Genomic DNA, 121,896 nt, shown 5'->3' with positions numbered 1-121,896 from the left:
ACGCCTTAGGCAGGACGTCTTCCTGCCCAGTCTCAGCTCACGTGTGTGCGTCTTCGCTGGTAGTCGTGTGATATTTAGGGATGCATGTAGGATGGGTGGGTGGAGGAGGGAGTCTCTGCCTCTTTCCTGGGGTCACAGCTGTCTGGACCTGCCTCTGCTCACCCCATGCAAGGTCACATGCCTACTCTCAAGAAGGACTTGATGCTAGCCTCTTCAAGCTAAACGTGGAAGGGCCTCACTCTTACTAGTTCTTCAACATAGACAATGGTTAATCTTCATGGTCTATGAGACTGGATTTAGAATTACCATGGAAACACATGTGTCTGTTAGGATGGGGAAAGGTAGTGTGCCCAAACCCTTGGCTTTCTTGTACCTGTCCCTACATCTCTCCAAATCACCAGATCTTAGCACACTAGTTCCTGCCAAGGCAACTGATGGAGACACTGACATGGCTCACATTGAGAACCCCAAGATTTATTATGCCCTTGCCCCAAGTGCCCCAACAGGCTGTAAACATGACTGCTAAAAAGACTTCCCCTACCCTAAATAGGTGACAGGGCACTGGGCCACATGGTACTCATCCGGGGACCAGGTCTTCCAAGGCCCAATCCCTGATTCAGACTTCAGGAGCCCAGACCTAGGCAAGAAGTATTAGGAAGCCTGCCTTGTGACCCTTTCCAGACGGTTGGTCTACTCTCAACCCACAGAGGCAGGGGATTAGCATATGTGTGGGCCCTAAGTCCAGAGTACTGGCCATTGCAGAGGGGACCTCAAATCCAGGGGCCTCTTTCAGTAGAGAGAACACTCAAGATTCTCTCCCACCTTGCTGTCAGCTGGAAAGAGTGAGGTTGGGTTCTGGCCTTGTGACAACACAAGTTAGACACAGGCTCCTTATTAGTCACAAAGGTAACACGCCCCCCTCTTTACAACTGTATTTTTTGTTTTGTTTTGTTTTGTTTTGAGACAGTATCTCATATAGCCCAGGTTGGCCTCAAACTCCCTATCTAGCTGAGGATGACCTTGAACTTCTGATCCTCCTGCTTCCACCTCTCAAGTGCTAGGAGTACAGGCTTTCACTAACATGTCTGGCTTATGCAGTGCTGGGGATGGGAATCAGGGTTTCGTGACTGCTAAATAAGCACTATACCCTAGCTACGACAACCGTGTCCTTCAAATGACTCTGGAGTGTTCTCTCGAAGTGTTTGGAATGTCTCAGGTTTTCTGTCTTAGCTTATTTTTTGAGATAGAGTTTCACTATGTAGCCAGACTGGCCTTGAACTCACAGCAGTACTCCAGCTCAGCCTCATGAATGCTGGGATTATCAGTATGAGCCACCACGCTGGGCTGTGTCTGCAATGTCATCCTGTGGTGCGAGGGTGTGGCTCAGAAGCACCCCTAGAGAAAGGCATCCTGAGTGGGCTCTGCTCTGCACCAAACGGAACACTGGCCCCTTGCTTAACACCATCTGAGAGACCTCAGCTCTCCCTGTGCCTCTCCCCAAGGGCCCAAGTCTCACACAGTACCTGTGTCCTCACCGCCCCTCCTAGATAAAGTGTACAAGCAGGGCTGCACAGGCTGAACCCAGCATCAGGCCCACAGACATGTAGAAAGACATCACTACGCCCGTGGCCTCAGCCAGCTCCCGGGGCACAATCTTGGGCCCGTAGATAAGCACCAGCGTGCTCAGGTAGCCGTTGCTAAGCCCCAGCAGGCAGGTGAGGAGCACAGGGTAGATGTCGGACTGGAACAGCACCACAGTCAGGTGTGATCGAGGCTGGTAGTTACAGAGCAGGAACAGGGGCACGAGGCAGACACGCAACAGTGCCAGTGCAGGGAGCACCTTGCTCCTAGGACCTGGCACCTGGATCCAGGCTGTGACCTGTCGGCCACACAGATCAGCAAAGTTGAAAAGGAGGAAGACAGTGAGGGGCACGAAAAACTTGGAGGTCCACGGAGAGCCAGTGCCCTTCGACATAGACCGGATGTTGGTGGAGATGGCAGGGAAGATGAGGGCAGTGATAAAGTAGATGAAAACGGTACAGAACCCAAGGCCAGCTGTCTTCTTCAGGATAGGTCCGAGGGGTGGTGTGTGCAGCACTCTGGACCCAGGAACCACTGAGGAGGTGCTGGGAGTGTCCTGTGGTGGGTTGTCTTCACCAGAAAACACGTGGACTGGGGCAACTGGCCTCATGTAGTACCTGTAGAGGGACAGTGACACGGTCAGTGGGTCACTATGGAACTGAACCAGGGACACTGAAAGGGAGACCTCAGAGTCAGCATAACCACTGTGGGTTTTCAGAGACCCGGCAGGCAAAGCCCAAGTCCTGGGAACCTCTTGGCCAGGATCCCACAACATGCTGTGGGAGGGACAAGCTGTTAGAGATGGCCTGTGTTATCCCTGGCCAGCCTGCCAAACAGGAGCCCAGTCTCTGGATCAGAGGTGGTGACTACACCATGAGCAGGGACAGAAAACCAGCCAGGATCACTACACACGGTGAGTTTTATGTTGGAAAGGGGAAGTCTAGGTAAACTAAAAAAACAAAACAAAACAAAACAGCCAAAAAAAAGCCAACAGAAATATAAAATGTAAGCAGAATGTGATGGCTGAGGCCTGAAATCCTGGCACTTGGGAGGCTGAGGCAGAGGATTACAGTGAGTTTGGGACCAGTTTGAGCTTCATAGTGAGGCCCTGTCTCAAAACCAAATAACTAAACTAAAACAGTGTGGTGAAGGGAGTAATGGGATTGTAGGGTGTGGTTCATTTAGTAGGATGCTTATTTAGTATCCATCAGGCCCTGGGCTTGATCTACATCAATGTATAAATCAGACATGGTAGCTCATATGCAATCCTGGTTCTTAAGCAGAAGAGTCAGAAATTCACAGTCATTCTTAACTACACAGAGGTTGAAGCCAGCCTAAGCTACATGGTGCATTCCAGGGTAGCCTGGGCTATAGAGTGAAACCCTGTCTTAAAAATTAAGCACTCCCTCCCCCCCACAAAACCCTGAGAAATTTTACACACACACACACACACACACACACACACAAAACCTTATTTTTCCTGCTCAATCCCACCTCCACAATGCAGTCTTCCCAAACCCCAAGCTTGTAGGCCCTACTGGTTCTGAGGTGTGATCACAGCCAGTGTCTCCCACCCAAGACCAATTCACCAAGCAACTGGGAACCTGAAACAAAATTCCTACATGCTATGACCCTATTGAAACTCACAGTCCTAGGGAATTGGCAACCAATAAGGACAGGGACCTATGATGCAGTCAGATGACCAGATGCAGAGGGCAGGGCAGGGGAACCTCACCTGGCATACTCCAGCCGGGGCAGCAGTAGGTAGAACCCCACGCACAGCCCAAGGAAGACTGCTGCCGTGAGAAAAAAGGCGAGGGCGCTATCTCGCACGTCACTGGATGCTGCCAGGTCCACCAGTGAGGCCACAGCGCTGACTGTCCCTCCCATGGCTCCTCCTGTGTAGAGCAAGACACACCACGAGGACATCGCAATAGGCCCAGGAAGGCACACGGCCTCAGAAACCCCACATTCCCACATACACACACTGGAAACACCTTGGTGCTTACAGCATCTGAAGCTGGACAGGAGGTTGGGGGTGGAGGAGAGCATACCTGCAACCTGAGTTCCAGAGCTTTGGACAGTGAGCAAGTGTTCTGTCTACTTTACTGCTGCTCCCCCACTGCAGGAACTGCCCTAGCTTCCAATAGACAACTCTTCCAACTTCCTCCAGATATATTCTACCAGCCCAGGTGGGGCTGGAAGCCAGGACTTGAGGCCAGGCAAAACACACAAACTAGCAGAGTGATCAAGGAGACTCACGCTACCATCAGAACCCAATCCCTGTCTGACCACATTGGGTCGTGTGCTCCCTGACAAGCCTCTTGACCTTTCTGGGCCTCAGCTTGCTCATCTGCAAGTGGGGTGTTATTAGTGCCCACCCCTTTGGGCCACTATAAGGATTAAAAGGATTATTACATGTTAAACAGAGTCTGACGCGGACAGGAGCCAAATGCCAAATAAATCTTCAGATTCCCAATTAACTGTCTGGCTATTGCCATCTTTCCCACATCAAAGCAGCAGCAATGGGGTAAACCCTTTGCTAGGGGGGCACCCACTTCTGAGAAGCTGTAATCTCCACCTGGGCACTCTGGAAGAAGTGGGGGATAGCTCAGAGAGCCGCTTGGTGGCCGCCGGAGGAAGAGATCTTAACAGCCCCACTGACTGATCCCCTCTCCCTTCCAACTTGAATCTACAATATTATCAGCAGCCACAAAGCGGGCCTCCGGGAGCTCATCCTTCATGACTCCCACTATCTCATCAGTTATGGAAATACATGCAAATGAGGGCTTTGGAAAAAAAAAAACACCAGCACAAAACAAATGAATTGTTCCTCAGATGCCAACATGTACAGAATTCACAGATGGGCTCCTCTGGACAGAAAGCAAAGGGGGCTGGGACTGCTGGGAGACTGAGGCACCTCAGTTGGTCCAGGGTGCTGGCCGGGTGCCAGTAAGGGCCCCACACATCATCACCTTCCTCCAGTGCTGACATCTAAGTCCTAATGTCACCTACCCTTTTATTCTTTAAGACAGAGTCTCACTATGTATCCCAGCCTGATCTGATGCATCCCTCCCGCCTCAGTCTGTGATGTCCTGAGGTTATAGTGTGTGTCACCATACCTGGCATCCCCCACTTTTCCAAAAATAAACTTAAAAAAAAAAGTTCCCAGGATAGACTCTTCTCTGGAGCTCTACAGGTGGACAAGAGGGGCCACTTGCCCTTGCCAGTACCCAGCAGGGCTGAAGCTGTATTGAAAAGCTCCAACAGGCTGGAGGGAGATGAGGAGATAAGAGCCTCTTTTTGAGGCCAGTGGTGACAGAGGGATTAGCGTTTGATGGCCATTCTGCTCAGCCCAGACCTTCCTTTCTTGAAGCAATGCCAGGAGCGTGTTGACTGTACTCAGAAAACTCAATGACAAGTTCATTTTTATTTTATTTCAGGCCCAAGGGTTTCCTGGGATAGAAGTGAAGCCTAATCCTATATCAAAAATGGCAAACAGACGGAGCTCATATCTAGACTCTGATCCACAGAGAGTAATTGCCTCAAGTGCTGGCTTGAGAGGGAATTAGAGGCTCAGGAGAAAAGATAGGGATCTATTAGTGATGTCTGGCACTGGTATAGAGCGGGGAGGGGGTATGCGCTTGTCAAGGTACTTGTCATCCCTGCCACATCCTACCTGGCAAATTAACTAATAGACACAGTCCTGCACATTGTGCAATTCTTCTCAGGTAGACAAGTGTTTAAAGCAGCCTTCTGATCACCAGGGACACATGGGGACAGAGAGAAGAGCAGCCTCCAGGCTTGCTTTAGGGGACAGTGGTCTTCACATATAGCAGATGCTAACTGACCCAGCTCCGTTTACCTTGTGGGGCCATCTAGGTGAGAGATAAAACAGCGAAAGTCCCGGTAACTGGCTTAGCATCACTTGCAGACTTCAGCTAGAGAGATGCCCCAAGTCGGGGCCTGGGCAAGCCACAGCATGTTATGGTCTCAGGGAACCAGGAGTTTAGTCACTGGGCTATTGGCTCTGATAGGACACAGTCTGGTTCATCCTTCCGCCCCTGGCAGAGGGCAGAGCCTCCATGAAACTAGAAAGGAAAGACAGACAGAAAACAGGGAGGAAGGAAAAGTTGGGGGAGGGAAAGGAGCACCTAAAGGAAAGGAAAGGACAAGGGACAAGTAGGAAGGAGGGAGGGTGGGAGAGAGGAAATAAGAGAAGGCTGGTTTCAGGACTGATGCTTTGAAGGTACAGAGGTTTCCATCAGGGCTGTGATCCTATCTCCAACTACCTGCTCTTGTGCTGCTAAAACTTCTACACCTTCCAGGGAGCCACAGAGACTCATCTGGAGTCGAGGTGGGCCAAGGGCTATGGAAGTTGGTCCCCTTATGGCTTTCATGGCTACATCAAAATGAAGTGCTGCTCAGGTTTTCTCTAATGTTCACACTGTGTGCAACCTAGACCTATGCCACAAGATAGCCCAGGCAAACATAGCGAGGGCCACAAGGAACGCCACCCAGCCCTAGACCTTAATAAAGTCACCCCTGTGGACACTGGGTGGAGCAGTGGAGAGCCAACTGTCTTCCCAATCCACGGTCCAAGCTGCAGACTGAGCAGAATGAACAACTCTCAGCTCTCAAGTCTGGGATGGTCTGCTTGGTGACACTAAGAAAACAAGGTGGACCCAGGGTACATTTCCTTTTCTGGAAGACCAACTGTGGCTCCCTCTCACGGTGGGCTCTCACCTGATATCAGTGCCTGGGCATTCCTCATGGGGAAGGAGCCTGTCAGGCCATACACACTGCTGTTGAAGATGGTGGAGGAGCCGCTGACGATGGCCATGCACACAATGGTGACACTGAAGAAGCCTCGGGTCCAGGAGGAAGTGTCCACCTTCACCAGCGCAATCATAACCACAAAGATGGCCAGTGAGACGGACAGTGAGGCTAGAACACGGACGTGCACCTGGACCCTGGGGAGAGGACCAGAAGCGATAGAGGGGGTTGGACTCTCCTCAGGCATGAGCTACAAGAGAGAGGGGGTGAGCTCAACATGGGGATTGCCCACTTCAACACTGTGACGCTTGGCCTTGGACTCTGTCTTCCTGCTCGCTAACCCTGTGACGTCCAAGAAGAGACTTGAGGACCTGGCTTCCATTTCCATCTACCCATGGGCGGAGGGGGAGGCTCCAGAGAGCTTTATGCAGCCCAGTGCAAGGTCAGTAGACACTGCCACTTGTCACCAACTTGCGAGGCTCAAAGTCAGGACACCAGGAAAGGCCCCCCCTCCTCCTCCTTCATCATCACCCTCCTGTTAGGCCCATCTGGTGTTTAAATCTCACAGCCCACCTGGCTTTCTTCTCCAAATTTGGCAGTGGGCAATGGAAGAGGATCACCATCATTGATGTCACACAACTTGGCTTGTGCCCAATTTTCTTCTCCATGCCCAACCTCACTCACCTCCCACCCCAGCTCTGTCAGAGTCTAAAGCTCTCCACCTCACTTACCTTACACCCCAGCTCTGTGAGAGTCTAAAGCTCTCCACCTCACTCACCTCCCACCCCAGCTCTGTCAGAGTCTAAAGCTCTTCACCTCACTTACCTCATACCCCAGCTCCGTCAGAGTCTAAAGCTCTCCACCTCACTATTAGCTGGGACGGCAGCTGCTGGGGCCATGCCCTCTCAGTCCAGAGCCAGGACCCATGCATTCCATAAAAGCACTACCCTGCACCCAAGCTAAGCGCTCCAGCTACCTCCACCGCCCACCTACCAGGGAGGAGGGCAGGGATGGGGAACATCAGAGATGGCTGTGCGCGTCTCCATCGTAACAGAGAGAACACCATCCCAAGGCCGTTCAAACCATCAGGTTAGAATAAGCTCTGATTAGATGTTCAGTTCCATTCCCCACTAGCCAGAGGGAAAGTGGGGGCTGAGAGAAAAGCCAGATTACATACGGAGATGTTTTCCGGGTTAAAACAACGAAGTCTAATTCATAAGGTAGGAAAAGACAGATCTGTGTACACAACTAGGTGTGAAATGATTTGCATGGAGGGAAGAAAGTGTTATTACAAGGAGCTCCTGCCTCTGGCTGATGCCACTCCTGGATCCTGAGGGAGGGGTTCAGTGCTGGAGGGAGATGGGGCTGTCCCACCTTTGTAAGGGGAAGGACACAGAGGGAGTTCCTGGGAGCAGGGATGGGATCTTAGATGAGCTTAGTCCCAGCCCAGGCTCTTCTGTGACCCTGTGTCTTGATGACTGTCTTACACACAGACCCTGGGTGATGACTCTACTGCACACGTGCACACGACAGAGTAGAGGTTCAGTGCATCCCAGTACTGGATACTCTGGCAGGAGGGCTGGTGGCATCTCAGGACACAGCTGAGGGGCCTCAAGGAAGACAGCACTATGTCCTCAGAAGACACAAGATTCTGGCTAAGCCTCGCTGAGATGAGCTGGAGACAGGCAGAACCCCAGCCCGCATACGAGTGTCCCATCTACCTTATGAGGTAGGCCTTAATCTTCAGAGGGGGTGCAGGGTGGGTCTGCAGGCTAGTCTGCCGGTACCTCGTCTCTGGGAGAATGTGTTTCTTCACGGCAGCATGATGGAAGTGGCGGGCCATGCCACCCACACCAGTCCAGTTTCAAAGGACAGCCACTTGTGGTCCTGGCTACCACAAGTCAGGGGGCTGCACGGGGCCCACACGGCTCAGTCTTCCCGGGGATGGTCCCGTGGACCATGCAGTAAGTAACTGGAGTGTCCGGCTGCTGGTTGCCGCCTCACCAACTGCATGTGGAGTACATGGCCCGGGACGAGGCACAGAGCCCATGGGAAGAGGAAGACTGCCTGGACCAGCTCTGCCTGAGGGCAAGTCTGACTTTAACTCTCAGTTAGAGAACAAACGACTACTTCCTGCATGCCTTTTGTTACTGTGCGTACCCACAGAGACATCAGGGCTCCAGGCAGGAGGCCAACGCGGCCTGAAACTCCAGAGACACTTTCAGGACATTATGGCCCAGGGTTAAGTTGGACATGACAGACTACTGACTTCCCTACAGCAGCCTACAGACAAGGGCTGGTGAGCTTGGTGGATACCCATCCTGCCTACCTCTGAGGTGCGGCGGGAGGGGGGGGCTCCTTAGATTCCAGAGGGCTCTGGTGGGACTGGTGATCATGCCTTCTCTTCTGGAGTCTGCTTTTGGGAAACTTCTAGCCTTAATAACCACTAGGACCCCAAACTAGACTCTGTGGGGCTTCAGACAAGGTAGGGCTGGAGGGAGGGCCAAGTGGAGTGGCTGGACCCCTGGAGCCCACAAGAGCTATTGTGATAAACGAACCCCAGTACCCTGGAGGCTTGCAGCCGAGCCTCAGATGGGATGCTCAAGGTGACCCTACACACTTAACTGTCCCACAGAGCCCTGTCTTCATGGATAAGGAGTCACTTACCCACCCACAAGATAGGAGCTAGCATACTACCTGGCTTTGTCATGGATTTGCTGTGAGACTTTAGACAGACATTCACTCTCTCTGTTTCTTTCCTTCTCATCTCCCAAACGAGGCTGGTCTAAGTGATATGAAGGTCCTACTGAGGAAATCCACTTGGTGACACCTTGGGGGTACCTGGTGAGGACTGCTGGAGGCAGAGACTGACTACAGAGGGGGAGGCAGCGCAAGGCCTTTCCCGGCTGCACACCCCCCTCTGCTGCCAGCCACTTCCCTGAAGTTACGGTGATAGGACCCTGTGGGGTGCCTGGGGCTTTGGCAGGAATTGGTGGCTTCTTACTCAGGGCCCCCCAAGAGGAGCAAACAGCAAAGGCACCCACCGGACTGCTTGTGGCTGTCCCTCAGATGCCCAGGTGCTGCCTCAGCACCCACCAGCAGAGCCCCCCAGGCCCTCATGGGAACGATTCTCACTGCTCTGGAGCTGGGTGCCATCAAGTTGGAGGCCAGTCTTACAGACCCTGTGGGAGCACACACTGCCTTGCCTCCTGCAGGGAGGGTGGCCTGGGATGGAGGCTCCTGGGATTCTAGGGTCGGCTAGGCTTGCCCGCTGTTCTACTCCATGTAGAACACCAGGCAAGCGGCCGGCTGAGAGGCCACCCCACCCCACCCCACGATTCTGGAGGAGGGCAGCGGCCCATCCCCATCCCCACTTCACTCCCTAGCCAGTGAGAGCTCAGGACCCCAGGGGACTGATTTCCTCCAAAATGTAAATCTAGTTCATCTGTATTTATAAAGCTGCAGATTTAACATAATAAAACACTTGGCGATTATAGATGAGCCAGTCAGAGGAGCCAGGGTGCTCCAGGAGGGAGAGAAGAAGACATTTCAATCTCCCACATTAAATAAAAAACAGCTTAGCCCTAAACTGTCCTTGGCAGCTGGCAACAATCGAGGCTGGAGAGCTGTTTTCCCATGGCCCTCAAACATTGCCTGCACCCTGGGCTAGGGAACCTGTGGAACCCCTTTCCCAGTGTCCCCCATCTCCCAACCACCCTCCTCCTGCCTAGCAGCCAGACGTCTAGCCCTGGAGGCTACAACATTAGGAACTAAGCACTCAGTACTCCAGGTTTCAAGTGTAGACAAGGTGAGATCCTTCTGGAGTAGATCCCTGCTCTAGCCTTAGTAGCCAAGCAACCTGAGGTGGTCGCCTGAGTGGTTCCTTTAAGCAGGGCCTCTGATTGACTGACTGGCTATTGTGACTGGATGTCACCTCCGAGATCCCAAGAGGGACTTTTCACTGTACTGCTGACACCACTCCAGAACTGGGCCAGCATCTGGATCCACGGCCACCAAGGAGAACATCAGTGATGTGGCGCCTAAGTCAATGCACATGGAGACGCAGTGTGGGGTAATAGTTATGCATACTGCCCCCTTGTTAGATAGTGGCTTGGATCTAAAAGGGGTAGGGATTCTCACACCCAGGTAAGTGAGCTGTCCTATCTGGATAAATGCCCAGGGCCACAGAGCAAGTAAATAGAGAAGTCACAAGACCTGGAAGGACAGAGGTGGGCGGGGTGGGCCTGCCTGCTATTGCAAGTGCTCTTGTCTGTCTTTCTCTCTGTCTTTCTTCCTTCCTTCCTTCCTTCCTTCCTTCCTTCCTTCCTTCTGTCCTTCCTTCCTTCTTCAAGACAGGTTTTCTTCGTGTAACATCCCTGACTGTTTCTGTAGACCAGGCTGGCCTTGATCTCAGAGATCCGCCCGCATTATTAAAGGCATGCACCACCGCCACCTGGAGCTCTTGTCTTTCTTGCCTTCTTCTGATACCCTTCCTCTCCTCTCTCTGGGCACTGTCGAGAACTCTACTCTGTCTTCAGTGGCTGGCAGTGCAGAGGGAACACCCAAGTCAGAGCTTAGCCAGGAGAGCAGGAGACAGACACTGGCCAGGTGGAGCAGGGACCCCAGAACAGCCACTCTGAGAATGTCTTTGCTGGAGGCCAGGAATGCCAGGAGAGGCTTGGTCCCTGGTCCCTTGTTATCTCTTAGGCTTGGCTGGAAGCTATACTTGAAGATTTCATCAGAACAAAGGAGAGATACCTGAACACCTCATGGATGAGCCAACTAACCGGACTGATCACCTCATCCCACTCCCCATGCTCATTGAAGTCTCTGCCTTAAGTCCTTCATGGGGCTCCACACTAGCAACTCCATGGTACCATATTTCCTGGGACCCCTCTTGTTAAACACGGGCTCTGCCCGCCCCCAAACGTCTCCTGTCTACTTATCTATACCTTCCTTTCTAAAAACTATCCTCTGTGGTGTGTGAATTTCATCTGATTAGCAACTCAGAAACCCAAAAGTCACTGGCTTGGGTAGCTGTAAGGGTGGTCCCTGCGTTCTCTGCAGCCTCTTCCTGCTCCTCCCCTCCCCATCTAGGCTCACTGGGAGCCCCAAAAGGCTATATTGAACTAAGAGATACTCCGAATGTTCCCTTATCACTTGCACCCCGAAAGAGTGTGTGTCTGAAGTCTAGGAATCTGGGAAGGAGACCTCTGCAGGTAGCCCTAGGGGCCAGGAGGTGAAGCTGAATTCTTCCCTCTCTCAAACTACATTGGTGGTCTTAGAGCAGTGGTTCTCAACCTGTGGGTCATGGCCCTTTCTTTGAGGCATCCAACAGCCCTTTCATAGGAGTTTCCTAAGAAGATTTCATAATGGTAACAAAATTACAATTATTAAGTAGCAATAAAAATGATTTTACCATTGGAGGTCATATAACACAAGGAGCTATATTTGAGGGTTGCAGCATTAGGAAAGTTGAGAACCACTGACTTGGAGGGGAAATGGAGTCTCTGTCTCCTTAAAATGGAAGAGGTTTTGTAACAACCTTGACCAGTTGAGTGTGACAAAAGTGACACTATGTGGCTTGTCCCTGGCTTTCACGGAACATTTGCTCTTCAGCCACAATGGGAACAGTCTTTGACCCCATGTGAACAAGCCAATGAGGAGAGACAGGGAGGCGGGAAAGGATAAGTGTCTCCAGCCACTTTGCTGTCTGACTGCATCAGCATGTTCCAGTGCAGCCTGGCTGCCTCCAGAACCCCAGACAGTGAAAGAAACTAATTATTATTACTGTTGCAAGCCACTAACTACACTTTGGCATCTACTATACATACAACTGTGCCCTATACCATAATGTGTTTTGAAAGGCTGCTCCATACACACAGGGCTTAGAATGCACATAGGATGCATTCTGCTCTTCTCTCCTGTGCCCAGAGCAGACATTACTAATCAATCCCAGCACGCTGGCTGAGGCCAGATCTGTCTTAGAATGCTTTTTCAGCAGGAGAACCAAGAACTGAGGGACCAGAGTTAAATAAATTTGTCACCAGGGATCTGAGGTTTCTATGAGACATGCTCAAGGGAAGCCCAGAATTTTGGACCACATTGAGTCCACATTATTGTCTAGAGGCAGCTTCAGGAAAATGCAAATAAGGTACTAGCACTGTTGTGATTGTCAAGTCAAATGAGACTGGACAGGAAGAGGCTATGGGCCATTATCAACTTACTTTTCTCTCAAATAATTCCTTCTCTCATGGTGTACCCAGAAGTCTGTCTGAATCATGACCTATGAGATCCACTGTGAGGGGGTGACACATCAGATGGTATCATCAACATATCACAGAGTGTGAAGTGACTATTTCCCACATGCAGGGCAGTTCAGTGGGTGCAGTTAGCATTCGGCTGCTCTCAGAGCACATGAAAGAAAGAACGGTTTCCTCAGGTCATGGCCTACAACACAGCCACACACTGTCTTGGCTGCAAGGGCCTGCGGTCCTAAGGTCTCTCAAAGGGAGATGGATGGACCTTACCTGGAGTCACCGTAAGTGGCTGTAAAATGAGCACTGACCCAAGACTGGAGCCTCGGGCACCTGCTCCAATCTGTAAACTGCATGGCAAGGATGAACTGCCTGGCTCCAATTTGGGGGACCACCATTCAAGATGAAAACCCCTGCTGTAGAATAGAGGGGAATGAAGGAGGCAGAGGGCGAAGGTCAGGGGAGGGAGGACGGTGACCTACCTGTTGACAAGCAGGAAGTTGGCCATGAGGCATAGCAGGGAGGGCACAGTGGAGGCAACTGCCAGGTAGCTCTCAAAGTAGTTCTAGAAACACACAAGGGAGAAGGCTGCTTGTCACTCGGGGTTACTGAGGGCATGGGGGAGCTGCTTTCACTGTCCCTGGGACACCTAGGAGCCATGGTTAAGTCCACCCAACTCCACGTGGCCCCACCCCTATCTCCAACCTGACAGTCATTCAACCAGTAGTAGTATGTTGTGCTACCTTAGTTGTGCTGAGTGCTGAGGTTACAGGGAAGGCTTTGACACTGTCTTCGTCTCCTAGAAGGCCCACATTTTCAGTGCTCCATTTGCCCCATCCACAGACTGGAGCATGGGAGTGAGGCTCAAGACATAGCTAAAAAGGAAAGCCCCACCCAATCAATCTTGTTGACCCTTTAACAGAATGCAGTAACCGGCCTCTCAGACCCTGTAGACAACCTCAGACCCAGGACATTCAGCTCTTCCAAGCCTACTGCAGAAAGCTAGAAGGGATATATATATATATATATACATATATATATATATATGTATATATATATGTATGTATGTATATGTATATATATATATATATTTAAAGTAGCTCAAGAGAAAGATACCATGCGACAGAGGGATTGTTTTAATTAGGGGAAAGGGATGGTAAAAAGGAGAAAGGGGAGGGGGAGACCAGCCTTCAGGGACAGGAGCAGGAAAGAGGCAGAGAGAGAGAGAGAGAGAGAGAGAGAGAGAGAGAGAGAGAGAGAGGAAGTGAAAGAGAAGGATGGGAGGTGGGCAGGCCCCTTTAAAAGGGAACACAGTGAATATGCACAGGTGGTGTTCTTAGAGGCTGCAGCCCTGTTAGAACTCCAAGGGCAGGCCAGTACAAATCGCCTAAATACTGACAGCAGGCTTAGCCAGGAAAAAGGACAATCTTCAGGGAGGTGGAGACTGTTTACCCAGAGCAGAATCAGGGACTTGCCCACCCTCACCAAGCTGGGACTTGGCTACAGACTAGCCTAGTACAAACTGGATGCAACTCTCAGAGCTGCCCGCTCGTTAAGAAAGACTTGATCATGGGAGCATGCCCATCTTTCAAAACAACCACCGAAAGCTGTGGGGGAGGGGACTCAGTGGCCCTTAATGATGTGACCCTGGCTTTCACTCCCAACACTACTGGGGGGGTGAAGGAAAGAAGAGAAAAAGAGGAAGGGAGGGAGGAAAGAAGGGAATGAAAGAGGCAGAAGAAGGGAGGGAAGGAGGGAGAGAAGGAGGGAGGGAGAGAGGGAGGGAGAGAAGGAGGGAGGGAGAGAAGGAGGGAGGGAGGGAGGGAGGGAGAGAGAGAGGGAGAGAGAGAGGGAGAGAGGAAGAGAGGGAGGGAGGGAAACCAGCCAAGGGCTGACTATCTTGCTTTGGTCATGAACTCCAGATGAGCTCTGAGCTGCAGGAAGGGCTTATGTATACTAAGCATTCTCAGTGTAACAAACAGAAGGGATTTAAATGGATTACACCACTTAACTCTAAGCAAACAAAAAGAAGCATCGAGTATTCTGCTCTGGAGTGCTTAAGAAATGCAACACACAACTGAAGAAACAGATCGCAGGAGCCAAGTGCAAAGAACAGCGTGTGCAAAATCCTCATCCTGTCTGCAGGAGGATGGAGAAATCCAAGATGTGCTTCTCACCCCTCAGGAACACAGTGCATCCCACTGGGAGTAACAGGAGGAGTGTGAAGGCTTTTTCACAGCTCCAAACCCAGAGAGCTGTGAGAATTTCCTGCTAAGTTGTTACAGTTGCTGCTGTTTGGCAAACCAGAAGCTAGGTGAGTTTCAAGGAATTCCAGATAGTAGGCGGGCCCTACCTTGGAGAAAGGGGAAAGTGCATGGGTGTGAGGAGTGGTCCCAGGGGCAGCGAGGCCATGGTCAGGCCTTGGCAGAGGGTCTGACTGCACAGAGCAAAGAGGAAAGTTATAAATGCCCTGGGTACCTCCTGGTCTGCAGCACCAACCCAACCCTCTGAGGTTCCTTTGAAGGCTGCAGAGGGCTTTGTGCTCTTCGGAAGGGACACCCTGACTATAAGGTGACAGCCTTGAAATTAAAATGATAATCGCAGCTCATCAGCCGTGAGCCTTAGAAATAGCCTTCTGCCTCTGAGGTGCCCCTTCATTGTCCCTGCCCTGATGGGCTCAGCAGAGCCTGCCCTGGGCCGGGCAGTCAGTCAATTACCTCCTGACACACTGGCTGAGTCCACGTGAGGCCAGGCAGGCAGAAGAGGGGAAGGAGAGAGTGAGGGACAAAGCCAGATGAGGGCTAGCAGGGACGTGGGGAGCCCCTCCATCCTTTGGCCAAACCCAGAAGTGTGGACCTGAGGGGGGAACCCGTTTCACCTTTTCCAACCAGGCTCAGTGTCCCTGGGTATTCTAGGGATGGGGATTTTCCGGATAACTGAATAGCTGGTAGCCGAGCTGAAGGCTGTGCCTTTTAAGGTTGGAAAAGCTTCAACACCGAGACAACTGCATTAAGTTTCGAATCTGGGACAAACAGCTGAGGCGCCTATTAACATATCAAAGGGGACCTGACCTCCAGGTTCTCCCAGCATCCCTCAGTCCCTACCTGTTACAGGGTAAGGCTGGCATTCCCCACCCTCTCCCCTGAACTGACCTGACCTGGGGCTGGGCTGTCCTTCCCCCAGAGGCTCTTCTCTATATAATCCAAATGTTTCCATTACCGGCCCCTTTTTGTACCTTTGGCCTCCTGGCTGCTGTACCTGGTTCCCTTCTCTCCCCTGCCCCCACCCTGTCTTCCCCATCCAGCTTAGTCTGGTCATGTCTGCTCTGGACTCTCCCAGGTGTCTCTGACTGTTAGGCAAGCACTATACCACTGAACTACAGCCCTAGCCCTCTTTATTTCCAGACACAGTCTCGCCAAGTTGCCCAGGCTGTCTTTGAACCCACTCTACAGCCCAAGCAAGCCTTGGACTTTTGATCCTGTCTCAGCCTCCTAAGTAGCTGGGATTACAGACCCAGCCTAGTGACAGACACTTAAGATGGCTCCACAACCTCCACCTGGGACATTCACAGCCTGGTGTGTTCCATTGATCAAGCATAGACTTCTAACTAAGAGAAGTAAACAAGACAGGCACACATGACTGAGTGTCCATCAGTACAAGATAATGTCTTGCTAAGCTCTCCATTTCCTCAGTTGTTTTTGAGGAGACAGGTAGCCTTCTAGGGAGCCCCATGCATCAAGGATCTGTAAGATTGCCTTCTATTCAAGGAGAATAGAAGCTGTCTGGTGTGCAGCCACCAGGTACTAGGTTCTGTCACAATCCCTAGTGAGCTTAGAATTGACACTCAAATGACTGAGCCTCCTCAGAGAGACCCAGCCACAAAAGACACCTAACTCATAGCCTCACAAAGATCCAGCCAAGCCACACAGGGACCTCTAGTGTACTCGCCCTCAGGGGAACAAAGGTCTACTTGCTGGGAACACCAGTCCCTCCAACCTCACCTTGTCATCTCTCTGTGGAAATGCACAGTTCTCCATAAATGACACTTGATAGATGTGTCACTCAGGCCCACCAAGCCTACACACCGTCTACTGTCCACGTTGGGCCTTTTAGCTATGCAAGGGGCCTAGTAACTGTCCCAGAATGGTGTTGGGGGTAGGGGGTTGAATCAATGCCCCAGAGTTAGCGCTGACCAACGAGAGGCAGGAAGTGAAAAGGGTTATAATCCCACCCCCTAAATGTGGCTCTGAAATGTGATGCCGTTCCCATCGCTTCTGAAGAGGCAGTCCATGTACCTGGGTGGCAGCTGTGTTTGCTGCTAAGCTGTGTGTGATGGAGGCCAAGCTTTGCCTAAGCCTTGCGGAGCGGTGTGATATTGCTGCCATTCTCACGGTGCCTCCTGAAGACTGGAAGGCCAGGTAGACCTCATGGGAGAGCAGGTAGACAAAACAGAAGGGCGGGGCCTTCACAAGTGGCTTCTCCACCTCAGCAGGCTGGGTCCCAGGCACAAGCTCTGAACCTAGTGGGCCCCCCAGGCCCTCAGTCATGGCTGGGCAGTCACGATTCATCTAAGGCCACCTTCTCTTTTAACTCGTTCCTTGGCTGGCATCCCACCCACCGCGTGCAGGAAGGCAGTGTGTACGCACACGAGCAGAAGTGCCTCAGTGCCTGACTGCATGAGCAGAAGTGCCTCAGGGCCTGACTGACTGCCTTTGGGGGTCTTGGAAGCACACTGCTGGGGCACAAGAGACATGGTGTGGTGCGCACAGAAGGAGGGGTGGCCAGGGGCTTCCAATAGGACCTGTCTAGGTGGCAGCTGGAGAGACTGGGGGAGCGTGTCCACAGACACGCAGAAGGTGGATGGGGGTGTTCGTCATGAGGTGATATTACTTTCCTTTGCTCCCTTTGGGGCCATGCTGCCCTTCGTGGGGCACACTGTCAGGATTCCAGACAGAAGGTGCTCTCCAGGTGCTAATGCCAGAGGGGGCATCAGTCCCATGCTGAGCGCCCCAAACCAGTGAGGAGTGGGAGCAGCTCTGAGGAAGCAAGAGGCAGAGGTCCACCCTGGGGCACCTGACCTGACCCATGCCGACCATACCATCACCTCCCCAGGTTATCTGCGTCCTATACCTGGGCCCAGGAGAGCTCCGTGGCAGTCTGTGGAGGCAGTGACGCCAAAGGCTGCCTTAGCACCTGTGGACAGAGGAAAGCCACACAGCCCTGTGTTCTTATTACAGTCCTTCAGTGCAAGGCAGGCCCCATCTTACAACTAAGAAGCCCAAGGCTGGGTTGAAGGAGATGGCTCAGTGGCTAAGTCCCTTAGTTAGGGTTACTATTGCACCCTGGGGGAGGGGCGGGTTTACGTCATCTTTCAATGCTCAGGCCACTCTCCATCACTGAGGGGTATCAGGGCAGGAACTGACAGAGGCCATAGAAGAACACTTTAAGGCTCCTTATGGCTGACTCAGGCTACTTTCTTACACCATCCAGGACCCCAGTGAGCTGGGCCCTCCCACACCAATCACTAAGTGAAATGTCCCCTGGCTTACATACAAACCCGATGGAAGCATTTTCTCAACTGAGATTCCCCTTTCTCAGATAACTCTAGCTTACATGAAGCTGACAAAAACAAAAACAAACCAACAACAACCAGAACACAGGTAAAGCTGGGTCAGGAGCACGTCAGCAATCCTAAGGCTCGGGTGGGGAGATGGGAGACAGAGACAGAATTCTCGGTGGCCAGCTAGCCTGTCATACTCAGGATGAACAACAACGAGACAGTGACTCAACCAAGGTGGAAGACAAGGATGCTGACACCAAAGTTGTCCACCGCCCTTCACACTTAACCACCGTGGGTAAATTTCAGAGATGCATGCCTGATGCTGGCGGCAGGACCTTCCCACATAGGACAGGTAGGGACACCGCCATTTTACTCGGTAATCAGGATGCCTGCCCACAATCACACAAGCCCATACTCCATCACGGCCACAGTGTATCGCCTGCCTCAGTGGCTGAGACAAGCCTTCCCAGTGGCTGTTGGGGTCCTATCAGTGAACGTCACATTTTTTTACTCTTCTACCCAAGGCAGCAAATGTTGAGTTTGTTTGGTACCTCTCCTCTGTCTGTGGGGTGACCAGGAGTGAGAGGGTGTGACAACTGTCTCTGCCCTCCCCCCCTTTCACCATAGGCTGATATAGCTCTAAGTGGTGTTAAAAAGAAAAGCCTTGTCTCTATGCGCCACGGGGAATGGATGGACATGGTCAGTGGTTAAACGGAGATCACTTTAAAAGGACAGATGGCACAGGCTGGGGTATGGCTCAGTGGCAGAGTGCATGCCTGCCTGCCCTGTGTGAGGCCCTGAGCTCCATGCCTAGCACTACAAAGCAATGACAATCCAAAGGTAGCATGGTGAGCAGCAGTGGGCAGATTTCCAAGCTGCTTCCTTCCCCATGGTGTCGGCGCCCCCCCCAATAGCCCCAATAGTCCCAGGTAGGTGTGAAAGCACAGACTCAGACTATGGACAGAGCCCGGTTGAGGGTGCCTGGTACCAGCAGCCTCTCGAGGGCCCATGAGTGTGAACAGGCCACTCCTGTGAGTGTGAACAGGCCACTCCTGGCCAGGGCAGGGGATACGTGCTTCACTTGCAAAGCAATAAGGAAAGCCGTTTTCATCTGCTGTGCTCCGGTGTGAACCCTAGGAACCTGAGAACCACTCTTCAGATGAAATTTAAAAGCCATCCGAGCCAGCCAGCCAGATGTGAGGCCATTTTCCAGCAGAGAACTTCCTCCGGCCACCTCGCTGAGAGGCCCCGTGCTAAGCGGCTCTTCTGGAAGAATCTGATTCTGGGCTCGGGGACCAGGTAAAGAGGTTTCTCTGGGCAGGGAGGCCTTGAAATGAGCCTGTTTATCTCTGGCAGGCCTTGGGTAAGCTTTCTCTCCTCGGAATGCCATTTGGACCCTTTGATATAAGTGGAGTACATTAGTCACGAGCCACAGTAGCCTCCGAGTCTGAAGCTGCTGCCACTGAACAGCTCTGTGTGGCCCCCACCTCCAGTCTGCAGAGGAGGTGGCGGCTGGGCTCCTGCGGGGTAGGGAAAGTGATTCCAGCCCGGGGGTGGTAGCTCAGGGCAGCAGAGCATTACCTGGATCACAGGGCCATGAAATTAGCAGCAGTGAGCAGGCTGCAGCCAAGAACGATTGGCCATGCAGCCTCATGCCTTCCACTCTATCTATGGCTCTGTAGCCTGGGACATTAAGGATGTAGCCTCATCCTGGCATAGTCCACTCCAGTCAGAACAAGCTAAGAGGTAAGCAGAGGGAAGGCAGTGGCTGCCTGTGCTCCCGAGGTCCCATGGTAGGGGACATGGGTCTGGGATACGGTGACGTTTTAGAGGCTGTGCCATCTCTAAAAACCATTTAGGAGCCCAGTCCCCACAGGCTGGCTAGTGGGGGGAGGGGAGAGGGAAGTTCCGAGGGGAGAACAAAGCTGAAGCTGGAATCAGATAGGGGAGCCTCAAAACACTTCAGCCAGTCAGACTGAGCCACCACAGGTCCCATCAGAGGGTTCCCTCAGCCCAGGGTCCCTTGACCCCTTGGGCCAGCTCTAGGTCAAGGTGCACTGAGAACAAATCTTGTTCTCCAAAGGGCAAGGCCTCCCCAGCCCTCTGTCCTTGTCCATACTTTCTAGTCTCTTCCAGAAGGTCAGCAGAGCTCCCGGGGACTTCTGGAAGGTGTCTCCACTCCTTTCACCCCCCTGCCAGAAGGAAGCACTGTCTCTCCTCCCCCTTAGCCCATGCTGACTGAATCATTGCACCAAGACTGCCTGACTCAGCTACACTTACTCTTCCAGGACTGGCTGGCTCTTCCTTCTGTGGGTCAAGAACTAAAAAACAAAATTAAAAATTGAAGAAAAAAAAAACACTTTTGACCTTACTGCCCCTCCCCCCCCTCCTTCCTTTCTCCCAGGACTCCTAGAAAGCCTTAGTGTTAGCTCTGCCCTCCCTGTGGAGAGCTCTCCCTGTGGAGAGCCTTCCTCCTGGGCTGCACTGGGAGGCTGACTGTACCTGCATAAGGTCCCAGGGTCCCCACAGCCTGCAGCCCCAAGTTAGGTCTCCATCTTCGTGCTTCTGATACCACGCGCTACACCTTCCAGAAGGTCAGAAGAGCCCTCCTCTGACTAGGGTAGTCTTGGAACCCTGGGGTGAGCCCTGATTTGGAAAGGAAGTCTTGGATCTGGCTAGAGTGAAGAAAGGTGAACCCCACGCCCAAGGCATGGCGTACACGTGAAAAGAGAGGGTGTGTACCCAGGGGCAGGGAGGCGACCCAGGAATGCTGAGGGTCTTAGGCCGCCAGAGGCAGCAAGATGTCAGGAACGCTCTGTCCAGGAGCCTCGGCTCCAGTCTCCCAGTTTGACAGACACCTGCCCCATCTGTTGGCACCCACACATGCCTCCCAGCCCTGTACAATCTGATCCGTGCCCAGGCCTTTAACACCAACACGGGTGGGCTAGGAGCAGTCCTAGGGCCAAGTGTGGCCCTTGTCTTTCTGTAAGCACGGGGACATGGTCCCTCTTGTTGTTCCTGCCTGAGATGGCAGCTTTACTGAGCATCCTGGGGCCCAGGGAAGACTGAAGTATTTGATCTCCAGCCCTCATGGGCCAGCCTCATCTCGTCTCATTTTGTGTTATGTGCATACATGAAAGGCATGTGTTCTTATGGGTTTGTGCACATATGTGTGTACGTGTGAATACGGAGGTCAGAGGTCAACGCCAGGTGTCCTGTTCAGCCGCTCTCCATCTTATTCTTTGAGACTGAACCAGGAACTCATTGCTTTGGCTAGACTGGCTGGCCACCGAGCCCTGGGATCCTTATATCTCTACCCTCCCCCATGCTGGGATTAAACACACGTACTGCTCATGCGGGTTTTTTATGTGGGTGCTGGGGATCTGAACTCAGGTCCTCAGTCTGCATGGTTTATCCATTACGCCATCTCTCCAGCCCTGTTGTCTTTACTCTTAAAGACGGCCATGAAGCCCCCAGTCACCAATAAGGAGGAAACACGGAAATCGAGGCCAGCTCTCCCAAACCAGGTCCCCTTGCCTCAGGCTGAGGGGTAAAATGGCAGGGCCTTCCCTGGGCCCGGGAGGACAAGCTAGCATCTATGCCGTTCCTCTTTCCACTCTTCCTACACCGGAACCAGCTGGCCAAACGGCGGCTCTGGGGCCCACAGAAGGAAGGGCCAGAGAAAAAGGATCCTGAGAAACACACAGGCCAGTGACAGTCACTGTGAGTGTCCACGTCTGCCTGTCCCTCTCTCTCTCAAGCCATGGGAGACAGAAAGGTGGCCTTCTTAGAAAACTCCCTAGTGCCCATCCAGCCATGCCTGCACAGGGCATCTTGTAGAGCCCCTGGGTGGGGCCCACACACCAGTTAGGGGCAAGGGCCACGCCTGAGATGCAGCCGTTCAGGACGTGCTCCCACTGGGGGGGGGAGGCCTCTACTAGCCTTGCCAGGTGCTTCCTCACACGCACAGCGTTTTTATTGCGGCAACAAACTTCTCTGAAGATTCATGTGGCACCAAAGCTACCCGTTGTGACTGGATTCAGGTGTGCACACGTGCGGTGTGCTCTCTCTCTCTCTCTCTGTCTGTCTCTCTGTCTCTCTTTTTCTCTCTCTCTCTCTGTCTCTCTTTTTCTCTCTCTCTTTCCCTCTCTCTCTTTCTCTCTCTCTTTTCCTCTTTCTCTTTCCCCCTCTCTCCCTCCCTCTCTCCCTCTCTCTCCCTTTCCCTCTCCTTCCCCCTTTCTCCCTCCCTCTCTCCCTGTTTCCCCCTCTCCCTCCCTCCCATACACACACACACACACACACACACACACACACACACACACCCCAGTGACAATAATCTAGGAGGAACCCAGGCCCTCCACTGTCCCTGTAGAACTTTCTCAGCCAGTCAGGGCTTGTGCAAGGCCTCTAATCAGCTTTGCTCTCGGCTTACGCACAGTGAACACCCACATTGAAAAGACACCGACAGACACCCAGGCTACCTGCCGGGGAGACTGCCCCTGGATGCTAAGGATATATGTGAAAGAAATAAAAAGCCAAAGCGGAGAGGGGAAGATGGACGGCCTGGGAGGCAGTACAGGTGGGGAGGAATGGAGAGCAGGGAGGGAGGAATGGGGAGCAGGGGGGGAGGAAATAGAAAGGGAACGAGAAAAGGTGGCCTGAGACGTGACGGACAGCGCTGCGAGTGAAGCTGAAACTGACGGGGAGCCGTCGCAGGTGTCAGACACTGGGAACTGCATGCTGGCCGGACTGCGGTTAGCAACAGAGGGAAGACAGGGAACCTAAGAAATGACTCATCTTTGGTTCTTGGCTGTACAAACGGCTTACAGCGGCCATCCGCACAGGCCAAATAGGGAGAGGCAGCTGACCCTTGCCTGATGGCCACCTCCCCACACTCTGTGGTAGACAGCTACAGTTCCTTGCAGCCCACTCGCTACTTCTATCTCTTTTCAAGGAGTGGCAGGACTCAGGCAGGCGCCTTAGGTCACCTTGGTGTGTGTGCAGGGGTCGTAGCGCCACTATTTGAGACTGGACTTTTAAAAAGTTCATGACCAAACAGACTACCTTTTCCATTTGAAAAGAAATTCATGTCACACTAAAGTCTGCCTATCTCTAGGACACCAGTGTCCCTATACTGGGGAAAGTCACCTTGAGAGACGAGTTTATAGGATAGGGCTGGGACCTGAATACATACTAGGTCCCTCAACACTGATGTGGGCTGTGACCCTATTCATCCAAGCAGTCACCAGCACATTCCTTCAACCTCTACTCATCTCTGTGAGCAGAGGACACATGTCGTCACGCCTCACAATGGCAGGAGGCATCTTACGTTACAGAGCACAGCCCATGACAGGCTAGGAAACAATGGGGTGGGTCCAGGCTGGTGTCCCATCTTACTCTGTTTTCCTTTTTGCCGCCTGCCTTTCATACCGCAGGTGAGCATTGGCCCTCTCCTCTGGCCTCCCTCTTCTCATTAAAAAAGAAAATTAAAGTGTACGTGTGAGGGGGTGGGGGAGAACCTCTGGGTGTTGGATCCCTGGAACTGGAGTTACAGATGGCTGTGAGCCACCATGTGGGTGCTGGGAACTAAATCTGGGTCTTCTGCAAGAGCAGCTAGTGTTCTTAACCTGTGAGCCATCTCTATCCACTCCAACCAGGTCCTGCTCCTGTTTATTTAGTAAACACCCCAGCAGGCTGTCGTGGTCCCATCCCCACTCCCCAAAGTCTCCAAGGACACTGGCCAGGATCAAATCCAAGGGCCGACTATCCCTATCCTGCCTGGCTTATACCGCTGCCTGTCATGCGCTGCTCTCATACCTGGATGCAGAGAGGAGCTTTATTTACTTAACTGCTCAATCCACATTTTCCTGGGGATTGGACCTAGGGCGTCTCATACACTAGGCAAACACTTGATCACTAAGCTCATCCCCCAGCTCTCTTTTCACCTCCTGAGTAACTGGGATTGCACACAGACCTACACCACCAAGCCAGGCTGAAGGAGTCGTTACATGTTTACATGTAGACACCACTTCCTGGAAGTGCAGCTTTGTTTCAGACACCAGCTTTGCCAGGTGCAGAGGATACTATGGTCCAAAAGGAAGAGAAACACTAAAATATGCAGACACAGAGGGTCCAGGACTTAACACGATGACATACGGGATACTTGGCTTAGTCCCAGTGGTCACACATGTGTTACTGGGTGAGAAGTCCTTGCCTCTGTTCAGTAGCAGTGACGCCCCCTTGCAGTAAGGATTAGGAGATTATGCCTACGAGGGGCTCTCCCCGGGACAGGATGCCGGCTACACATCACAGAACTAACGGTCGGCTTGGTGCCCCAGTCAAAGGCTCAGTAACAGACTCTGCAGTGGCCGAGCTCCAGTCAGGCCCTCTTCCTTCGTGGTTTCAGAGCACTGTGTGCATACCACTGGCATGGAGACCTTCGGGCCACAGAGCATGTCTTAACCTTGTCACACACAGGTGGGGATGTGACTGGGCTCTCCCAGCTGCCCTGTGGCCCCAGGAGGCAGCACTGGCCTGGCCTTCTCCCGGGTACAGAGCATTCCTCCACTTCTTCACAAAGCCTGGGGACGTCCCTGGGCCAGCTCAGGCCTCACAGAGGCTCACAGTGAGTGTGTGTGTGTATGAGAGAGAGAGAGAGAGCGTTGGGGTGCACATGCCTTTCCTTTTCAAGGCTTCCTATCACTTGCTTTGCATCTCCCTCAGACAACTCTTGAGACCCCACAGGCCCCACAGTCCTGTCCTTAGGCCCTTGACACAGGAAGAAGACTAAGCAGCCCTCTTCCTAGCTACACTCACTAGGCGCCCCAGTCTCGCTCATGGCGAAGAGACCCAAGGCCGCTCCTGGCTGAAGCGCATGGGGCTTGGAGACAAAACAGACACACCGAAGAATCAACTATGCTCAGTGCACTTGCATCTGCCCAGCCCGCCTGGCCGGCCCCCAGCCCCCTTGCTCTGTAAAGGTTTTATCAGTCCCTCCCCTGGCCCCGGATCTCTGCTACAGGAGAGGTTGGTCCTGGGACTTCTGGATAGGGATGCTCTAATTCTCCCAGCAGGAAACAGGCTTGCTCACTGGCAGGTTTGACAACTTGATTGGCACTGGAGGAAGTCCTTTGAGATGGCTTCCTGGAATCTCTGGTGCCCTAGCCACAGCCCACTTAATAGCAGTCGCCTTTCACCCCACCGAGTGCCATCTGACTTTGATCTTGGTGCGGGTAAACCTCATCTACAAAGCTGGGCATGTGTGTGCCCAAGTGAGTCAGAACTGGGTGGGTGGTAGTGTGTAGCAGCTCCCCCTGGTGACTCCACTGTGATGGGATAGTGACAAGTCAGGACATGGTTATTGCAGGGACTCTGCTGGCCTCTGGCTTGATCTAAATCTCAGTTCTGACACTTGCTAGCAAATGGCCTTGGGCTGGTGGCCTCAAACCTGGGAGACTCAGAAAACCCATCTGGGAATTGGGGACAAAATACTAATTCACCAGAATAGCATGAGGGTGATGAAGGATGATAAGTCACAGTGTGGGTGGGTGCAAGCAGCATTGCAGGGACTTGGTATCGGTCAGCAGGTCCCCAACAAGCCCTCTGATAACCCATCCTCTGGTTCCTCTTTAGAAGACAGTTCATCCAGCTTCTGCTTAACCCTTCCCCTCTGGAGTAGGTGCATGCCCTTTATCATCTGGGCAGCTCCCATACTGGGCTACCCTGTGGCTAGGTGATTGGGACAGACTGTAAACACTGGAATGGGATCCCTAGGTTCTCCCATCTGCTGAGCCAAGTAAACTTGGCCTTCCCTAGGGAAAAACCTCAGTTAATATCTATGCCAATCCATCTAAAAGGTGAGCCACAGTGACCCCAGATCTGTTTCCCTACAGCTCAAAGCCCTCCCTTAGGTCTGGATATAACTTTCCTCCTAAACCATTTGATAACCAATGCCACACATACTTGTGACACATTATCATGTGCCAGGAGCCTGCCTGATGCTTAGCAGTGTTATGTCCTGAGGGTTGACAGGCAGTGGGTAAACAGATCCTGCATCCCTTGCTGTACAGAAAAACTGAGCCATGGTCACCAAAGCTTGGCTCACCCCCTGGGTTTTATGGTAAGGCCCCAGTGGGGAAGCACTGGTGTTCTAAGGATGCAAATGTAAACCTGCGGCCTAGAGCAAGCCTGGGGGTTCCCACTGAACACCCACGGACCTGAGCTGTTGCTCTCCCATCTGGGAGATCAAGGGGCTGGTTTTGCTGTTCTTGGACTAGGAGAGTTCATCCAGCCTGCAGCAGGGGCTGAGAGCAGCTGAGGAGTACTCCCAGCAGGAAGGACCACCCCCAATACACACACACACACCACACGCGCACACACACACACACACACACGCACACGCACACACACACACACACACACACACACCAGACCCTGACAGCCTGGACTGGGGGTGAGCCCAAGGGCAGAGCTCAGGTCCCTGGGTTTCACGAGTCAGAAGAGAAGGCAGCTTGGCCACAGGCCCACAACAGCCTCCCACACACCACTCTCAGAGCGTGTCCAGTTTAGCGATCTACCTACCCAAGTTCCCCCTTGCAATTCTCTCCAAACCTGCCTTGCTGTGCGACCTTGGGCAGGTTACTTAACCTGTCAGAGCTTCTGGCTTTCTGTCTCAAAAGAGGTTGCTCAGATCTTTCAGGGATAGAAGAGAAAGTCTGTGTCACCCTGCTTGCCTGGTGGACCTAGGAAACCCAAGTCCTCGCGGCATCCCTGTGCTACCCTTTCATGTCAATTAGCCCATTTCTGCGCAGGTGGTTTTGGTCCAGGGCGGCTACCTCCAACTCGCCCACCCCCACGCCACTGGCTTTATCCGAGGTTCTTATTCTAGAGAACAAAGAGGAGAGGGTAGGGAAGGCAGAGAGCTTTCTAAACCATCTTCAGACCTGCTGTAGGCAAAAAGGAAATGAGCCCTGGGATGGGAGATGGCTCAAAGGTGACACAACGGGGAGGACTGTCAACAATCCTCCTGGGCCAAATTCCTCCGCCTCAGCATCACGCTGGAAGGAAGGCTGGAAGGGAACAAGCTGCCTCCCCTGCTCTCAGTGGTCCTCAGGACACAGGGCAGACTGAGGCTATCAGCAAGATGGGGAGAGAGCAGGAGGGAGATGGGTGGCGACGGGCGGGCACCAATGAGGAGGCAAAGAAAAACAGCCCTGTCAAATGCAGAAAGGCCCCAGCACGCTTGCTTCCCCAGCCTGGCCCATGAATCCAGGGGTGACAGGTCTCTCATCTCCGATGCCAAGAGCCAGGAGCTGCGGGCAGCAGGCAGGTACTACGCCTGCACCTGCCAGTGCTTGAGTACGGCAGTAAAGCATCATAGCAGGACCTGGAACGCTAAGTGCCTGCAGCTGGGAAGGATGGGGAGCACCACAGCCCTTCTCTGGCAAACGGGCCTGAGGATGGACGGGGGAGGCGGGGGCAGGTGCACACACAGCCTAGCCCTGCCCCGGGGAGACAGACAGATGGACAGACAGGCGGAGAGGTTCTGGAGAAAGCCCAGTGAGCTGTTTCAGTCACCGAGGCCTGCAGAAAGCTGAATGGCTTGTGTCACTAGCTCATAAAAGAATGAGGCCAGTCAAAAATGATGCAAGACGCTGTTTACACAATACTTGGGATGGTGGTGCCAGACCTTATCCCGTGACTGTGATAATGGGCCTTGTTGCCTCAGCTGCCCTAGGAGGGCAGTGTGACCAGTTTATACATAAGGAACACAGACAGTGCGCAGGATCCAGAGCCAAAAGAGGCCACATCCTGGGGAAGCTTCCTAAAGTTCACCTTCCCATCAGCCACCTGTGTGAATACGTAGGCCCTGACTCCAGGACCTGGGTGGAATGGGCCTCTCACCAACAAGTTCTCAGGCTGCTCCTGGTCCCACAGTCCTATGTGGGGGCAGTAGGACTCTAAGTCACCATGGTCTGCCCCCAGGGGCTCTTTGGGTACACATATGCAGTGACAGCCCCTGCTCCAGACCCTGGAGCCACCCATGAATCTGTAGGCATGCAGAAACAGCCCCCTCCCATGCATCAGAACCATGGAGGTGAGGTGAGCGGTCTGCAGCAGTCAGTGTCATACGTCCCTTCTGAACCTTCAGCTGGGGGTCATGGGTAGTTCTGGAAGTGGCTGCCAGTGATTCGTTCAGACATATGTGAACTGGAGCCCCAGAGGGATGCTCCCAGATATCTCATTCATTGTGCGACTTTCAGCACACAAAACTAAGGCATGTTCTGGAGGGCTGGTCAAGGACTCAAAGAAAGAGAAGTGAGCCATCTCGGGGGCCACTGGAGGGGTCAGCTGGGGTCTGCTAGCACACTCCTTCCTGTCCCTGAGGGACCCACGGAGGCAGGGCACAGGGCTCAGCAGTGTCTGCCTCCTGTGTTGAGATGCCTAAGAGCTATCAGGTGGAAAGGGCAAGACCTCCCAGGCCCCAAGCCACTGCAGAACCACTCCTGACGGACTCCTTTGCCAGGTGCAGCCAGGCTCCTCTGAGCCCTCCTCCCTTACTTGGCATTGACCTTGGATGGTACAACTCTGCTTAGGGGATAACATAATCGTGGCCATTATGGAAGGAAGGTTGCTATAGTGACCTCCAGACGATCCGGATCCTCAAATCAGAAAAGTAAGACAAAGGACTCTGAAAACCAGTGCCTCCTTCCTGGGGCAGGTCCTGCTCACCCTTCAAGTCCCTCTGCTCCAAGCCACAGTGTCTTGAGGGTGTCCCCAAGACTTTATTCCCCTTAGGATATAGGCGGCATATGGTCCGAGTGTCCCCCAAACTTTGCTATGCAGAAATACATTCCTCACCAGAGGGTATAAGAGTACGGAAACTGAATCCAACTAGGGGGTTTAGAGGGGACCATGGCTAGTCATGGGATGGAGCCACAGTTGCACCTGGTGGCTTTGTGAGAAGAGGGAGAGGGACCAGGCTCACATACATACACACTCATCCTCCCTATTACAAGATGTCTTGTGCCGCCTGAAAAGAAGCCCCTAACAAGAAAACTACCACCAGACACAGCTTCTTGACAGAGGGCTATCTATAACCAGGAGCCAATGCTGTCTTCTTTTCTTCAGAAAGGTCATCACTCAACCTGACTTGTGGGACTTTGTTCCCAGTCATGGTTGAATAGACTGGTACACTCTGTCTCTCCTAGCCATAGGGCCTCTGGTTTACAAGGGTGTTGCAAAACTATGCTTAATGACTATATTTGACCCCCCCTCTCTCTGTGCGTGTGTGTGTGTGTGTGTGTGTGTGTGTGTGTGTGTGTGTGTGTGTGTGTGTGTGTGTGTGTGTGTAGGACATTGGAGTGAAGCCTTGGTTTTAAACTTGAGGACACACAAAAAAGACTACATTTCCCAGCCTTCTCTGTAGCTGACAGAGTCATGTGATTGAGTTTGGCCTGATACAATGTAAAGAAGAGGAAGATACAACTTCTAGGAAACGTGGAACCGCTCTTACAAGCGACAGGCTTTCTATACATGCTGTGATGGCTGGAGCTTATACAGCCATCTTGGACTATGAGGTGAGACCTCCATGGGTCAAGCAATCCACCTGCCCAACGTTGACTGTGACAGAAAAATGGCCTTCCCTCGTTTTAGCAACTGCTTCTTGGAATTTTCTGTAACCCACCGCTGACTTGATGCTGTAAGAGTCATACCTTCAATTCCTGGAGGCAAAGATTCTATATTCTTAAGGCACCGTTACACACTGTATGGAGCCATCCTGCCCATCCATCCTCCCACAACCTGAAGTGTGGCCTGAGTCTGCCCATCTCCATCCTTCAGCCTCAGGAGGTAGAGATCAGGCCTGGGTAGCACACGGTGCAGGGCCTAGGGCGCAGTGGATTCTTTCTACAGCGCCCACACAGCCTCTGCATCAGCACCATATTCTCAGCATGTGAAGGCCCTCCTCCAGTTCCCCTAAGGATGGCCTGGCTCCAGATAACCTGCTCCCCTTGTGAAGGAAACAGTCCTTACCAGGATGTCTGTGTCCTCAGAGTCCTTCCCTGACGCTGGGCTGGAGCAGTTGCGGAGTTTAAATGCCCAGTACTCCTTGGCAGTGACAAAAAAGTTCCAGGGCAGTAGGCCCCCAATTCCCAGGCTGAAGAAGATGATGTAGGTGCCATTGAAGCGGTCCTCTGGCCTCTGCAGGCCGGGGGCTGGGTAGTCGAGTAGTCTTCCCAGCAGAGCTTCCTGGTCAGCTTTGTGAGGCTTGTTCAAGGCTCTGTAGGTAGCATTTGAGCTCTGGTATACATTGTCCTCAGAGTCATCAGCCACTGTGGGAGCAGAGAGAGACACAGACAGAGCAGGTGAGCAGACATCATGTGGCTGGGGACTGACTTATTCTAGAAGACATCTCTAGCCCATGTTGGGTCTACCCTGTGGTCCTAGATGTCTGACTGGAGAGCTTCAGGTTTTAGGATGAGGATGAGAGAGGTCACCTCAACTCTGCAAGGACGACACAGGCAATGCCCAAGTATGGGACAAGTGGTATGAACATCCTTGCAGGCACACATGAGGCCAGCAGGGCAGGAGGGCGAGCCTGGGCTAAAGGCATTCACATAGGAGTCAGAACCCTTGGTGGGCAAAGAATGAGCCCCCAGCTCTTCTATTTTACACGAAAAGTGTAAGCAGGGGGAAACACATGCATGCACACACACACACACACACACACGCGCACATGCACGCATGCACACACGAGCATACTTTTGTACATGTGCTCAACATACACAGGGGTCTTCCAACAGTGGGGTCTTTGGAGGAGACTGTGACAGGGAGGGAGCTTCTCTGTTAATTCTTATTTTTTTGTGCCTTTTGAATTTGAGCAATGTGTATTAGCTGTTCAATCATCAACCTGGGCCAGGAAGAGTGGCACACACATGCCTATAACTCAGTAGGACCCTGGAGGTGGAGACAGGAAGATCAGGATTGAAGGTGAGCCTCTCCTACATAGAGGGTTCAAGAGCTAACCTGGACTAAGCGAGACCCTACCTCACAAAGAAACGACTTCGGTACTTCTGAATGCCGCAGTCACACCCAACACGTGAGCCATGACAGTCAGGTGTTAGGTACCATCCACGGATAAGACGCCTGAGGCGCAGAAAGATCCAGCCACTTGTCCAGGTCATGGTGGCATGAAATGATACATCCAGGCAGTATGGGTGCCCTCTGGGGATTCCCAAGCCCCACCCCCAGGGATGGTCTAGGAATGTGACTCTGCTGGTTCCAAGTCCCTATAGACCTCCCTCCTGAAGGCATCCTGCAGCAAGAAGCTATGAGCAGAGAAGGCCCAACGGGACTGTCATCGACACTACTGAATAAATGGACCTGCAGGGCCGGGACATCACCCCAGACTACTGCAGCTATGCCCTGGAGCAGACAGGCAGGCAGGAGGTTCTACAGTGTTCTGTCAGGGTGAGCAGGCCTCTCTATAGGCTTGAGTCATATGGAGACCAAAAATGGCCAGAAGAGTATGCATAGAGGTACAAACATTCACACAGACACAGACAGACACACACACACTCTCTCTTAAAATTATTGTTAAAAACATGTGAACAGGAGCTGGAGGGATATCTCATCAGTTAAGAACCCCTGCTGTTCTTCAAAGGACCTGAGTTCAGATCCCGGCACCCAAGGTGACTCAACTACTTGTAACTCCAGTTCCAGGGGATTCAGTGCCTTCTTATGGTTTTTCGGGCACCTGAAAGAACTCGCACATGCCCACACAAAGACACACGTATACATTTAATTTTTTTAATGTTAAAGATAGCCATGAACCGCCAGAGCACTGGCAGGGAGCCGTTCCCAGAAGTTCAATCTAGAAGGTTGGGTGCAGGGCCGGAGCCCCTGCTCAGCTGCGGTGTGTATTCATCAAGGGCCAGTCAGCCTTGACCAAGCATCTGAGCTGCCAGGGATCCTCTCTAGCCGGGTCACCGGCGGCGCAGCAGACTGAGCAAAACCTTATTACTCTTTATAAAAGGTAGCTGTGGCTTTGGATGAACAGAGAAAGACAAAGAAAGGAGGTCCAGCCAAGAGCTTCCCCCAGGCCAGGTTGCCTCTGCCCACGCCTGGAGTCCTGGGGTCAGAGCCAGTCGGAGCTGGAAAGGACAGGAGTCTGGGGACAGAGAAGGCGCCTGGCCAGCCTGTGTGCCCCCAGGACTTCCGAGGAAGCAGTCTGGGGACGAAGAGCGAGCCTGACAGCAGGCTGGGACAAGTTCTCTCCACAGAGGCACCCAACCTGGCCCTCGCAAAGCCTTCTGGATCCTTCAGGCTGGTCCGTCCCCACACGCAGGACCAAAGAGTGAGGCGGGGAGGCCAGGTTCAGCCTCAGGAGGAGGAGACTCAGACAAACATGGGGGCCACTGTACCCGCACTTACTGTCGCTGTCGCTGCTACCTCCACCAGGTCCCGGCCCGGGCCACTGCAACTGGGGCTCAGCCAGGCAGGGCTTTGCCCTAGCCCTCCCAGCCGCCCTCCCCTCCTCAGCTCCCTCCGCTCCGCCCAGCGCTTCCGGGTTCGCTGACACCTCCCACCTGGCCCCTCTCAACACGCGCGCCCCCGCCTGGTGCACGGCTGCAACTGCAGGCGCCCATTCGCAAAGTGCAGAAAGAAAAGCTCTGGGCCAGCCCCGCCCTGCCCTGCCTGCCTCCCTGTTAGCATCTCCCTCGCCCCACGCCCAAGAGAGTCCCCCACTCCACCTCGTCCCCTGGAGTGCCCCACAACTCTCTGATCCCCACAAACACTTCCAGAGCGGGACGCAGCCCCGAGGATGAAATTGGCCTCCCAGCCTAGGTGGAAGAGACCCAGAGTTTGAAGCTATTTGGTAGCAGTGAGTGAGCGAGGCCAGCTCGTGCGCTCAGAGCAGGTGTGTGTGGAGGGGCAATCAGATGCCAAACCTGTAGAAGGAAACTTTTGGGAGACCTTGAGTTCATAGTTGAGGAAAAGAGGGAAAGATGGTTCCGGAGCTCTGAAAAGTTGGGCAGAGCAGGCCCCAAGGAGCAGACCTGCTTTGTTTCGCCTTTTGGAAGAAAAAGAAGGGGTGGGGGAGAATGGCCGAGGGAAACATCCAAGCGTGACAGATATCTGGTTTCTCTGTCCATACCCTTACCAGCTGGGTGACCTGAAGCAAGACTTCCGCCATCGCCCTGCAGGGGGCGTGGAGATGCTCACCACCTAACACTCAGCCCTTGGGAGGGGGCTGGAGTTCAGGCCCACCTCAGCTGCCTAGTGAGCTTGATATCAGCCTAGGCTACTTGAGACACACGTGCACACCTACATGCGCACATGCACACTCATATATACATGCAGGCATGTAAAGAATGCATGCATATATGCACACACATCACACACACATGCCTCACATGCACACATGCACACTCATATATACATGCACACATCACACACGCATGCTCACATGCACACATGCGCACACACACGCACGCTCACATATACACATGCACACATGGGTGAGGTTCAGAAATTAGCACATCTCAAAGACAGGCTTAAATAGCACCCTCAAGTGCAAGAGGAAGAAGTGGGTACTGGAACACGACCCTGTGGGAAAGCACAGACTAGCATGCTCCGGACCACCGTAGGCACACCCCCTACAGCACAAACCAGCATGCTCCGGACCACCGTAGGCACACCCCCTACAGGGCGCAGAGTGGGCAAGGGCACCTTAGGATCGGAAAAAGGCAGCAAATAAGGTAGCCTGTTCAGTTATCCTTATCTCCCTGTGTCGTTTACTGTAATAAATAAATTAAAAGAAAAAAAACTGAGTAAAGCCAACTTGGGGAGGAAGGGGTTAATTTCACCCTCGGGTTCCCCTGAGGGAAGTCGGAGCAGAAACTGAATGCAGGAAGCTAGAAGCAGGAACCAAAGCAGAACCCAGGAAGGAACTTCAGCTGATAGGACTTTCTCTCAGTGGCTTGCACAGTCTTTTGTGCGTGTGCTTGAGAGGGGGTTTCTCTGTGTAGCCTGGCTATCCTGGGACTCACTTTGTAGACCAGGCTGGCCTCGAACTCACAGGGATCTTCCTGTCTCTGTCTCCCGAGTGCTGTGTTAAAGTTGTGTGCCACCATTGCCAGGCTTCAGTCTTGTTTGTTATACAATTGAAGACCACCTGCCCAGGGTAGGCATGTGCACCCAGAGCGGATTGGACCCCCCCCACATCCATCATTAATCAAGAAAACGCCCCACAGGCCAATCTGTCGGTGGCTATTCCTCAACTGAAGTTATGTTTGGGACTGTGTGGAGTTGACAAAAGCAGCCAGCAGAGCAGAAATGGGGAGGGCTATGCTGTTTTGCTGCAGCTGCTGGCGAGGAAACACTAACCACAAAACTCAGCAGAACCCACGTGGAGCTTACTGGGGAAAGGGAGCAAAGGGAGGGGTAGGTGTTGGTCAACCGGGAACAGAGACGGAAGAGGAAGGGGAAGGAAGAGGAAAGGAGGAGGAAAAGGGGGAGGAGGAGGGGAAGGGGGCCAACAGATGGGAGGCGCTCGCTTAAAAGGGAACGCTTGCACATGCGCACAGAGTCCTTATGCAGCCACATCACGCATGACGTAGCCACACAACACAGGGCTCTTTGAGCTAAGTGCCTGAATGCTGGTGTGCATACTCTGCCAGTTGTCAGGGGGCGGGGTCAGCATAACTCGCGAATCCTTGTAGGCTAGCCTTTCACACAGAGAGAGGTCTTCGTTGTAGATGATGTAAAATCCCCTTACTAAGGGGCAGCTTTGCTTAGCAGGTGTCTTAGGGTCACTATTGCTGTGCTGAAACTCTATGACCAAAGCAACTTGGGGAGGAAAGGTTTATTTGCTCACACTCACTGTTCATCCCTGGAGGAAGTCAGGACAGGAACTCAAACAGGGCAGGAACCTGGAGGCAGGAGCTGCTGCTGAGACCAGAGACGGGTTGCTGCTTACAGGCTTGTCCCTCATGGCTGCTCAGTCTCCTGTCTTATAGAACTCAGGATCACGAGTCCAGCGATGGCTCCTCCCACAATGGGCTGCCACACCCCTACTTTTCCCGCCATCAATCACTATTTAAGAAAACACCTTAAGGCTGGACCTTCTGGAGGCTTTTCCGCCATTGAGGCTCCCTCCTTTCGGATAACTCTAGCTTGTGTCAAGTTGCCATAAGACAAGCCTGCCCGGTGGGATGAAGGAAAAGAAGGTTGTTTATCTTCATTTACTTTCTACTGCTATGATAGACACCACGACCAGAAGCATCTTGGGAAGCAGTGGGTTTTACCTGCGCCAGCCACGCACTGTGAAAGTTCAGGCGTTAGCCAGCCTGCTCCTGTCACCTGGCAGAATGCGCTCAGGCAGTGCTCTGGTCAGCCCAGGGTTCCTTGAGCACTAGTCTGTTCAGGTGTAAAGGACCCCTTTAAAAGACAGGCCCCTCCCCCAGCCCACTTACGCTCTCTGCTCTTCCCCTCCCCCACCCGGAATAAACTCTATGGTTAACGTATTTCGTATTTCGTGTTCCATCTCGCCGTGGCAAACTTAAGCGAAAGAACAACACACAGTCCACACGAAGGGAAAATCACAGAAACTCAAGAGGCAGGAAGGAAGGCAGGAGCCATGGAGAAAAGCTGCCTCCTGTTTTGCTCAGCTTGCTTTTACTTGAACCCAGCGTCACCAGCAGAGGCATAGCCCTGCCCCCAGCCGACCAATCACGGGTCAAGAAGGCGCCCCACAGACTTGCCTACAGGCCAATCTGATTTTCTTGGTCGAGGTTCCCTTTGCTCGGATGACTCTAGCTTGTGTCAGGTTAACACAAAACTCACCCACATAGGCAGCGTGTAAAGATTCCAGCCTATGAAAGTATCTGGGTCCTCTTCTTCCAAGACTGGAGGGCTACAGCTCTCCCTTTTCTGCCTCTACCAGATGTTTACTCTTCTGCTCCCTGTGATAAAATACTCTCGACTAAAGCACCATAAGGGAGAAAAGGTTTCTTTTAGCTCACAGTTCTTCCTGTTTGGCAGGGAAGTCCAAGCAATGTGAGCCGGAAACGGCAGATGGCATTACATCCATTGTCAGTAGAGAGCAGTGTATGCACGCATGTGCACCCTCAGCGTGCACGCTCCATCCTTATACAGTTCCAGATTCACCTGGCTAGGGAATGGTAACACTCACGGTGGGCTGGTTCCCCCACCTCAATGAGTGTAGTTTATATAATGCAATCGCAGATGCGGCTAGGGACCGCATTTGCTAGATCATTCTAACATGTCAGGTTGACAGTGAGCAGGGATCATTACACCTGGAATCCCTGTCGTTTGTCATCATGTGGTCTTTCCCCACAACCGGTCAACATGTAGAGACTAAGAGACTGTGGAGTGTTCAGTCTTAAATGGACCACACCCTTCCCTCTCAGGAAAGACTCAGGGGTCACTGAAAAAGGGTGGATAGATTGTAAGAGCCAGGGGTGGTGCATGACTGCCAGGAAGCAGTATTCGGTGGTACAACAGGGAAGCTGCATATATGAACTCACAGGGGGTGTGACAGCAGACACAAGACCCGTCAAACTTAAGCCAGCAAAATCCCTTCACGGAGGGAGGAAGATGGGCAGAGGGTAGGGAGATTCCACCCCTACGGGAAAAGATGCCAGGAGACGGACGGTCGGTGTTCTTTAAGGGTGTGAGCCCCGATAGGTTGACCGCTCTCCAGGAGGCACCACGCTGGAGAATTTAGACAACAGAAATTGAACTCCAAGAGTACAGAGAGAGAGAGAGAGAGAGAGAGAGAGAGAGAGAGAGAGAGAGAGAGAGAGAGAAAGATCATATGCCAGAGAGCACAGTAAGTTAGTAGATAGGCAGATGGGGTGAGTATGATCAAAATACATTATATGAAACTTTAAAAAGTAATAAAATTATTAAAATTTAAATTCATAAATCGTTGTACACATTTCCAGCAAAGTTAGTCGATACTTTTCCTGTCCAACAAAACAAAACAAAAAGTATAGGACCTTCCTATCTATGTACTCATCCCCCGCCTCCCTCCTCGCTCCCCCAACACACAGGTGGTAGAAATACCTTCTCTGGAATCAGCCTGGCAGGTGCAAGCTTGTCCATCGGGATTTACTGGTAGATGCTGCCATCTTGTGGCCATATTCTGCCACTGCACAAGCTCCAGGTGTAGGCCCATCGGTGTCACCCCGCCCACCTAACAGAGTTCCAGGGCTCCCAGAGGAAACACTAAACACTTCTAATAGTCCTACAATAACTAACTCTAATCCACCTCTCCCAAGATGACTCAAGTCTTCTTGCTGTGTGCGGGCTCATCAGCTCCCTCAGACATTCTGACCCTTAGGAGACTCCGGCCCTTGAATCCTCTGTCCCTGCTCCATTCGCGGGACACCGCTTTACTTTCATCCTGGGCCTGCTCAGAGTCCGAGATCTTGGTAACTGGGATTCCACTTGTGCTCCCCCATACCTGGCTAATCTTCATCTCTAGGTGGAGAGTGTCCAGGTCATTTTGTAAGGAAGTCACAGCAGACCGAGATGCTGTGTCACAGAGATCCCAGGACACCCCACTGCTACAGTCCCTGCTGGGGCTTGTATTACCTCTGTAGCTCAATTCTACAGTGTTGGGTAACTCACTACGATGCCCCCTTTTCTTGTTGTCACAGCTGCTGTTATTTCTCTCCAGCTGATCTTTCCACTCCCCCTCGTGCCGCCACTCCCCGTGCTCGCCTCCACCTAAAGTCTGTTAGCCTTTAGGTCAAATTCCAGAGTCATCAGATAACTCAGTGGGTAAGGGTTCGGGAACCTATAAGTGGTGGGTGGAGAGAACCAGCTATACAAAGTTACATGTGCGCTCTCTCTCCTACACATTAAAAATACGTATTTTGAAAAGAAGGGTCTCTTCACAAGGTCTGGAATTCTAGTTGGTTTTCTTTTTCTTTTTTTATGGATTGTTAATTCACCATTTGCTTCTTTCTAATGGTGATTTCTGTGATCCAGCGCTGTCCCACTGACATTCCCATTTCATACCAGAGGAGGGCGCTCTTGGGATGCCTGAAGAAAAACATTCCAAGTTCCGTGGATTGCGATCGCAAACAGGAACACTAGAGCTTTGGGGCACCAGATCCTTCCTGGTTCTAACTGCATCGGTTTTCAGGCGCCACCTAGTGGTTGCTTTCTTATCGTCCCTGTGGCGCGTTGACCCCACGGAGCAGAATGCGGCTTAGCCACAGTACCCAGGGCCAGGAGGTTCTGAGACCCTTTCCTTCACGCCAAAGCTCACCAAGCTCTACCGCCCCTATTCTGCTGTGGCACGATGGCATCTGGGCAGTTTTGCCAAAGAGGAGACCCACGGCTAAGAGGGGGGCAACTAAGACCTCCTGCCCCCCCGGAAGAGCTGCAGCAGCTTCTGTCACCCCCACGACAAAGACACTGCGGCTTTAAATCCTAGCCTAGGTAAAAAATTCCCAGGCCCGGGTCCTGCGATCTAGAGTCAATGGTGGCTTTGGAGACCCCTTTGTCACCTATCGTCTGTCCTCCCTGCTTTCCCATGCTGCCAGTCACTGGGCTTCATAACTCTGTACCCGGGACCACACTGTGGTCTCCACCCCACCCATCCCAGACAATCAATCTCTCTCTCTCTCCCTTTCTCTCAAGGCAGGAAGGACCCTGACTTCCTGTCCTCACCCAGCCCCCCCCCCCCCCCGCCCCCAGTGTGTGTGCAATCTGTAGGTTTCACTTTTTACACTATGGGTTGTCGAGCCTGGCTCACTCCCCACGCTCCACCTCCAGGACAAGTCCACCGGCCTGTCAGATCAATAAACTCCCCCTGAGTTTTCAGACCACAGACCTGCACCCTGGGGCAGCTTCTGGGGCCTTAGAAACTCCTTGAGTGTGGCTGTCTCCGGTCTTGACAGCCCAGGTAGTGAAAACAGGCCAAGAGGAGGTGTATGCACACTTGTGCCCTGCCTCCCTACCAGACCATAGACGCCCAGAGGACACATGGATTTCCCTTTTCTTATTAACGTCTCACCTCAGAACTGCCTCGCACGCTCTCCACACTGAGATGACCCTAGAGCCAGCCACAGGTGCTGGGGAGCCAGAGCTGACAAGGAACCTTGATCTCCGGAAACACCCTGTGTTAATGTAAGACGTGTCTTACCAAGGGACAATAAAAAAGCAACCACTAGGTGGCGTCACTCTTAAGTGTGTGGTGGGCATCGTGCTCCTTCATTAACAGGGTCAAGGGCTCTCCAAACTCAATGGACTGGACGGAAGCAACATGGACTGGGAACTACCAACCAGACTCAACTCACTGGGTGAGGCCTGAGATCCCCCAGGGTTTCAGGGACCAGTTTAAAAAGAAAACGTGCACCCTCCCGCCTGCAGATTTGTCCATCTGCTGGAAAACGGACACAGACCCATTGATTAGCAGGAACCACCTGCTGGGAGAACATACGATGCCGTCTTGTCATCTGTCTGTCATCGGCGAGAGAATGCTGCCACCCCCCTCCTCAGATGGAGTATTTGTCCAGGTTGTTAACTGTTCTGCCTGGACAGCATCCTAACACCACAGGTTGACATGCTGATCTGACACTCACCCCCAAGCCTCAGTTGGGGCGTATCCTTCTGAAGGGGGAGGCAGATGGGTGCTGGTCTTAGCCCGTCATCCCTGACACCTAGGCTCTGGGTTTCAGGCCCTGGCTGGTGAGCATGGCAAGGTCCAGGCCCTTCATGAGGACCTAACTTGCTGTGCAACCGTGAGAAAGCCTCTCTGCCCATTTTCCCTTCTGTAAGGTGAGGCTGTTGAGCTGGATCAAGGGTTGGAGCTCTCAACTTCTGCAGAAGAACAAGACAGTCACACCCAACTGCCACTAAAAGACACCAAGAAGACATCAGACCAGGACCTGGATTTTTTTATTAGACTAGGAAATATAATTTATTTCATAAAAATTAATCTCGTTACAAGAGGAATGCTAAAGGCTATTTACAGGTTGTTTACAGAATGAATGGGTGGGGCTGGGACCATCCCCACCATATTGGAATCCAGAGACACAGAGCCATGTTCACACCCCTGCATCCAAGCTCCCAGCCACTTGCCCTCTGAGGGTGAGTGGAAGGGGCTGACTCAGATGCCTGGGAGCTTCAAGATGGGGACCAGAGAGCCCTGGAAGATCAGGGATGAGGAGGGTCCCATCCCTCGGGAGGTGTCTGGCCAGAGCTCAGAATCATGGCCCCCATAAAAGGGCAGGAGAGGCACATAGGAGATACACTGACTGACCCTGTGACTCGGAACGGCAAACAGGCATACCCACTCCGGTGACACACTCCTGGGCACGGAGGCCATGTCCACATGCGGAAACAGGTGTGTGCATTCTGGGAGGGGTGCCCTGATGTGCCCAAATTCAAAAGCACAGGCACACTGACGCTTGTAAACACACACACACACACACACACACACACACACACACACACACACACACACACACACACACGCCCAAGATGACACACAATACCCTGCAGGACCCGACAACACCAAGCTGGCCAGAATGGAGAAAGGAGGCTCCAGATCACTGAAGGCAGGAGTGGAAACCCAACCCAAGAGCCCTGGCCCAGCCCAGAGTTGGCAGATATTACCTGGGTTGCTGCTACCAAGCTGTCCACTTGGAGCCCTATCCCAGGCTCCAGCTAACTGGGACCTGTTCACCAAGTGTTCCCTTCAGGGCCCAGGCAGGCAGGTTTCTGAGGGTGGGCAAAGAGGGTATACAGACCACAATCAACTTCTCTCTACTTGCTTCCCTTCTGAAGCTCAGAAACGTGTGAGACCCCTCCCCCCAAGGGGCCTCACGGAGCTTCCAGGAGAAAAAGGACACTGGAGCCCAGAGAAGGCAACTATATGCCCAAAGTCACACGGCACAGCTAGAACTTGGTTCCTGGTCTCCTGACTCCCAGAAGGGCCAGAGGCCCCCTCTGAGCGTGGGCTAACAGTGACCAGCAAGATCATGCCCACAGGGATGGGCATCTTTGGCAGGAAGAGCTGAGAGCCACTGTCTGGGGCAGTGTTCACCTAGGCGCGAGAGCACCTTGGTCCCAATCTCGGAGCCCCCCCTCAGGAGCTGCAGCGGAGAAGCCCGGACACAGACACAGAAATGAAACCTGCTCCCCCTTAGAAGCCCCAACTTTCAAAGCCCAGGGTGGACTCAATGGTCAAAAGTGGAGATGTCTACCTAGAAAAGTTAACCTCCAGATCTCCTGACCCCAGCAGGAGAGTGAGTGGGTGAACCAAGGACTAGGGGTGCAGTGCCTGCCTGGACACAAAGCCATCCAGCCTGAGAGGGAACCTGGAGGCCCCTCCCTCTCTTCAGGAGCCTCGCCTCTGGGCCACATTACCAGACCAGGAATCATTAGGGTAAGAGACCTGAACAGTCTCCACAGGTCACAGCCGGCCTGGGCCTCCAGGCAGATTCTCAGAAACCCAGAGGAGGCCACAGACAGAGGCATCTACCTGGGGCTCGGGAGGGTGGGAAGAACAGAGGCCCAGCTTCTGCTTTCGTTTTTAGGACTCAGCGCCACAGCTGGGGAAACTGAGGCATTGTCAGGATCCAGTCCACAATGGACTCAAGAGTAGCAAAGCATTTCCCTGACCACACCCATGCACGCACACATACGTGCACACGTGTGCCCATGAATGCGCTCGCTTGGGGCCCAAGTCACAGGCATACCTACCCACTCTTAAAACACACTGGAGAACAAAAGTGCCCCACGCCCCTCTTTTTTCTTTTCTTACTTTTTTGTTTTTGTTTTTTTCTTAAAAAGGACCTATCCAAGTATCTGGATAATAAATCATTTGCGTTTCCTAAGAAACTGTTTTTTTTTTCCCTTGTGGTTTTTGCTCACTGAGTTCTGAAGCTTTCATTCATTCTTGCTTCCTTCCTTCCTTTTTTTTTTTCCTTGTAGACAGGAGACAGCAGTTTGTCTGAACTCAACTCAACCTTTCAAAGAGGACCTGGGATGGGAGAGAGGTCCCCCTAGCCAAGGACGGTATGAACACAGAATTGAAACATGTGGGGCCCCCAGAGTCACAGGACTGAGGGTGCTGGGTTGTGACAGGGGGAAAGCCTCTGTCCTTAGGCTGCCCCCAAAGGCTTCAGCCCATCCCAGTGCCAGCCAGGAAATGGTGGGGCAGAGGATCCTGGCCTCTCAGCAGTAGAGCACAGAGGTTTTCTAAGGCTGGTGGTGGTCTGAGGGTGCAGCAGGGAGAGGGAGTGAGGGGCCATTCCAGCTATGAGCCCGGGACGGCCGAGGCTGGACACTCCCACAGGAGGCTGCTAGGCCTCCTTGTACTGTCTCCTACTGGTCTCCACCGTGGTCACAAGCGCTCAGCAGTCCCCATCAGTAGCCATGGCCATCAGCATCTCGCTTTTGCCCATCTCCTCCAAGGCACTGGCCAGGCTGTTGAGGTCCCCATCGTCTTGCTGCTGAGCTTCCCAGAGGTCCAAGATTACACCCGTGGGACTAGTCTTGGTGGCGAAGTAATTCAGGTACCTGTGGGAAGGAAATGGCAAAGTTGGCTTCCTGTGAGCTGGGAAGATGCGGGTGGAGGGATGTGTGGGCTCCAGAGCCTAGGTCTGAATTCCATGTCCTCTGACTCATCTCCTCTCCAAAACAGGAAGGAGGTCAGCTGTCTGTCTCCTGTTAGAGTCTGGGAACGCAGTAATCCTGGAAAGGCTCACATATGCGCTTCCTACATACAGTGTTTAGAGGTGGGCTTTGAGCAAGTGCCTGGGTCATAAGCTTCTACATCCATCAACAGATAAACCTACGGAGGGACTCAACATCTGAATAAGGGCTGGCAAGACAGTTCTGTGGGCAAATGGGAAGACCTGAGCTCAAATCCCTGGAACCAACATAAAAGTCATATGCACAGCATAAATGTCTATAATCCCAGTGTTCTTTGAGCACCCCATTCCAGGGAGATGGGAAGCAGAAACAGGGGTGGCAGCTCCTGGGCTAGCCTGGCACACACGGCAGAACAAGGAGACCCCGTCTCAAACACGGTGGAAGGTGGGGCCTGACACCCGAGGCTGTCCCCTGACCTGTACACATGCTCCACGCAGAGAGTGCTGCATGCACACACATGTTCTAAACACATGCATGTGACATCTAATAGATGATTGGACACGGGTGGACCTGTGGAAGGTGGGGCATGGCGGTCACTGAGGCATGTCTTGCTCTGGTCCTCCCAGTCTACTTCTGAGGTGACATTACTCCACCGTAGCCTCCTGACACACTGGTCAGCTTTGCTCTGAGGTACAGCAGCGGCAAAAGCTGAGCGGGAACCAAAGCCTCCGGAACTGTGGACCGAGACCTACCTTTACCCCCTTAATCGCCCGATGAACTCCCGCATCTCCTCACGCTGCTGGTGAAGTCCATGCTCACCCAAGCACCCTCTCATCTTATCCATCACCATCATCAAAAGATGCTGGGACCCTGAGAGACCTCCCTCGCTGGCATGCCACACTCTTCCCTGACATTCACTTTCGTTCTGGGCCTGATCCTGCGGCACAGGCTCCTCTGAGGACAGGAACAGTGTCTTAGCGGTCTTTCGAAGACCCTCCTGTTCCTAGTTACCAGGCCAGGCAGTGGTGGCACACGTCTTTAATTCCAGGACCAGGGAGGCAGAGGCAGGTGCATCTCTGCGAGTTTGAGGCTAGCCCGGTCTATGAAACATGTTCTAGGATAGCCAGGGCTACACAGAGAAACCCCGTCTCGAAAAATAAAATAATAATCACTTTTAACATGTGTGTATAGGTAAAAGGACAGTCTCCAGTGTCATCCTTAGGAACACCATCCACTTCATTTGAGGCACGGTTTCTCACTGGCCTGGAGCTCATTCTTCAGTTAGACTGGCTGGCTAGCTTATCCCAGGGATCTTCCTGTTTCTTGTCTCCCCAGTGCTGGGATTGCACATGTGTGTCAGCATGTCTGATCTTTGACAATGTGTTCATCAGGTCCTCATGCTTACACGTCAAGCACGTCACAGACTGAGCCAGCTTTTCTACCTGCTCAAGGCCACTGGATAAGGATTTCTGGTAAGTAACCATTTAACACCTTTGCCATGTATATCTGGCATTCAGAGTTCCTCCAAAAGAGCCTGGGCACCGAGGTGTTGGTGACCACAGCTACCTGGTGTCAGGGCTGTGTCTACCCCCTTGTTAGGGGCAAGAAAGCGTTTGCCTGCCGTGTAAAAGAGCAGGGCTTAGAGAGTGGTGGCAGTCACTTGAAGTTCATAGGCCTATTCTCTGAAAGAGACATTGGGCAGAGGGACAGTGACCTCAGACTCAGTGCATACAAACCCAGCTGTGGATCTGTCACTGCTTATGGCACAAGGGGAATTAAGCTGGGAACTGGCCTTGGTCTGCTGGGATACGCACCCCGCTTCCCGGCCAGACCTTGAGGATGAGGGCGATAGGGGTGACTGTGGCTGGGGATACTCACCGGTCCATCGACAGCTTCTGTGCCAAGAGCCTCCAGTCATTGCCCCGTGAGCTCGGGGCATCAAGGCTGCTGCAGATCTTCTGGCGGATGGACAGTGGTATCTTGAAGGCGTAGGGTCCCAGTTGGGTGGTGACAGCATTGCCAGGAGCAGAGCAGAGTGCATCCAGGGAGCCAGCAGGTGTCTGGAAGGGTAAGGAGGAAGATGGAATAGCCATAGTGCTGGACAGGAGCTCATCCAGTCTCCCTGCCTGGAGAGGTAGAGTGCTTGCCTAGCACCCATGATGCCCTGGGCTCCACACTCACCTTTGTCTCCTCTGGGTTCTCTCTAGCCACCCGCTTGTGGAGGGCAAGGGTTGCTCAGTGATTCATGTCAGGTGTGACCTTGCTTGGGATCAGCCCTGGGCACATGCTGACTTAGCTTTGGGAGGAGGAAGTCCCAAGAGTCATGGTCATGGTCTAGCCCATGAAGACCAGCTTTGTTGCAGGTGGAAAACAGAATCTAAAGAGGACAGGTGGCCTACCTGGGGTAGAGCTGGCTTGAGACCTGTGTTGAGTGCTTTGTGCTATACTGGTTATCTTAGGGGTCCCGGCTTTGTCTAAAGCTCGGTGTGGAGTTAGTGGTTGAGAGCCTCAGGCCAGTCCTTACCTTGGTCAGGTTCAAAGCCAGCCTTGCCTGTTGGCCAAATTTAGTATTCTGACACTCCCTTCCCTAAGATCTTTTTATTTTATTGAGATAAGATCTCACGAAGCCCAAACTGTCCTCAAACTCACAATGGACCTGAAGATGATCCTATATCCTCTTGTCTCCACATCCCAAGTGCTGGGATGGCAGGTGTCACCATTGCCTGGTACAGTTGATGGTGGAACCCAAGACACCATACATGCTATGCAAGTACTACAGCCCCAACCTCGAGACTCTCATCTTCTACACGGGGACCACCATAACCCTCTCCCTGTGGGTGTGGCAACTTGGTATGGTAATATCTGTCTCAAGGTGACTTGGGAGGTGGAGAGGAGCCTTCACGGGAGATGCTGGGGGAGTAAGGCGAGTGTGTGCCAGAGCCTCAGTCCCCTGGGCCGTCACTGACCCTCACCTCCGCCAGCGTGGTGTGCAGCTGGAAGATCTGGCCTTCCCCTTCCACCTGCCGGACGCAGACCTTACAGGTAAACTCGGTGGAAGCCAGGCTGTGCCTCTCCAGCGTGAACGTGCAGTGCAGGGCCTTCTGGCTGCCGTTCCAGATGTGGTGGAAGGGAATCTCCTGCAGGACAGGCGGGCGGTCAGGGCTGCAGGCAAGACTAGGCATTTGCCAGAAGAGGGTGGGAACCAGCCTCAGGGAGGGCTGGGTCTTCGGGGGTAATTCAAGTCTCTCTACGAAATGGTTTTGGAGTGGGAAAGCTGGCTAGCTAAATGGTGCTGACCCCTTGGTTCTGAGAGGGAGCTGAAAAATAGGCCTGTGTGGGAGGGAGGGGAAGACTCTGTGTGTGTGTGTGTGTGTATGTGTGTGTGTATGTGTGTGTGTGCGTGTACATATGTATGTATATATGTCAGCATGTGTACACACGCAGGGACATGGAGTAACTAGGGCCTCAATGGTGGCATGCATTGCAGGTGGAACAGAGGGACATGGGTACCGAAGATAAGCACAATCAGCCTGCGAGGCTTGTATTTGTTTAGATGGGTCCGGCCCCAGACCAGCAACTGGAAGTATAGAGGGCCTGAGACGGGATGTGGAGGTGATGGGCACGGGTATCTGTGTGGGTGGAGGGGCAAGGCGGACTGAAGATGTGGCTGTCAGTTGGGGCTGGGCCTGAAGATGGCTGGAAACATGGAGGATAGAGTGGGGAGACAGGACAGGGATCGCAGTCCTGGGAAACAATGCTCACTTCACTGCCAAGGTTGGAGGACTGGTTCCTCCCTGCCCGTCCCCAGGCCCATGCTCACCTGGTACTTGGCCAGTAGCTTGCTCCTCCAGTGGGCATGGGGTATGTCGTGGAGGGAGAGGCGCAGGTTGTGGTAACTGTCCTTAAAGAGCAAAGGCTTGGGCTCTTCTACCAAGTAGCCTCCCAGAGTCCGCTCCAGCTCCAGCACCTCCTGTTGATGGGCAGTGGGAGGGACTTGTTACCCTAGGCTCATGGGTCTTTCATATTGCAAGTTGCTAGTCTGGGGCCAGACCCATCTGATCCAATTAAAAAGAAGGTGTTTGGAATGAATGGATAGGCAGATACACAAGTGGATGAATGGAAATGATGGATGGATGGATGGATGGATGGATGGATGGATGGATGGATGGATGGATAGATAGACAGATAGATAGATGGATGATAGAGATAGATAAGTAGATAGATAGACAGACAGACAGACAGATAAGATAGGCTTATAGACTATGGTAGACCAACAGATAATTGATAAACTGGATAGATGCATATTCATAGACAGACAGAGGGATAGACAGATACATATAGAGACCATTGTGTGGGTAACAGGAGCTTGGAAGGAGAATTAGATAAATGTATAGATGGGTTGAGCATACAGGTAGGATACTGACCAAGTATGTGACTAGGTGAACACAAAGATGATGGATGGATGGATGGATGGATGGATGGGTGGATGGATGGATGGATGGACGGACGAACCAACAGATGATTAAATGGATCACTGGATGGATGTGTGGGTTAGGTGGGTAAACAGATAAATAGATGGATATACAAATGAGTGAGTATATGAATAGAAGAATATTTGGAAGGAAAGACACATGAGTGAAGAGACGGATAGCAGCTGGATGGCCATGTAGGCTGTTTACCAAGTAAGTGTGTTGGTAAGGCGAATAAAAGGGTAGTGGGTAGATGGGCTTGAACAAGGAGAGGATGCAATCAGGCCCAGACGATTCCCTGATGACCTTCACACCAGCCTTTGGCCAGGATGAGCACTAGCCAGCACCAAAGCCACCAAATTCAGCTGCAGGAGATTGCCAACAGTGCCCCGCCCCTTCGGAGGCCTCTCGGAATGTCAGGGAAGAACAGTCCCCACAGGGGATGCTCATTGTCCCACAAGGCCTTTCATCCATGTTGCATCAGTCCCTAGCACAGAGTCCGAGAAAGCCACATGAGACTCAGAGACAGCGTGACTAGGAGAGACCCCCAACCCAGGGTCAGGGGGAGGCATCGGTCTGTCAGAAAGAACCATGAGGCTTCTCAGAGTCCTGGAAAGATAGAGAAGAGAGCCAACTCTACATCCTCTAGTATCATGCGAGGATGAGACCAACGACCTGGGAATGAGACAGGGTTCAGAGAGGAAGGGAGTGTGGTTTTGAGACATGTATGGCAGGTGGTGTCTACGCTGGTCTTCACATCTGCCGACATTATCCCCCTCCATCTCTGTCCAGCATCCCCTCACCTGCCCTTCCTCTCCCTCACTTCTGGTCTCCATTGGCTTTGCTCTGTGTCTGCTAGAAGCCTGGGCTATCCGTGCTCGGTCCCTGGTCTGTCCATCCTACTGACTGATCAACCACAAGGTCCAACCTCATCTCCCGGCCACTGCCACTGCCACTGCCTGCTGTCTGGGACTTGGCCCCAGCTTTCTAACTGGCCTTTGCCTCTTGTTTACCAACACACACACACACACACACCATAGCTGTAGATCATTCTAGAAAGCCCCTGTGAACCGGGTCTGACACAGCTGGGCCCCTTGCCACTGGACAGTATCCCAGTTACTAAGCACAACCCGAGCCTACTACACAAGCAGCTCGCCTCTCCAGCACTCTCTCACTCACACGGTCACACACGACACTGTCCACACATGCTGAGCTGCACTCCTGTCTTGGCAGAAAGTCATTCCGCTGGTTGGACATGTCCTTCCTCTTCTCTACCCAGAGTGACACCTTGCTATCCAGGGCCTAGATCTGAGGTACACTTCCTCAGACTCCTCAAAAGAGATTTCCCTGTTTGTCTCCCACCTCAAGCCCAGAGTCAGGAGCTGTGGCCTCCAGCCCGGTCTGAGAGTCCACTGCTGTTCTGATGTCTGATGAAAGTAAGAGCGACTATGATGGAACCTGCTGCCACAGAGAAGCCTGGCAGGGACCACACACCCTGCGAGGGGTGCCAGCAACTGACGGGCTGTGCTGAAGCCCCCGCAGCGCCCCCACATGCTCCCACCTTCAGAGCTACGGGCGTGTCCTCCAGACAGTAGACCCTGAGGCTATACTCCAGGGAGGTGCAGAGGGCTGGGGCAAAGATGGCCAGCTGGAGTCGCTTGACGGCAGAACGGGAGTAGGACTCGCCCGTGAACACATAGGTGCCTAGCTGGTCCAGCAGGATGTGACAGGACTTAGCCTCCAGCTGGCAGTAGCAGGGGGTGTTCAGGGTCTCCTCATCCAAGGTCACCACCTCCTACAGGGGGAGAAGAGGTTGTTGTCACATGGGCTGGGATCAGTCATGGGAGGGGCAGTTCTGAGAGTCAGCCACGCCCCCCCAAGCCCCCCCCACACCCGGCGCCTCACCTCCCAGTGGCCCTGATGGGTCTGGGTCTTGAGCTGGAAGATCCAGTCTCCGGCGATGACTTCAGCACAGTGAGGCACAGTGAGGATGACAGGGCGGCAGAGGAGGAGGCCCGTGGGACCACAGGTCACCGAGGGGCTCAATACTGTCTGGGTCCCCTCCGAAAGCGAGCTGGGGATGGGACGAGGGACGCAGTGAGCAAAAGCTGGAAGTAAACCCCACCCATACAGAGCCCCCAGCTCCACTAAGAGCCTGTGCTGGGGCAAGTCTCTGCTGCTCGGGAGACTGGGGCTGCCAGACACCACAGTGGTGGGAAATAGGGATATGCCATAAACCGGGAATTGTGTTACATCAAAACAGTCTCGGCCGAGGCTTTCCCTAGCCTCAAAGGTCTGGGGTTTTATAGAACATTCTGGTCTTTCTTTACTTTCTTTAAAATAAAATAACAAGATACACAAAAACCATCTGTGGTCATAACAACCAAAAAAAAGAACATAGTGGTGCATGCGTTTCATCCCAGCACTTGGGGAGGCAGAGGCCGATGTGAGTTTGAGGCCAGCCTGTCTACATAGTGAGTTCCAGGACAGCCAGCCAGGGCTACACAGTATTAAAAAACAACAACAAAATCATTTGAGTGTGTGTGTGTGTGTGTGTGTGTGTGTGTGTGTGTGTGTGTGTGTGTGTGAAGTGAGAGGAGAATGTATGGGAGTCAGTTCTCCCTGTGGGCTCTGGGGATGTAACTCAGGCTCGCTGGCAAGCACTTTTACCCGCTGAGCCATCTCGTGAGCCAGCTTTTGGAACATTCTTATGGCATGCTGCTGCACTGCCCTCGGGAGAGCCCGTCCCAATCTACACAACCACCAGTGTGTGTCAGGAAGGTGGTGTGCCCGCGTTCTTAGAGGTGTGGCGGTATTAGCATTAGGGAAAAACATCCTTACGGATTCCTTAAGCAAAACCCTTCTTAATGTCTACCCATGTTGTTTCATGAACTGTCTGTGACTACAATTCAGATGGACTGACTTGTCATAAACAACATACATGGCGTGTGGACATGTGAATCACTTGTTCATGTTCTAGGCCCATGTTCAAACTGAGGAGATGCACCCCTAAGCCTGTGGGTTAGGGATCCAGAAGGAATGAAAAGGAGCCGGGCGTTGGTGGCGCACGCCTTTAATCCCAGCACTTGGGAGGCAGAGGCAGGCGGATCTCTGTGAGTTCGAGGCCAGCCTGGTCTACAGAGCTAGTTCAGGACAGTCTCCAAAACAATACAGAGAAACCCTGTCTCGAAAAACAAAACAAAACAAAAAAAAAAAAAAAAAAAAGAAAAGGAAAGAAAAGGAGAGGGTAACCTTGGGCACCAGCGCTCACGCCTCTCTGCTTCCGACCATGGATGTTCCTGTGACCACAGCTAGAGGGGCTGTGGGGTCACCATGGTGAGCCCAAATTAATGCCCGCCTCAAGTTCTTATCAGACATTTGCCACAGCAATGGGACAGGGAGCAATACCCTTTACACAGGAAGGACTTGCTGCTGCTGGGTTTTACCCAGTCAGAACATACTTTCTCTGGGGGACCCTGGACAATGGGGACCAAGGTCCAGGGGGGACATGGAAATATCTGTGCCCAGGGTGGGTAGAGAAGGGGCGCTGCCTGGTCAGGGCTGGAGTGTCTACTCACAGGGTGCTTTCAGCTTTGTTGATAAGTAGATACATCTCATAGAACTTGCCCGGGGGAATGGCTCCATTTGGCACCAACAGGCTGACCCCTGGGAGGAAAGGAAGGTCTCATCAGGAAGGGCTTAGAGGAGGCAGAGGTGATAAGAATGGGGTGGGACCTGGCTCCAGTTTAGGGAGAGGAGAGACTAGAGATTAGCGGGAGAGGTGAGGGCAGACACCAGGAGCAGCCAGGCCACTCGGCCATAGCTGGTATACCCAGGAATACATGGGCTGCTAGCATTGCTGGGGGCTTGGGGTGTCAGAGGGCCCTGTGCTACTCCATGCTGGCTCGGGACAGCACCCTAAAGAGCTGCCAGCTGCTACTCTCGCAAGTCAAGATGGGCACTCCCGCCCTGCTGCCACTCAAAGTCAGGACCTCTCTGAGGAATCCTAATGATAAGAGCCGTTCTCGCAACCTGACGGGCAGTGAGGCTCCAGCAGGCCTGATGTCAGGTCTCCTGCGAGACTTCTCTATGTGTAACCTGCCCTGAGCGTCACTTTCCCATCCGAGCAATGGGATCAAGGGCCTACCTGTGCCAGGGATGCTCAGCCTCCCACCCAGGCAACCAAAGGTGCCACTGAGGCTGCTGCTGGGGTCTCGGGGTCCGCCCAGGAGCTGTTGGGAACCAAGGCTGGCACTGCGCAGGTGCAGCAGGTGGGTGTCCCGGGAGAAATCGCCTGGGTATGTGCCAGGCTGCAGGACACCCAGTAGTAGGTCGGCTCCATCAGGGAGGCCAGATGCAGAGCCGGTGGTGCTGGAGTTATAGACCTTGATCTTGAGGTTAGGTAAGGGATCCAGCAGGGGTGAATTAGTCATAGGGATCTTGTCGGCGGAATCCTGCAGGGCATACACGGGGCCCCGGTAGATGCCAGCACTGGCTGTCAGGTCTGGAGGGGCAGCTGGGTGCAGGAGCTGTGGGTTGTCTGCAGGGGTGAATGTGAGAGTCAGAATCACCTTCTCCACCCCTCACCACACTGGCCCTGCCAGCTCTGTTCCCGTGGTGGCTTCTGCCCTGTCCACATGTCTAGTCACAGACGGCCCAGTTGCCACCTGTCACAGAGAGTCTTAGACAAATGGGGAAACGCATCAGGGGGGCTCTGGTGACAGCTCTAGGGTCCCCCAACCATCCCTGCTACCCCAGGCTTCTCCAGGTCCTCACTAGGCCTTGCAGTCTTGAAGTTGACGGGATGGAAACCACCAGTGAGGGCAGCAGAGGAGTCGGTGATGTCCGTGTCAAAGTCCCGGCAGTTTCTTCGGTACACCACCACGCCCACCGCCATGAGTACTGCCACAGCTACGAAGATGGCCACCACGAGGCCTGCGTACAGTGCCACATCTCCCGAGGGTTCCAGGACTGGAGAAGCAGTAGGGTTAAGTGAGGGGCAGGGCCCTTTAGGGTCCCAAGGGAAATCTAGATTCTAGGCTCCGCCTGCCAAGACAGAGCGGTGGCCTCAGGCAAGCCTCACAACCCTCCGAGCCCATCCCTTCCTAGGGCCCACCCTCCTGGTATAGCGTCGAAGGTAACATGACCAATAGGTCTCATTCGCAAGCTCACTCATGGCTCATGGCTGAAGCCAGGGGTGCAGGGCTCAGAAATGGGAGGGCACAGCACACAATCCCACCTAAATGCAAAACGTCGGCTCCAAGCCTACAACTTCCCTATGACCAAAGTCCCGGCTCCCTAAAACCTTAATCAGTCTCCTGGGCTATGCCAAGGATGGGAGGTGGAGAGGGTGGAGGAGTGCGTTGTGAGCAGTAAAGCAATGGATGGAGAGGTGGTGAGCAGATGGGCGAGGAGATGGGGTTGGGGGGACGCCACCCGCGGCTACACCTCCTTCCTCCAGCAAGGGGCTGCGGAGGCAAGTAACTACTCATTGCCCGGCAGAGACACGGCAAGGTCAGAGGTCATTCTAGGAGGATGGGCCCACCCTGTTCACACCATCCCTTGTGTACTCTGGTAGACATGCGCAGCTCCTGAAACCTTAACTGTGGTCGGTGCGCCCGAGGAGCTGTGTTTTCTAATGAGTGTACCTTTAATTAAGTGAAATATGAATTTTAAAAGCCACCTGCAGTGAGCGACTATCACATCAGCCAGCTCAGGCACAGCCAAGATGGGGGGGGGGGGTGGCACCAGACAGCTGCTCTCTGACCTTGTTTCTTTGGGGGCCTGTGCTTCATTAGAAACAGGGAACTCTGGGCGAGGTAGCCTGAGTTTCAACGCCTGGCGGTCCGCACCCGTAGGTTAGCCCAATGCGCCTAGGATGGAGGCCATGGCTTCCTGCTCTGGGAACCTGCTCATTGTCCACACTGCCTAACAGTCCTTGCTAGGGATCCCCAGAGCATCCTGGCAACCAGGGAGCTGCTAGAGATTCTTTCTCAGGGCTGGCCTGTCTCCTCTCGGGGCTCTTGTCCCAGCAGGAGCAGACCCCCCCCCCTAAGCTTGGCTCCCACACTCCAATGTCCTCACTCACACTGGGGGCCACTTGCTTGGCGATTCATACTCTAATCAGCCAATGGCCGGGCCTCTTGGGGCGCTGGGCTGAAGCCTTCCCTGCAGGTTTTATGATTCCAGAATGATCTGAAATTGCTCTTTAATTACCACAGGCTGGTCTGAGGGAGAGGCTGTGTTGCTCTGATATTGCAGGCACAGCGGCAAGGGCCCAAGGGGCAGGAGGAGTCCCTTGGGAGCTGAATCAGAGCAGTGCCAGAGTTAACTTGGGAGGTGTGGCCCAGCTGCTGAGGGTACAGTGTGGGGCAGAGGGACACAGGCATGACTCTGTCTCCTGGCATGTCTCAGAGAGGAAGGAGAGTGATTAAGACTGTCTGCTTTGGCCACAAAAATATTTGGGTTCAAGTCCTGGCTCTGCTACTTCCTGGTTTGCTCCTTGGAGAAATTTCTTCTCCTCTCTGAGATTCAGTTTCCTATCCTATAACAGGCGGGTAAGGGGGAGTCCTGGGGCCTTCAGTCAAGAGTCTGCTTGCTTCCCTGTGATGGGAGTGTGGTAAAATGCGTGAGGTACAGGGACCCTATGGGTTTGTACTAGAGGGAAAATAAGAGTCAGCTCTCCCTGCCTTGTACCCCACACCCACGGAGAGCCAGCCAAGGAGAGCCAGAGATCCCCAGAAGAAAGAGGACAGAGATGAAATGGGACTTACGGTGGCTTTTAGGGTCGTTTAGAGTTCTCTTATCTGTCAAGGGAAATAAAGGGAAAGACAATGACACAGGTGACAGAAAGGGGATGGCAGAGAAGGTAATGGGGGCATGGTATGGATGAGATGAAGGATGAGGGGGTCAGACAGAGTCCCTATGGGCTGCTCTGCTCAGGCGGGCACAGCGGCCCAGGGCTGGGCAGGGGCAGAGGGGCCTGTCACCTGACTCCAGAGCACTCACTCTGCACGCACAGCCCATCGGTGCAGTTCTTGGAGTCAAGTAGAGTTCCACTGCAGTCACGGCCTCCGTTCTGGGGTGGGGGCGCCATGCACTCACGACTACGCCAGTGTGCACACTCCGTGCTGCAGGCTGACCACTTACTCCACTCAGTCCATGCCCCATCCACTGCGGGGACACAGCACGAGCAGTTATGCATCCAAACAGCAACACAGGAACAGTAACAGCACAGACACTCACGCACGCACACACACACACACACACACACACACACACACACACACACCAATCAGTAAACCAATAGCATGCCCACACTGCTACAGGCTAGGGGCAGTTAGCCGCACTCAGTGGACAAGAACAAAGATACTCAAGGTTACTGGCACAGAGAGAGCCCAAAACCAGGGTGAGAAAACAACACCACACAGTCACATATACACAACCAAAGGACAAGCATGGCTGGACGGACAAGGATGGGGGGGTGGGCAGAGGAAGCTAGAGAAGGGGAAAGACAGACAGCCAACAGTCATCTCAACAGATACACTCAGGGAGCTCTCCGGGACCCCGGCAGCTCCTGAAGTCAGGAGCCCTATCTAGCTTCAGCTCACTGCCTCTGATTCCAGCTCTCCAGCAGCCTGGGACAGAATCAGAGGCTAGAGGCGACAGAGCATGTCTGGACACTTTGCTGCTGGGAGGGGAGGTATCACCCCAACTCTATACACATCCCATAGGCAGAGGAGCCTGGGTGGGCGTGTGACTCCTACCGGGGCACACAGTGGTGCAGGCTGTCTTCTGGAAGGCTTGTCCCTCGCAGAAGGCACCTCCATTGAGTGGGGCTGGGTTGGTGCAGGTCCGTGTACGCTTCTGCCAGCCTCGGCCGCATCTATTAGAGCAGGGTGACCACTCTGCCCAGCTGGACCAGCCACCATTCACTGTGGGGATGGGTCATCACACGGTTAGCATGGATCTGGGTTCAAACCCATCACCCACCTTTACTAATCCAGCCACTCTGGTTGGAACCCTTCACTTGCGGTGCTGGGCACTGAGACACCACCTTCAGCATCCGAAGGGGCCTAGGAGGTCACTGTCTAATCCTGGCCTATTGTACAGTGACACAGGAAGGCTAGAGGATTAGCACTTAACCAAGGTCACCCAGTGTGTGATGGGGTACCTGGGCTTTGGTCTGGGACTGAATCCCAGGAAAGAACTTTCTAGTACATTCTAGTCACTGCCACTATGATTCTTCCCGCCATCTTTGGACCCAAAGAAATAGCAGAGAGCAGTGCGCAGGCCTAGATAGCATCCTTACCTTTCCTGGGACAAAATGACTTGAGTGTGGGGATCTGGTTTTGACCCTGCCTTGGGCCTAACTCAGGAGATGTGGGTCTTTTTTAGAGGTGGCCAAGGGGCCCTGAGAAGTAGGGGGTGCTCCTGGCTGGGGACCCAGAGTGCCTGACTCGGCCACCTATCTCTCTAGACTTCCTCTCCATACAGTTCATGGGCCACTGACCTCCAGGAGGTCAGGACAGGTGGGATGTGTCGCCTCAAGCCTCCCGCTAGCACCCGAGAGCTCCCATGATAGAGGGCACCCAAGATAACCACAGCACATCCCAGCAAGCACCCCGTCCACACCGTAGACGATGACCGTGGCAGTGGTGCTCCTGCGCTTGGCCACGATATTCTTGGCCACACAGGTGTAGTTGGCTGTGTCTGACAGACGAGCCTGGCGGATGATGAGGTTGTGGTCAATGGTGAGCAGGAAGTTGGTGTCCTGAGTGGGGTCAATGACATCCTCGTTCTTGAGCCACTCCACCTGTGGAGGGGAGCAGAGAGGACTCATTGCCTGCCTGCTGGCACTGGGGATGGGCCTCCGGCAGAGGGAACGAGGGGGTCCAAGCATCGTCAGAATACCGGTCCTGCCTATGTCCACGCCTAGGGTCACGCCTGGCAGCAACGGGTACCAGCACCACTGTGGGGAACATCATTTCCCAGCGGAGTGATCTTGGGAGACCCGGGTCTCACCTCACCAACTGTAAGATGGACCCTGAGCAGCACCCACCCCGCGGAACAGGGGTGAATATGACACGCTGGGCTCAGGGAAGTACTAAACATGCACAGGCTGCTAGAGTCTGTCCCACCCTAAGCTCCCACAGCAGGACCCCTGGGTTCAGTCCTCAGCTCCGCTACTCACCAGCAGTCACAACCTAGGCATCTCTAAAAGGGTTGCCTTGACTACACTGCAGGGCTGCTGAGGAGACCAAAGCCCAACAGGTAGCAATCGCCACTCAGGTGCCCACTTTACCCACTGCCCAAGAGGGCACAAGAAGAAACCTAGGAGACCAGTACAAAGTTTGGGGGCTTGATAGCTGAGTCCTTCGGTGCAAAGTCACATGTCCCCTTTGAACTTCCACACCAGCGTGGGGCATGCGTGGAGAGAGAGGAAGGAGGTGTCTAGCTGAGGGAGTGGGCATCTGAGCACACACATTGAAACCTGGTGGTATCTACAAGTGGGGGTGTCAGGACCAGGTGGGGGGCTGCCCAAGGAACCCTGGGGTTCTCTTCCTGTGAGGGTGCATCTATGGAGGGCTGGAGTGAAGGGAGGGCAGGACCACAGAGGTCTGGAGGCTGTGGCATCCCAGCTGCTGGTAAGTGCCCTGCCTGGCTGGCCACATCGCCCTCACCTCAGCCACAGGCACTCCCTCCGGTGGGCGGCACTGCAGAAGGACCTCATGATCCAATGGCACCTCCTTTGCCAGAGGCTCCTGATCGAAGTTCTTGCGCAGGTCTGAGAGGAGGGCCAAGAATAACAGGTGAATGCTGGATGGGAGCATGAAGTGCCCATTAGGGCCACTAGGGGGCAGAGCATATCTAAGGACCTATTTACAGGCTCCCTTCACCTGGGAAACGGGGTCTGCTCCCTGACTCTGGGACCTTGCCTAGAAGCCTCTGGCTTTCCTTCACAGGTGGCAAGGACTGCTGGAAACCCTGGGGCCTGAGGCCTGGTTTCTGGGTCTAAGAGTCCGCGTGGGAGGCACCCAAATGCCCCCTTAGCAGATACTCCTCTCTCTGACATCAGTGGGGAGATAGAGCGGGGAAATCAAGGTAGCGTACAAGCAATGCGGATGTAGGCTCGCCGACTCTTGGTGGTTCCGGAAGAGCTCCAGGCTACACACTGGCACCAGTAGTCCTCCAGCCCAAACAGCTCCTCCACCTGCTGCCGTGACACCTCGATCTGCACCTCTCGCATCCGCAAGCCTGGGAGAGAGAGGCCGGGTCCTTTTAGGCAGGGGGAGACGCCACCTCTCTTCCACCCCAGCCTGTGGCTCCGCTCCCCTGCAGAATCCTATAGGCTTCCATTCGGAGCTATCGACAGCTGTTCCCCGGGTCTGCGTGAAAGCTAAGGCCAGCAGGTAGCCCAACTGGAAGTGCCCTGAGCATAGTAGGGACAAAAGAGTCCCATGCAGGAGACAGTGTGCTGAGGCTCTGGGGCTGCTTGGGGCCCTGTAGAGGCCCTACGTCTTTTTTCTAAGGGAATCTGTGGAACGTGTGTGTTTTTGACAAGCACAGGTTAGTTGGGCGGTGAATGGGTCTGAGGATACAGAAGGCTGGCCTTAGCTTTCACGCTCTTGTCTTAGTCACAGCTGTCCTCCCATGCATGGGCTGTGGGACCACAGTCACTAGGCACAGCTAGTGGGCCCAACAGAACCCCAGTGCCCAGGGCTGGCAGGTACCACACGCTCTTGACAGCAGGAGCAAGAGCCGTGCTGGCACTGTTACTAGGAACCATGGGGTTGTTACTGCCATCACGGGTCATCATCTGGGGACCCCAACAGGTAAACTGCCTCTTGCTTGGACTAGAACTCATGGCTTTCCCTGACTAGGAATGAGAAGGGACTCACAGGCCCAAGAAGTAAGGACTAATTGTAAGAGGCCAGGACAACCCCAGAAGAATACAGAGGGCCCTGGTTCTCTGCCTGCCTGACACTATACCCGTGCCATCTTGTTGCCGCCCCACTGGGACCTCCTGCTGACAGAAGGAAGCACACGGGGCTCAGAGAGGCTGAGTGATTTCCCCACAGTCACACAGCCAGAGTGGTATCATCTGAGTGGTGGGTCAAGCTATTCTCTCCTGTCTTAATCGAGACAGGAGCTCACTATGTGGACCTGGGGGAGTGTCAAACTTTTCATCCTCCTGCCTCAAAGGCCTCCTCCAAAGGTTGGGATTGACAAGCCTGCTTGTTTTGTTTCGCTTCTAACTCTTTTATTATTCACCAGAGTGGGATATGATGTCTTTATCTTAGGATCCTGGTGCCATGCTCACACCTGAGACTGAACCTTGAGAGCAGCGCACGGTGGTGGTTGAGTCTGGGGTGTGGCTTTGCATCGGGGTGGGCCTGACATCAGGGCTTTTCAAGGCAACACAGAAACCGAAGGAGAGAGAAGGGGGCGGGTCAGGAGGGGAAAAGGAGAGACCAGACATAGACCAGAAGGGGACAACAGGCATGACCAAGGAAAAGAAACAGGAAAGAGAGAAAGAGGAGCACGGAGCAGGAGACAGCAAAGCCAGGCCGGGAGTCAGCGCTGGGCTTGGGTTGCCCGGCTCCCATCTGCCTGTCAGGAGTCGCCCCTGTCGGGGGACACCTGTGCGTGCTCTTTTCCTAGGTCTGCGTTCTGGGAAAGGCTTTCTATCGGGGTTCACATTAGTGACAGGCACCTTCCCTAAACCCGGGCACTGGTGCTCGCCGGCCTGTGGGAGCCATTTGAGCTGCTGAGCCTCCACCTGGCAGCAGGGTGGGCCTCACCTCAGCAGGAAGGGCCCTTGTCCTCTTTTCATCCCCGAGGCTCAGCCAGTCCCTTAGGGTCTGGGCTGCATTCCAGTGTCACTTTGTTTGATCATCATGCAATGTTTACGGAATAGAGCAGCCCCAATCTGCAATCCAAAATGCTCCCCAAATTTATTTATTTGTTTTTGTTTTTCTGAAACAGGGTTTCTCTGTGTAGCCCTGGCTGTCCTAGAACTCACTCTGTAGACCACGCTAGCCTCAATCTGAGATTAATCTGCCTCTGTTTCCTGAGCTGGAATTAAAAGCATGTGAAATCTTTTTACTTAAAATACCTTTACATTTAGTGTTTGTGTGTGTGTGTGTGTGTGTGTGTGTGTGTGTGCGCGTGCGTGCGCGCGCGCACGAGTCACAGCTTGCATCTGGAGTCAGGGGACAGTTTTCTGAGTCAGCTCCTTCTACCACGTGGGTCCAGGGACTGAGCTCAGGTTGTAAAACAAGTGCCTTTACCCACCAAGGCATCTTGCCAGCCAACTTCATTTTATTTTATGTTTTTGCCACGAAGGGAATTGAACCCAGGGCCTTGTGAATACTGGCAAGCACTCTACCAATGAGCTACAGCCCCAGCCCCTCTTCTCACTTTTTGAGACAGTGTCCCAAAATAAACTTGAACCTGTCATCCTCCTGCCTCAACCTCCTGAGTAGCTAAGGTCACAAGGCTGCATTCCAAAACCAAAACCTTCCAAGTGCTGACAGAAAGTTGCAGAAGTTTAAGGTTTTGGAACATTTTGAATGTTGCATTTACTTTTAATTAGAGGGAATTATCTGATTCACAATCTGGGCAAGCTCTCAGTCCAAAAAATTCTGACACTGAGGATGTATATTGACAAGGGCGACTCAGCATGAGCGAGTCGTTTCTGGGGAATCGGAGGTGGCACTGAGGCACAGGAGCCAGGCAGGGTGGGTCTCACCTGTGGCCTCATCCAGGCTCTCCTGTGTGACGTGGTCGTTCTGGCTGACCCATTCGCCGTTACACTTGAAGTAGATCTGTGTGGCGGGGAGGGCCCGGCAGCGTAGTTCCACGGGCTTGTTCTTCACAATGTAGGCATCCTGCGGTTCCTGCAGGAAGTGAGGCAGCTGCTCCGCGGGGGCCGACGGTAAGGAGTCTGGGAGCCCCTGGCCACCTAAGTCAAGAAGGCCTGTGGAGAGGCAGTACCGTGAAGTGCGGGCTGGACACACCTGGCCCTGGGCACTCACTCATACAAGATCTCCTGCCTGGCCTTGGTCATCTCTCCCAGGCTGAGGCTAAAGCACAAAGCAGGCCAGCCCTGCCCCAAAGCTACCGCTGCCCTCCGCAGCCCCAGTCAGCATGGCTGGTGACCGAAGAGTCGGGGTGGGGGAGGGGGGTTGCCAAGCCCAGGGCTCTGAGTGTCCAGCAGTCTCCTTCCAGGCTCACACCTTTAGCAAGACAGAGGAGAACCTTCAGAGCGCACAGCGAGGGCAAGCGGGTGGCCACCCCTCCCCCACGTGGCCTGGTGGAAAAAATGTCTCCGTCCCTGGAAAGAACAGCACCTTGGGAGGTGAGACAAACAGGAAGGGAGGAAAGCAGGCCAGGCCTACGATTGGTCACAATTCACTTAGGAAAATTGGCTCTGCATCACAAATGCAGAACAATCAGGCAGCCCGGGACAGGCAGTGGGGGGCTTGTGCTCTGAGCTCACTACTCCTGGGAAAGTGGAATTAAGCACAGGGTGGCGGGTGTTTTTTTTTTTTTTGTATGCATGAGCACGTGAGGCCCCTCCCACCAGCCATGTGCTTGTCGAGGCAGTGGGGTCCTGGGAGGCACTTGTCCCTCAGGGTCGAAAGGCTGAGCAAGACCCTAAGGAATCCCCCTGCGGGCAGAAAGAGCAGGGGACGCACGCCTGTTCTTTCTCTGTGTGCAACAGGCGACTCTGGACCAAAGATACTGACTGGCTTTAGTGGGGTGGGGAGAGAGTCTGCACAAATACACCCCCAACCTAATGGTAAACAAGAAGCCAGCCAATGGGGTGTGAACCCATCTCTTCGAGCATCCTCTATGTGACCCAGAGAGAGAAAGCATCCTCAAGGGTGTCCCTTTTTTTGTTGTTGTGTTGTTGCTGAGGAAGACTGGGAGGGGGTACTTTGAAGATCACTTGATGGTCCTGAGAGCGGCCTGCCTCTTGGTAAGGGTGCATTGCCCTGTTGAAGTCTTCCCAAATGCCTACACAAGCAGTGAGCCATCGAGTACTTGGGAACAGATGAGTTATCAAATTCTTGCAACAACCCTATGTTCCCTTGCCCTGGTTTTATAGAGAAGAAATTGAGGCCCAGGGAGGTCGATCAAGTTGCTCAAGATCACACAGCAGAGCTAAGGTTTGAACCCAAGAAACAACATCCAGACTGGCTGGGCCTGTCCCAGCCGTGGCACAGCAGAAGCCCAGGTGTGGCAATAGCCAAAGAGGAAGTACTTGGGGTTCCTGAGGGCTACCCTGCCTGGCCCTGCTTGGAGGATACTTCCTAGCCCCTAGATACACCTCATGATCACCCTCAACACTTCCTAGTGTAACAGTAGTAGATCAATTTTAATGGTATCGCAAGGGCACAAAGAATTCACAAGTGAGGGATTTATTACATAGTCAGAGTCAAGGAACTCAGTATGAATTTGTTCCTAAAAGCTCATCCCCTATTTGGAAAAATACCCAGTATAATTGCACACCAATGGTCATCACAGCTCTACTCACAATAGCAAGGAAATGGAATCGGCACAGATGCCCATCAATCTGGATGAACGGCTAATGAAAATGTGGTACATACACATGTCATTCAGTCATTCATCCGCAGAGAAAAATGAGCTTTGCAGGGAAATGGGTGGATGTGGAAATTATTGTAAGTGTGGTAGCCTGCGCTCAGAAAAACAAAAACATGTGAATCTGTGCCTCTCTCTCTCTCTGTGTGTGTCTCTCTCTCTCTCTCATTTCAACAACTTATTAACTGGAAGGGCATGTGCACAAAGCAGAATGGACATTATTTGTCACAGAGTCCTTACTCCCAAGTATCCACAGCCCAGCTGTGCGGTGACACGGCCAGCTTAAGAAGGGGCCCAGGTAACACTAGTGTTGAAACAGTGAGCTTCTGCTACTGTTTCTCCAGGATTAAAAAATATCCCATAGCACTCTGAGGTGAGGAGGCACATAGTGTGGGAATCACAGTACTAAGTCAGGGGTCCTAGTCTCCCCACTTTACAGAGGTCTTTTAGCCCAGTGGGGTGACCAGGCATCAAGCACAGGCTAGACTCACTCTAGGTGAGTGAGAGTGACCTTGAACCCCAGGCCCTGCTGAGATCCCAACTCCCAGGTGCTGGGATCAAAGGTGTACACCATCAAAGCCTGGCTCTTAACTTCCCATCCCTATGGAATGAGAGCTCCACGGGAGTGACTTAAACACCGCTACCCCCTGGCCAATGTTAGCTCGCACCTTCTCCCCTGGGTGGTTTTGACAGACAGCTACTGCTCACAGATACCAATGGCTGGCCATTTCCAGCCATGACACTAACCTTGAAGGTCACACAGCCTCCCCGCCTCTGGGGGTCTCATTCTCTCTTTTGTCTCTAAGGCCAGGTTTGAGTCCAGCCACCACCCTGCTCTCCTGTTAGTGACAAGTTCCCTTTTCTCCTGGACACGGACACAAAGGCAGGCGTGGAGTCAGTGGGCCTCACAGGCACTGTCTGTCGGAGCTCCAAGGCTCCTTAGCCGGTTACTGGCTGGTCTGGAGGGCAGGGGTTGTATCGCATTCCTCCAAGGGACCCCGGTGTTTGTGTCTGGGTGCTGAAGAAGAGCAGCGGGGATGGCAAGACCAGTCAGCTCACAGGCTTCTCCCCTGGGGCTGGGCTATGCCAGCAGTGGGCACTGAAGATACCAGCTCACAGTGGGCAGGAGGCAGAGGACTCAAAAGGAACCAGATTCCCAGATGTCCCAGCCCAAGCACTGGCTCCCTCTCTTCCTTCCTTTAAAAGGGTCTCACTCTGTAGACCAGGCTGCCCTCAATCTGTGATCCTCCAGCCCCAGCCTCCTGAGCGCTTGAATTATAGGCGCAGACCACCAACCCCAGTTGCTCAAGCACTGGTCACTGCTTTTCTTCCCCTGAGGTGACCTTGACCCCAGGTTCCAGCCGGGCAAGAGTGGGCAGGTTATCCAGAGTCCCTGGCCTGGTTCAAATCCTCAGCCTGAACCAGAAGATCTGGAGACGGTGCTTTGCCTCTGGGGCCTCTCAGTTCAGGGTGAGACCATGAAGGTGGCCCGAAGAACCAGAAGGAAGTGTGTCTTGAGAACAGTGGTGTTGCAGTCCCTGAGGCAGGTGGGAGGAGCTGGAGACCTGCACTTCAGGATCCTTGGTCCACTATCACCTGGACCCCTTAAAGAAAAAAAAGATGGTCTGGAGGTGTGTGTATGTGTGTGTGTGTGTGTGTGTGTGTGTGTGATCAACTCAGGAATGGGGAGTAATCAATGCCACCCAGTAAATCAACCCAGATGACAGTTTGGTTTCTGACTCAGGGTCAATGGTCAGAAAGATGCCCAGCTGGGGTAGGATGCAGGTAGATGCCCGGTGTCCCACGCTTGGGATACAAGCACTCATCATTCTTTTACAGCCCAGACTGCTCCCAGCGTGGAGGTCCCAGTACAAAGCTGCAGCTTGGTGGGGAGGGTCGACACTTCCATCACTGGCTTTTGTCCCTGGGGATGAGGGACCCTGGCACAGTTCTAGGCATCTATTTAAAGCAGAACAGGGCCATGTGTCCAGGGCTGGCTGGCACAGGACAGGGAGGGAAGGAGGGGGTAAGGGAGGTACGGGCAGAGCTGCCCCACGCTGGGCACATTTATCATCAGTAATCACCGTGGTTCTTCAGCGCCTGGACACCGGCTAATTCTCCCAGCCCCGACTCCCACTGCATGGAAAATCTCTCCCATTCACTGCCTGCCGCTGTGCTCGGTGGGGAGCGGGCAGAGCTGGAGGAGACAAGCCAACTTATTATTATGTTTTAAAAACACAAGCCCCACAGGCTAGACCCCTCCCTGGACACAAAGCTCTGCCTCCATCTGCCCTGGCTCCTATGGGGTTCAGGCCATGGTCCCCCTCAGAGGCTGTCACAATGCCCGTTACTGATGACAAATGGGGCCTGGCCAGCTTGGAGGATACCGAGTTGCTCCTGACAAAGAAGACCTCTCACCCAGCCCTGTTCCCACACCCTCCACAGGCCCATCCATGCCCATGATGTCACTTCCTGTGATGGCCACAGGAAGTGGCCTTTTCAAAGATGTTCCTGTGAGGTCCCCTCCAAGGCCCAGGCATTGGCCTAGAGTAGGGATGCTACTTACAGAGTGGGGATGGACACACAGTCCTTGGTCACTGGGCTACCCAATTCACAGAGGGAGGCACTTGGGGAAGCTATGCTACATGCTCTCCTTCCACACCTGAACCCTGGGCTCCCTGGGTTAACTTTAGTGCCAGGCTTGGAGGGGTCAGAACTCTGAGGACACATCGTCTCCTTCCTACTCTCCTGGGAAAGGGGACCAGGGCCTCTCAGCCACCAATTCCAGAAAATGACCTCTGATCCCACTCAGGGCATTTACAGACCTTTGTGGTGCCACACACATGCCACAAGCCTGCGTCGGCACTCCATTTACAGAGCCAGAAACCAAGACTTAACAAAAGCCAAAGGCTACACCCAGGATCTCAGCTACTCAGAAACACAGCATCCTCTCTCTCCATTCAACCACACCGATGATCTTGTGGACCAGTGGGAGGGGCTTCATCGTCTCCTTGGAGGTGAGGACCAGGCCTCAGCCCCTTAAGCCCAGATTCCACCATATACTCAGCTGCTCAAGCAGACGGGGTGGGATGTGTTATCCTGGTACCGTGGCTGGGTGGGATGAGCTCTCCTGGTGGTCTTAAGAGTCCTCAGCTATCCTTCCGACAGCTTCTCTAGTCCTGTTTTAGACGCCCACTCACTCTCCTTGTTCTGGGGCCATCCAGAGCTCCTGGGACACCCTTCCCTAGCCTCTACCTCAGGGTCACCTTGAAAAGCAACCCTTCCCCAGGTCCATGGCTCTTGAGGAGACATCTCAGCTCCAATGCTGTGACCTCAAGGCCTCCCTGAGACAAATCTCCCACACTACACATTCTTATCTTCACCAAGTGATACTCACACTACAATGTGCTTAGAGTACAGACCCTAAAGCTGGCTAGTTAGGGCACCTTAAAGCAAACCTCTTGAGGGCCTGGAGCCCTGTCTGTCTGTGTAGCTGGGCCCGCTAGGGAAGCAGGCTTTTGTCTGGCTATGTTGGCCAGCCTCTTTGGAACTGGGGTGGCAGTTGGAATACAGGGAGTGCCTAGGTCAAGGTCACAGGAACCCTTTGGAGACCTGTATCTTCAGAGCTCATCTGACCATTGTCCTCTAAAACAGAGACCAGAGAGGGTGTGTTTTGGCCTTAGGTCACACTGCACAGAGCAGCAGACACTGGGCACCAGACCCCCCCCAAAGGAGCATAGAAGAGACTTTACTTTTAAAAATCTTCCCTTGGGGCTCAGGCCAAAGTTCAGCCATGGAACACTTGCTAGCATGCACAAGGTGCTGGGCTCAATCCCTGGCTCTACGTAAATAAGTTAAATTACAACCTTTCTCGCCAGGCGGTGGTGGCGCACGCCTTTAATCCCAGCACTCGGGAGGCAGAGGCAGGTGGATCTCTGTGAGTTCAATCCTGTCTCAAAAACAAAACAAAACAAAACAAAAAAAACAACTAAAACCCTTTCATTTGCTTCTAATGAAAACACTTTTCTGGGTCTGTTCTGACTATAAAGGTAATCACTCCCTTGACATTAAGAATGGCTTGCAGAAAATAAGAAAAACCACCACATTCCTACCATTACCCTCGATGGCTTTTTTTTTTTTTTTGAGAATTTCATACTTGCATGCCCATGGCCTCCTCCTCCTTTAATCCATGCAGCAGGCATCAACTACTTATGCCCCACAACTGCAGGAATTTCTCATCTCTGGGCTCCTACCATCCCATGCCCTTCTTGGTCTGGAAGTCACTGGTGCTATCTGAATGTCGGCTGTCCTTGGAGAGTCTACTTCCCATAGGGCCTTGATTTTCCCATCTGGGAGATGGGACTGTTTTAATTCACGTTGCCAATGTCAAGATGTTGAACTTATCAAATTCTGAAGTCTAAAACTCTTTTCTCAGCTGGGCTGCCCTGTCAGCTGTTGCTCTCTCTTGCGGCCTCTAGAAGAAAGATAGGTGGGGCCCCAAGGGTGGGTGTTAGGGCGCTGGCTAACAGTTTTTGGGTTTTTGAGACAAGGGTCTTGCTATGTAGCCCAGGCTGGCTTTGAACTTGCAACAATCTTTCTGCCTCCTGAGTGCTGGGATTTCACACATGCAACCATGTCCGGCTGGGGCTAACATTCACAGAGGGCTTCAGGTTTCGAGGGGCCCCGCCCCCACTCCAGCCTCTGCCTGGCCTGCTCTGTGATGACACGGAGCTGTAAAAGGCTGATGCAAGCTGGAAGAAGGGAATGAAACAGACTCCGTGGGGCAGATGGAGCTGTTGCCAGCCCCCATGGGACACAGGTCCCTGCTCCGCCCGCCTGTTTGCGCCTGCTGATGTAATCGCCAGGTCTCCTTGGCTCAGGGTTGGGCCCCGCTCACCTGGTTTTCCAAGTGAGCTGCAGGCAGAGGGTGAGAGGGCAGGAGGGCAGGGGGATGAGAGCAAGAGTCTGCGGAACGGTATGCGCATGCGCTCCAGTGCTGACAGCCATTGCCACTTCGGGGAGCTGGCCCCATCTCTGAGGTCCCCGTGGCATAAACCTGGGACATAACAGGTTCTTGGTTAGTTCTCACCCATGAGTTCTTGGGTGGAATAAGGAAGGAAGGAAGAAAGAAAACCACTTGAACAGTCTCTTGGTCAGTCGCTAGCCTGCTGGGTGACTCTGGGCCAGCTGCCTTACCTCCTGAGGCCTCCGTTTGTTCATCTGTAGAGCAGTGGGTGTGGTGGCAGTTGTGGGGCTGGAGAGCACAGCATGACACACTACAGCATGTGGACGGCTAGGACTCTTGGGGACGGCAGTAGTGAGTGGGTGGAGGAGTGCTTTGAGTCCCAGGGAGCCAGAGCCGTACGTAGGCTGGGCAGAGAGGAAGCCCAGGAGCTTCCCCATGGGGAAGAAGCATGGAAGAGGAATACCAACTCCCCGGGGTCTTGGAGGAGCTACCAGAAACATGCTGGGGCAGAGATCTGCTAGGAACCCCAGAGGCACTGGGAACAAACAGTAATGGTGAGAGCCGGACCCTCGGGGAGGCTAATGCCTCTGATTACCACCCTGGATACTGGCCTTCTAGAGTTTTCTATGTCACTTCCTTGCAAAAGGGGAATGGGGTCTCAGATCACAGTCTCCCTGCTCAGTCCCTAGAAGGCCCCAGAGCACAGAAAGTCACTGGACAGTACCAGCAAAGTTGGTACTTGGGGGTGGAAGTAGGCTAACACCACCCCTGAAGCTGGGATTAACTGCTTCCCAGGCCAAAGAGTTTGGGAAGCAGAGCTGCTCTCCCAGGCTCCACACCTAACACTCGCCAGTCAACAGAGTCCTCCCACCAGCCCTTGCAGATGGAGAACGGACACAGAGAGGTTCAGTTACTTGCCCAAGTCCATAGAGGAGGAGAGTCAGCACCTAAACCTGAGACACACACCCCCACCGCATGCTTGTTAAGCCCTTTGGTGATGCATCAGATCAACTCAGATCAATCGTGGCCAGCTCCTGTGAGGTTGGCAGGAGACTTGTCACATGGAACCAAACGAATGACATGGTCACAGGGTGCCAGCTCTGTTCCCTGTCCTCCTGCACAAATGCCCTGCCCTCCCTGGAAAAACGAATTCTCACTTGCTAAATAGATGTGAGACAGACATCCAGTGAGTATGCAACGGGGGCATACAGGAGGAGGCACTCGGGAGCGGCGCCAGGCAAGCCCCACATCACTACGACCGTCCTCATTAATGTCTAAGTCACACACAGCATCTCAGTGGCTTCCATAACTTTGCAATGTGAGCCATTGCTGCTGTTTACCCAAAGTCACTGAAAGTCACATGGCTGCTAAATGGTGTCCAACCCAGGCAGCGGACATGCCACCAGCAAAGAGCAGTGCCCTCTTAGGCTGCTCCCCTGAAAGGAACAGAGAGCTGTATTTTAAAATGTCCTTAACTTCCTTCCAGTACAAACACCTGCCCCTCATTAGCTCAGGGCACAGACAGTATCCCTGGGGGAAGGGAGAATGTCTCAACTAGGAGAACTTGAGGCTGTCTGCGGCCTTGGGTAGCCCAGCACGCTCCCTCTCAGACTGTCCATCGTCTGGTTCTTTTGCTGGGCATTTGTGAGGCTCAAGAGGGGCTCGTATCATCTGGGAGAGGAGACAGCCATCAGCTTCCCCAGGTCCCCTGGGATCCAAAGTTCAAAACAATAGAAGCGTCAAGTTGCCCTTGATGCAGAGGTTTTTGTAGGTGGCTAATTTTAGCAGAGAAAGCACTCCAGCATTTTCCCAGCCACGTCACTGGCCACTGTCTCGTCCCTGGCCCTGGACAAAAAGGCCTTGCTTTTCCTCCCCAATTGTTCTCAGCTGGGAGCTGAGGACTGCCTGGAGCTCAGGACAATTCCCTTTGTGCCTGTTTCCGGGTGGCTCTTACTAACTCAGGGAATGGTCAGCCTTGAGCTCCCAGCCATAGTAGCTCTCAGCTCAACCACTTCAGCTGCCCATTGCTATTCCCAAGAGGTGGCCTTGGTAGGCACAAAACCTGCAACTTCCTTGCAGGCTTCAGGGTCAGGGCAGAGTGAGGGACTGATGTGATAGCCACAGCTCAGAGAGGGGGTGGGTGGCCTGAAGTCACACAGCACTGTGGCAGCGCTGGTCCTGGACCATGCGTCTGTCTGTATATTTCTAGGCCAATGCTGTATGAGTGACATGCAGAAAGTCTATGGCTTCCACCAGGGATGCCTGGCACCATCCAGTGGGGGAAAGGCTACCTTCTCGCTTTGCTGTCCTTACCTGGCTACTCCTCAGGCCTCTCCTGAAAAGTCTCCCCCACAGAGTCCTGCTCTGACTGCAATATCCCCCACCCCAGCCAGGGCCCTGCTCTTCCTCTGCTTTGTCTTTCTTCACTGCCCACATCACCTTCTCGAGCCTGGGTGCATCGGCACTGGCAAGCTTCCTTGTCAGTATCCAGGCCCTTCCGGACCCCAGGGTCCCAGAGGACAGAAGCGCTGCAACAGGACATTCAACATATACCGAATTTAACCATCTGGGTGGGCACTGAGCAATCTAAAGATCCTGGGACAGGGGCCTGGAGACCCCACTGTGCCAACTGAAGCTGAAGGGTCCCAGGAGACCGACTGGGACAACTGAGAGGCTCTAGCCACTTGGGACAGGGACATCTTCAGATATGTTGCTGGCATTTTCATCAGGTAGCATGAAGGCATTTGTCTATTGCAGTGCCTCTGGGTTAGCCTGGAGTATGGTAGATATTTTTCACTTTTTGAAGCATGGTCTCAAGTAGCCCATGCTGGCCCTGAATTCACTATGTAGCCAAGAATGACCTGGAGTTTCTAAACATTCTGCCTCTTCCTCCTGAAGGTGAGGGTTATCAGCCTGCACCCCCACACCTGTTTATGTTGTGCTGGGGATTGAACCTGGGTCTTCATGCATGCCAGGGCAAGCACTGCGTCAACTGAGCCCCATCTGCAGATGTCTTTGTACATTGTAGATGTTAAGAAGTGCCTCTTGCATGAAGTACTGAAGCTCCTGGACTCCCCTCAGGAGGCCCCGCCTCCCACACAGAGGAGAGAATAAGGAATCTTGCCCAAGGGCAAGGACAGCCCCCACCCCCCAGCCAGCTCCGGGTGCCTCCCTGTAGAGGCAGGCCGCTTCTGTGGCCTGCCCCTGTAGCCAGTCACTCCAGCCGGGTCTGCATGCTGTAATTAGAGTGCTCCTAGCAGGCCCTGGTAATGACGGGGTGTCTGGTGCCAGCCGTAATTACAGCCTGGTTGGAAGGAAGGCGCTGGGGCCACCTCCAAGCCACATTACAAAGTCTGCAGCGGGACTCCTGCCCGCCCGCTCCCTTTTTATGGGGCTGGTTAAAGGGAGGGACGAGGAGTTGATGGAGAAGCCAGCTCAGGCTGGGGGCTGCGGTCTTGGGAGAGTTGAGAACTGAGAGTCCAGGCCTGTACTGCTTTGAAATTATGCTCCTGCCTCGCCCCTACCCCACCCACGCCAACATTCCCATCCAAGGCAGAGGTCAGACAAGCGAGGACACCAACTGAGACATCCATGTGGCTCTCATCTAGGCCCAGGGTCATTGGCCTTGGGCAACAACCCCAAGATGACACAGCACACCTATTTACTTAACTAAGGGTCAGGGCTTTAAACAACTTGGTGTCAATCACACAGCCAGTAAGGACAGATCCTCATATAGTCTGTGTCCCTGATGGTGGTGATTCAGGGCAAAAGGCAGGTAGGGCTCGGTGAAGCTGAGAGTCACAGTTTGCAAGCTGTACTTGGGAGTCCCACTGGAATCTTCCTCTTTCTTTAACAGATGATAAACTTCGGCCAGGGTGTTGCTGGGTAGCAGGGCACCTTGTTTAGCATGTTCAAGACCAGACACAGGGTTGGATCAACAGGACGGGGGTCTAGGGTTGAGAATCCCAAACTCAGGTTTCTGTTGGTATCCCAGGATCCAGTAAGGTACAGAGCCAGCAACACAAGGGCCTTTTCTATACCATTCTAAGCCTTGCCAGACTCAGAACAGTAGGATGTTAGTGTGGATAGGAGATAGTCATTCCAGTGGCAAATTCATGGCTGTCTGGCACATCCGAGGCATGACAGACATCACTAATCAATAGCAGCACATCTGGACGGAACATCGGTGCCCTTCCTAATACAGAGTAAGGTGAGCTACAATCAACGGATGAAGAAGCTATTCCATTGTCCCTGATTTAATGCACCCTCACCCACCCTCCCTCAACCCAGGGAACACCCACTGGAGGTGGGAATGACTTGACTTCCTTAGTGAATGGTCTCCATGCTTGGTCAGCCTGCCACCCCAACCCGAAGTAGGCTCCTGCTAAACCCAGCGCAGACCAGGGGCCGTTCTGCAGCACAGACCCCAGGGCAGCTTTTGCAAGGAAGCAAGCGAGTTAGTTCCCTGGAGAGTCATCCAGCATAGTAGCAGGCCTCTCTGTGCTCGGCTCCCATGCCCACCCACTTTCATAGTCTCTTCCAGGACTTCTCTCTCAGCCCAAATACCTGACTCCAACAATCATTGCTCTCTAAGATGTCTCCCCTCCCCCACTCTGCTTGGAACCCTGAGAGCCTCTTCAATAGCACCTCTAATTCAGAGAAAGGGTGGCTGCGGCTGGCTTAAGGGTATATTAAGAGCTGTCCCAGAGGATCGTGTGGGGTGGGAATGGACAGGGTGGACACAGTCCTGCCAGCCCCAGCCTCTCTGGCACAGCTTAGGTCCTGAGCCTACGGGCACCACATGGGAGACAAGGAGCCCCCTGAGACTAGCGGAGGTAACCTAGGGGAGGTCTTGCCTGGCCTGCTTTGCTGAGCCAGGACCAGAGGCCATTTCAGAAGGGCACTCTAATTAGGAAACAAGGCAGCCAGCCACTGGGACTATGGGCCACACCCTGTGCAATCACAGGCCTATATAGTGTAGGCCCAGCCTGCTCTCTGACCTCAGGCAGCTCCCAGCTCCTCTGTGGGACCGGGGCAGGGACCCCAGTGCCCCATGCCTCCTCAGACAGTTACCTCTGTCCCAGAGCACAGGATCCTAAGATACATTTCCTACAGGGAGTTTTGGACTTGGAGGTCGGAATGGTGCTGATGAGACTAGCGGAAGCAAGGCGCCTCCCGACAGAGGCAAGGGAGTGAAACCACTGAGCCCTGATCCTACATGTCCCCACCAGCAGAGACAATGACAAAAGTCCCTTTTGGTTACTGGCTTGTTTCTCAGAGGTCCCTGCTCAAACCCAAGCTGTACTGTCCCAGTTACTGTCCCCACAGACAATGGCTTTCACCCGAGGAACTGCCTGCCCTGCTGTCTGTGGACGGGACCTGGGCTCTACCCTCCACCCTGCCCCAACAATCTGTGTCATCAGTCTCAGGTCTCGGTGCCCTTATTTCCTCCTCCATCAAATGGGAGTTACGCTGGACTCCCAGGCCACTGCTAAGGTAAACAGAGCCACAGTACGACAGTGGCCAGTAGAAGGCAGGAGGACACTGGGGTTCGAATCTTCTCCACAGACTCCTGCTATCTACCTGGCTGCGTGCGGTGAGCCTCTCATTGTCTTGGATAGGTGACCACTACATTCCTATACTTTATAAACTGTAAAGGGCCGCCCAAGCCTAAGATTAGTCATTACAGCTTTTCTAGTTATCTATTTACTTCACTCACTCATCTCCGTCCTGCCCACGAAGGCCACTCCTATCCCAGTTCACCTTGTGGGACTCCAGTGACATCTGGTTTACAGGGCCCCCACAGGCCTGCCCCTTGAGGCCCAACCTCCTTCAGACAGGTGACAGTCATCCTTGGGCAGAGTGAAGGAAGGGGGGCTCTGAATGCTCGGGGTTCTGGCAGGGGGTTCTTTACCCATCCCACAGATGCTCTGTATGGCTGAGAACCAAACCCAAGAGAGACTGCCACACAGGTGTGAGGACCTTGGTAACAGGAGGTGGAGGGAACACAGCAAGGGCTCATGGCTTCTGCCTTTTCCTTCCTAGGAATCCGGGAAGGATTACCTGGAGGCCCCATGCCATGTGACTTCTGGCAAGGCCCATCCTCTCTCTGGACCTCCTTCCTCCAAAAAGGAAGTGCTAAGTTCATGGCTTGTCCTGACACCTAGGTGGTGGGAATAGAGATTCTAGGAAAAGTATATCAACTGCTGGGGGAAATGCGAGGCTGCCTAGAGGGGGATGGGGCTAAATCTGGAGGGGGGGGACTGTAGCCTTGACCCTTAAGAACAAGAACGGGAGACTGCCAGCCTCTGGTGTGCAAGCCCTTCTCTCATCTTGGCAGGCAGCAGTGGGCAGAGACAAGCACAAAACAGTTAACGTGGGTGCCTCCAGCCTCTCAAAAAGGTAGGGGCCTGGCTCTGCTCTGCCAATAGCTAAGGACACCTACCTCACCCAGACACTGAAGGGGTCTTGCCCTTAGTAAAAAGGTACCAGTGCACAGGACAGGAACTTGGCTTTGATAGTTGTGAGATTTTAGGTGGGTGACTTTGCTTCCCTGGGCCTTATTCTTCACCTGTAAAATAAATGTCCTTAGATATTAAATAGAATAAGCCCAATCACATGTGGCACTACTAGCTAGATGGTTGGCATAAAGAGAAGGGCCCCCCCAAAAATTCCCAAGTTAGGTATCACCTTTCTTGGACACAATGTCTCTGGCCTTTATTTTTCTGTCTATGAAATGGGTGTACATCCACGAGACCATCAGCAAGGCACTTATATAGAGCAGCACTCAGTGTTCGTGGGAGCCACCAAGACCAGGTGACCTGGCAGGACTCCCTGCACACCTGGTCAAAGTCACCTCTCAGCCTTGCAACAGGCACCAAGTTGTTGTCAAGTCCCAGGTGGCTGTTGGGCCCCTGGCCAGAAGCAACACCTTCTCAACCCACACACACCTCCGAGGAGCACCTGGCATGAGGAGGAAGGCGCTCACCACCCAGCAGTGGGAAGCCAAGGAAGAGGGAAGCCAGAGACCAGGCGGGTGACCCTGAGGGAAGCCAGAGCCCAGGCGGGTGACCCTGGGTGCTGCCCACTTCCCAGTGGGGTGCAGCGTGGGAACAGGGGCCACCCAGGTGACTGACAGGTTTGGAGGCCTTCAGGAGGAGGAGGCTGGGGATGTATCTGGGCCTTAGAATCTGAACCATAGTCAGCGTTCATTCACTTAGGCTTAGAAATCTCAGCCTCAGCCCTCTACCTTGCCCAGGAGGTTAACAGGATCGTTCTACTTAGTGAGTGGGGTGGGCAGAGGCTCCGCAGAGGTGAATGGCAGGCAGATAGCTGGGTGGGACTCATTTTCCCATCACATCTGGGGCACTGGTCCCTTCCTGCTTGCTTCTTGGTGCCTGACAGAGAAGCCATAGGATGCTCTCATTTGTGGGACTCCAATGTCCTCCTCAACTAGCCGCTGCAAGACACTCGACCTTCCCAAACCCCCTGAGCCCTTATCACCCTTGACCATCCCCGACATTCTCTGCACGGCCACCCAATGTCATCTTGGCTTCTCCAAGCTTATCTCTTCCTCTCCCTCGCCCCATGCTGGCTGGAGTGTTCCTGTGGGTTGGCAGAGAGGCAGGAGGGCCTGGGCTCTGGACTCAGCTCAGTAGCGGTGTGACTTTGGACAAGTCCTGACCCTCTTTCAGCCTTGCTTTTCCACCTGTCAATGAAGGGTCAGATGAGACACTTGGATAGTCTGTGATCACCAAAGCTCACTTCCTAGACACAGGCTGGGGAGGCACTGAGCATCTGGGACCTCGAGTCTAAGTTCACCTCTTGGCTCCCCACCGGGTGCCTGAGGAATGCCAGGCAAGGCCACCCTCCACACAGGCATCCCCACTGGTCTCCATCTGCTATCTCTCAGAGCTTTCTAGACTGGGCTCTGGCCTCTGTCTGAGTCCCCTATGTCCCCCGTCCCCCTCTTAACCTGTGGTGGCTACCCCTGTCACTAGATCCATTCCTGGAAGAGTTATTTCCCTCTGTGTGAGCTTCCATTAGGCAGGAAGTACACCAGTTGCAGGCGGGGCACAGGGGAATAAGGTGGCCATAAATCACCGGACTCTCCCTGCACTACCGATGCTGCTGGCTAGGCAGCATCTCCCTTCCCGGAGGAGCTGCGGCTGGGTTGCATGTGGCTCTATGAGGGACCAGTTGTATGGGTCCGGTAGGCATCCGAGTCACCTCATCACTTCTGAGTAGGCCCTTAGGACCACAGCAGTTCAACTCTCTTCATAGTGACACCTGACTATCCAGAGGGAAGGGCCAAGGATGGGAACAGATCAAGTCAGAGACTTGAAGGGGGGGGGGGGGGCGGGTGATGATAACAACCACCTCACAGAACAAAACTCTAACTCTGCCTCCTGGGGACACGGAAAGAATGTGACCCAGGAAATGTGGGCGTTCACATCAAAGAATGGAGCCCTGCCCCTCCCTATTTACAGCTACCTCTTCCACCCCACACCTCCCCTTTTGCAGCTGGTAAGGAATAGCACTTTGGTTCGGGGTACAAGCTGCCGGGGGTGAAGGAAGGCTCAGCAGATCTAGAATCCAAGCCTGCCACCGGGAAGGGGGGAGAATCAGCCTGCTAGCCAGGCGCGGGGCCTCTGGCTTCCTCCGTGAACAAAGTTTGGTTGAGAAAATTAAATGAGATCACAGGAGTGATATTAAAAGAGCAAATTACTTTAAAGGGCTTCCGCTTGGTCCAGATCTAACTGTAGATGGATGGCACTAATTAGCAACGAGGGGTGGCCTGCACACTGGGGCTCCCAGGGGCTCGGGAAGAGAGAGCTCCCGAAGTTCCTCCTTACCCTCCTCCCCCAACCGGTGAGGCACAGTGAAGCATGGAATTTGGCCATCTGTCTGTGGCCATCTGCTGGGACTTGTGACAATGAACTTGGGAGGTAACTCTTACCCCAAATCCACAAAGCCATCCAACAAGGTAGGGCATGACTTTTCACCTACAATCCCCACTTCTGGGAAACTCTCCCAAGGGACTAGCTGCGAGTGAGCACGAAGATGTCTGCTGTAGGCTTCCCAGAGTAAAGCGCCCCTCCGGCTGAGTAAAGAGCCCCTACGATGTGAACTGCCCAGTGCAAGCTAAGACGTCTGTGCAATTATTCAAGGTCGGTCGGGGTGGGGCGGGGGAGGGGGATGTTACAAGAGGAGATCAGAGCAATATTAAGTACATGAGTAAACCATAAAACAAACCCGGGCATGTGCCCGGGAGGAAATGTACTAACAGGCAAGGAGGAGTCGGGGCTGGGTGGGAGTATGAATGATTGTTTCTCAGAACTTTTCCCATCATTTGGGGGCAAATGTGGCTGCTGCTATCTGAACAATGTAAACAAACAAGCAAATAAAAACCTCTTCCTGGGTTCCCAGATACTGTGAGGACATCAGAAACTGGTGTTGTTTTAAAGGACCTGGGGATTCTGGGAAGTGACCCCTAGGCCACAATCTAAGTGTAGTTTACCCAGTGAGTGGCAGCCTGGGGGCGGGAACCTGGAGGCTGTAGCTAGCCACCTATGCACCTGTTCCCACAGGAAAGCAACTCTGGGGACCCTCATTGTTCTCCGACTAGGAGGAAAGTGAGGGGGCAAGCCCACCCCAAAGTCAGGAAATAAATCTCTCACCGGGTCACCTTCATTTGATGGGGACCCAGGGGGTCGGAGGACTCGTGAGAAAAATCTCCCCAGGCCAGGCTCACACCATTGAGTAGACTCCAGGGGCCCATCCCAGAGGCTTCCTCTGCTTATTTCCTGGCATTGTTGACCCCTTTAATGGCACCAGGAGCAGGACATGCCACCTAGCCGCCCTCCCTGATCAGCAGACTGTCGGGACCCAGGTCTTCACAGACCTTGTGATATCTGATAATCTGTGAAAGAGGAAACCCCCCCAACACTTCTCCATCAGCTCCACTAGGACACCCCACTCCCCTGGCGGAAGAAGCCATCCAAATTTGCATAAAATTTACATCAATTTGCATAGCCACCTGCTATACTGGAGAGAGCATTGAACCAAGACTCACACCTTGGAGCCCAGTCCCAAAGATATGATTAACTGACTGTATGACCTTGAGCAAATCACTGTCCTCTCTCAGCATAAGTTTCCCTATCTGCTGGACTGGGCAACTGCATTGCTGGAAAGTGTGGAGCTGGCTGGAGGAAGGATGGAGCAGCTGAAGCGACAGCAGGAAGACAGACATACAGCCGGGAGTGGGTCCCTACTGTAGTCCCTACTTTGGGCAGGTGTTTCCTGAACACTTCCAGGGAGACACCATAAGGGAGCATCTCTAACATCCTGGTAACTGTACTTCTGCCCAGTGGATCCCCGGGCTGTGGGGATACCCAGGGAAGGATACACACTCTTGCTCTACCTGGCTGTCCTGTCTCTCCTTCCCTAGGCAGCCCCTGGGGAAAAGAGTAACTCTGGCACCCTGGAAATGCTTTCAGACTGGTACCAGGGAGCTTAGTGGAGCTCCAGGGAGCAGGAGGTGAGGCCCTGGGTTGTCCTGGAACCAACTGGACACGGGACATGCACACATGTGCACACACTCACGATCACCCACTGCCATCGTAGCTTAGACCAAAACAATCGTGGAGAATAGTGACCACAGTCTATACCAGCCTCTCCTGCAGAGCCCTTGAGCCTGCTGCAAATATTTCCCGGGAAATGGAAGGGGAGGGAGTGGAAAGACAGCCTCATTCCTGGGGAGCTGCTCTTTCTTGCAGTTCCTTGCATCACGATCTCTTGGGCGTAGTGTTGGGGGAAGGGCAGAGCACCAGGCTCTAGAGGTGGACACTGGTTCCAGCTTCCCCTATGGGGTCACCAGCATGAACCAGTCAGTGCGGCTGCAGCCAGGTTTTGGTGAGAGGCAGTTTGGCAGCGGGGGCATGGAGCTTCTCATTTCTCAAGCCAAGGTGAGCCAGGTTTTTGGACTGTCCCAAGGAATCTGCAGTGAGTTGAGTGGACACAAGACACAGGGAACACAGGCTGAGACACAAAGGAACACGGGCTGTAGCTCAGCTGATAGAGTTCTTGCCACACACACACTGAGTTCTAGATTCCATCCCTAGCATAACCTGGGGGTGGTAGTACAGGCCTGTCATCCCAGCATGAGGGAGATAGAGGCGGGAAGAGGGGTAGGATCAGCTTGGGGTAGGAGACCCTGTCTCAAAAATAAGGACAAAGAGCCGAGCAGGATAGTGAGGGAAATGACTTATACTCCAAGGTCCTTGGAACCCAAGTGCTACCTTCTCTCCTGCTCTCTGGCAACCTTTCTCCCCTCTCCACCCCACCCTCCCCACCCCCACTCCTTCATGTCACATCCACAGCCAAAAGAGATGATAGATAAATGTATGCCAGGGCTTAGCTTAACCCCTCTATTTTATGCAACCCAAGGTCTCCCTGGCCAGGGAATGGTCCCACCCACAATAAGACGGGTCTCCCTGTATCAATTCGTGTACTCCAGATGATACCTCACAGAGATTCTCAGGGACTAACCTCACTCTACACAATCCCCACCTGAAGACCTTGTGTGGTATTAACAGGTACGGTCACCCATCATAAAAAGTGTCACTGTGCCAGGCAGTGGTGGTGCACGTCTTTAGTTCCAGCAGCCTTTAATCCCAGCACTTCAGAGGCAGAGGCAGAGGCAGGTGGATCTCTGTGAGTTTGAGGCCAGCCTGGTCTACAGAGTGAATTCTATGACAGCTGGGGTTGTTTCACAGAGAAACCCTGTCTCGGGAGGGGGAAAAGAAAGTGTCTCTGCAGTTGGATGTGCAGAGATGGGTGAGGATTTTCCTTATGTTGAAAAGGCTCTTTTTAAGGAGCCAGTGGGTAGCCCTGTGAGAACCATCAGGAAGCAGTAACAGGACTTTGTAATTTGGACCTGAATCTATGACAGCCAATACCCAGAGTGAGCGTTACTGTGTCCGCACCCCAAAGCTGACATTACTAAGTGATGCTGACCTTTACAAACAGGTCCAGATGTGACCCTAGAACTCTCAGATCAACACACCAGGCAACATTCTCGGACTTTCTGATATTTTGGCAAATGTTACCCTCGGGAATCCAGGGAGGCTGAAGTCAGAGACAGGATGAGTTCAGCTGGGACTCCAGGTAACACCCCAAAGCTCTACTCAGGAACGGGGGACAGGCCATGGAAGGGGCAATGGTTGGGGTCTCCCAAGAGGACTAGTGTATATAGCCAAGGAAAAGGATACTGTTTGGGACCAGTTGAACAGCTGAAAGCTTAGGGTCAATTCTAAGGGTCAGGAAGGGAAGGGCTCTAACGTCTGCCTTGCTGGCACTGCCCCTCCAAAGGCATCCTGAGGAGCCCCTGTATGGTAAGAGGCCTTCAGCAAGCTGCTGGCTCAGGCTCAGCAGAGTCAACTCAGAGCCTCCACACCCTGCTCTAGAGTTGGGGACTGCTTGGCACCACAGCAGACTCCCCAGGGGCTAGGGAAATGGGCACTGTAGCCCCCACACTTTGAACCTGGCTCAGTGGGAAGTTGGGACGCTACTCCACCCAGGCAACAGGACCAAAGCCGGACCCCCGTGCGCACTGGGATCGATGGCCAAGAATACCACCCTGCAGCCCAAGTCCTCCATCTCTATAATGAGGCCTGCCCACTCAGCAGATGACTGCTCTGTCCACTAGCTACCTGCCTTCCCCTTCTATGTTGGCTGTGAGGGAGGCAGGAGAAGCCACAGATCCTAGCAAGGGCTCCCCTGAGCACAGAATGACAGCTGGGAAGCAACATAACAGAAGCTCCATATGCACGGGCCTTGGCCAGATAGTATGGAATCAGGGTGACTGCCTGCAAGGCCAGGGAAGCATCCCAGGCCAAACAAGGCTCATGTGAGGTCGTCACCCTCTGTTGCTACTGTCCTCATGCATGGAAAGTCCTGGACCCCTGAAAGCTGGTGCAGGGGAGGAAGCTGGGCCGGGATTCTGGAGGCAGCCAGGAACCAACAATCCCAAACGTGGTCCCTTCGACAGCATTGTTATGTCAGGGCAAGAGCTCAGGCTGTGCCAGGCTCCAGTGCCAAGGCCCAAGCTGGCAGCATGCCTGAGAAGCCTAGGTGGAGCTCACATGTGGTGACAGCCTATGCCAAATGAGCAAGCTGGACATGTGGCCACCGTCCTACAGTCACGGTATATTCGGTCCTAGGTGCCCCTGCAGAGCTGTGCAAGCAGGGACTGAATGCCTGGCCACAGAATAGCTCATATGAATGAACACCCCTCAGAGGCCCGGTGGCACCCATCAGAAGTGGCAAAGTTGGGACAGCCGGTGCCAAGGACAAATGTGTGTCCGTCACCTGTGGGAATAGAGGGGTGGTGCACACACGCGTGTGTGTGCAGATGGCGTATCCGATGGGGTGAGCGTTTGTCTTTCTTTGAGGATGTATATGCCCGGGGGGACACTGAAACGCCTGTCTCAGTGTCCTGAGTATAAGCCAGCGTCCACCACGAGTACAGACAGCCTTCCGGTGAGTGCCCACTGGCTCCCACTCATGTCAAGATTGATGCAAGGGAGCCACTTTTAAAACAAAGACCTTGGGTTGCAGAGAAAAACGCTGAGATTCTTGGGACCACGGAGCTCAGCGGATCTCCACAGGTCTACTGGGGGCTGTTACATGGACCGCGTGTCCATTCTGCCTAATGTATAAATTACTAATGTAAATTAAAGGATAATTGAAGCCCTTTAGGCCCCAAATTTAAATTATTTAGCAGGTAGTCAGGAATAGGAGAGAAGGGGAGGGAGAGCTGAGTTTAACACCCAGAGAAAAAAGTGCCAGCTCAGGGGGAACAGGAAAGGTGCTCCCCACCCCCTCCTCTCACCAGCTTCCAGCCTTCTGCTCTGGGACTTCTCCCTGCTCGTCTACATAGCCTTCCTCCCAGCCATGTAGCCTCCCAGGAGAACATTCCTGCTTGTGTAAGCACTGCTGGGCCAGAGGCAAGGCTGCCTGCCTCCCCTAGGGGTGCGGCGGGTAGGGGTATGCACTGACTTCAGCTACTGGAAGGCCTCAAGATGACCCCACCCCAGGAGCTGAGAGTGGGAGCCAGGCCTGGAGCCTTGGATTCCTTCGAGGGAAGAGAAGACAGCCAGAGGTGGTTGACCACACACTGAAAGGAGTTCCCCATCCTTTCCCTGAAGGCTTGAGATGGGCTTCCCGGGGGGTCAGTCAGTAGGACACAATAAGACCTCCAAGTCACTGAGGAGTTCTTTCTTCACCAGAGCTCTGCATACCAGATACACCTAGGTAGAAGGCCTGGATTTCCCAGGAAGGTTCCAGTTTGGGGATACAGCCATTGCTTCACGCCCTGACCAGGGCTCAGCAGCCCCAAGATGGGAAAAGCCTACGCTGTCCCTGAGTTAGCCTGTGCGTGGCTAGGGAGGAAATGCCAGGTAGAGCATAGAGTTCAGGGGAGAGCATTGGGCGAGGCCACTGGACAGTGCTTGCAAAACCCACAGCTGGCTAACAGTGAGTAAGCAGGACAGGAGCCAGGGCTGTTGACATCTCCAGCTCACCCAGTGGCTGAGAACTCTCCATAAGTGCCCTTTGCTCACTCGGCTCCCACGGCACGGCGCCGCTCAGCATGGCTGTCCCTGATATCTGTCTGGGTGTTCCCTCTTGGCACTCCTGCCACTTCTGTGACTTCTCTGCTCTGGGACAACAAGGACATCCCCTAACTACCCTGATTGTCTCCGGGAACTTTTGCCAAAAGGCTGGGACTCAATTACTTTCCAGTGGCTGTCATTCTGGACAACCTGCCGGGCCTGAACATGCCACTGGTGGATGGTCAGGGACACTGACGCTCACGTTGGGTCTATGCTGGAATCTAAGCAAAGGTTCAGCCCAGACACTGCTGGCGCCAGTGCTCTTGGAGCAGCAGAGACAGGACCAGACAGGTCCCTGGTCAGACGGGGGATGGGCAAGGGAATGGCGATGACTTGGGCTGGACAGAAGCTACTGAATGCTCACTCCCCTGTGGGCCTAACCCAGCCTCATGCCACCATGGACACTGCTGTGACTCCATGAGCCAGAGAGGGAGAGGATGGGGTGGATAGGGTACTGGCTCCTACAGGAACCACTCACCTATTCACCCATCCATCCATATAGCTGCTCCTCAGCTGATTTCCCACCGTTCACCCAGTGATTCCTGATAGATGTGCGCCTTTATGCCACTTGGCTGCTCCTCGGTGCAGAGGGGTACCCAGCTCCCACAGAGCAGTCTACCTTTCTTAGGAAGGCTCTCTTGCCAACCCAGCCGGGGAGCTTCCAGCATAGACCCTCCCCCCTACTCTGAACTCACCTGCCCCTGGATTAATGAGACACCAAGCCACCCTGCTCCTTGGGGAAACTTCACGACACTCTTCTCCGGGGGCCCTCCAGCTTGCAGGGACCTCTCCAAGCCTCCTCATTCTCCTTCGCAGGGTACAGAGCACCCATCTATCCCTAAGCCCTGAGTCAGAATACCCCATGCTCTGCTTCCATCTTGTCTCCAGCTCCTGATCCTCCTGCCTCAGTCTCCCGCGTGCTGGGATTGCAGGTGCACATCACCGAAACAGGCTTAGAGTCTCCTTTCTGTCACAGATGGGAGCCTGGCTCCCCTCAGCTGAGTTACCAGCCAATGGAGGTCAAGCTTAGGTCTGTCCTCTTGAGACACTTGCTATCTCCACCTAAGCCAGTTTCACAACTCACTGAGAGCCAGGGAGCAAGCCCCACGCATGCATAGGACATCAGATCATTTACAGAACAGCAGCTACACTATTTGTTCCGCTTAATAAGGGACAGGGCCACCATCCAGGCCACATAAGGACAGAATACAACTCCATGGTATCCCTGTAGAGCCAGGGACCTTTCAACCAGGAGAGGGTGTGTGTAAGACCTATGTCAGAGGTCAGCTGGGGATGGGCAAACAACTAGAAGTGCCCAGGTCTCCTTTACTAGGCTGTGGGGCCAGGCTGGTCTGGTGCCCAGTCTGGTATCTTGATCAGGGATAGGAAAACATCAACTCTGGATACATATACCCAATATACCCCCCTTATCTCCCATCGTCAGAGGCAGCTAGGCTGCCTCTTCCTCCAGACCACCCAGAAGGGCAACTCAGCCCCCCAAGCTTGTGTTCTCACGACCTGCCTATACCCCTAGGCTGGTGACGCAGGGCTCTGCCCCACAGGACTCCAGCTCCATCCACAAGGCAGAGCTGAGTTCTAAACTTGAAGGAAGGTAGGGCCTCCTGGGAGCTTACGGCAAGAGTCTGAGTAGCACTGGGACTTCACACACTGTGAACAAGCTTCCAGGTGACAATGACAGACACACTCTCTAAGGCGGTCCCAGCTGAACCCCAGCTTCCCTCTACTTTCCTAAACACCAGTCCCAGCTTCCCAGGGAGCTGGAGTCACGGACGGCACACACACACTGTGTAGTATAAAAAAGAATTCTTCTCAAAAGTGGTCCCCAAGGGGGGGGGGGGGATGAGAAAGGAGCCGGAGGACAATAGTGAATAGAGTTAGGATTATTTCCTGAACTCTGACTCCTCGTGGGAACAAGGTTATGAAAAGCTTTTCTTAAAATGGCTATTATTTAGTGGGCTGCCCAAAATAAACACGAACATCCATTGCACAGAGCCAAGCAGGAAGCGAGAAACATCTGGGAGACATCTGGCTGCTGGAGAACAGGGAAGTGGTGGGAAGCCAGTTGGGGAGGGGCTAGTAGGAGCCGGACGTCTGCGTGCAGTGGTCACCCATAGTTACACCCTGACACGCCAGCACGTCATGCCTGTGGCCCAGCTTTTAACACAAACACATGCACAGAAGCATGTGTAAAAGCACACGGGGCGGGGGACCTGGTCGGACCCCAGTTCAAGGCAGGCTGGAGAAGGCGCATCCCGAAGCAGTCGCCCTTGCAACCAGACATCCTTGTGCTCCTCCCCAGCTCCCTCTGTTCTGGGAGGTTGCTGTATTTACGACTGTTTGCCCTTTACCTGATCCCCTCGGTTATTCCACAAAAGCAGAATGGGAAAGTGCAGTCTGGAGGCGACAGGAGAGCTGGGGCTGCCCTGTTCTGTTCTAAGCAGGGAGAGACCTAGGATAATTCTTCACGCTCCCCCGGATCCGTTTCCTCCTTGGGAATACCAGCTGTGAGTGATCTGGCTCCCCCAGAGGGAGAACAACCTGGGGAATTTAGGACCACACCCCAGCATCCAGGCTTAGGATGTTGCCATTTACTTGAGAGGTTCCCGAATGGGAAGCCACCCTCTCGCAGCAGGCACAGCTGCAGACAAGAACCTCATGCTGGTCTATGGAGACCAGAGACATCCTGGTTTTTATACCTGGCACCCTGCACCATTTCTCTGTGGTGAATTATCATGTGCAGGAGTATAGTGAGATACCTCTCATACCTGGGAGGTTCTGGATGCCATTTACCAGACCCAGGGGTCCAAGTGTAGCATGCAGGGCAGCGGATGTTTCTGGTCTTCTGGGATACAGCCCCAACACTCTGGGGAGAAATGACAGTCTACAAGGGGACAGCACCATACAAGAGCCTGAACCCCAGGGCTACCATCTTCCAGCCTCAAAGAACTGCCATGAGCTGTATCCACACACTGTTCTGTCTCAGGGGCAAATGATACTGCCTGGAACACTCTCTATCCTCCCAAAGAGAAAAGTCCTGCTGAGTAGTTGTGAACCCCAGCAGGTGTTGCCCACCCCTCTGGGCAGAACCAGCCTGGAGAACTCCAGAGTGCCTCAGCTTCCGTGCCTGCACAAGTGGAACTGTCACACCCTGGTGACAAGGGGTGTGCAGCAAGTCATGGTCTACTCAATCCCTGGAAAGCAAAGACCCCGGCTACTCCACTGAGAGGTACTAGGGCAGCTAACTAAGGAGGACCATGAGTCTCAGCCAAGCAGACTGACTGGTGGGGTCGCTGTAGCCCGAGTGTCAGGCTGCACGAAAGTCCATCACCACCACTGGGGTGATCCCTTCAAGTGGGGTCACATCCATTGTGCTGTCTGGGGTAAAGGGCAGAACAGTGGCCTATCTCAGGATTTTGAAATCACTACAAACCTGGCCTTACTCCAGCTAGGAGCCTGGAGACATCACTATGATCCTGTGCCCTTGGGGGCACCGAACTCAGTGTGGCTCTGGGTCTCCTCCTGGGCAACTAACAGGAGGCTCCCCACAGCTCTACCAGTCTGTGACTTAGAGATCTCCTAGGGATGGGTCAGGCTAACAACTGCTGTCTCTCTGCCAGAGATCACTGCTGGTTCAAGCCCAGAGCAACCCTGCACGGGAAGGAAGGGGTATAAGCCTGACTGGTATTATTTCTGCCCCTGTGCCCTCTCCCTATCTGATATGGTGCCGGGTTCCATGATGCAGGGCTGAGATGCAATCGAGAACACCCGGTACCTGAGGCCTTCAAAGCCTCTGTGACAGGTGGGGCTTGAGTAGGTCACCTTCGGAGGGCAGAGTCCCTCCAGGGACTGCCTTGGCCTAGGTGACACACTAGGCTTCTTAGACCTGTTTGAAACCACCTCCAATGGGAGAGAATCACAGCCACACAAGACCTCAGAAGACCTGGAGGCGGGATGCAAGCAAGACCCTAGCCTGACTCTCCTGTTTCCTCATCGGCAGCTTCCATACAGGCAGAGTGCTCGGAAAAGGGCCTGGCACACAGGAAGCCCTTTGATGAACACCGAGTCTAAAATTAAACAAAACCACAGAACTTACAGTCTCAGGCTGCTAGCTTCCGAGAGGGTCCTCCAATCCTGCCCTCTAGGCAGGGACCCTCACAAAAGCCACCGTCTTGGGCCCTGGCCCTGAGTACCAGGGAGGAGACTCAGCCTAGGCCACAGGCATGCTCAGGACAGAAAGACAGAGAGAGAGGGCTAGGAATAGCAAGCAGACACATCCCTGCTCTTGCCCAACCCCTTCCTCCCCCAGGAATAGTGAGGTCGTGGAGGGTACAAGAGGGCTCACACGAGGCAGCCGTACTCATGTCTCTGAACAGATGTGACCATTACGACGTCACTGCATGGGCCCAGGCCAGGGGAGCCCAAAGTCTAAGGGGCAGAAAGGGTGAGAGGAGACTAGACCTAACAGGCCCTGCCACTCCCATCTTTCTGACCTCTAGGCTCTATCCATAGTGTGGGCCTACCCCAGGCAGGCCAAGGGACCAACCTCCACGGCTGGGCTACCGCTACCCTCCCTCTGAGAACTGCTTTTCTTCTTGGAGTCTTAAGGACCCTTCACTAGATAGAGAAATGGGAGATCACACTGGTGAGGAACACACATGTCCTTGGTAGCACGTGGCTGGCCCAGAGGTGGGAAGGGGTAGCAGCCAGAGGATGGCAATTCAAGCAGGACACCAATAATAGCCTAAATGACCCCAACCCGTAGTGGGCCTCCTGGCAGGAGAGCCAGGGCCTTGTGTGGGCAGGCCACATTCAGTTGCCTGTGAGTATGATCTCTAGGGCTACTGATCTGAGCAAGGCTTCTGAGGGAAACATGGCGGCAGGAGTGAGGAAGGTTCAACAGGGGCAGCACCTACCATTCCCCCTCTGACTTGCCTAAAGCTCACTTTCCTGACTGTTTTCACCACAGCTCAAGGACGGTCCTCCCATAACCAGCAGTTCCCAGCAGACAGCTCAGACCTACACTTTTTTTTTTAGGAAAGCATAGCTCACAAACTCAGCAATCATCATCATCATCATCATCATCATCATCACCACCACCATCATATGTTCATATCAGCGCTTCACCTGCATGTGCTTGGTTCCTGAGGAGGTGCCGAGCCTCCATGTGGGTACTGGGAATTGAATCCGGGTCTTTCATCAACTACAAAGGCCCTTAACCCCTGGGCCAACCCTCCAGGCCCCAGACCTAAACTTGATCACGTGGAAACCACACACACCCACTGTAGACACACGAAAGGGACTCCTGCTCTTGCACTGGCGAATGAGCTCGAAGACCCTGCCAGTGACATCCTAGCTGCTCATGTGGTAGCAGCAAGAAGGGACTGAGAAACATGCCTATGGGTTAAGGGACCTGCCAGAGGAGCCTAACTGCTCAGACCTGACGCACCACACCTATCTTGTCGGCCTCATTCATTTCCATGCTAGTTTCTAGGTCTAGAGAAACCTCTCCTGGGTAACTAGGCTCTCCTAAGGGTGCAGATTCTTATATGGGAAATGATTTCCCCTGAAAGCCAGCCACAATTCCTAGAGCCACCTCCAGGAATATACTGGGGAAAAGCTCTGGCCACCACTCCAAGGAGGGCAGTAGGTAGCCTTCCCTAGGTTACAGGTCGCCCGGGAAGAGAGGGAGTGCTTAGGGTGATGGGAAGAGGGCCTTCTCAAACCTGACCTTGCTCTCCCCCCAACTGGTACAGCTCCTGGAGCCAAGAGAGAGGAACAAGGAAGTCCCCAGCCACCAGTTGCAACTTCTCCCTAGGAGGTCCAGGCACTCCCCTCCAAAGCCTGGGAAGAGGTGAGGGAGGTGGAGACAGGGGTCAGTAATAGCAAGTCTGGCCAGTGATCCACACAGACCAGCTCTGCGCCGCCCCCCCCCCCGGCTCTTAGGGGGCCCCTGGAGAGCTGTGGAAGGTTCTGGTGGATTTTGCCTGGCTCTCCAGATCCCTAAGCTGAAACAGTCTGTGCATGAATTTCATAAATGACCAGTGCCTGGCACTCCACCTCATGGAAAGGCTGAGGTCCCTAACAGGAAGTTAGCAAGTTCTCCATCGGGACTGGGGGCCACGGGCTTTCCTGTTTCCACACTTCTATTTATACAGATGCCCCAGATTCCTATCAGCGAGTGAGGGGGAATCAAAGGCAGTAGCTGTTTGCTGGGAAGTTAATGGAGCACGGCCTTCCCTCCCCTGCACCTGTGGGAAGATGGGAGAACCAGGTCCCCAGTTATCTGCTCAATGCCTCTCCTCACCTAATCACCCCTCCCAGCTCAGGTTACAGCCTGCTCCCACTGCCCCACCCCCACTCCAAACCCTCTCTGGCTGACCACAGATAAAAAAAAAAACCAGACTCAAGATAAGCACTGGCATACCAGCATACACCATTCCTGCCCGGTAAAGACTCTTCCGGCTCCCAGACAGGAGTCGCTATGCTGAGGATGGAGTCAAGAGGCCTCCAGTCCAATCTCACCACACACCGCTGAGCACTGGATGCATAAACACGGTGGCTCTTACACCAGTGTGTCCTCAGAATGGACCAGGCTCTGTGCTAAGGACCTCTGGTGAATTCACTGCCATCCACCTTAAGGCTCATCTACCCATTTTACAGGCCAGAGAACTGTGGCTGGCCACCTGAGGCCAGGATCAGTAAGAGGGAGGGGCAAGTTTCAGATCTAGGCTCCAATGGGAGTACCAAGTCACAGAGGGCTCTCTGAACTTCGCGGCAATGTTATATGGCAGAATGCGCGGAATTCCACTGTGTGGTTGGAAATGAGCCAAGGGAGGGGAGGGGCAACTTGAAGCCAATCAGTTGTCAGCATCTGTTCCTATAATCACACTTCTTAGTGACAATAAAAAGAGGGGACTTGTGGCAGCGGAACAGGCATTTGGTTCCAAGGTGACCTCTGCCCACACCCAAAGGGGCCAATAACTGGCTCTCCAGCTTCTACTGGTGATCCTACGCTGGGCTTCTGGCCTCCTTTCACTCTTGGCAGGTCCCCCCATCAGCCTGCACACACCCACTCCCACCTTCCCCCTAACTCTGACAGTCCTGGAGCCCCAACCCACAAGCAAATATATCCCCCACCCTATTCCACAAGGCTTCAGGCCTGGGCCATAAAGACCCCAGCTCCTGAGCTGTCCTGCCAGGATGGAAACTCCATCTAGATGCACTCACTCACTCTCCCTCTTCTTCTCCCTTCCCTCTCTCCCTCTTCCTCTCCCCTCCCTCTCTCACAGTTTCTTTGTGGGTCCTGGCTGTCCTGGAACTCCGTTCTGTAGACCAAGCTGGCTTTGAACTCTGAGATCCGCTTACTTCTGCTTCCTGAGCGCTGGGATTAAAGGCTTAAAGCCACCACTGGTCAGCAATAGATAGGCACTTTCTCTTACCATAAGTGGAATTCTGGGAGCTCCTTGTATGCAGTTTGGGTAGTCTGGGCACAGAGAAAAATATAATGAAAACAGGGGCCCACTATTGTCAAGAACACAAACAGCCTTGTAGTCTTCTGGAGCCTCAAATTCCAGGGGCCACTGAACCTGGACCTCCTCATTCATCTCCCCAAAGGAGATAGTAGTCTTTGCACAGAAGTCAAAACAAACGTAATGGGATGTCCAAGCATCAGCGTGGGCTGGGAGACCCAGAGCGTACAAGCAAAGAGGCCATGGTCGGGGCAGGTCGAGGTGGGATGGGAGACGCGGCTCCCAGAAGCTAGCTAGCTCCAGGAGGTGCTTTACTAAGTGGATGCTCGCTGACAGCTTAAGGACAACTCCTCCAGGCCCTACACTGAATATTTACGAGCTGAAAGGCCTGATGTGGGGTGGGGGGTGGCGCTCAGCAGGAACCTAACCCACACTGCTAGATTCTCAGCCTTCTGGCTCCAGGTCCAGGAAGCCATAAAAGACGATCTCACTGAGCTTCCCCCTCCCCCCCCCAGCGGGTGTTTTAGGGGCTGGCAGGGAGTCTGGGGGCAGGGCAGGTGGGGAGTCTCCAGTAAAGCCCGCACAAGCAAAGAGTGCTAGGTGGAATGGCCTTTACTTCCTCATAGGCTCTACCCTGTACTGGGGGGAGCAGGGGTGTGTCCTGGCCTGAAATGTATCATGGGCTGGACTCACAATTAAGAGAATCTACACCAGGCCAAAGTAAAGTTGGAAGGGTCTGGGAAAGCGGTGTCTGTTCCCTCCTGTCCTTACCAGAAGACAACCTCAGCTTACAGCAGAAACATGAGAGATCCAGAGACCTAAATGAACTTGCCCCCAAATCATGGAGTCTAAGTGATTAAAACACAAGACATGGGCCAGAGCAGAGGGCTCACCTCCTAGTGAGGCATGGCCTGTGCTGTGGGTACCGGAAGACAGAGGACCAGACTGCTGGCTTGCCATTGGGCTTGGTACTCCCTTCTGGCTCCTTCTTGGCCTGTGAAGCCAGAAGCTCTGGGGTTAGAGGAGGGATTCTAAGGCAGAAGTCAGGGATCGATCTCGGAAGACCACTCCCCAGAGTCTCTGGCTAGGCTCTGGGAGCCCTTTGGCATTCCCTCTCCAGGCTCCCAAGTGTCCTGAGCCCTTCCCAGGCCAGCTGCTCCCACAGGATGTGGGTGTCTGGCTGGCGGCAATCTCTACCACATCCGCTCTGGGCACTATACAGGCCCAAGGCTGCAGAGTGCTTGACCACAGAAGTGACCCCACCCCCAGTCTCAATCTTGGCCTGTTCTGGCCCAGTCTCCAGTCTGCATGACCACGTCTCCCCCAAGCATGCTGGTCAGTCCCATCCTTAGAAAACCAGTCCTTGGCTTGGGACTAAACCTCCTGGGGAGCTTAGCAAAAACACAGAGGGGTGAGGGCCTGAGGGTGGGGGGTGGGGCTGTCAACTGGTCCCACCTCTGACTGGCTCAGAGCACTCAGCACAGTCCCCAGTGGCCCCCTGGAGAGGGGCTGTCTGCAGATAATCAGGGGACAGATTTGGAAAGAAGGAGGAAAAAAAAGCACCCAGGCGCCAGACAGGATCCTTATCTGCTGGGGCGGAATGTCAGAGGCAGCACAGAGGTGCAGGAGGCCTGTAGGAGGCCGCATCTGCGTCTGCAGCCTGGGAGAGCAGAGGGGACCTGCCTGGGTCCTGGGGGACAGACATGCAGGGAGGGCTTTCTGGCCCTGACAGGCAGGAATGTGGCCTACCCGGAAAGGATGAAATGCCACATCCTGTAACCTCCCCTGGTTCTAAACACTCACCTCCCCCAACCGAGATGGGAGAGGGACCAACAAGAACACCCAGACCCAGCAGTCCCTAACTGGCAGAGCTGCCAGAGTCACAAGACTAGCCGGGTCCTCTGGCTAGGTGTATTCCTGTACCCCAGACACCCCATGCAGATCCGGCTCTCGCCCTCTCCTCCGAGACACACCGGGGGGGGGGAGGAGTGTGTGCATGAGTTAAAAACACCACACAAAGGCGGGCAGGACACGGAGGAGCACTATGGACCCTGGAACACTGTCAGGGAGGCCCCAGCTGCAGTTGGCTCCAGAGTGGAAGGCAGGTTTTTGGTGGGCTCTATTTCCCTGTGATACATTCCCTGGCCAGGAGTTTCCTGGGCCTTTTCTCTGTCTGTATCAGGGTCGAGGGCACAGTTCCCAGGTGCCGGTTCAAACACAGAATCTGCCACTGTGAACCTGGAGTAAGCAGTCTAAATCAACCACTGCCGGAGGGTTCAGCATCCTTAGCTATAAAATGAGCTTTCCAGCGTTAACATTGCACGGCTCTATACTGGACCTCACAGCCCCTGAGAACAGAAACTAACTATAACAAGACAGTCTGGAGACACAGATAACTCACATACATTGTTTATTGAACATCAGACTGCCCATGTGTTCTGAGGCATCCTGGGGCCACCTGTGGGCCCTGGGTCTAACTTCCCGGTGACCTCAACTAGAGGCAGTAACTAAACTAGAGGACATCTCTTCTCTGCCCCACCCCCAGCCCCAGGAGGTCTGGCTGGCCAGTCCCTGTCTGCTGCAGAGCTGGTTCCCGCTGAAGGAGCCCAGAGCCTGGACAGGGCAGTGGCTGCCCCTGGGGTTAAAGTGATGGACAGAGGCCTAGGGAAGGAATCACAGGGGAGGTGAGACAATGGGAGTGGGTGGGAGTCTAGGCAAACAGGTTTGGCAAGTGGAAGGGACATTGAGAGAGCTAGCAGGAACCTCCTGCCTTTTCCGGGCTGTTATTCTAGGCAGCCTTTTATTTATTCAGAGGTTGGGGATGCGGCTTAGCAGCTGTCAGCTCAATATTTATTACAGGCGCATCAGCCTGTACCGCGGACCCTGTGATGGGGTGAGCACAGGACCCCCTTCCCCCATCACCTAGTGTGGAGCACGCTTGAAAACCTGCAAGCAAAGGCTGGAGGTCTGAAAGATAACCAGAGCCAGCTCTTGGTTTACTTTGGGGAAAACTGAGGCATCATCCTAGCTCAAGGTTACAGAGCATACTGGTCACTGTAAACTAATGCTCTAGGAGAGAAAAAAATTCCAGACCACATTCAGAGATGTGGTAGCATCCTGCCTGTCAGCCCAGGCTAGGTGTAGATGGAGCTAGCCCAAATCCTGATTCTAGACCTGCAGGCAGCCTTGCCTCTAAGGTACTCCAACTCCCAGTCCCTCCGTTTCCTCCGCTGCATAAGCCGGGTAATGCCACCCACCTCATACCCTGGCAGGAAGACTGCAGGAAACTGGAAGCCACCCTGCAGCGAGAATTGCTTATTCATTTCTGTGTGGCCAGGGGTGGCTAAGAAGGCACTCAGGGGCTTATGTCTGTCCATGGTCGCCAAGCGCCTTCCTTATTAGGTTTCTAACAAAGGCTTCTAAAGAAGGCAGAGGCAACCAATAAATCTTCACTAAGAGTCCCTTCCTATCTGACTGAAGACATGCAAATGACCCAGAGCATCACTGGGAGTGCCAACTGGCGGAAGTGGTGGTGACATCATGCGCCCATCCGGCTCCAAGCCTTCCAGCAGCCTGAGGTCAGCTCCAAGAGCCGTGGCACCTCCCCCAGCAGCCCTGAGCTGAGCCAAGTGGAGCCTGGCACTGCCAGGGCTGGGGCTGGGCTGCCAGCTCGGATTCCAGGAGTCAGTCCTTCCTTCCTCACATACCCTCCCTGCGATGGCTTCTCCTCCTGTCCCCTCCTCCATCGCATCTCCGAACAGCATTCCACGGCGAACGTGAGACTGCTGCTTCTCATATAACACATGAGCTGTGGTGTGAACTTCTGGTAAATGAAGATCTTATTTAAACTGCATGCTATCAGGGGAGGAGAAGAGACAGGTTCCAACATAGCTCAGCTGTCTTGCCAGAAAATGGAGGTGCTGGGGCCCAGAGCCATCAGTGTTTCTGAGGGGTGCTGGGAGAGGGGCAACAGGGCCCAGGTCAGCAGTTTGCATTTCGGGGGAGGGGCAGACAGAGGACCAATTTCCAAGGAGGTTACCCCTCCAGGGAATTGTTTGCTATATGGAACAAAAAGATGCCCTAAGGTCATAAGGCATCCCCAGAAAGGCAAAACTTGGATGGGATGTGAGAGCCCAGAGGACACCTGACCCCAGCCCTCTGCCTTCTTTTCATAACAGAACCACAAAGGCGCTCTGACAGGTCCCAGCACCCAGGTCCAACCCTGCAGTCACTTAAGTCAGAACCTCTGGGCGGATCTGGGTGCCCCAGGATCTCACTGGTCTGGTAAGTTGGAGAATTACAGAAATGGAATCACCTGATTAAGTCCAGCTGTCCATGCCAGGCCTCGCTCCTCAAACCCGGGTGGAGAAAGCCAGGTGTGTGAACTCTAGCTGATGCTTCCATATGACACAGTATTCACATAGCAAGCAACTGCTCACTGAGGGCTGCTTTGTGTGGGACACTGGTCTAAGCATTGGGATACGTGAGGGACACAGCCCTGCCCTCGTGCAGTGAGAAGCCAGGTGCCTGATAAAGCAGAGACTCTCTGTGCATGCACACACACACACACACACACACACACACACACACACACACACACACACAACAACTACAGCTGGTAGCCAGTGCTGATGGATGGTTACAAAGGAGCTTTCTAAGAGGGGACATCTTAGCTGACACGTGACAAAAAAGGAATCGGTTAGGTCTGGGGTTGGGGTTCCCATACACCACAATGGGGGCAGGTTTCCTTATGTGAGCCTCCTGTCAACAGCACTCACATTCACGGGGTGACCATGGTGGCACCCTGCCGTATCCAAATGGCACCTAGCTGGATAGGAAACACATGAAGTCAATGGGCATGGCAGTTCTCTCTATTCCTCAGAAAATGCTACAGGCTACTGGAGACATAAGAAAGTGTTTAACTGAAAAAAGGAAGGGTTTGAGTCTAAGCTAAACCTCCATCTAACAGGTAGTAAGCTGAGGCTCAGAGAGGCATGTACTGTTTGGATGTGGCATCTGTTTTAAAAGGGTTAAGGGGACAATGGCCCTGCTGTTCCCTGTGAAGACTGTGCCTTCTCAGTCTTCACCAACAACAAGCCCACACAGAGTTTCTGTCACTCAGTTGCTCTCTGTGTAAACAACCTGTTCTGGCCATGGTACAAGCCTGGGACACATCCAGGGCACCTTTATGGCTCCCCAAGTTTGTGAGGGAGGGGTGGAGTGGCCTTTCCTCTCATGCTATCAAAACCACCAAAGCCCAGATAGAATGGTGCTGGATGAGGCTATGCAGTCTGAAGTTGGTGGGATCTTGAGTCCCCCTTGTAGGGAACACAGGTCCCAGCTGTCCACCCTCAGGGACATCAAGAAAGAGAGTGGAACATAGCTGGGTTGCAGTGGATGACCCATGTACCCGGGAAGAAAGCAAAGGACATCTTACGGCTGTTCCTGCTCCGGAAAAGCAGGCCGGGTCACTGGTCACTCAGTGGACAGACAAGTGAAACACACTGTTAGTTTGGCCACTGGCTTGCTGGGGAGTCGTACCCGATTTCTACCTTTGGGATAAGGCCTGGAAGCCAGTCTGTATGGCACTGGTTCTGCTGGACACTTGGGGGACTGGCAGCTTCCTTCTGTGAGCCTGGGGGTGCAGGTAGGAGAATCCTGTTTAATCAGTAAAATGTTTGCCTTGAGTTTGATCTCCAAAGCTCATTTAAAACAAAACAAAAGGCTAGGCGTGATGGCACACCCTGGTAACCCCAGCACTGGGGAAGCAGAGGCAGGCGGAATCCTAGAGCCAGCTGACTTAATCTACTAAGTAAGTTCTAGAACAGTGAGAGACCTGTCTCAAAAAGAGATGGGTGGTCCCTGGGGATTGACAACCCAGGCTGTCCTCTGACCTCCCCATATATGTGCAGTTTCACACACAGGAATACACACACACACACACACACACACACACACACACACAGAGGAAGCATGGAGAAACACTGAAGAGTGAAAATACAAGCCTTGGGAGGCCTGCAGAAGACCATCTTTCCATACCTCCACCTTAGGGCATACTTGGACAACAGTGATCTTTGGTAGGTCTGCCATTAGGACTGTCCCTTCTGCCCCCTAAGTCTGAGAATTCCCTAGAAGGAGCCTTAGAAGGAAGTCCAGGGAAGTGACACGAGAGCACTCCAAGCACCCAGGGATTTTGTTTGGTTTTCTTTTCCAGCAGACACCAGGGCGTCCTGGCAGTGGACAAGGTGGGAAGCAGGGAGGCTGCCAGTGGCCCTCTGGGAAGAGGCAGACTCAGCCACACCCCTTCCTCTGTAAGGCCACAGGACCCAGGGCAGAGTGGGCAGCACCATCAAGATGTTGTAAGCACTCAGATGGCCAAGCAGGATTTTCGGGCTTGAGCAGGCTCTTCCCGTCATTGGCCCTACAGCCCCTGACTTACCCACTCCATGGCCACACTGAGGTTGTTCAGCCCCATATCTCACGGACGATGGTGAGTGCAGACTGGAGAGTGTGCAATTCAGAGGACCACTCAAGTCCTTCAGTTCACTCAGCACCCATGACTCTATAAGTAAGCACCCAGCGTCGTCTTCCTCTGGTCTCCGCATGCACTCTGCACTTGCAAATGGATGTTTGCAACTGCAACTGTACACTCATGTGCACATACCACACACATACACCATACATACATAAAAAATAAAAAAGCGTGAACCTGGACAGTAATCATAAGCACAACTATGGGATGTTTCCTCCGACCTCCGTGTGCATAATCTAGTTCAGCCTTTAGTGGTCTGTTTGAAACCAGGCTACCTTATTCCCACATCTCAGAGGAGGAAACCCGGCGAACGGTAAATCCACCTGGCCAACAGCAAACTACTGGCAGCTGAAGGATTCCCAAGAAAATGCATTCTTTGTCTGAGATTCAGGGCAACCTACAGATGCTTTGCATCTGCCCCCAGCGTAGGAAGGAGAATGATCCCAGGAACTGGGGGATGGGGAGGGGACCTGTGTTACCTCCTACAGACTCAGCATCGGGGTGGTAATGTGGTGCCCAGCGTCCAGGGATGCGGTCAGTAGGTGCTTTGTGTATCTCCTGGAGTCCACATGGCAGGATCCTCACTGGTGCCCAATCTCAGCGCCCTCTGTCTTGACCTCTCTGTCTCAGGCTCTGCACAGCCTGTCCTGGACGACCAGGAGGGAACAAAATGCACAGGCCTGCCTGACCGTTTTCTAAGAACGGGTGGCCAGCAGAGGCTTATGTAACTTCTACCGGGCACAGCAGATGGTGCGCTGGCTCACGTGCCATCCAAGCCGGAGCTGACACTAACCTGCCCTGACATGGCACCCGGTCTCCTCTGCTCACGAGCATAGGGCACATGCCAGGGTATAGGGACATGGAGGGTGTGGAAAGTAGCCCAAACGTTCGTCATTCAGATCAGTAGTCACGGCCCAGCCAGGCCCAGCAAGAAGCCAAGGCCCACTCACTAGTAGGCAGGTTCCAGGCATGTAAGAAGGGGACATGGTGGCCCTCTCATGTGCCATTTTTTGGAGCATCCCTGGGTCAAGGTCTCTAGGGGTTCAGACAACAGTTTCCAAAGCACGGGCACTGGGAGATACGTGGCTGTTTGCTGGCTTAGCTTTGCCCAGCTCAGTTCCCTTGTTCCTTTTCCTGGATTTGTGGACTGAGATGGCTGGAGAGTCTGTTATCTGTGTGTCACTCTGAGACTTGGCCTTTGAGCCAAAGCTTCCAAGCTCCTGGAAATTCTTCAGACAACACAGGCTCTCTCACCGATAACCCCTGGGATCTGCAAAAGTCCCTCCATGGGCCAACTTGAACCTTATCCAAGATGGCTGAGAAGAATCCCAGAGCTCCCTAGGACAATCCCTTCCATCTTAGGTCTAATGCAGTCTGTCGAACAGCACTTTCTAGGAGGAAGAGAGGTGAGCGGGGAATTATAAGTAGACTCCCTCCCTTCATTGGTTCTATCTATCCCACAAAATCTTCCCAATGATCACCAGGATAGCCACTTTCAGACAGGAGAGCCCCAGGCTCAGGGAACTGCACTTAAAAGATGCAGTCAGGACTTGAACCTGTGCTTTCTGATTCCAGGATAGACCTGCTTATTTGACTAGGGAAAGCACAGAGAGGGCAAGGAATTGTTTAATGCTACCCGGGAGATCAGCTTTGGGACTGAGATTAGAATTAGGCTTCCAATTTCTCCCAAGGTATTTCCTGCTATTCCTGTGTGTGTGTGTGTGTGTGTGTGTGTGTGTGTGTGTGTGTGTGTGTGTGTGTGTGTGTGAGGGGGGAGGGAGGGAGGGGGAGGGAGGGAGGGAGGGAGGGAGGGAGGGAGGGAGGGAGGGAGGGAGGGAGGGAGGGAGGGAGGGAGAGAAAGGGAGTGGGGGAGACCAGACCAAGTGCGGCTGGCAAGCCAGGAAATGTGAGGCCATATCAGATGAAATTTGCAGCAGGGGTCAACATGCACAACAGCCCAGGCTGCTCTAAGCTGCCAGACAGGAGTTCAAATCAGCCCGTGACTCCTGGCAAGGACCAGTGGGTACCCAGCTGTGAGGGTGGTAGCTGAGCCAGGCATCTTGCTGCCTCAGCCAAGGGCCTGGGGATATTTATCTCCTAGGAAAGCTCTTGAATATTCCTGCTGGATGCACCACGGACAGCCTTGAGCAGTCTGACCCTGCAGCCAAATCTGCTATCCTCACCAGCTTCCACTCATGCCAAGAAGCTAGGGGCAGTTGCTGGGGAGGGATGGCCTGGACTCAGCCCTGGCCCTGCGCCTCCCCACATGCTGCTTAGTCTGCACCTGCTGCAGGAGCAGAGCCAATGTCCATACAAGGGGCACTCTGCAGCTACGAGCAGTGATCAATGGGCTTGGGCATGCAAATCGGATACAAGCTTATTTTGAGATGCGAGTCTCACTATGCAGCCCTTAGTGGCCTGGAACTGGCTATGTAAACCAAATTGGTCTTGAACTTATGATGCGCCTGCCTCTGCCTACTGAGTGCTAGGGCTAGGTATGTGTCACAGTGCCTGCTCAAATGCAACCATTTTACAGCCCAGCATGTGTCTATATAGTCTGTTCTCTCCCTACACTGCAGGGAGTCAGGACACCTAGCAGTGAAATGTGGTTAATTCCTTGGGGCTTCATTAGATTTATTGAACAAATTCTTTCTTACCCAAGGGTCCTGGCCACTGAGTACATAGCACTTGCTGCGTTCAATCTTGGTAAGTACTTAGTGAAAGACAGCAAGAGTAGAGGAAGGAAGAGACTCCGGCAAGGCTGAGAGGAGGTGTGAATAGAGGACCAGGAATGCCCCACTATCCCGTTACTCATCCAGGCAGACAGGCACCGGTCAGAGCTCCCTCCTGGCCAGTGGCGTCTACACATAGCTTCCTGGCTGTCTCAATTCACAGCTACTGAGCACCAGACACTGTGCTGCCTCTGGGACTTATCAGGGAGTAAAACCAGACCCAAGCTCCCCAGCCACTTAGTAATCACTGCTGACATCCCTGCCTCATCTTCTGGTCACTTCAACCCCCCCACCCCCCCACCCCCCGTCCCAGCGCCAAGGGAAGGGGAGACCTCGGTGTGTGGCTACTACTCCCCGTGACAGACCCCACTCCGGATCACTGCCAACTCTGGAAGGTGCTTGAAGCAACTTTCCTGGCATTTCTGACTCAACTTCTCACAAGCTCTGGATCTCCTGCTAGGTGCTGAAGCCCCAGGCTGGGCAGCCAGGCGCCTCTGATAGCATTACCAGCCGCTTTGCTTCAGTTCCATTGCTTGATGGCAGTAATGCCTCCGGGCGCCACCCGGGGCCTCTGGGGATTGCCGACTAGTGGGTGATCATAACTGAAGACGCCTCTGAGCTACCAGGCAGCTGGGTGGCCACCAGAAGCAGAAAAGATATCCTTTACCCTAACACCGCACCCTCAGATCTCCCACCAAGGGAGGGAGATGCTGCCACCAGGGGCTCAGTCCCGTTCTCCCATACGGGAGAGCAAAGCCCAACCCCCCACCGGAGCTCAGCCCAAAGGAGTAGGACAAGGCAAGAAGAGGGATGGCAAAGGACTTCGGAGGACCCCAGTTGGTGTCAAATTATGCCACGTGGCTCACCAGTGGAAGGTCACACTGTCAGGTTGGTCTCAGGGAACCCTGAGCACTACGAGGCTGAGCTGCCTGGCCCAGGAACGGGAGACAAGCACATCCTCTTAGCTCCACCACCCTGGGCTCTTTTCTCAGTGTTGAGCAGAGGCCTCAGGCCTCACAAGTTGTCTGGACCAGACAGGAATCTACGGTAAAACCAGAGCCTGGCTTGTGGGACTGTGAAGGTATTCCTCCCTACGCCCTCAGAGTCAAACAATCCCTCCAGGCATTACCTTCTCTCCACAGCCCAAACTGCTGACCCTTCATGGGGCAGTAAGATGTAAGAGCTTTCCTTCCCTCCTCCAGGAAGCCCTTCCTGACCCCAAATCCAACATGTACTTCCTGTTGTTTCTAATTCCGATGGTAATTATGACAGCGGTAACGAAGGACAGGCATGTGTATCAAGTGTAGGGCTGGGCTGGGGTTCCTATGTCCAGGGAGTCCCCGGAATCCTGACTTCTACCCCGTGAATCAGCTTCCCTTACTCCTGAAAGTGAATGGAATGGAACCAGAATCAGGCTGTCTGTCCCATTAGAACCTCTGTAGACCCCATAAGCCTTGGTGGGGTCCCCCTTTCCTCCTTCAGTTTCCTGGGCCCCTGGTATCCAGTGCTCTCCATCTTTGAGGCAAGAGATAACTACGAAGCAGGGAAAGTGAACTTAAGTCCTAGAAGGTAATTTATAGGCAGGCAGACAGAGAGCGAAAGAGACAGAGACGGACACAGAGACAGAGCAACCAAGACCCAGGGCTGCATAATGCGCATGGGCTTTCCAGTCAATAAATTGACTTTCTGGCTGGGCCTCTATAAACACAAATGAGGTGACGTGGCTCTGGGTCTCGGCTACCTCTGTCTGCTGCTATCTGCTAGCTAGAAAGCCCTAGAGCCCTTAAAGATCTACCTTCTACCTCCTTCTTCCAGGCTCCAGACACAGAGAGGGAGGGAGCTCAACCAATCCTGACCTAGAGAGGGAGATGACCCAGAGCCTTATAGCAGAGGACAGTAAGACCCAGTTCTAATAAGTTCAAGGCCAGGAGGTGCTGGGCCACCAAGTCCTGAGGCTCCGCGCCTTCTCCACACTTCCCGTCTCTCCCTGAACATGACAACAGTGTCACAGAAGTCTTTCTTACTACTGTACAACAATCTGCAAAACAGTCCTATGAGGACGTTACCACCCGTCTCATAGATGAGGGAACTGAGACACGGCACAGTTAGGTGAGCCAGTAAATGACATTCTGGGGTCGGGTGGGCACTATGTGAGCCTCCTTGAGAATCCTAATTGGCCACACCATGTCCCCTACCTGGCAGCTAAGGTCCTACCTGGGGACTGGCCTCTACAGAGAAGGTGCCAGAGGAGAAGCCCCAGTGAAGGCTGGCGCTTGGGAGCCAGGAGAGCATGCAGGGAACTCTCCCCCAACACCCCAGCAGAAGCCCACCGCTACTTGCTAGGTTCCATCCAATTCCAAGAGCGGCAGAGAGCAGCCATGTAAGAAATCCTTCCATCTCAACCGCACACCCCAGGCTCTACCATGAGCCAAAGGCACCAGGGGCATCCTCCAGGGTCCTCCTGAAACCTGGATGGGAGAGTGTTGGGACTGACTCACCACCATTAGGAAGCCCCCAGGCTTTGAGAATTTTTCTGCTATGTTCTCCTCTGTTGTCTTCCTACAGCATCCAAGAATCTTAGAGCCATTTAGCATCTCTGGAATGGCCATCAGGGTTCCCCTATAGACAGTGACCTCTTTGGGAGCCAGGGCCCGGTCCTGCCTCTTCAGCTTCCCAAGAGAGCATCGACCTCCCAAATTGGGTTCTTGAAGGCATACCCAGAAAGGGGTTTTGTAAATTGTAAAGTGTCACGCACATGGGTTGGGGTATGAGTCTCCTGTTGCCAAGTATTACATCTCATCTGAGAGTCAGAATAGTGGCAGTCCTCAGCATGGACACAAACAGGATGGACAGGGAGCCCTCCACAGCCCTCCTATGACAAAGGTGTCCAAGCCTGGCCACACCTGCCCAAGATGCAAAGAGCCCCTCATGCAAACTCTGCAAGCTTCTTCCCCAGAAAACTTCAGAGACCTCTCTGAGGGAGATGGATGGGCTGCAAATCATTTGATGGCCATCAAATCATAGGCCATCCCACTCCCTCAAGAATGCTCTGAGTGAGCCGGGGCTGGAGGAGGGAGGAGGAGGAGGAGGAGAAGGAGGAGGCAGCACAGGGCTCCAGACTTCAGCCACCTGGACCAGCAGTCCTGCCCCTAGGCTATCTACAGATAATCTTTCTTGGTCCCTCTAGGGCAAAAGGCCTCAGCCTCAGCCTCTTCCCAGGGAAGGCCTTTCCAACACTCAGGCCAGACCCTGCACACTGCAGGGTGCAAGATGATACTAGGTCTTCTGGGGCTGCAGGGCAAATGGCAGGTCGGGTCCTGAAGAGGAATCCCCAACAAGACATAATGGATGGAGCTTCCCAGACCTTTCATGACTCGTGGTCCCCCACATTACACACACCTATTTATACCCAAACAAAACGCAACCACGCCCATAGGGCATTGCACCCCACACACACATGCTCAAACATCCAAACACTGATACACACACGCCACACCCTCCTATACAAAAGGTGGAAACCACAGCACACTCTGGCCCCTCCTGCACACTTCACCTACACACACACACACACACACACACACACACACACACACACACCACCGACGAAGAGCGACGTGACTCTCACCTTCCCCTCCCCTCCCCCAAACACGGTTCCACCTTCCCACTGCACATTCTCACAAACACTCCTCAGCGCACAATCTCACACCCACAGGTCCGCCTCACTGGAGCTGGGGAAGTTGCGATGCGCTAGGGGCAGTTTGGAGGAGATGAGAAAGAGGGGCGTCAGGAAGGAGGGGGAACGCAGTGCTCCGTGGTTAAGTGGCACCTTTGAGCTCCCAGGACTGAGCAGACCCAAGCCAATTTAGAATGACTGCGGAAAAAGGTGCGAGATGGACACGCGCGCGCGGAACAGGAGGGTTTCGGGTGCAGTGTGGTTGGTACTTAGCAACACCAGGTGACCGTACAGACTCCAACCCCCAAGCCTCGGAGAGGCTAATCAGGCGGCTTTGTAGAAAAGGGGACAAATAGGAGCTCTCCCAGCAGCCAGGAGCTTTGGGAGGGAAAAGGAAACAAAAGGAGGGAGGGGGCAGGCAGCTGATTTATGCTTGCACTTCAGCAAATGTTTTCCCTGCCATTAGCCTCGGGAAGACCAGGAGCCAGAGGAAGGGCACGCGTGGGGGGGTGGGGACCTGTGGCTTAAGGAGCTCAGCCTGGGCTTGTCTGCCCGCGGGCTGCAGCGGAGTTCCGATCCTCAGCCTCCAGATCCTACGATCCAGATTTGGCCTGTCAACTAACTCCCTGGGAACAGCCGGCAGTCGGTTTCAGAGTGCCAGTCTTCTCCCAAAAGGCTTGGGGGGCGGGGGAGGGGGGGCTCATTTGTTGCCCTAGTTCAACAAAATTGCCCAGGTCGAGGGGAAAATCCCCCAGGCTCCGTGCCATTACAGGCTCCAAAGGGGCAGGAGGTGGCGCTCCAGCCCAGACTTCAGGACCCAGCCAATCCGGAGGGGAGCAGGGTTCCCCGTGCCTTCGGACCCAGGCTTCCTCTCCCTGAATGGTTCTCATTATGGCACTTTAAATTCCCTTTAAAAGAGAGGGGAAAAAGCACAGCCCGCACTTGTTTGGGTTCATTCTGCCTTCACAGCTTTAATGACTCCATTTGTGGAAGCTGTTTAGGAAGCTGGTGGAGAGGCGTTGGATGCCAGTAGGAAGCGCCAGCTCAGGCCTGGCAGCAGCCTCACCCCTCCCTATCCCCTGGGGGCCATCTGCCTAGGCAGCAGTTTCTCTGGTGGGCTTATGGCCACCAACCTCCAGTCGCAGCCCGGTGGTACCCAGTCCCTTGCCCTTTCCTGCAGACCTCAGAGCTCTAATTTGTCTCCTTTCTACCCCAAGCCCTGCTGATTCCCCAGGTCTCTACTGTGGCCGGCCAGCCCCGGGGAAGACTGGGTTCTTGTTCACTCAGAATCGCCAATCCTGCTGTCCAAGCACCTGGGATGGGAGGGCTAAAGTGCACTCTGCTTGTCCCCCAAAGACCAGGGCAGTCCACAGCCACCCTAAACATCGGGGTGACTCAGGGAAAGCAGGTCGGGGGCCCAAAACCTCATCCTAGCCCCGATGGCCAGGAATGGCCTCATAGTACCTTTCACCTAAGGATTCCATGGCCAAGAGGCATAAGAAACAGGGTTCCCGGAAGTGTCCCCAACTCTACAAATGAATGCGGCCTTCTACAGGGCTGCCGTTTTACCCTGTAGACCAGGGAGCTCAACCATTGAAACATGCTTTGCTGAGACCACTACCTGCCATTGGTGTCATTTGTGAGCAGCTACCTGGCCTTGGGGTCCTCGTTCCTGACCCTTGTCCAGCTGTGTTCTCTTGAGCAGGGATTAGGCTGTCCAGTCAAACCTCTTCCCCGTTCCTGCTCCAGGTCCAACCTAACCCAGCTGTCAAAGTGACCCCACTTAGGTGAAGCCTCAGTTTCATTCCGCATCCTGACCCCCAGGGAAACTGTCCAGCCTAGCCTGCTTGAGGGTGGAGGGACAAGGAAGCCTGAAGCATTAGCTGAGGCAGGCCCTTCAAACCCTGATCCTGCTGAGCTCCACTGTTACCTTGGGCAACTCCAAGCTCCAGCAGTTAAAAAAAAACAGGGCAACTGTTAGGTCCCATGGAATTCCCCATTGTGTAGGGGGAGGGGGCGGACCAGAGCAGGGAGATTACAGGAGAATTTCCTCCCCTGCAGTGGTACATCCACTTTAATGAGAAAGTCCATTAAGACACTTGATTTTTCCATTTGTTTAAGCAAGATGGGTGCTTGCTGTGGTGCGGAGGGAGTAGGTTAAGGCACCAACTCACACAAGCAGCAGCAGCAGCAGAGCAGATGCTAGGAAAACTCCCATTTTAATTGCTTCTTTAAAAGACGATCAAGCGCTTGTTCACAACCGTCCCAGCCGGAGGCCTGGGAAGGGGTGGGGTGGGGCGGGGCGGGGTAGAAGGAGACTCCTAGGGCCAGCCAGTGAGTGCTTTTGAAGTGGCCTCTCCCAGCCAGTCACTTGCTGGCTGGCATCTTCCCAAGGGTCTGAGGTTCTAGGGGTCTGGTTTCGATTCTTCTATCATCAAACTTAATGCTTAAAAACAGGATTCTCTGCACTGTCAAGGAGTTGACTGTCATGCCCATAGGAGGGAAGTGGGGGGGGGGGTGCCTGCTACTTTGGAGCCATCCCTGTAATCTCTTTTGCCTCAGCAATAGACAACTATCTCATTGCAGCCAGGAGTTAGAGTGTGGCAGGACAGTCCCCTGTAGCTGAAGTTGGTCTCGCTAACATAAAGGCGCCCAGCATAGTAGTCCAAAATTAGTGTGGAGTGAACACAAGATGCAGGGAAAGTCTACGTTTTGGCCTTGCTTTTCCTCATCAGTGAAATGGGATCAGAAGGGAGACACTGGGAAAACCCAAAGAGCGTCCTGGTAGAAAGATGCCTCATGCCTGTGGCATTGGAGAAACTGGGCTGTGTGAGAAGAGGCGTGCTCTCCCTCCAGAAGGTAGGCTCCTAAGGGCAGCACGTTCTGGGCAAAGGAAGGCTGCAGGCGGACCCCAGCAGCTGGCCCTTCTCCAGGCTAGTGGGCAGGAGGCCCCCGCCTTGCTATGTAATGAGCACAATTCCAACACCGCTTCTGCTCACTGGTGAGAAATCAAAGCTGGGTATTAGAAGCCATTTCTGACTGGGCACCATTCGTGCTCAAATCCATCAAAGCCCTGGGCCTGGGGTTTCTTCCGGGGAAGCCGGGGGCTGCATGCTTTGTTAAGCAGAAAAAAGCAGGCCATCTCCAGCATTCCTGGCCCAGCCCACCTATCCAGAGAATTCCATGCCCACCAGTCCCATTTTTCTCCAGATGGAGGCCCAACCCCAGTAACCTTGGTATCTATTCCCGATCCCACTACCCTACTGATAAGTATATATGCAGCCTGGCCCAGGTACCAAAGACTTCACTCTACCCTTCAGTCACCCCAGACAGCCTTAAACAGAAACTAAACATCCAATCCAGCACCTCCCACATCTAACTGCACCCTTTAAAACAAGGCTGGCCATTTAGCTTGCCTCCCTCCTTCCCCATCATTACCTTCCAACTTCAAAACGGTGCTTTAAATACCCGAGTCTGCCCAAATCATAATTAACTTGGATCAAATGATTGAGTGTTGTAACTTTACAGCACTAGGCTTGGGGGGAAATAAGAAGGGGGGATGTGCCAGAAGCAAGCTTTGGCCGTGGGAATCATTAATTCCAGAGGTGGCGGATCCCCCCACCCAGCTTCGGGAGTCAAGGCACCCTGGTGGCAGTTCACCTGCTTGGGTACCACAGAAGCTAGCTCGAGTGTGTACTTTTTCATCCCAGGAAGACACAGCCCGCTTTGCAACGCCCAGCAGAGCTACTACAGGGCCAGCAAGACACTTCTACATTCGCGGCGGGAGAGGAGGGTTGGGGACTTTATAAACTTAGGAGTCCACCGAACCCTCTTAGAGCATCTTGCTGCGTCCAGGTGCGGTGCAGAGGCGAGCTCACCTGGTTCATCCCCGGAACAGTGACACCGCCAATAACCCACTTAAAAATGGGAAAGTCAGCAGGGACATTACGTCCCTCCACTCTCTCTATCAACGCTCACCCAGAAACAACCCCACTAACCACGAAACCCTTCCAAACACGCGGGCGCCGCACCTCAGGAGAGGAGGGTGTGCAGGTCTCGGCCCCTCCCCCTTCAATAGCTAAAGCCTTCGGGCATCCGCTCCCCAAAGGCGGTGGGTAACAAGCGCTTCCAGCGCTCAGCAGTCTCCTGCTCTCTCCCTCTGACCCGCAGAATGCTGCGCGTGCTGCCGGTGAGAGCCCGCAGGAGCCGGGACTCAGACTTTAGTTGCAGGCGAATGGCACAGAACACTCATTCGGCCCAGGTAGCTACAGTTTTTCTATGGTAATCGGGGGTCGCCTGGAAGGGCATCAGACTCCATGCCATGGCGAAGCAACTATCCCTTGGAGACAGAAGCAGGGAGCTTCGGGCTTACGTGGCACCCCAGGTAGCCACGCATCGCCCCTCTCCCGAGCACCGAAGCTGCCTTTTAACTTGGGCGCGCCCACCGCGCTCCCGGAGCGAAGCGACTCCCAAGAACCACCCGAACTTGCGTTGGACGCTGGGACCCGCCAGGTCCGCATCCCCGCGTCCCACACCCTCACGCTCCTACCTGCTAGGCTCAGTGTGGGGTCCCAACAGAAAAGCAGCGCCAGCAGCAGCGCGCCCCGAGTCCCGCTCCGGGCCCTCATGCTCCTGTCGCCTGGCCCGGGCGCCTCTCCCCCGGGGCTCTTTCCCGGGCCCCAGCCTCGCCGCCTGCGCCTTCGCCGCCGCCTCGCCGTCCTCGCAGGCGCCCGGCAACGCCAGCCAGTGCCCTCCGTGGGCGCAGCGGCAGCCACACTGCGCCGGGAAACCGCCCGGCTGCTAGGAGCGCTCCGGGAGTCGGACGCCGCTGGGGATCCCGGCGCCGGTGCGCCCTTTCCGCGATCCCCCGCTGCGAGCGCCGTCCGCGCCCTGCTCCGAAGTTGCGCGATCCCTGCAGAGTGCGCTCAGCGGCGCTCGTAGCGGCCGCGCCGTGAAGTCTGTGCGAGTGGGGTGCGCGCTCCTCTCGGAGCCCTGCCGCTTCCAGCGGCTCGGCGACCTTGCCCTCCCAGCCGCCGGCCACAATGCCCGGCGCCGCTGCGAGCTCGCCCTAGAGTCAGCGGGCCGGGGCGGGGCCACACGCGCTGTGGGGCGGGGCATGGAGGATGGGGGCGTGGCCATGGGGCCCTGCGAGGGGGTACCCCACCGCTGTGCAGGCGCGACCGAGCTGGGGCCCATCAGAGGGGACCCTCGAAGAACGTAGGTTCCAGAGCACCGAAAAACTAGTCCGCTGAGAAGCGGAGTCCACCAAATCTTCTTCCAACAATAAAGAAAATAAACTTTCATATCCTTCTTAGCTTGGGTATAAGTCAACTTTTGCTCTTGATTCTGCCTCAAAAGGGGGTAGAGGGAGGGGTCTAAGAAAACTCTCAAACACTCAAATCCTAGTGGAACCGGTAATGTAGATGGAGAGTTTCGGTTGCGGGGGCATGAGTATTTGGACATGAGTTAGGATCATGATTGATTCTATTTGTCTGCATGACCATGACAGGGCAGAACTGTTTATATGGGATCCGGAAGGATGGCTCACCCGAGGATGTGGTGAACCAGCGAGTGTAAAGGGGAGTGTCCGGAGGGACCTGCTGCCGCCTTTGGCTCAGTGTAAACTTGGTTCTGCTCCTTATGCCTGTGACCTTGAAGGAACTGCTTAGAAGGTTCCATCACTGTCATCCGTGAAATGGAGAAAAATGATGTTCACTGTCTCATAACAGAAGGAGGAACAGAATGTAGGAAATAAAAGTGGGGGTATCAATGGTGACCTCTGTTCCCGAAATTCTTCCGGGAAGTCCTGATCACTCAAAGGCGGCCAGATGAGGCTTGGAGGATGTCTGTGTATCGGCTCACATGAACTCGTGTATCATTTCAGTTAATTCCACAACTCTCTAGAGTACCATAGACACTCGTTTTATAGAGGAGAGAGCTGAGACACAGAGATGCAAAGCCATTTGTCCAAGATGACACAGCTCTGAGTGAGGAAACGAAGGGGGTAGGGGAGATGAGCTTGAAAAAGCCACATAACTGAGCATGGTGGCCCATGGGAGGCAGAAACAGGAGGATCTCTGTGAGTTTCCAGTCCATAGTGAGACCTTGTCTCAAATAAAGAGAGCTGGAGACAGAGACAGAGAAGGGGGTTGGGGGTGGACTGGCAGATACCAAGAGTCTCCCTTCTGCCACTTAGCCCAGATCAACTGACCACACAAACTTTTCCTCTTTGCATATCTGGAGCAGTCCTCAAATATGGAGGCAGCATGCTTCTTCGTGAAGACAGCAGCCGAGGTAGGTTCTGAAGTTGGTAGGAGGGTAGGAGGTGTGGGAGGTAGTGGTGGTAAGGACATCCAAAGAGCCAAGTATTCCCAAGTTGTTCCTAGATTGGAGAAACCGGGACTGGGAGGCACAGTTGCTGGCTGTTGACAGTGTGAGGGCAGAGAAGCAAGGAGACTCATTCTAGCTGTGTTGTGCCCACCCTCACCCCCACCCCGTCTCCCAGGGGCATCCCCTCTCTCCCAGTTCCACATACTGAAGACTGGAGCTCTATAGGAAGCCGTGGATGTAGGCAACAGCCCACATCATGGCTGGCCACCCAGGGCCAGGAGGGTGGATATGGGTGGAGTGAACTCCCAAGGCAGGACTTTGGTTTTTGTGGGCAAAGGTAAACGGGTTATTTTTAGCCTGGCCTGGAGCAGCATGAGCAAGGGTAGTGGCTGATCACACCCAGCCCTCTCCACCCATTGCAGACCACAAACACACAGCCCTACACACCCCTGGACAGTTAGACATACCTGCAAAAGAATATACAAGTCAGTGTACAACACAGACACACAGGTGCAAGATGACATTTCCTGAAACACCCTGTGTGTAAATAGACATCCACCTAGAAAAACACCCACAGACCAAAGCCCACGGGACTAAAAAAAAAACCAAACACACCTCCAGGCACACACATACACATCTGCCTGGAAAGACAAACAGGTATTTGGGTATTGAAAGATTGTCAGAATACATGGTGGATGCATGGGTACCAAGACTCAGACCTCATGCTCAGACCCTAGACACAGGCGTAAAGTCAAGGATGCTATGCCTGAGCGCTCAGCTCAGTAGACACTGTTGTAGGTCTTTCTCCCTCCATGGGATATTAGAGACTTTTCTTTAAAAGTTGCTAATTCTTCCTGAGCAGAGAGGGGGTGAGGAACAATAAGCATTTTCCTCCCTTCTTCTCAGCCCTGTTCCACCCTTCAGTCTGGAATCTCTCTCTGCTTTAAGAAAAGCAAAAGCAAAAATCACTGTATTCTAATTCACAAATAAAAGCATCACCCAGCTAGTGTAACCCTTGTCCTGTTGGTTCCAAGCTCTTTCATCCCTGGGAACATCTCTGTACTTAGAATGGCCATTCTGAGGCCATGAAGCCTCCTTAAGGTTCTGCACACTCACTGTCATTACATTTTTTTATTCACTTATCCACCAAAGAAAGAAAAAAAGAAAGGAAGGAAGGAAGGGAGGGAGGGAGGGAGGGAGAAAAAAAGAAAAAAACTATAACCAAGTTAAAACTTGATAAAAAGTAGATGTATATTCTCTTTCATGACTCCTGTGTACTTTTGGCTGCCTTCTGTCTCTCCTCATCATCCAATTTCTCCAATCTTAGCATCTGCTCACAGAGGTTTGTTTCTCTGGAATCAGCCCTTTCAGGGAATCTCTCTTAACTCCCCTGGGCCCCTTCCTGTGTTAAACCTCGGGAAGAAGCCTTTCCCAGTCACCTATGGTTGGGGAAACGCTCCCTCCCCTCCCCCAGGCAACTAGCCTAGGCAACCTCATCTTTGGCCCTCAACTGGGAATGGCCACTTCCCTCCCATGTGCAAAGTAACACAGTGGAGAAGTTGTGCGGAACTTTCCAGAAGTGTCCCCAAACCCGTGCCATGACACTCCATGGGGGGGAGGGGCTGCTTCTAGTTGAGCAAGAACAAGGGCACTGGATTGCCAAAGTTTGCCTCTTTTGGTGGGGAGAGGTTTGGAGGGAGGGTTTCTCTGTATAGTTTTAGAGCCTGTCCTGGAACTTGCTCTGTAGACCAGGCTGGTCTCAAACTCACAGAGATCCACCTGCCTCTGTCTCCCGAGTGCTGGGATTAAAAGCTATGCCACCACTACCCCACAGTCTGTTTTTATTTATCATGACGTCATCAATGACGCTTCCTGCAGCACACAGAAGGATGCATTATGAAGCAAGAGTGAAAGAGATGTTATTGATCCAAGGTCCACAACGGCTATGAGAAAGAGCCCCAAGGCTCTACCTCCATGTCTTGGAGGCCTGGGCAAGGGTCTGAGGCTAGAGGCAGGGCAGCCTTTATGGGGGTACAACTGCTTTGAAAGACTGGGCCACTCACTATTGACCCTTAATGGAGGCTGCAGATGCTTCCGGGACCACTCTCATATCTTTCAAACAGGATAGCATGCATGACTGGAAGGTGGAGTCCGGCTGATGGATGTAGCCCCAGACCCCCCGTTGTTTTTCTTACCTGCTGAGAGATCTCCAGCCACTTAGTTGCCCTTTCCGGGCATCAGTGCTCTCCGTTGTAAAAGGGAAATAATCACCACTTCGCAGGACTAAAAGGAATGTACATACATCCTCTAATCTAGCTGAATAACAGCTACCTATTTCATAACAATTATGATTTGAAAGCCGCATTTGGGGCTCCCTGCTAGAGAGGCTGGCAGCTTGTACTTGGCGTCTTTAGCCTTGGCTATGCTCACACGTGCCACCAGGCGGCGCACTGCAGCCTCAGCCTCCTCAGCACCGCGGCAGGCTCTTGAAGCATGGCAGAACTGTGGAACTGTATACCCTGCCCACCCTTCTGGGACCCTCCCAGGAGGAATTTCTGTTCCTTGGGGGGATGGGAGTTGGAGATAGGCTTTCACAAGGATCGGTATGCGGGTTCTTGAGTGGGAAGACTTGAAAGCTAAGTTCACACAGCCTCTCCTCATTAATCCTGGGCAGAAGGACCCCTAGACATTTGTAAGCTGCAGAAGAGAGGCGTGATAGAAGTCTTTCAGATGCTAACCACACACGTGATAGGTGCTGTTGGGGCCGCATTCACAGACGAAGACAATGAGACCCAGGTAGTAAGTGACCAAGATCAAATGAGGGCTATGGAGAGTCCCACCCCAACACAGTGGATCTCAAGCGGGAACTCCCCTTTTTAAAAACTGAGATGAGGCCAGGCAGTGGTGGCACACGACTCGGGGGAGGTAAAGGCTGGCAGGTCTCTGAGTTCAAGGGCAGCCTGGTTTACAGAGCAAGTTCCAGGACAACCAAGGCTACACAGAGAACCCCTGTCTTGAAGAAAGAAAAAAAAATGAGATTAGGGGGCCAAAGAGATGATGACTAAGCCAGCAAAGTGCTTGCTACAAAGCCAGGAAGGCCCGAGTCCAGATCCAGAACACCCAGACCTCAGTGAGTCCTGTAATCCCTGGGCCGAGAACAAGGGTGCTGTGGGGGATTCCTGGGACTCGCTGTCCAGACAGTCTGTGTAATAGATGATCTCCAGGTACAGGGAGAGTCCTTCTCTCCAAACATAAGGTGGCGAGTCATTAAAGAAGACACTAAATATTGAGCTCTGGCCCCCACATGCATGCACATACATGTGTATACACAGGAACACATATCCCACGTACCACACATACACACACACATATGCCTGCGCGCACACGCACACACACAGAGCTGGTGAAATGGCTCCTTGGGTAAATTAACTGGCAGCTATACCTGATGACCTGAGTTAACTCCCAGGATCCCACAGGGTGGGAATAGAAAACTGACTCCCAAAGTTGCCCTTAGCCACAGTGCTGTCTCTAATTTTCTTTTATTTTGAGACTGGCCCTCTTGTAGCCCAGACTGGCTGTGAATTCCTGATCTTCCTGCCTTTACTGCCTAATTGCTGGGATTGCAGGTCAGTGCCGCCATGCTGGGTTTCAAATTCTTTTATTGCCAATTTATGAAAGTAAATTTAATTTTACTGACGGTTTGATTTGCAGAAAAATTTAAAGTACAATGCAGAGTGTTTCCCCACATCCCTTCGGCAGTCCTCGTCATCACGCCTAGCACACACATGGAATATCAGCTTTAAGTGATGAGCCCACGGATGCACGTCATGACGGACTAGGGTTAACTCAAGTTACCTTGGCTTGGGCCTTAAATCCTCATTCTGTGTTGGGGTCCCAGTCCAGAACCCATCCCGTTGTGACTCCTGAGGGCCCTGTTGGCTGCGGCAGTTTCTCAGCACCCCACCTTATTTCTGATGCTCAGCAGCAGTTAAGAGCACTCAACGGGGCAAGGACCCATTTTCAGTTCCCAAAAGCAAGCTCACGACTGCATGTAGTTCCAGTTCCAGGTGACCAGATGCTCTCTTCTGGCCACTGTGGAAATTGCATCCATGCGGAACATACAACTAAGCAGGCACATACACACATCAATTAAAAATCTTTTTTTACACTAATAAAAATAACTTTTTAAAAGGAAAGTAAAATTTCCAAAGAAAAGGACTTATCTGAGGTCTCTGTTGGTGACAGACTGTGTTCTCATGACCAGCCCATCCCACCAGTTTCTCCTAAGTCCTGAATGGGAGTTATAAGTATAGAAGTCAGATAAAAGGAGGGAACACATGTCACCACCCTGTTTAAAAAAAAAAAAAAAAGACAACAGCTTTTTCCTGCTTCCTCATAGTTGACTGTTGAGAGATTCCAATTCAGGTGAACAGTGAGATTCCTTATTTAATAAAACCATCTAGAGTCATCTTAGCCTATATTGATCTTGAAACTATAAGAATACACCTCTTGGCGCATACAACATCCTTTCGCTGTGCCAAATACGTCCAATTTCAGTATTGCTTATATGACGCCTTCAATATTGCTCATGCAATAATAGGAGGTTTATCAAATTAAATGCAGCATCTATCCTCTTCAGAGAGGGCAAGACAACATAAACAATTCACTCCATGAGGTTCATATTTAAATCAACCTCCTTATAAAACACAGCTTTCTTGGAGAGTAGTGCTTCTGTATGGTCTGCATTGAGGCAGAGGGCAGCCACTGACGTTATAGCTGTCACCTAAACTGAAGGCCAGAGACAATTCGGAAGGAATTTGGAAGAAAGACAGTTTCCCCTGCCATGTTTCTTGTGGTCCCAAGTTTTTGGTACTGCTGTCGGTTCTCTTGAAGACTGAGCCAGCACTGAAGATAACAGGCTGTCATTTTCAGGACAGACGCCAGACACGTCCTCCAGTGGGAACCCTTCCGAGCTGATTCACGTGGGCTTTCTGGAAGGGCAGGAGGAAGGAGGTCCTCCTGTGAGAATGGTTGTGCTGCTGGCAACCAGGGCCGTCTTCCTTTCCACTTTGCTCAAACATTCACTGGAAAGCCTCACTATGAGAAGCAAACAGTTTAGTGACTTTAAGTACATTTTAGAGAAGATAAATTATGCCAGAGAGAGTGAAAAACCCTCCTTTCTGAATTCTAACCCATCTATTGTCAGCCCTGGGATCTGTTCTCATTGGAAGTGAAGTACTCAGCGCATCTGCTTCTGAATACTTAGATTTCCCCAGTTTTGCCCATTTGACACAAAGTCTCTTCCACCCTGGACTGTGACCTTGGCCCTGTCTAGCTTCATCGGCAGTGGCTATGGATGGGCTGTCCCAAAACTGTTCTGCCGGTTGGCATGTTTAAGCGGGATCGCACTGTCGTTCTATGTGTCTGTTCAGAGATGCGCGCTCTCTCTGAGCGTGGCTAAGATTTCCAGATTTTACTCATTTCTTTGAGTTGACAAATTGTGTGATATGATATTTTCAACGAGGGAAAACTTGAGCGGCAAATGAAGGGAGCTATAAAAAATTTCCAGGGGCCCCATCACCCCAGGACATGTGTGGACATTAAGATCTGGAAAGACAGCACTGAAGAGGTGGTTCGGTGTTTAGGCGCATGGGATGCTCTTTCTAAGGACCCAGGTTCAATTCCCAGCACCTACATGGCAACTCATGACCATCTGTATGGAACTCCAGTTCCTAGGATTCCAGCGCCCTCTTCTGGCCTCCACAGGCACCAGTCATGCACAGGGTGGAGACAAACACATGTGGACAAAACACTTGTACACATAAAAAAATAATCAAAACAAACAAAAGGCCTAGAGAGACACAGCTGGGTACGGATCCTCACTGAGCCAGGGAACACCGAGGGTGGAGAAAGCCAAGGTCAAAGAGCCATTACAATCAGGTTCTGTTCTCACCTGCCAGGGCTGCCTCCCCCGCCCCCTTAAAAATGCCACTGAGGTGTACCTTACACACGGGGAAATGCAGATCTTAAATGTGAAGCTCTCTGGAACCTGGACAAGTGCTTAGGACTAGGAACCCAGTTAAGACAGGAACACCCCCACCCTCTCAGAGAACCCCCCCTTCCCAGCCACACTCAAGAGCTCTAGAAGACAGCGGGTGAGCCTTGTCTATCCCCATACGTCACTAAACGGAATCAGTGTGTCCTCTGTGAGAGCTTCCTTCTCTCACAGCCCTGTGACACGTTCAACTAGCTCATTGCCCACACCGGAAGTCTGTGCTTTATTGCTCCTTAGTCGTATTAATTACTTGAGTGCACTACGTTTTTGTTTCCCTGTTTTTTTAGCTGTAGATGTTTGGATTGTTTCCCATTTCAGTCTAGCATGGAAAAAGCCTCTGTGAATATTCTTGAGCAAACACGATTTTTTTTTGTGGACATATGTTCTCATTTCTCCACAGTGAATACCTGTGGGGGAAACTGCCGGGTCATCTGGTGAGTGTATATTTAGCTTTCTAGAAGACTGCTAAGGGGCTGGAGGGGTGGCTCAGCGGCTAAGAGCATTTGCTGACATTGCGGAGGACCCGGCTTCAGTTCCCAGCATTTACATTGGGCAGTCACAGCCACTCCAGCTCTAGGGGATCCGGCACCCCCTTCTGACCTCCACGGGCACCTGCGAGCACATGTGTACACACACACCCACACACACCACCTCATTTGTTTTTTAAATTTTAATTTTATATCTAAGAGTGTTTTGTCTTCATGTGTATCTGTATACCATGTGTGTGCATGGTGCCTGTGGAGGTCAGATCCCCTGGAACCAGAGTTACAGATGGTTGTAAGCTGCCATGTGGTTGCTGGGAATTAAACCCAGGTCCTATGGAAGAACAGTCAGTGTTCTTTTTTGGGGGAGGTTCAAGGCAGGGTTTCTCTGTGTAGCGTTGGAGCCTATCCTGGCACTCTCTTTATAGACCAGGCTGCCCTCGAACTTACAGAGATCCACCTGCCTCTGCCTCCCGAGTGGTGGGATTAAAGGCGTGCGCCACCAACGCCCAGCACACTCAGTGTTCTTAACCACTGAGCCATCCTTACAAACCCCACACAAATTTCAAAGATAAAATAAAATGGGTAAAACTTTTTTTAAAAAGTCACTGCCATTGTATACTCCTATGATCAGTGTGTGAGAGGCCAGTTGCTCTATACCCTTGCCAACATTTGATATGGTCAGCCAGCCTTCCACGTGAGCCAGAAGGAAGTGATGTCAGTTTTAGTTACTACTTCCCTATTGGTTGCTGAGTTGGTACTGGGCACTTGGCACTGCGTGTTTATCAGCCGTTTGACAATATTTTTCTAATGAAGGGTCTGTTGAAATCTCTTGCCTCGTTTTTTATTGGGTTTTATCTTGCTGACTTGCAGGAGTTCCATAAATAACCTGTGTCAGCTAGAGGAGATCTGAGTCTTCAGTCTATCTTCTCATTTCTCTCTCTCTCTCTCTCTCTCTCTCTCTCTCTCTCTCTCTCCCTCCCTCCCTCCCTCCCTCCCTCCCTCCCTCCCTCCCTCCCTCCCTCCCTCCCTCCCTCTCTCTCTCTCTCTCTCTCTCTCTCTCTCTCTCTCTCTCTCTCTCTCTCTCTCTCTCTCTCTCTCTCTCTCTCGCTGTCCAGGAACTCTCACTATAGATCAGGCTGACCTCGAACTCAGGGATCCACCTGTCTCTGCCTCCTGAGTGCGTACTGGGACCACCACTGCTGGCACTACCTCCCCAATTTCTTAACAGTGTCTTCCAAAGAGCCAATGCTTTATTTTTTTTCTTTAGAAGAGGGTATCATAGAGCCCAGGCTAGCCTTGAACCCCCGATTCTCCTGACTCCACCCTTCTCTACTTCTGATTTTTAAAGTTTGGTAGAGATCAGCTCTTTATGCTTCTTTTGTGATCGTGGTTGTTTGTATCTCCTGTGCTTACCTCCTGAAGTTTTCAGAGGTTTAAGCATGTGATGGAGTCCTAATTATCCTTCATGGACAGGGAAAGGTAGCTATCCTTGTTAGAGTTTCTATCTACTGCAACAAAACTCCACGATGAAAAAGCAAGTTGGAAAGGAAAGGGCTTATTTGGCTTATCCTTCCAGATCACAGTCTTTGAATGGAGGAAGTCAGGACAGGAACTCAAACAGGGCAGGAACCTAGAGGTAGGAGCTGCTGCAGAGGCCACGGAGGGCTGCTTACTGGCTTGTTCCCCAAGGCTTGCTCAGCCTGCTTTCGTATAGAACCCAGGACCAGCAGCTCAGGAATAGCACAACCCACCCTGGGCTGGCCCTTCCTCATTGATCACTAGTTGAGAAAATGTCTTACAGCTGGATCTCACAGAGGCATTTCCTCAGCTGAGGCTCCTTCCTCTCTGATGACCCTAGCTTGTGTCAGGTTGACACACAAGACCAGCCAGCACAGTGGCCTTTTCTCCACATGATTAACCAGGGTTCCAGCACTGTCTTTTGGAATGGCTTTCCTTCCCCATTAAGTTTCTGTGGACGTTTTGAACCAGTGGGCTGTGCTCTGTTCTGGACTCTCAAAGGTGGTGCCTAATACCACACTCAGTGTTCCAGTAGACTATAATTACTAATTAGATTAATTTATTTGTTTGTTTATTCAGTGTGGGAGGCACATGTGCTATGACGTATGTGTGGTATGTGTGGAAGGCAGAGGACAGCTGGTGGGAGTTGGTTCTCTCTTTCCACCTTGTACGCTCTGGGGATCAAACTCAGGTCTTCAGGTTTGGTGGCAAGAGTCATCTTGTTGGCTCTACAAAGGTTCAGAGTTCATCTTCAGGCCTCTTACACTGCATGCAACTTTCAATATTATCTTGGAATCAGGTTGTTAAGTTTCTATAGTGAAAATAAATCTTTTTTTTTTTTTTTTGGTTTTTCGAGACAGGGTTTCTCTGTGGCTTTGGAGGCTGTCCTGGAACTTGCTTGGTAGTCCAGGCTGGTCTCGAACTCACAGAGATCCACCTAGCTTCTGCCTCCCGAGTGCTGGGATTAAAGGCGTGCGCCACCAACGCCCGGCAAAATTGTTCTCTTTTATTTTTTTAAGATTTATTACATATACAGTGGGCACCAGATTGAATTGCAGATGGTTGTGAGCCACCATGTGGTTGCTGGGAATTGAACTCAGGACCTCTGGAAGACCAACCAGTGCTCTTACCCTCTGAGCCATCCCTCCAGCCCCTGAAAATAAATCTTAATATGAATGAAATGTGCACTTGGCTAAATACAAAATGTCAAAAAATTGCCTAGTATATAAATTACACGGCCAATGACAAGAGGATAATCCCACAACTTAATTTTTTTCCAATGCTAAAAGGGTAAGTAGATTGATATGATGTTTGTTTACAATGCAAAATATATAAGGAACCTCCACAACACATAAAAGAAGCAACAGTGTCGGAGGCTTTGGTATCATGTAACAAAATGGGAATGATTTGTGAACATGTAACACTAATCTGTCTATTTACTGTGTGTATCCCCATGCAGGCACCTGCCTTGCAGCCTATGTCTGTAGGTCAGAGGACAACTGTCAGGAGCTGGGAGTCTCTTTGTTCACTATGTGTGTCCCAGGAATGGAACGCAAGGCTTCAAACTCAGTGGTAAGTGCCTCTAACTGCCCAGCCATCTTTCCAGCCCCCAAACCTGTAACTCTTGCATCCTAATGTGTTTCTAATCACTAAGAAATATGTGATTCCATAAGCTATTCAGTCACAATGCATATGTATTTTACACGCCATATCTTACTTATCATTGCCATTATGGCAGAGAACATGGGTGGAGGTCAGAGGGCAACTTTGAGAATGGGTTCTCTCTGCCCACCTTTTATGTGGGTTCTGAATATGGAATTCGGGATACCTGGCTTGCACAGCGAGCATCTTTCCTGGCTGACCCATCTTAGCAACTCACATGTGCTATTTTAACCTACATCTCAGCGAAACAGAGATGTGTACCTCAAGGTCCTTTCCCGTGACCATCAGGCTTTATGATTTATTAACACAGAACATCTAAGATCACATGTGGAGGCCCCCAGAAGTCTTGGAGATGTCATCAGCCTTTCTGCCCAGGAGGGTCATGGGGCTGGTCTCAAGACTCTCATTCACTGACAAGTCAGTGATCCCATGACCAGAGAGGAAGGATTGGCCCGTCTTCCTCAGCAAAGAACTCTGAGATTTGGCTTCATTCCAGGTTAGGTTCAGCTGGGCAGATGGAAGGGCTGGGACAAACCAACCCCCACGAAGGAAGACAGGGCCCATCAGCATAGCCATGGTGTAGAAGATCTGACCTGGGTGAGCAGATCAGAGCCAGGTGAGTTCAGAGTTGCTCCATATAGGCAGGGCCTGTATCTTGGCTATGTCTTCATAAATTGCCTTAGACCCAGCACACCGAAAGGCACCAGGCATTTACAAAAAAAAAAAAAAAAAAAAGGTTATGCCCTGAGGTACTGGGATCCTGGCTGCTTGCTACTGCCGTTACTAACCTCCAGGTCCTTGGCTGGCATCAGGTCTCTGCTTAATCTCCCGTCCAACATCAGAGAATCCTTGTTTCTTTCCCAAATGGTAACTTTGTTCATGTCCCTGTTCAACTAGACTGGGGTCCTGGGACCTGTTTCTCTTATTTGTGGATCTCTTGCACCTGAGCTGAACGTTAATTCTGAAGGTCCATTGAGAGTTTCAGTGAATGACTTCAACTTGCAATCCCCAAATGCTATTCGATGCAATCACAAAGGGAGCTGAGGTTGCAGAAAAAAAATGGGATGCCAGCTGTTCCTCGGAGCCCAGAAACATTAATATTAATATTATTATTAACAAAAGAACGTTGGGGACTCCGTTAGGATAGCATTGAATGTAGGCATTAATTTATTAACATCACATATTAACATCCAGTCTCCCAAACACAAACAGTATCTTTCTTCATTTTCTTAATATTTCTCAGGGTTGCTTGGTAACTTGGGACAGGTTTTTATTACATTTATTAATGTGTTTTTAATTTATATGCTAGTAAAATGTCTTAAATCTCATGTCCTAATTATGCGTGGACTACAATTAATTTTATCGACCGATCTTGTACACTCTTCAACTGACTATGGCAGCTAACTAGTGCTCCCATAGTTGCTCTCGAGTGCTTTGGATTTCAGACTGCTACATCCAACTCTGCTCCAGGGACTGACCTGGGCAAGACATCAAGGGAAGGAAGAAAAGACAATCACAGGGACACATAGCAATGCCGGGAGCTGATGGAGGAGCCTCAGCACCTCAGAAGCTCTGGGTGTTTATTATACACAGGTGGACGGGGAGCTGGGGTTACTCCATACAATTGAGCAAGGCGGGGTTATTGCAGATAAACAAGGAGGCAGGTTTAGCCAGTCTCAGTAGGAGTAGTCTTGGTGCAGTTAATATCTGGGGGTGGAAAGCTATGGTGGATATTTTCTGCACACACTGTTAACATTTGCACTTGGACCAGAAGGTTTTGCTGTCCCTCTGAGCCTCATCTGGGAAAGGCTTTCACTCCTGTGGGGTTGAGGTGCAGGGATCTACGTCAACAATACACATCCACTCAGGCCTTCACTTGCTCTCTACAACAGACATACACCATTGATTGTCTTTGAATTAAATAAAGCATCTTGCTGTTCCTTTCCAATAGCCTTGCCTTATTGTGCTGTCTAAAATCGCCAGTACAATATTGGACAGAAGAGCCAAGAATGAACATCTTTCACATGCCCTAGATCCAAGATGGGAGGCGTTTATAATGTTCACATCCCTCTAATGTTCAATACCGAAGTCTAGTCTCCAAGGCAATGGCATTAGAAGGCCATGCAGGGGATTAGAAGGTAACGGGCCTTATGACATTAGGTCATCAGGGCTCTGCCCTCTAGTGAATTACCGTGGCCCTCTTCTACTAAGTCAGGGCAGTGTTATTGTGTCTACCAGGTGAGGGTGGTACAAAAATGCCAGCTATGAAGCAGGCCCTGCCCACAGACACTGTATGTGACCTTGAACTCCCCAGTCCCCAGAACTATAAGACATGTATTTCTATTATTTGTAACCTAGTGAGACCTGAGGTGTTTTGTGATACAACAGCTTTATATAGGAAAAATTTCCATAAAGATGTGTCTTCTTCTAGAAAATGTACATTTGTGGGTTTAACATTTGAGTCAGTGATTCATTCTTAGTTACTGTTTTCTTAATTTTTTTTAGAGAACAGGCTGGCCTTGAACTCATGGATATCTGCCTGCCTCTGCCTCCCTGGGATTAAAGGTGTGGGTCACCACCCCCTGGCTTATTTTTAATTTTTATTTTATGTGTATAGTGTTTTGCCTGTATGTATATATGTGCATCATGTGTGTGCCTGGTTCCTGAGGAGGTTAGAAAAGGGTGTCAGGTACCCTAGAACAGGAACTAAAGACAGTTGTGAGCCACCATGTGGGTGCTGGTAATTGAGCTCTGGTCCACTGGAAGAGCAACCAGTGTTCTTATCCTCTGAGTCATCTCTCCAGCCTCTGAGTTACTCTTTTTAACATTACATAAGGCTCCAACTTACGGATCTCTTTGCCTCTGCTCCTCTTTTCTTTTTTCTTTTTTGGTTTTGTTTTTCGAGACAGGGTTTCTCTGTGTAACAGCCCTGGCTGTCCCAGAACTCACTCTCTAGAGTAGGCTGACCTCAAACTCACAGAGATCCGCCTGCTTGCTTCTGTCTACTGAGTGCTGGAGTTAAATCGTGCCACCACTGCCAGGAGCCCCTCCTCCTTCTTGTCCTCTCTATCCCCCTCCTCTTTCTTTCTTTCTTTCTTCCTCAGCATCTTCCTCCCTTTCTTCTTTTGTTTTGGAATATCCAATCATCCTGGCACAACTTGTTGAAAAGACCATATGATACTCCTGACTTGTCCTTTTGTCCAGGTTGGAACTGTTGTGCAGCCCACGTGTGGCTTGATCTCTTATCTCTTCACACCACTCCGCTCTATTTTGTTTGTGCTGCTTCCTAAAAACATCTGGAAATCAGGCAGCACTAGCTCTGCAGCTTGGTTCTTCTCTTGTAAGGGAGTTCTGACTACTCCAAGCCCTGTGCTATTTCCATGTAAATTTCAAGACAGCCTGTGGATGTCAGCTAAGAAGCCTGCTGGGACTATGATTGCCTTCTCTCTCCACACCAAGTTTGAGATCTGATATCTTAACGATATTAGGTGTTTAATTTGTATCAGCAATGTTATCTACGATGTGTTCAGAAATGTCACCTCTCTAGTCAGATTTATCTCTAAGTACCTCATAATTCAATGCTATTGCGCCTGCTACTTAAGTTTTTAAAATTTTCAGCTGTTCTTTGTCAGTATATAGAAACACAATTGACTTTTTTGCATCGATTTCTTATGCAACGTGGTGAAACTTATTAATTCCTCTAGCTTTTCTGTAGATTCATCAGATTGCTTTTTTTACATAGAGCAGTGTGTCATTTTTAGCAGAGAGACCTTTATTTACTTCTCATCAATTTGGTTGCCTCTCTGGTCTTTTACTTGCCAGAAGGATCTGGCTAGAACCTGAAAGATGCCTTGTTGAATAGCTGAGCACGGGTCTGATGAGA

At 52.9% G+C, this 121,896-nt stretch overlaps 2 protein-coding genes across 5 annotated transcripts; both read right to left on the bottom strand.

The window, feature by feature from the left end:
- Nucleotides 1–453: 453 nt before the first annotated feature.
- Nucleotides 454–35,081, bottom strand: Slc29a3 (solute carrier family 29 member 3). 2 transcript variants are annotated; one of them, XM_040732252.1, is made up of 6 exons: nucleotides 35,060–35,081; nucleotides 30,208–30,506; nucleotides 13,097–13,179; nucleotides 6,328–6,554; nucleotides 3,317–3,479; nucleotides 454–2,198 (listed from the first exon to the last, which is right to left on the bottom strand). In XM_040732252.1, exons 1-6 carry the CDS (start codon nucleotides 35,064–35,066, stop codon nucleotides 1,544–1,546), a joined length of 1,434 nt encoding a protein of 477 aa, XP_040588186.1. In that variant the 5' UTR covers nucleotides 35,067–35,081; the 3' UTR covers nucleotides 454–1,543. The 2 variants fall into 2 exon arrangements, with proteins under 2 accessions (XP_040588186.1, XP_012969267.1); XM_013113813.3 differs by lacking the exon at nucleotides 35,060–35,081 and adding an exon at nucleotides 32,608–32,750.
- Nucleotides 35,082–40,096: 5,015 nt separating this feature from the next.
- Nucleotides 40,097–107,019, bottom strand: Unc5b (unc-5 netrin receptor B). Of its 3 annotated transcripts, XM_005070843.4 has the most exons (17): nucleotides 106,513–107,019; nucleotides 60,040–60,267; nucleotides 57,399–57,542; nucleotides 56,969–57,072; nucleotides 55,920–56,100; nucleotides 55,052–55,219; nucleotides 54,294–54,458; nucleotides 54,059–54,091; nucleotides 52,062–52,256; nucleotides 51,433–51,825; nucleotides 50,864–50,951; nucleotides 49,191–49,359; nucleotides 48,847–49,080; nucleotides 46,637–46,786; nucleotides 45,789–45,953; nucleotides 44,695–44,876; nucleotides 40,097–42,741 (listed from the first exon to the last, which is right to left on the bottom strand). In XM_005070843.4, exons 1-17 carry the CDS (start codon nucleotides 106,589–106,591, stop codon nucleotides 42,576–42,578), a joined length of 2,844 nt encoding a protein of 947 aa, XP_005070900.1. In that variant the 5' UTR covers nucleotides 106,592–107,019; the 3' UTR covers nucleotides 40,097–42,575. The 3 variants fall into 3 exon arrangements, with proteins under 3 accessions (XP_005070900.1, XP_005070901.1, XP_021083292.1); XM_005070844.4 differs by lacking the exon at nucleotides 54,059–54,091; XM_021227633.2 differs by lacking the exons at nucleotides 54,059–54,091; nucleotides 54,294–54,458 and having other exon boundaries at nucleotides 106,513–107,018.
- Between the last annotated feature and the right edge of the window lie 14,877 nt (nucleotides 107,020–121,896).

Source organism: Mesocricetus auratus, unplaced genomic scaffold, assembly GCF_017639785.1.
Source record: "Mesocricetus auratus isolate SY011 unplaced genomic scaffold, BCM_Maur_2.0 Super-Scaffold_100027, whole genome shotgun sequence".
Taxonomy (NCBI): Eukaryota; Metazoa; Chordata; class Mammalia; order Rodentia; family Cricetidae; genus Mesocricetus; species Mesocricetus auratus.
Note: the sequence above shows the minus strand (reverse complement) of the source record. Positions and strands in the feature narration are given on the sequence as shown.

Excerpts from the sequence above, each read along its gene's own strand:
- Slc29a3 (XM_040732252.1), bottom strand. Across the intron at positions 13,180-30,207 it reads CTGAGGACACAGACATCCTG|AACTACTTTGAGAGCTACCT; the intron begins GTAAGGACTGTT and ends GTGTGTTTCTAG. Across the intron at positions 3,480-6,327 it reads TGCCCAGGCACTGATATCAG|GAGGAGCCATGGGAGGGACA; the intron begins GTGAGAGCCCAC and ends TGCTCTACACAG.
- Unc5b (XM_005070843.4), bottom strand. The coding sequence starts at position 106,591 with ATGAGGGCCCGGAGCGGGACTCGGGGCGCGCTGCTGCTGGCGCTGCTT. Across the intron at positions 55,220-55,919 it reads TGCCACGGTCATCGTCTACG|TGAATGGTGGCTGGTCCAGC; the intron begins GTGTGGACGGGG and ends CCATCCCCACAG. Across the intron at positions 46,787-48,846 it reads ACACGCCCGTAGCTCTGAAG|GAGGTGCTGGAGCTGGAGCG; the intron begins GTGGGAGCATGT and ends GCCCATCAACAG.